The sequence below is a fragment of the Argiope bruennichi genome, chromosome 9 (assembly GCF_947563725.1).
Source record: "Argiope bruennichi chromosome 9, qqArgBrue1.1, whole genome shotgun sequence".
Lineage (NCBI taxonomy): Eukaryota > Metazoa > Arthropoda > Arachnida > Araneae > Araneidae > Argiope > Argiope bruennichi.
The window spans coordinates 71,899,104-72,032,312 of NC_079159.1; the positions used below are offsets into that span (position 1 = coordinate 71,899,104).

Sequence of the window (133,209 nt, forward strand, 5' to 3'; positions counted from 1 at the left end):
TATCAGAGGAAATTTTGTTCTTCTTCAAAAAAGATATGAAATGTTGTTCATATCAACTAAACTAACTGCGCAGCTTAGAGTCGAGTTTCTCAACGAAGGCATAACAGTCCAACTGCATAACTAAACATTGTCAAACATTGATGAGTTATGTTCGTATAAATTTTTATTAATGAAACAAAAATAATTTTTGATTAAAAGTGCTTATTAGTGTGATTATTTTTATATTTCCAAGACAAAAAGAGACATAATCGGAGACTAACGTAGGTCAAATCCTCGGTTAGATAACATAGAACCGATAATTGTAAAAGAATCCACTCTAGTTGTAGAACTTCTGGAATGTATCGACAATCTTTGCTGTTGTCCAGCAATGCAAAACTTTGTACTTGAAATAACTGGATCGTCACCACTACTTAGACATTTTAAGATCCTGAGCATTGCACAATATGAGGCGCTTCTTTCATTAAATTGGCCAATTTAATGAAAGTTCCATATTTCAACATATTTTAAAATCAGTCAACATGTTAATGATAAATTAAAGATAAATTTTCTTATTTTCATGACTTTTTGAAAAGCTGTCTATTTTTATAATCCACATTTGTACACAATAACATTTAAAGTATTTGTAAATACTATTGTGTAATAATGAAATAAACACATGTAAGTACTATTGTTTAATAAATATTGTTTATAATAAACTAACTAAATGAAATGACAAAGGAACTTGATCAAATTATATCTGGCAAGATGCTAATAATATCCTTATATTTTATGCTTAATAGAATTTGTATTTGTTACAAAATATATTTATTTGGTAATTCGGATAATAATATTTTATTTAATTAACCTGTCTGCGATTTCCTTCAACTCATCGGTCCTAGGTAGCTGCCTAGTCTAAAATCTATCACTGACTATAGGCGATGTCATCGGAATGGGAAGATGATGCATTTCCAACATATCCGATATTACAAAAGTTAACATTACCAAATACTTAATATTTTAAGTACATTTATCAATGAAGCAGTAATTTATCACTAGAATAAAACTATTATATTAATTGATGAGAAGTAAAACTCATAGAAGATTGGAACTTTATAATAGTTTATCAAGTAGTAGTAATTAATTTTGCAAACAGCTAATGGATTTTTGATTTGAGAACCGGTTTAATATAACTCATTGACAGTTCATTTGTGATACTTCAACTTTATTTCCTTAAAGTACTCAAAGGTAAGGAAGTAGAGCGACATACTGTCATCTTCAAATTAATATATCATAAGTTCATCAGAACAGTGCGCTATTACATAGCTTCAATTGTAAAAATGTTATGCCGCGAAGACTTCAGAAATGTTCATAAAAATGGTAAATTCTTCAACCCGGATGTCATTGAAAATTTTTACTTTCTTGTATACGAAATATAGAGAAAGTATTTTAATTTTCAAAAATTCGAGCTCGAAATGTAGACGAATCTCAATATTCCAGACTTCTCTTTGTTCGAAAAACACATTCTTGGCATTATGTCTGTGAATATAACTTAAAAACGTGTTTAGGTGACTTTAGGTTTTTTTGTTTTTTTTTACTTGATGTAATGGACTATGAATTAATCATATTTCTGATTTTCACTTTAGAACCTAGATTAACGTAATTACTCTTCACATAGATGAATAATGTTTGATGGCCCCAGTTTTGGATCTGAAATCCTCGTGATTGTAGCCGGGTGAAATCGCTTACCTGACTCCTTAAAGTGGAAGGTTATCGAGATTATCTCAAGCTAACGTTCCAAGAAAACTCAACTTCTCTCATACTGAGGTCCACAATTTTTGGAACAAGTTCCAACTAGAAAATTCAGTTGTTAGAAAGTCTGTCCCAGATTGCTCATATATAATAATTCTGCCTGATGATCAATATTTTTAATCCGGTTCTTTTAGTTTGCTGTTTTTAGTTTGTGATTCATCTTATTCCAGATCGCTTTTCAGAAACAGAGGAAGAGTACTACAGACATTCTCATCTTAATAGATGTCTCTATGCACGAAAATCATTTGTTATTGCTTCTCTCACCCCATTGTATCTATGTGTCCAGATGGGAATCCAAAGATGGGACATAGACCACTTGGGCCCGAGGACAAAGGAAGTGAGTACTAGATGAATCCAAATTTACTTCAGAAGACGATTGTGATCATATTCTTCTCTTGAAAGAACAAGAAACAACAAGTTTCACATTAGAGCAGGAGACAATTACAGTAAAATAGAATAATGGGTTATTTGGAATATATTTAAGTAACTACACTGACTATATTTCATGAAGGCATCCTGAATGGAGCGAGATATCGAAATGAGATTCTTGATCTATATATCAGAATATATGTTGGTGCTATTGATGTCGGTTTAAAGCACAGTTTTCACACACACAATGGATCATAGCTTTCGTTTTCATCTTGTTATACTTGCCAACTAAAATCTAGAAGAGCAGGATTTGGAAGGAAAGAGCTAGTTATCTCGATTTCAACATCTCAATTCCTGACGAGCATTTTTGAGATAATCTTGGAAGATAGTTGGTTACTCAAAGTTTTGTCCTTCGAACAGAAGATGAATATGAAGAAAGTTTCATCTTGGTAAAGACTTCTTTTACCATTCCATTAACAGATAACTAAATTTCAAGTATAAAAAGTAATATCAAGAGTAAGAGGAATTAGGTGAATATATTCTTATTCAGCATTTTATTCAATATATTTTTCATTTCATTGTTTTTTTTAATTGGTACTCTTTTCCGGAGCAGTGCATTTATTAATTTTTAACAAGTGTATTATTTAATAATTTGTAAATTTGTTAATAAATTGCATAATCAACTGAATCACATCCGTTAATATTAATTTTTTATTAGTGTGAAAACACGTTATTTCTTCTACTTTTGGAAGAAAATGTATATTTAACTAACTTATAAAAATATCTTAAGTGAAACTAGCTTAAATTGTTTAGTAAATTCATTATAATTTTATAAAACCTCAATACAATTTATGTGAGATTTAACTCCAATGATGATAACAAACAAGAATGTTTGAATGCAGTAAAAATGTATTAATAAATGAAACAAATTTTAAAAGCTAATAATATCATATGACCTTAAATATAATTCTAAAAAAAATTATTACCAAAGTTCAAATAAAAAATAAAGGAGCTATTTCAAAATAACAAAGAATTATTCTTAAATTTAAATTTATAATGTAGAATAATATCTTCTTTTCAACTCCGCAGTACTTTTCGTATATCATGTGAAAATAAATTGACAATAGCAATGTATTTACAAATCGTAACAGCGGTTTAAACCAATATATAGTACTAAAAATCGGTTTGACAAAAATAATAAATAAATAAGAATAAATAATTCTTCAAAGTATAGATTTCAGATTTTGTACTTAATTTGAAACGTGTTTAATAGCCTTTCTTCATCACTTGCTGTAAACTCTGATGTAAAAAAAAAAAATGCCGTTGAGTAATATTGAAATTAGCTAGGAGGATTCTGTTTAAGAATCCTTGCCAAAGAACCAGAACCAGCAACGGGAAGTGTCAGCTTGGGTGCTGCCAAACAGATATCTCAGTGACAGACTTTGATTAAACTTACGTATTCGTAAACAGTAACACATCCCTGATTTGCTTTCTTTGAATTTTTTTACTTTCGTTTCGAGATTTTGGCAACCGTTTCTAAACTTTTTATTTTAATGATTCAGTTCACGAGAGGAAAGACTTCGAATCAGAACATGAGGTCTAAAGACGCGACTAACACATCTGCGGATTATGATGAGATGTCAAAATAGAAGTCCGTTTGTCGGTTTTATTTGTTTATTTTTTTATTTTGTCCCGTTTTGCATAACAGTAGACCTTGAAATTTATCTGTAAGGACACGCGATGGACGCGAGTTCGTTCAAAGCTAGAGTTAGAGCTGGATCGTTACAGGCGGAATTATACTGGCCGGAGCGGAAAATGTTCCGGGTATCATCGTCAGGTAATATGCATGCTTTATTTTTAAAATTAAACATTTTAAATGCAATTTAACTTGATTATATAAAACTTTTTTAGGTTAAAAATATACATGAAATCAACAAATACTGCATTAAATAACTATGTATAACTTTTATTACTTTTAAAAATTAATAAATCCACAACAAAACAATAAAATTGCTGAAATTATCGACACAAAATTTAAGAAATTTTAAAAAAATAAATGGTTGACAAACAATTCTTATATTCTTTAACAGCATTATATCTTGCAAGAAAAAAAAATGTCAAGTTTCAATTTTTTTTTACACGAATATGTGGTTAAAGAAAATTGATTTCACCATTTGTAAAGAAAATGAATACATCAGCGTCTTTATTTTATTATTCTCTGATTTTTTTCTATAAAGTATGGATTAATTCTATTATATACCTCCTTACAGATAAGTTTCCAAACTTTTAGGGCAACAAATAGCTACAACTTATGAAAAAAAATTATAGAATAGCTGGAAACGCCAAGAGTTATAATTTTTTTTTTTATTTTACCAAAAAAGAAGCAAGTCATCTGAAAAGCTATATTTTATATGCTCATAATTGATCATCGTAATATTATTTTTAAAATTTGAATTTGGGTTTTATTCATTACATAGCTTCAGAGAAGAGCTAGCTGTAATCTCATGTCATCGTATAGTTTACAGCATGAAAAAAAAACCCAATTTTGTTTATAATAATTGCTTATTTTATGATGTTTTATATGCTGTTCATAAAAAAGTAGAAATTCTTTCTATGCATATGTTATCAACTATTTTTATTGAGTTGCAATTATGCTTAAAGTAAAATAATAAATAAAAACGATTCATTGACAGACGATAATTTTTATTTGCTACATAATTTATTACCTTTTTTCTTGTTTGTTGTAAGCGATAAATTAATTTCATTTTTGAAACTTCAGAAATTCCCAAAAAGTTTTTTGAAGTTGGTGAAAGGGGAAATTATTTATAAATACATTCGACTATTGTTTCAAGCATAATTATAAACTTATGAAGTTTGAACTCCTTAAAATAATTTAATATTTTTTGCGAAACAAAATGCAATACAGTTACTTTTAAATGAAAAAAAAATGTTCAAATAGCAATATTACATCTTCTAAAAATTAAAAATATATACAGTATATTTTCCTAAATGATTTATTATATTCTATTTCGTGTCAACATTTTTGACTTTTTCTTATTTAATTAATTTATAATTTGCTAAATTTCTTTAAAATTTCAAATACCTAATGTAAATGCAAAGATTTGATTTTATGCATATAAACTCTCAGGATATAATATTAGATTTTTTGAAATTAAACTAAATGATTTACTTGAAACTGAAAAATGGAATATATTTAGTCATCACTTCGAAAAACTTTTATATATTCTAGAAATAGAAACAATGACTGGTGAATATAAGACTAATTGCGTGACTTTTATGTGTCAATAAATTTCTACAAGGAGGTATTACATTCAATCTAAAAAATTGCTAAAACAGAAAACAATAACACTCATTAGACGATAATAAGAATTTCTTTCAGCAAAAAAGTTTATTCAATATATCAACGAAAAATAGTTTATTTAAACTTTTTTGCCTCTGAATCAGTTTAAAAATTAGGCATCTTAAAATTTTTATGTAAAGAAAAGACTATTATAATCAGAAATGCTAACGTCTTATTCTTTCATATATTTTTCTTACTATTTAGTTTTGGATGATTAGCATCTCTTCCTTTAGGTTTTAGAATAAACGAAAAAAGTATTATTTTGGATAGATCTCCCCCTCGATTCAAAATTAATTAAATTATGACATGAATTTCGGATATATATTTATAGTTAGCATTTTATTTTTTAAATATTTGTTGCCCTTGTTCATATTTTCTTAACATACTTTATTTTTATCTATAAAATTCTAAACAATTCCAAAGATAAAAATTTTATATGCATACTTTCGCTTAGAAAAATTGTATATCAATGCTTGGAGCTCTAGATAAGCCATTATGCAATGTGATTACATTCATTTTTGTCACTAGCTGGAAATTAATGATTGATGTAGCTTCGTTGTAACCTAAATACGTTTTCCTTTAAAGGAAAGTAGCAGAACTAAAAGATGATTTATGGATTATACATTACTTTAAAAAAAACGAAACTTGTTAGAGTAATTTACAAGTAAAATCAGATGCATAAATAAAGGTTAACACGAGCAATTTAATTTACGATTTTTTTTTTCAATTAAAAATATGCAGATAATATCTTTGTACCTAATCGTATGGGCAGTTTCTTTTACTTTTTGAATAATAAATGTATATCTGTTTAAAAGTTTCCAAATTACTGAAGGCAATATTATTTCATAATTCAAATACCAGCATATTGAATTCACCTGATTTATAGTGCTTATTTCTCTCTAAGTTTGAAAAGGAAAAATACATGTAATAATAACGTTATAATCTATACTTATATAAAGCTCAATGTGTGTGTGTGTGTGTGTGTGCGTGCGTGTGTGTGTGTGTGTGTGTGTGTGTGTGTTGGCGCTTTACAGGCCAGACCGTTCGAGCTACAGCTACCAAATTTGGCACATGCATACCTTGGAGGTCGGGAATGTGCACCAGGGGTCCCTTTTTTGAATTTTTAATTAGAATTTTAATTATTAATTAAAAACTAACTTTCCCGCTAAAAAAATCTTTTCATTTCCCCACCGCCAAATGAGTAAGGCTTCAGTTTTTTTCCCCCACGCTAAAGAGGATAGGTTTAAGAAATTTTCGGCAGATTATTTCAAAGGATTCTGTTTATTTTCTTAATGTTTGATGCATTTAAAATTAAACATTGTTAATTAATCGATTTTTCAAATTCCTTCTGAAGTACTTTTGAATTAAAATAAAACAGAATAAAGGAAATTAAAAATTTATAATCTGCATAGCGTTACCCAAACTGGAGTAGAAAATTCACGCATTTGCGTTACCATAATTGGCGTTGAAAATTCACGCATGCGCATTGTGTTCTGATTGTTGACAACTATTTTCAACGGATACGGAGTTGGTTTTGAAGGCTTAATGTGTTTTCGACAGATTATTTCAAACGATTATGTTTATTTTTTTAGTGTTTGATGCATTTAAAACTCTGTTAATCGATCTACTCATGATTAATCTGAGAAAATTTTGTTGAAAACTTCTTGAGATATTATATAAATTAAGAAAAATATTCTTTAGTGCCCATAAGGTTTAAATACTCAGCGACTCTGTTTTCAGTACTCATATTTAAAAAAAATGCTTCGTTTCAGTAAAAAAAAAATTATTATATTTATTGCAGTTTAATCATTTCCATTTTAATTTAAAGCATAGATTCTACGGGAGCTAACAGAAAATTAGAGAGATACATATCATGTTATGGCTGAAGGCCTTTATAATATTATGAGTGAATTATATGACTATTAAAATTTTAAGTTTTAAAATATTTTAATGAAGAAGCAATTAAAATGGAAGTTCCATAAAATATTTAATTATTAAAATTTTAACTTGCATTAAGATTAGCGAACCGGCTGGTCGCCAAAGGCGGCTAGTAAAGAAATAAAGTAAGTTAATAAAGTTATAAAGTAAGTTAATAAAGTTATAAAGTAAAGAAAGTAGATTTATTTCTAGAATTTCACTATACAACTTCAGATTTATCTGCAATATATTATGTATAAGTTGTTTAAATATGAAATCCATTATTGCATAGAACGTAATCAATAAACATTTTAAAATGAAATTCAGGAAATGTATTCCATGAAATAATATATAGATCATAATTAATTATTTAATGAAATAATTGAATTTTAGTTTCTGAGATAACATGTACAATACATATGCCCATTCAAAAAATGATCCAATTGCTAATTTATAAACCATTATAAATAAGCATGTACTTCCAAGTACTTTAAAAGGAGGAAAGTATTATTTTTGTACTTTGGATAAGCTCCAAGTTATTTTGGAAAGAAAACTTTAAAACTTCATTTAAATTTAAATTAAAAATGTAATTAAAATAACATAAAAACTTTTCTTGGTGAATAATGATGCAATTATTAGATATGGCAAATTTGTTAGATATGGCTCCAAGGTTCTGTCCTATAGAGCATTTTGTAAGATTTTTAATCATGTATGTTAATCATGTCAAGACACAGTTTATAGATAGTTTTAGGATTAAAATGATTGAAGATTGCCAATACTTCTAGGTAATAAATAAACCAAACGCTTGGTAATTTCTTTTCATACGGACCATATAGGTTTCAAAAATATAATATTATAAACATACAGAATTCTATTAACTGATAAAGGAAATTGTTTAGAAAACCCTTTAGAAAACTTATTTGAAATTTAATATATGTATTTCAAGATAACACATGATATAAAATCATAGTTCACCGTCCAGCTTTAATTTTTTTTATCTTATAGAATACGAAATATACAAAGATAAAATATTGCATTCTACAAAATAATAATAATAATAAAATTCCTTTGGAGATTTTGCTGAATCTCCAAATTTCAGAACTTCTGAGTTCGGAAAACATAGTTTCGGAACTGTCTGTCTGTCTCTGTACATCATTGCTCAAAAGCACGTTGGGCTTGAGCGGAGAACTTTGAACTTTAACATCAAATTTGTGGGTTTTGATCAAAATCCGTCTAAATAGAAATCTCTGTCTATACGTATCCAATTGAACGCGATAATTCTAAAACTAAGCAATATATAGGGAAAATCAGATTCATAGATTTATCATTACAATTGTTGATTTGTGTTGAATTTTCAGTCACATCTGTCAAAAGGGAACCGCTTGCTTATATGTGTACATGGTAATTCGAAAATGTAATGAAGTAAATAAATAAAATTTGATATCCGATCTTGTGATAACAATTATAAATTATTTAAAAAGGAATTGAAACAATATAATCATGAAGCATAAAAACAATACAAGATGACCGAAGAATCAACTAAATGATTTGAAAATAAAATAAATAAAATTGCCAATATACCGTTTAAAATATTTACATTTGTAATGCAAAATTATAGAAACAATAAGGAAATTAAAAACAATTGAAATTTAGACATAAAAAGGTAGAAGTCAGTTTCCTATACATTTCAATGTATCGTTGCTGTTCGCGCAAATATGCTTAGAATGCTCCAAATACATTTCTGGCAAATTTCACAGCTAAACCTTGTGTTTCTAATGTGTTTGTAAATTTGGCAGATTTGCGTAATTTTCACCTGATGACGCATCGTTCTCAACCTAGTTCTGCTTTTCTTTTCAGCGCTTTTAGTTTTAGCTCGCTTTGTAAAGAAGTAGGGTTCTTCGCTTAACGTATTCTTACACAAGAATACTTGTCAGGAGACGTAGATATTTCCTTCTAAGTAGTTTTTTTTATTATTGTCGAATGAATATTGTAGCGGCTGATTGCAGATATATTGCTTTTAAAACAATAAAAAAATTTAAAACAATAAAGGGAAGAAGATACAGCAAAAATTTACCTCAACGGTACTTACCTGATCTCTAAAATACAAATAGCTAATTCACAGATTTCTATTAATGCCCTTCTGAATTCCAAACGTTGACTAAGACGTTTCGCTGAATGGAGCTGCAAAAATAGTGAAAGTCATGGTTTCGTAACGCTAAAATAAGTTTAAAAAAAATTCTTCTCTAGTGTATTTCTCATATATGCTCGCTCACTAGTGTATAGTGTAAGATAGCTTCTTAAATAATGTGTTATGATACCAATTAGGGTATTGAAATCAATACTGAAATAGTAGAAACTTTTATATAATTCTTCAAAATATCCTAGGAAGATTTAATTAGAAATCTTAATAGTCATAAATACTTTCAATAAAATTTGATAAAAAAAATTATTAAAAATGAATTTATTTTTATCTTTCTGTTTGTGATATTTCGTTTCGTTATTTTTTTCTAATTTTTGGGTCATCCTAACCAAAAAATTGGTGTGATGAATTGATGTAATTCTAGAATTTCAAGGGAATGATATCAAATGAAAGCCCCCAAGAAAACGTTTCGGAAGATTAAAAAATATTAGAAGTTAGAATTCTTAGAAACTAAAAAGGTATTTGTTTTGAAGGCATAAGTATGATCACATAATTGCTTTACTAAGCAATTAACTTTAAAAGGATTAGCTGAATATGGATAGTGATAATTTGCAAGTGAATTTATATCTGTTCTATTAAACAGTGTGGTATATAGAACTAATACTTGAGCTACCATAAGTAATAGGATCTGCTTTGGGTTTAGATTTGTAGAATTCTAAAGAGATTCGAGTATGCATTTTGAAAAAAATATTTTCCCTTAGGCTTTTATCCTAAATTTAATATATACCACACATTTCATGTGTCAATCAGATATCAAATTTCACTCCTTTTTGAGTTATCGTCTTTTCATATAGACAAATCGGCAAACATTTGAATTTTGTCCCAAATTTGCTATTTATCGTCAATTTTGTTGATAAAGCCGTCAAATAAATATCAAATGATCTTGATTGTTAAGGTTTTTAATTATTGTATTCACAGGCGAATACCTTTCCAATTTTTTTTTTTTTTTTTTTTTTTTTCAAAATGAGAGAGGTTTTAAATAGGAAGATTTAACAAAAATGTTGTTATCCCCGGTGTGTGTGTGGGGGGGGGTGCACGTCGAGAAGAGGATGAGATGCTTCCGGTATGGTGGTTGGATCTTGGCACCCTGGCGGGTACACAAAAAGGTGGGGGATCTGGCTCCTCCCATCGGTGAAGAGACGTTCTTCCTTTCGAGAAGGGTTGTACGGTGGCCGGTGATGGCCCTTAGGACTCAACCATAGTTCCTGCCAGTGTTGCTGTTGCGGCGGACCGGTCATTCAGTATTATTTATCCGTGTGCCTTTGGAAGGATCGGAGAGTCAGTGATATGACTTAACAAAATGTTAATGATGAATTTTTTTAAAGGCTACCTTATTTTTCCTTTGTAACACAAAAACTAAAACAGCTAAAAATCCATTCTTTCAATGAGAATGAATAATTCACTAATGAATATTATTGCATTTATAAAGAATTCCCTTGAAAAACAGACTATTTACTAAAGGAAAAAAATCACACTTTGCAATTCTTTCGAGACTATCAATTCAAAATCATATTAATATGCTTTCATTATCATAACTTTTTCAGTGTCTAAGATCTATCAAAAAATGTCATTATAAATTTTAATAATCCATCCAATAAAAATCAAAGAAGCATACATGCTTTCAAGAAAAACAGAAGTTTTATAGCATTTACTTATAGGCTTTTTTTTTTTTTCAGTATCTTGTATTAATTACTATGCCGGGGATCTAGCAACTTCCAGATTTCAGTTGACCGTAATCAAGTCATCCTTATTTTTTGACAGTGACAAATGCGGTCCATAAGGAACCTACTGGAAGCTTAATGGATCACGTGTTGTATTACTGTCATCTCCTTATCGGATATCTATCTCTTCTTCTCAAAATGAAGTTTTTGTTAATTATCTGCACAGCTGATGGGTACGAAAGTGGAATCCTTGTTTTTTCCCCCCTTTTCCGCTCGTGCTATTAATATTCTTTTCTTTCATAGTTATTACACAATCCGCGAAATGTATCGCGTGAATATCAGAAATTAGATGTAATCTGCTTGTGTCCAAACAGTGCAGGTTTGTTGTGGTTTTCTTTTAAAGCTTTTAAAGGAATTGAAATTAAGAATAGGATTTACTACTTCCGATAATTTTGGTTCATTTACAGATTAGTCTTAACTGTCCGATTTTAATTAGCTTGCAATATTTAGCTAAAATAGTTTTGATGTTTATCTTTTTAGTTTACCAAATTTTACGTACGGATTTTAAAAATTTATTTAAATAATAAGATTTTGAAAATTGATTTAAAATAATGATTCTTAGTTTTGAATATACCATATCAAACCTACTTTTTATTTTAAATATTCATTAGTTTTTAAATTTTAATGTGAGTTACGGAAAATATTATGAAAGAATTTATTAAATGAAAGTGAAAAAACTGAAGATTTTCACAATTCTTCATATATATAATGAAAACTTCCGTGCCATTTAAATCAATATTAATTTTGCATTTATAAAAAAAATCATAAATTTAAAATTCGCTCAGTAGTTTTACTTTAATTGGGTGGAGGGGTGGGGTGGGGATTATTTTGCTATTTTTAGGATGCCAAATTCATGAGCCTTTTTAAATCCATTTTTGGTTTCATAATTAAATCATAGGCAATAGTGGTTCATTATTTCAAACCACATGCGAAAACATCACTGCCCTTTTAAATCAACTCAGACCACTCTAATCCAAACAAAAGCATATAAGTTCTATCCCACGAGGAAATTGATCCCCGCCCCTCAGTTTTTTTACAACTGGAGCACGAAGTTCTAAGAAAGTAAATCCCTAATACCATATGAAATGGGTTAATTATCTATTTTAATGTTTTGATCAGACTAAATGAATGTTTCTATGCACATTTGAATACGTTGGTTCTCATCATGTACTATTAAGCGAATGAAATTAAAAACATTGAGTGATCACATTAAGCAGCGTTTATTGTATGCTGCTTTCTGATCATTTAAACTTATCTTCACTTTAAATTTTTAGTTACGTGAATTTTTGATTCCCATGTACTTCAATTTATATTTGCGTAAAATATATGCTGATTCTACTAGAATTCAAAGCAAATTCTTCTCGGTAACATATAAGTTCACAATATATTCCTCAAAAAAGCTTAGTTAAGGTAGGTAGGAAAAACGATAGTTCTTTTCTTTGCTTTATGCGTTCCCATTGGTTTACGGCTCTATCTAGTTCCGGCTCTTACAAAAAAAAAAAAAAAAAAAAAAAAAAAAAAAGGATAAAAATTCAGTTCCTTCCATAACATTATGAAGACAAGAAATTAATGGCTAAGAATTCTATGCTGATTTCTCCCTAAGAATGTTTTACACACACACACACATATTAGGGGAAATAATTTCAACGAATTTGAGACAAAATTTTCAATACATCTTTGATAAAATCGGATATCAAATTACACAGAAATGAAATCTTATCTACGTTTAGATTTAGTGGTTGCCATATATGTGTCAAAATTTCGATAAAATCGTTAAAATGAAAACTTCTGCGTGTTGTGTCTTAAAATATGGAAATTGTGTTTTTTTTAAATTTAAGTTTATACATAAATTAATTTAGCCCTTGTTTTAATTTTCCTAAATGTTTCATTTATCCATTATTCAAAATGTAGATAACTACATCTGGTTTATTATTTAACGCTCAAATGAAACGATTAATTTATTTAAATTTAATTATTAAACTTTAAATGCAGTATTTTTATGAAGTACATTTCTAGGTCCATAAGGAATAAACTTACCAAAAACATTTTTTTACAAACACACTTATTTCAGCTGCTAAATACAGTTTTTTTTAAACCTTATTTCCTACTTTCAATTCTTTAAATTATTATTTATTATTATAAATATTTTGAAATCTTAAAATTGATTTTCCTCAAACTCTTTACGATGTAATTCTACTCTGTGTAATAAAAAGTCACTTAAAATAATCGATTAATAGATGATTAACTTGTAAGACTATTAAAATAATGAATTGCTATCAAGAATGCACAAGTGTACAAAATTTCAAAAAATTCAATTTCAGTTATAAATTAGAAAGTGACTGCAAAAAGTTTTACACAATTCTATCTTTTTTAAACAAGAAACAAACGAAATTACTTAAAAGATTGCAATAAAAACATCATTTCTTTTTTACTAAACGTTTTACTGAAACCTGGCATTTGCTTTGATCATGGATTTTCCTTAAGCCAGCACTGATAATTAAATTTAGTAAGTTGATCTTCCCACGTTTAAGCCTCATTGATATTTCAGTAGCATGGTATTACGTTATATTCATAGAAACGCTTACGTCAAGTTTGAAAAACACAGAATGATTTCTTTCTCCGAAATCTTAACGATGAGGTCATACGAGATATAATCTCTCTGACATACAACAACAAAAAACGTTTTCTAAATATATATTTTTTTAATTTGGAAAAACTATATTTCGTGTTAAAATCCACATATCTGAAGAGAAGTTTTTTAGAAGGTCATAAGTTTTCTAGAATGCGTAATAGAATTAATTAAATAAAAAGCGAAATCGGATATATATATAAAGCTCCTAAAAAAGAATAATACGAATTTTAATCTTTATATAATGATAAATATCTACAAAATAAACTGTGATTCAAGCTATCTAATTTAGAGTGAATTTATATCAGTTGTATTTTTCAGGAAATGTAACTTTGCAAGCATACTGAGCATGTTGTAAAAAATTTATTTCTTCTTCTCTACGAACATCTTTCAGAACTTTCAACTTATTCATTCACACAATGCCTTTTTCTTGCATCTTTTCTATTACATTTAGGCCAGACATAAAATTAATGTCTGTTCGCCAAATTTGAATTTCTTTGGGGGCCATTTTTTGCCAAATGTGATTTTGTCAATTATTATTGCCATCCATAAATTTTTCTATTACCATTTCTTATAGCCTTCCAAGATGACAAATTTGCGAGTTTTTAAAGGTTGGTAGAATTCTGTCGTCTTGGCTAAAAGACAGACACCTATTTTAATTCTTCCTGACATTTAATAACATGATTGAGATTTATGCCTAACTGATTGAAAGGAGCTCTTATATCAAATCTTACTCATTTGCTAATATTTAAGAAAGTGAAATCACAAAAACAAGTCTTACTTCTTATTATTAAGAACCACTTATTATTAAATAATGTATTTTCTGGGAGCAGCATAATTTATAAAGATTTTATTTTCCCATTTGCTTATGTAAAGAGTGTAACAAAGTGGTGATATTTAAGTGGTATTTAATCTAGTGGTGATTTTTATCCCATTAAATAGTGTGCATTAAATCAGTCCATGAAAAAGAGAAAAATATGGTATGATTTGTAGATCAAATCGTTGAAGACATTTTAAGGTATAAAATCTGGCGAAATGGGACTTAGCTCCAATGTGTACTGGTAAATTGTCTTCCCGACAGGCTTCTAGGTGTAATTAACCCTCATTTTTTTTGAAAAACTTATAAGCAGCCAACCCGGTTGCAACAAGCTAAAGAGCAACTTTGTCTGCTATCAGAAAAAGCCGATTAAAAGCACAACTAAAAAATTAGAATGGCAAGGAATCAATGTTAATTGAAATTTTGCTATATTTTATAATCCGTAATCCGAACTAATATTCCGTGTTGTTTCGAGTATCATGGTGAGGAAACTATATCTTTTGTACTCATATTGTAGCAAATACTCAAATTGTAATATTTTGTTACTCATGTGTAACAAATATTCACAGTGTAATATTTTGTTATTCACACTGTTACAAATGCTTAAACTGTAATATTTTGTTATTATAAATCCTATATTTCCCTTTAACATACTAGTTACAGAAAAAGTTATTAAAACTAGAAAAAAAAATCACCAAAAATAAGAGAAAAATGAGGCATGTATGAAGAAGAATGAACAGAAAAAAAACATTATATAAATGAATGAATTATTCTGATGAATAAGTTCGCGGACAAATTATCTGTAATTTTTTACACATCTATGGGGCCAAAATGCATGGATGAATCTAAAGAATAAAAGTGTGGGGGAAAAAACCCCAAATTGAAAAGCGTAAAATAATAATAATAAAATAAAAATGACTGAATATGAAATGAAAAATTTTGAATCTTCTTATGCACAATACTTTTTTGCATTTTCCTGTCACAAATCTCCACGCTCTAGGAAATAAGCAGATGAAAGAAAGGAAAGGAAACTATTTGTTGTTTTGGTTGTAAGGTTAAGGTTAATCGATCTATCAAGTGTCATCAATGAGTCAAAACCTTATTTTGAAACGCATGTCTGATATTCTGATGCGCATTTCACTCTAACTTATTCATGATCCTATACATAGTATATAAAAGTGCAAACTCGTGAAAGTATAAATTATTAGAAAATAATCAAAATATAATGATTTTTGAAACGAGGAAATACGATTGATATATTGTCCTTATAAAATTTGAAGTCCAGGCCATGTAAATAATTGCACTTTTAACATTTCCTGTTATTTTCTGTAACCTTGAAAAACGAATTTTTCAATAAAAGAACAATTTAAAATTAAAAATAAAGGTCAGGATTTGCTTTCGTTTGAGTATGAACAAGAAAGGCATTTTAAATAAGTAATTAATGATAGTGAAGGCATTTTCAGCTCTTTCATATGCCTTTTTAAAATGTTTTCCTATAAATAGGCACTAGGATTCAGATTAATAATTTCAACATAGAATGCATTTTGTACATTATTCAAATAAATGGACATATTATTTGAATAATACAGGAAAATAAAAACTGTATAAAAAATAAAGAGCGAAAGTTAAAACATCATAATTTTACTATATTGGATACCGCGACTTTCCTATATCCCTAAAATATGGCGTTATTTATCTTTTGCTTTGTCATAAAGTAAAATAAATAAATAAATAAATATTCATTTGAAATTTAGATCGTCAACTTGAGGTAAGTTTGCAATTTCTGTTTCAAGTCCCCAAACCAAATTTCATTTATGTAGTTCTTAATTTTTAAGTACCACTTTTAACTAACCCTACACAAAAGAATAGACCGCAATAACGACGGAGTTGGACCAAAATTTTATACAGATGTATAATTTGAAAATAAAGTCACATGCCAAAATTAATCCATTAAGTTCACCAAAATGAATTTGATGGATTAATTATTGTGCCATAATATTCCCATGCTCAAATACGGACAAACACAGTATTTTTTTTTCAAAATGAAATTTAACCAAAATTTAACAAAAAAATATATAATTTTGATGTAAAGACCACACGCCAAATTACATTTGTTTAGTTCGTTTGTTTTTTAAGTCATTCTGTTCGCAGAGAAGCAGACATAAATTTCAAACTTATTTATTTCGGATTCAAAGACGTCTAAGCTGCGGAAATTCATGGAAACATTCTAGACAGAATTTTTTTTATAATTAAGATTTTTTTCTTTGTATACTTTACATATGTAAAAGCAAAATATTGGACTCCAATAGTATAACTTAACTGTAACAACAACTGTGAAAAATATTAGATAATATCATAAGAACATTACACTGCATCCCTGCTCGGTTAGGGTTATCAATACTTATAAATAAAGCTCAATGTGTGTGTGTGTGTGTTGGCGCTCTACAGGCCAGGTCATTTGACCTACAGCTACCAAATTTGGTGCATGTATACCTTAGAGGTCGGGAATGTGCACCTGGGGTCCCTATTTTTGAATTTTTAATTAGAATTTTAATTATTAATTAAAAACTAACTTTCCCGCCAAAAAAAATTTCTATTTTCCCCACCGCCAAATGAGTAAGGCTTCAGTTTTTTTCCCCCAACAGTAATGAGGCTAGGGTTAACATTTTTCGGTCGATTATTTCAAACGACTCTGTTTATTTTCTTAATGTTTGATGCATTTAAAATTAAACATTGTTAATTAATCGATCTGTTCATGATGAATCTGAGAAAATTTTGTTGACAAATTCTTGAGATATTACATAAATTAAGAAAGATATTCTTTAGTGCCCATAAACTTTAAACGCTCAGTGACTCTGTTATCAGTAATCATATTATAAAAAAATGCTTTGTTTCAGTAAAAAATATTATTATATTAATTGCAGATTAATTCTTTTCACTTTAATTTAAAGCATAAATTCTACGAGAGGTAACAGAAAATTAGAGAGATACATATTACGTTATGACTGAAGGCCTTTATAATATTATGAGTGAATTATATGACTATCAAAATTTCAAGTTTTAAAATATTTTGATGAAGAATCTATTAAAGTTGGAATTGCGTAAAATATTTAATTATTAAAATTTAAACGAACATTAAAATTGGCGAACCGTATATTTTTTTCGCTAAGATTGACAAGTTAATTAAATTCAAAAATTTTGAAAAAATAAATTTGGTAAGACCTGTAGTAAGAATTGCTAACGATCACTGAGTGTTACCAGTAAAAATAGTTAAGAGTTAGTTCCTGAGAACAGTTTGCATATCTGGAGCGTGAATCTATGTTAAATAAAAATATTCGTATACAATGAGAACCAGTATTTATTTTTAGTTAAAGTCCACCTGCCAAAACGATGTAGAGAGGTATTGTTTCATTGTTTCAGTTACGTACCTTGATTTCGATCTCTTTACGCTGCGTAAAACGTTTAAGAGCAACCAGTTAGAGACAGAAACAACGTGCTCTTGTCAGTTACTATGTAAAAAGCAGCTCTTGGCGTTGTAATGAAAGTATTTCAATTAATGCATTTAGTCTTCCTTATGTAACTCTTTAGAGAAAACTGAAAATTGTATTGCAGAAAATAAAATTTCCTTCAGAATCTTACGCTTTTAGCTATTATATTACATCAGAATTTAATACTGAATTACTTATATCTGCTTGTTATTTTGCTACATTACTTTTGAAAATGAATAATCGGAGTGCTTTATCGTAATTCAATGTATCTCTTTGAAATTATGGAGCAAAAAAAAAAGTTGTCCTCATTTATCAATGTAAATTCAGGCATACTTTTGTCTCTCAGAGTCGCCCTGAATTCAACAAAATTTTTCTTTTTACTCAATGCGTTTATCTTATTATCTTATTTTCCAAATTAACATTGAATTTCACTTGAGAGATAAAAACGAAATAAATTATTTAAGAAAAAAATTATAGATGTTTTTTAAAATAATAAATAGAAGAGATACTGCAAATCCAAAAACAATGTTCACAACCATCAAAATTTCTACTGAAAGCGCTTTAGTCGATGTAACTCCAAACTGACATCCGACTAGCCCATGAACTTTTTTAGTTTCTCGAATTCAAAGAACAGAAATAGAAAATATTATATGCGCAAATAAAAATAAATAAATAAATAAACTTAGTGAAACTCTGTGCTTTTTAGCTTTAAAACTTCCATCTATAATTATGTCTGTGAACACGCTTATTCAAAATGAAATTAGCCATGTGAATGGCATTTGATATGTGATCGTTGTGCCAAATTTATAAATCCATATAAAATTTTAGAGAAAATATATTCCGGGAAAAGACTGTCAGCGTGTGAATGCAGCAACTCCAAAATGTAGCTGGAGGGAAGGTCTCCCCGAAACGTTCTCTCATATTCTCTAATAAAGATCTTATACCGCATACAGATCTTACCGCATAAATTGTGGATCCTGGTTAAAAGATAAATGCCTACATGTCCTGAATAACATTGGCGAGCAATAGCTATGAAATTTTGATATTTGGCTTAAATGTATCATTTTTACTGAATGTATCGCGCGAATATGTATTTTGAACACTTTTTTTCCACCCGACTAAAACCAAAATTCTACACGGAATAACAGCTGTAGTCGCAAGATCATATACCGCATTTCATTGATTTAAATCATTTCACTTATGAGTTATTTCGTTTACATGCATGTGAAAGTACAGACCGACAGACTGTCGATCCTTTGCAAAATTAAGTTCAAAATTTGATAACAATCTACATTTGGATACTAAACCTGTATAGCAAAATTTGTGCGATTTAAAAAATGTGAATGATTATTAAATTTGCATCATTAAAAGGAATTTTTTTTTTAATTTTGAGGCATTAAAAATTTTATTTTTGTGCAATGGCATTTTCAAAAATAACGTTAAAAAATGGCAGAATTCAATTTAATTTTTAATTAATTAAAATTCTAATCAAAATTTCAAAAAAAAAAATACTTTGAAGTGCACATTTTTACCTTCCAAAGTGGATTTGTGCTAAATTTGGTATCTGTAGAACAAACGGTCTGGCCTGTAAAGCACCAACACACACACATTCATCTTTATTACCAGCAGAGATAGAGAAAACACCAGTAATTTCTCTGAAAGAAAAAAAATCAATGTTGATAAATTTATTTTCTAATTTCTAAGTGTTTTAATAAAATCACCCAAAATATAACAATATTTTCACGTAGAAATAAGTAGGATAATGAATTACTTCTAGATAGTTCTTATTTTGAAATTTTTAATTAAAGTTACACACGCACAATCGAGAAAAACTAAAGAATCATCTTTGCTTTTAATAAAGATGAATGTATATGTGTCTGTGGGATGGAGCCATACAAACTAGACCGTTAGACCTAGAGCTATTAAACTTGACACATATATGCATTAAGAAGTAGAAATATGCATCTCAGAACGAATTTTAAAATTTTTATAAAAATTTTAATTAATTAAAAATTAATTGAAATTTTGACTTTTTTTTTGTTTGTTTAACTTTCGAAAATATTATAGTACAAAAATTTTCTCATGAACCTTATTTACATATTATTTTTACGAATAATAATTTTTTTTTTGAATTTTTAATCATTTTCTAAAGAAAGTTTAAGCATATTTTCCAAAAAAATATATATATTTCACACAGAATAAAAATATAATTAAACATGCAAATTGATAGAAATTAACAAATTATTAACAAATTAAAAGATTAACTTTCATCACAAACTAAACCTAGAAAAGTGGAATTTTTCAACACATGTATATATGAAATAAAATAAATATGAAACATGATGATTTTTTAGAAAAATAAATGCAAGAAAACATTTTCTGTGACTTTGAAAATATCTATATTAATAAGTTAATAATTCTAATTATTATTTAAGGCAAACATGGTTTAGGCAGGGGAGATGCATACAATACATCTAATCTGGGCTCAACAGCTAATTTCTAAACCGTTAGTTATAGACATACATATCCAAAAAGTGGTCTAAATGAAGTAAATTATATTTTATACAGTTCGAGTCAAATTCTCCTGACGGACTGCAGAATTTTAAAATTTTATACTGACTCTTTTATGATTTTATTTAATAATACATTCTTGATATAGTAATCAAACAGTTCCACTCTTTGACTACAAAAACTGATAGAGAGTTTTGAAAATCTGAAGATAATTTATTAGAAACGGGCCATTTCAGACCACTCCAGTGTCCACCTCGAGGAAAATAATTCCTATCAACGCCTGTAATTTTTTTCAAAGTTGATTGGCCTAAAATGATGCAATTGTTTATTGTAGCAAAGTACTGATATTCAAAGCTTTATAACTCGGCTACATTTTGGCATAGAAGACAGAAATGTTTTTTGATTTAAAAATTGCAGTAACAAAAATATTTTACTGATTATTATTTGCATGATTGAAAGACTGTATAAAAATTTAGATTTCATGATTTTTTCATTTATTGACTGCAATAAAATATTCTTTATTTACCTCAATTAAATCCTTTTGAAAGTAAAACTAAAAATTGAATTTTATGATAAATTAGAAAAACTTTTATGGAATAATGCTTTGAGGTATTGCATAAATTACAAAAAAAAAAAAAATGTAGTGCATATAAGAATTTAATGCTGAACAATTACTTTTTTTAAATTCATATTTTTAAAAAACTGCTGGATTTAAAAATAGTCTTTGTATTAATTAAACTGCAATCACTTCCATTTCAAATTAAATTTTGCATTTTAGGGCATAAGAAAGAAAATTAAAGAAATGCACAGTAAAATGAACAAAATTGTGTGAGAACAATAGCATGACTTATATGTTTATCAAAATTTGGATCTTAAAAATTAAAGATATTGTTATATAAAATATTAATTCAAATTTTTAGTGGCCATTTATCCCTGCGAACCAGCTAGCTGCCATAGGGACATATGATATATATATATATATATATATATATATATATATATATATATATATATATATATATATATATATATATATATATATATATATATATAAGTATATTGTATATATACCAAAGTGACATATTATAGTGACAAATAAAATAAATATCAACTTTTTAACTACTGAGGAATTCTGAGATGACAGAAGAATCGTCAGCCATCTAATCATTTTCTTTTAAAATGTTGATCATTTGCATTTTTACTTCGTCTCATGGCAATATATTCAATGAGAACTTGATTTTGTTTGATATTCTTTAGTAAAAGGCAAGGAAAAAGAAATATTTATACTCAAGGAGGGATATTTCAATTAAAATGTTATAATTATCGTTACGTGTTGTTTAGTTGCTTTTAAAATAATCCAGACTCTATTAACATTATTTGTGAATTTATTACATTATTTTATATCAAAATTATTACAGAAATTTGTTAAAAACTGGACTTACATTGCATTAGATAACATTGTATTATTCAAATAAGGTAAGCAATTTCTCATAATTTGAACCATGAGTCGATTGTAAATTCTCGTTAGCACGTTGTTTAAGAGCATCTCTGAATGACAAACGTAAAATGTTTTATTGTATTAAATTGAAGATACATTCTACTCTTAAGTAGCTTATAACGATTCGCACTGCCTAATTACACGTAATTAATCTCTGTCACTCAAGAATCAAATACAGGTCTCGACAAAGAGTGCGCGTTCTTGTGAAGAAGAACGCCGAGCCAAATGGCTCATTTGGTGGAGGATTCCAAATTCGACGAAAAGGAACAAAGAAAGCAACGGGATTCAAAAAGCAGCATGAGACCACAGAATTTTTTTTTATTTCATACATTTAAATTTATAGGAAAGAAATATCGAAGCATGTATGTTAATTTTTAAAAGAATTTTATTAAATGTAAGTAATTTAACTTTAAAATTCGATCATACAAGGTGTGTTCTAAGTAATAAAATTGAATAACTTTAAAGGAGCCATTTTTGAAAATTAATGCTAATAGAAAAGCCGAATTAATACAAAGTCTGATATGATTAGACAATGAAAACAAAACTTAAAATAGTGTGATTTCGGTAAGATCAAAGGAACTAAGGGTTTTAAAACTGTGGAATTTAAGAGTTTGTGGTGGTTAGTATCAGAAATTCACTTGCACAAGACCTGATTTCAATGTATATCAACCTGCATTAAGGCCTATAAGTTAGATCTGCGGTGTGTGATCAAATGCCATCCATTTATACTAATGGGGAAGTTTGGTGAATGGAGTGTCAATGCAAGTTTCGTCATTGTCACTTGATCTCGACATAAACAATAAAATAAATAAATAAATAAAATAAAATAAAAATAAAAGTGGATAAAAACAATTTTCGCATAACCTCGAAATGAAATATAAATCTAACTAAAGTAAACAACTGTGTATTGCTGTATGGCGGAAAAATAACAGGAATTTTCATAATTTTTCAGTTTAATAACTAGGAAAACCGAGATAATATGTAACAGGATATGTTTCACAACAGAATTACCTGACAATAAAACTATAGCAATGCCAACTTATCTGCTGTAGCAAGGTTTCAGCTAATAAATAAAGGTTTTGAAAACTTCTCTGAATATGATTCAAATAGATCTTCAAAAAATAGATAGTAATATCGCATATCAAATCAAGGCAAGGAACTTTCAATGCCAATTCATTGAAAGATAATAATAATAATTAAAAAACAGTGTTGATAATTTCAGATTTAATTAACATTGTTTCATCTTTCTTAAATGGAAATGCAGCTCACTTTACAAAGCTCGGTCTTCGTTCTCGGTTCCAATTATCAACAAATCATTAAAAAAAGTTTTACACATAGATTAAAGCAAAGCACATCTTATAACATTTTCGTGGGAATAGATCAAACTGAGAAAAGAAGAGGTGTTCTGTCGACACCATCTGTTATAAGATGTGCTGAATGAGATTCTCTGGAAATTCTTATCTCGATACTAAGGGAGGGGGCGTCCGATCACATCTTTCGCCAAAACAACTCTGCTTGAGTTCCATAGCAAGCCATCTCGAACGCTCAACAAATGTCCAGTAAGTCACCTACTTTTTTAATTCATTTTTTTAGATAATTATCGCATTTGCGCAGGTGGTTTGTTTAAAGTTATGGCAATTTTTTTCAGCTGATTTTTTTAAATAAAGAGATATACATTTAGATTCATTTGAATGTTGTCTATCATCTTGAAATATTGAGATCTTAATTTCTGGAACTTTTTTTATTCTTTGGCAATAACTTTCATTTTTCAAACCAAATTTTTGTATCATTTAGTTCTTTTAGTTGTTTTGATAATTATATATATATATATATATATATATATATATATATATATATATATATTGAATACTGGTTTGAATAGGATATAACTTCACATCCTTTAATAGATTCAAAAAAATTTTTGTCACACGTATTGTTTAGAACCTATAAGATTTTTTATTGAAAAATTTTTACGCCCTTTTTAAGGGGAAGAAACAGGGATTAAAATATTTAATATTTTTACACTATAACTTCTTAAATTTTAACCATCATAAAATTCAAAAAATTGAATTTATACTGAAATTACTTTACTACTATACTATTTTTCTCCAATTTTCAATCAATTTTTCAAAATTAATTTTAAAAAATTTTATCAGCTCCATTTTTTATTGAAATAAACCCGTTTTATTATTTAATCACATATATCACTCGCGTGCTTCAGTCAATGTTGAAATTATGTTACAATCTTTCTTTGGAACATTTTTATTTTTAATTTTTTTAATTGAATCTTGATTAAATTTGTTATGTAGTAAACTTTTAAACAACTTACTTTTAAAAATGTTGCAATTTCTTTAACAATTTAACTTAATTTTATCTCGTAATATTATCTCGACTTTTTAAAACTTTAATGCTCCCAATTAGCATATTATTGTTTTTAGTATTTTTTTGCTTGATTTAAATGAATAGGATTTTATTTCATTTCATATGTTTGTTTAAAAGTTTAAAATCTGAATACTAATTTTTGAATATTTGATTAAATTCGAATATCAAGACTCCTAAAATGTATGTGATGCGATGAATGCAGATAATAAAATCTACACAAAGCCAAATATATTTTCATAAAAAAAAACAAGCATAATAAAAAATATTTCCAAAATATATATTTATGCTCCCTTGAGCATTCCTAACGCGTTAGAATTCCCATTTCATCCCACTCCGTGGAAATTATTTATTTGCCGATTATTTAAATTTTGTAAATGCCGAAATTTTGTTTTAGTAGTAAAAGTAGTTAAAGCGCCTTATTATAATAATTAAATGTCTTATTACGATAATTGTTTGCGTATCGAATTCAACCCAATTAATTCCATCTTTACGATCGAAGTTCTTCTAATCTGTCAAGCCACTGATGACCTTTCAATTACAAAAAAATTTACTGTTGCTGACAGGCAGTTTTTTTTTTTTTTTTTTTTTTTTTTGTCCTTCAGGACTTGAAAAGTTTATCTTTCAAATCAGTGGGAATTATTCATTGAAAAGCGAAAAACCTCTTAATTAGAACAAAACTGAATTAAAAGATCGTTTTGATTTGGACTCCGAGACATTCAAATATTTCTGGGAATGGGAAGGCGAATTCCATACAAAACTAATTACGAGTCGAATCATACTTTGAATGGATTGTTGTTGAAGAAAATACCAAATATAATGAAAAAATCTTGCTTCAAAATATATATGACAAAATAGCAAGCACCCAAGAAAATCTTGAGGTTATGGCATTTAAAAAATTAATTCCTTGCATTTTATCCCTTACTCTATAGTTTAAAAATAAAAGAGAAGACATAATAGCGATAAGCCTAATTACCTAAATGATTAGTACCTCGCTCCTATTGAATAAATTTTGACTTTATAACAATTTTTAATAATAACATCTGTAACAATAAACTCTTAAAAAAGCTTAAAAACTCCATCTTTCCCCTTCAGCCAAATTTTAGAGTGGAAATTTAAAGAAAATTTTACATACATCGACCAAACACAAACAGTCAAAAGGTAGGTTTTTTAATCCAGATATTATAATCCAATAATAATTATTAGCTCAGATTAAAACATTTTATTAGTTAAATTATAAAAACTATATGATTTATAAATATATGTATGTTGATTTTTCTTACACACACACACACACACACACACACACACACACACACACACACACACACACACACACACACACACACACATACATACATATATATATAAAGGAATTTCTATATTCTGAGGTATCTTAAAGTAATTAAAGTTCCAATTTTCGTATTCCAGATGTATATTAAGGGTATTATAAAAATTATATATGGAACCTAAATTAGATTTTTTGAAACAAAAACAAATACTCAATTTTGATATTAAACTTAAGAATAGATCTTAACATAAAATATTAATTGTTAAATTTTGATTTAAAAAGTACATTTGATAAGATAATTTAACAATTACACTCAACTCTATTTCTTCTTATAATGAATAAGATGAATGTATATATGAAGATGAATGTATAAATGTTGGCATTTCATTGGCCAAACGGTTGGATCTAGAGATACCAAATTGGCATATATATATGTATATATTTTAAAGGATGGAATATATATCTTGGAACATTATTTTTGAAATTTATTAGAATTTTAATCTATTAAAATTAAGTAAAATTTTAGTGTTTTCCTGCTATAACTTTGGAAACATATTTTGATTTAAAGTTTAGTCTGGAATACTTTACTGATATGATTCAGAGGACCGAAGGACTGCATAAAATTAGACTTCAGGATTTTTTCAGTACATCAAAAGTACATTTTTTTAATTAAAACAAAATAAAATATTTTTATTTACATCATTTAAATCGTTTTGAGAGTAAAACTGAAATTTGAATTTTATGATGAATCAAATTTTTTTTATTGTATTATCCTTTTGAGATGTTGTATAAATTATAAAAAATTATTCAATAGTGTACAAAAAAAACTTTTATGTTGAGGGATCCTGTTTACTGCACTCATATTTAAGAAATATATTTGATTTAAGCAAAAAAAGTTTTTGTATGCATTGAATTTTAATCATTTCCATTTCAAATTAAAGCTTAAATTTTAGGGGAGATGACAGAAAATTAGTAAAATGTATGCTGCAAAAAAGAGAACGGTATAAGGTTTCTAAAACAGTATGAGTTATATAATCATGAAGTTTGAAACTGAAAAAATATTTTGCTGATGACACCATTAAATATTTAATTTATAATTTTAGTGACAATTAATCCTGGCGAATTAGTTAGTTGCCGAAAAGAAATTTTAGTAAATATGTTGTACTTTTAATTAACATTAAATATGTTTCATATAAAATTACGGATTAATTACATAATTAATTTTAAAATGAGAATATGTGTGTGTTAGAATTTTAGAGTGCAGACATTGGACAGACCTTCCAAATTTCATGGAAATGCATTTCAGAAGATAAAGAGCAGCACTTCACGACAGTTCTTATTAGTCATAGTTTTTATTAACTTTTTAATTGGTGGGAATTTACGTGAAATGTTGAAATTTTTCAATAAAAAAAATCGGAATTTATTATTGCACAAAAACAATATTCATAGCATCTTAAAATTAAAATTTTCTTAAATCAAATAATATTTTCTTGTTTTATGAATTGTTCAAGAGTATTTTTAAGTACGGTTATTTTGTTCTTATCTAATTCAAAAGTTTGGTAATGCAAATATTTAATGAGATATATTTCTTCTATTTTTAAATTAGGTGGGACTTTCCTTTTATTTTTTTGTATATTGAAGAAACTTCATTTTAAATTAAGAATATAGAAATTTTGTAACATTTTCTTTAATTATAAGATGATTACAATAAAAGTAAATTATGATAAAAAAATTTATTATTTTTCCATTTCTTAATACTGCTATTCTTACCTGTCCTAGAATTTTATGAAAACAAAATCTATTATCGATCTATTAACTTGAAGTTTTGATTTCTTTTTTACTGTGAAATCAATATTTTTTAGAATTAGAAAATCAAAGTCCTTAAATATTAAGTAGATTTTAAAATATATACATTATTTTGATTATGAATGAATCTGCTTACGTTTCTTATATTTTTTAAAAAATTATTTAATTCGGTAATTAATCTAATTGTTTTCATTACATCCTCGATATATTTTTCAAACATGGTCAGATGACGTAATCAAATTTATAATGATATTCCAGTCCCTGATATTAACATCATGCTAATGAGAAGACGTATGATACCGATTGTTAGATTTAATTTGCACAAACCTGAAATATAGGTGGATTTTTTCGTGGAACCGGAACTCTAATCAACGATCCTCCAGGCTCAAACGGCAATGCTGATCCTACAGTAAAGTTTGGACTTGTGATCAGTGTTTTTCAGTTGAGATCCTAAATCCACTAAATGACTTATCTTATCTGTGTGTCTGGTACACGTTGAATTTGACATCAAGTGTCAAATATTCTTTCTGCTGTTGATATTGTGTGGTAGTAATTGTTATTGCGTTTAAATCAAAATTGCGAATTTCGTAGTTCCGTTTATAGTAAATTTCAAATTCTTTTAAACGGTATGTAAACGTAACTAAACCACCAATTTCAATCCCCAGTTTGTCATCTAGTTATGAAAAGCCCATTCTCAACGAAATACTGAAAATACTGAACACGATTTTTTATCACTTGAATGCCATTTTATTTCTTCTGGAAGCTACAAAATTCACCCGAGAATAACTACGATTCAACTTATTACACAGGAAACACACTTAACACACAGGAAATATTTTTTCAAGCTAAAATCACGTTTATTTCAAGCCTATTTTTAGCTCTTATTTTATTTAAATTGCAACGTATCAATTATGAACATACCATTAACTATTTTTACTAACTAATTGACATAATTTCTGCTCTTTTTAAATTTGTCAGCATTTCTTGTTTATCTCCTGTTGTGAATGTGGATCGGCCCAATTAATTTCCACAACTATTTCCTCGCTGTCTACATCGATTATGGTAATAAGTTTCTGAGAATTCCTGATGTTCGGATGAACTGTTTGCTCTGAGTCATTTACCCACTCTTGTTTACGATAGCAGTTCGCACCACATCCATAAATTCCCTTTATCGTTGAAGACGTCGCCAACAGATTAAATGAGGACCAGGAAGAAAAACCGACCTGAAACACGAGGGGAAAAAAAGAAAAACTCTGTGGGACTATTTCTCTTGATTGCGGTTTCTATAATCGATTAGGCAATAACAAACAAGCGATCAAGTCCTAGTGACCACGAGAGAAGTTGGAATCAGGAATATTGTAAAATATTACAGAATTCATATATTATTGAAGTGTTTAGAAAAATAAATTTTCATTACGTCATTTTGATAAAATTAATATTCATTTTTTAAAAATGAATACAGTAAATGAATCAATTTAATATAGAGTTAAAGACTTTTCTAATAGAGGTCAGTTTATAGCCATCATATTTTAGAATATCCTAGTACCTAGTACCTCCCCAAAAATACTTATAGACAAAAGAAATACTTATATTTTTAGATATTTTTTAAATGATATGTAATGTACAGGGTTTGTCATAAAATAATTGCTTTAATTTTGAGTTATCTGCAGCTAAAAATAACGAATTGAATGAAGCCGAATTTCGTATAATAATTTTGAAAGACAAGATAAAATGAGAGAAAAAAAAAAGATTTCTCATACTGCGGTGATCAGACGAGAATTAGAAAAGATTTAACAACCAAGATCATTGAAAAAAAAGATTTTGAGGATGTTGGAAAACAAAAATGGATCTCTTTGAAGTCATGGAAGATTGGTTTTGCAAAATGTTACTAATGTTCGAGTGATAAAAATATATAAATACTAAAATGAATGATATGTAGTAGAAACCCATAGAAAATAATATTTTATAAGTCAGCATTAGGTGCTCTGTTCCTCTCTTTCCTTTGTGGTAGCTATTACACTGGCAATTTCTTTTTCAAAATTTCTCTTCTCGCATTTTTTATAATCTGTATTTGAAATATAGTTTTTATTCCATTCATTGGTTTTAATTCGAGATATTTCAATGCTTGGAAAGTTATTTATGGTTCCCATATACATATTCTAAATATTTTTCTAAAATAAAAGCAAACAAACAAACAATCTGTTTGAAGAGATATTAATAGTAATGCAAAGGATGTTTCTTATTGTATAATTGTAATAAGATTTTAGGATTAATTTTAAAATTCTATTAAAAAATACCGGAACTCCCGTAAGCATTCGGGAGCTTAAGAATTTTATACAAAAGCATCCTGCAAATGAAACTGAATTGATATGAATGGATATTACGTTTTTATCCATCTTGCCTAGGTTTGATTCTGATTTAAATTTCTAAATTTGAACAAAACTTTAGATAATATGACTTTAAAAGGATTAGTATATGTTTTATGAAGTGAGTGAAGTAATGAAAGAATGCGCCTCAAAAGAATTTGAACACAAAAACTTTATCAGATAAATTTCTCAATAAAGAAAGGATTTCAGTAAAGAAGACACTATTTGCCTCTAATTTTAGCTTTTTTATTGTAGTATTGCTTAAAAAATTCGTTCAACTATTACATTTTTACTTATCTCTTTCACAAAGTTAATTCAACTATCTAAAAAAATCATTAGCTTTTAAGAGGAATAATGACTTTCGAATATTACTTTTTCTAATAAAAAGGGAAACTCACTTCATGATATTGTTAAACTGGGAAATATTCTATTTGATAAATTATGAATGTTATTGTGCTTTAAATAAAAAAACAAGAAAAGAGAAAGTTATCTCGATATAATCAGGGTTTATTATTCAAACTTTTATAAAAAAAACTAAGCAATATGATTTTTTTTTCAGAATTCAATGTAAAATATTACTGTTTAATTACATCTGCAACTATCTGATGAGCACCATTACCAGCTAGCTTGAATGGACATTCCGAGTGAAGAAAATGATTTGGAGTACGAAGAATTGAAATCTAACGCTTCTCTTTTTTGAAATCAATTATAAATAATCTCACTTATTATTGCGATTTAATCGTGTTAGTTAGATTAGAGAAAATTCAATATTTCTTGATCAGATAAGTCTACATTTGATAGGAGGAGAAAGAAAAATGACAAACTTTATATTTAGAACTTATTTAAAACAATAAAACAGTAAAGAAAGCATTTTTATTCGGAATATATGCGAAAATCAGAACTAAGAAATTTTATGCTTATGGGGGGTCTGATGTATTATTTGCTTTATTTAAATAAAATATATTAAAATCCTTTAAAGATATTTAGTTTTATTAGAGACATTTTAAAATTACCAGATCAAAATTTGGATATCCAAATAACTTTCGTTCCTTCCATCTTTATAGTGATAGTTAGAACATAGTTGTCAACATCCGCCTTTGACCGGAAGTTCTTTTTAACTCATATCATCAGATTTTATCCTCAATCAACTCTGACTGTAGTTCTTCTTTTCCAAATCAGCATATTGTATCCTGATTTAATACTTTTAGGCAGTATTGGGAAATAGAATAGAAAAACGTCACGTGAAAATGGTATAAGTTCTTCCAAACTTATTTTTATTTGTAATATCTCATTTTTACTTATTATAAACACAAACGTAGTAAATATTATTCACCTGATCATAGAACTAAATTATAAATTTTCATTCGTTTGTGCTGAATGAGATTTTAACATAATGATGGCTTTACTTTTTGGCTGGCAAACTATCTACAAATTGCAACATGTCCGCTTCAAAAATCATTTCCTATCTCGATGGTGGTGTATATATTATAATATTTCTTTTTTCGTTCATTCTTCTATACGGAAATACAGCTTTAAGTTCTAATGTATGATTTTTCTTTTACGCTTCTAACAAATTAATTCATTTGAATATTTCAAGGGAATAGGTGTGGGGACATTTTAACCGTCAATGAATCGATTTTTCGATTTTAATTTTCTAAAATAGGAGATATGTCATTGATTACAGAAATGTATGATGTATATAAGTTTAGAAAGTTGAAATCTTATAATTTGACTTTAAAAATGTATCACCAGAAAGATATAGTTTCTGGCTGTTTATCTTCAAACTGTCTTCTTCAAATTTCGGTGCGCGTAAGATAAATTATCTTAATTGCAGATGAATGAAATTCTGCTTTACAATAATTACAAAAGTTATAAAACTATTTGCATATATTTTTTCAGAGCAGCATAATTTTAGAAAGCTAATTTTAATGAAAACTCTCATAATTTTTTTTAGATTTTCAAGTAACATGACATTTATTATTTTTAAAAATACTTATTTAAGTATTTTAAAATGAAAGTATTTTTACTACAGTTATTGAATTTTGGAATGATTTAAAGCAGATTTCTGTTTTCTGAGCGTATCGTTTTGTGGTTACGTTCTGAAAACCATCGTACCATAATGCATTTTCCAGTTTGCTTTTAAGATATAAATAACTTAAGAAAAAACTTTTATGCTTTTTTTATCATGAAATTTACTCATTTTTTATATTAACTAAATTGTTGGTCAGATATAAGATATAAAATTTATTTCTAATATTGCCCTTTTATTTATAATTGAAATTTTATGTTTCGTTGGTAAGAATGTCCCAATTATTTTAATAAATCTTAAATAATTATTCCAATAGTAATAACTCTGATTCAGTTTTTGGTATGGCCATTACCATTTTTGAAATTATTTCGATTTATAAGCTCTCATTCTTTTACATTTATGGGCAATTGATATTTTGATAAATAAAATGTGAGAGAGATATGTTCATATAGATAAGAAACTCTAATAATGCAAAAACCATACTATCTGGAACAAAAACACTATTTCTTTTTTACCGATTCACCAAACAGGATTTCTACATTCGCAACTTTGGTGTGACATCACTTTTAAATCGTGATGATTTATAATTGGATTTTTCAACTCTGTATATTTTATGAGTAGTTTTTATTTATACTGCGATCATCTCTTAAATTTTCTTTATCCGGATAAATCACGATTGCAAATTATTCGCCTACGTTATCCGGGAGAATTTCAAATTAGCTCAACCTAAATGTAATTTAGTTGTTTACCGTGTTTTGTTTAGGAGTTGTAAACATCATGATAGACCTAAAAATAATTTGAAAGCAGTGAGATGTCATATCAAGCTATTGTTGGTCAATTGGTCTGAAAGTTTTGCTCTATGCCTCATTACTTGAGTAAGTAAATAAAATTTATTTTCTACAATTTAAGATCATATGAAAATCCGTATTTTTCGAGCACAAGCTGGTCATTAATTTAATGTGGTTGAATATGATATAGGTATCATAATAAGAGCGACATAAAATGAATTTGCCGTTCTTGATATTTTTTTCAATGTTTTAATGCGTATTCGTTTCTTCATTTAGTTATAAAGTCATTTATAGTGATTTAACTGTCACATGACACGCATTTAACTGTAAGATGTCTTACGTAATGTTATGATTTCCGATACTTTAGCTTTCTGCAAGATGAGGAGAGAATTCGAAATTTAAATTGGCACATAGCTTTTGAGATATTTAATATACTAAAAACATGCCTGCTGAAAGTACATCATCCCTTCTATAATAAAGGATAATTTGTTTATATGTCTACCTTGGCGTTCTTCAGGCTCGACTGTTTTACCTATATCTATCAAATTAGACAAATACGGTTTGGAAAACGGAAATGCACATCTCAGAAAGCTTTTAAAAAATTAATTTGTAATTTTAGCAATTAAAAATTAAACGAAATTTTAACGTATTTAAGCGATACTTTTGGAAAATTTGTAAGCGTACAACAGGAGAAACTAAATAGTTGTGAAATAGCTGTGACATAGACAATTCGACATACCAAATGTGATACCGATATACTTCAGAGGATTAGAATAGACATTTAAGAAAGACTTTTAAATTTTAATTAATTAAAAATTAAATAAATTTTAACATTTTCCTCGATAACTTTTGAAAATATTATAGCACAAAACTCAGTTTACTCCATTTTGAAATTTAGAATAATGTCTTTTTTTAATGATATAATTTAGCTGTCCAGAAATTTTTTCCTAAGTTTAAGCAAATTTCAAAAATATTTTTTACCCAATTTTTTACAATAAAATTTTCTATTAAAATGAAATTCAAACAACTTTCATTATTTCATCAAATAATGAACTTATATTCTTCCATTGTTGAAAGTTAGCATAGAAAAAATTCTTCTTATCAGCAGAATTCCCATGAGAAATCAGAAAGTAAAGTTACATTATGGCTAAAGACAACCTGCGATTTGATTCTATATACGTACATTTTTAATGACACTGTGATGCCATGAGATTCGATTTTATTATAATAGTTAATGTGCATAATGTGTAGATCAACTGTTAATTTTTAAAAAAATAACATGGCTTAAATATATGTTTCAATTTAATGTTTAAAAATACTTTGTAAAGAGAAATCAAGAACATCAAGTTATGTGTCAGAAACTAAATTGATAATTAAACATGGGGAATATTTTTGGGGAATAAACTGATCGCCAAAGATGGCTAGTACAAAATGATTTTTTCTACTGCTATAGTAGTTTATATTATTACAAATTAATTATTCTGCTTTGAAATTGGTTTTGATTTTGTCCTTATTGATGTTATTAATGTATATAACTATTGTTTCCTTAATATTTTTCTCCTTTCTTTGGTTCTTTCATTTTTTTGAAAAAAAAAAGTGATTAATATATCTAATATAATTTTAGTATTTTTAATCAAAAAAAATTAGCTGGTTTTTATTATAATGCCACAAATCCTCTCGGATAATTAGACTGTTCGAAATAACGAAAATTCTGTTGATCATCAAAGGATTACCAGCTGAATATAAGGTCAAGCACTTTTTGCTGCTAGGCATTTTTTCCATGTTTTATATATAGTATTCTGATAGAAATTGCTATTGTATTTTTTTATTTGAACATGTTGGTGTGGAGATATTCAAAATTCATGTATTTCTATCTTAAACTTTCTTCTAATTTTTTTATTCATAATTCTTTGCAAATAGATAAAATTTTATTTGTTGATATGCTTAATATTATAACTGCTATAAATAAATCTTATTAAAAAATAAAAATATTTTTCTTTGATATTCCCCGACAGGACGAACAATTCTGCGAAAACTAACAAATATTTCAGACTTCAGTTGAATTTAATTCAGATCAATTAAATTAATTAAATTGCAATTCAATTTAAATTGTAGGAGCTTCCGCTCATGGGAAAAATATTGAAATGGAATCACATCCTATGAACGAACGAAGACGATATAGTTTTCGATGATAAGTTACCGAGAAACTGATAAATTTTATTGATTTGAATACGTCTTTTATAAGTTTTAACGCCCACTTGAATTCGTAACTTTAAGGAAGCACGATCGAATAACCAGGAAACTTTGCCCTAAAGATTAATGAGAACTTTTGAGTAGTAATCGATGTGATTAAAATAATAGAATAGATTAAAATAATAGTTGTTCAAAATTTTTCAATTTTTTTCATCGATTTACAAGTAATGATTTATGAAATTATTTTCATTAATTAAAATTCATTAAAAACAATTAAAAATAAATTTAATATCAATACTATCAATATATCTACATTATTATAATCATAAATATATATATATATATATATATATATATATATATATATATATATATATATATATATATATATATATATATATATATATATTCTTTGAAGGATATATATATTAAAGATAATGTCATGCGAAATTAAGGAAATAACTCGTCTATTATTCTCTCTTCCCAACATCTACATGGTATGGTAATATTATAACAGTACTAATTCAGTCAAAAATCTCTGATATTTCCTGAACCGTTCAAAAGAAAAACGGCTGGTCGTCTGAACTCCAATCTTTAGCATAATGGTACAATATATTCAGAAAATTTAAGTAGAGTGAACATAAATAAAATAAAATACAGCATCTATAAATATAAAAAAATGTAAGAAATAAAGAAAAAAAAGAAAGAAAGAAGGAAAAGAGAAAGTAAGTAAAAAGAAAAGAAAAAAAAAGCGAAAAATAAATAAATGCTGAAATGAAATAAAAAGCAGAAATACATATGCAACAGAAGCAATAATGATGTAAATAGAACAAAATAATTGTAAGTTAAATAATAAAATAAATTTAGATAAAAAATGTAAAAATAAATTAAAAAACAATCAAATCAAATAGAAAAAAACCCCCAACAAGATAAAGAAGAGTAGAGGCAGAATAATTTCGTGTCTAGTCCAAAACGATATATAAAAATTGTAGAAAAATTGTAATTCTGCTTTTAGAAAGGAGAAATGCAAAATCAGAGAAGGAATTAGCCAGGTTGATCAGCTGGGTTGAGTTCATTTATCATAGCTAGATGGATAGTTTTCTATAAGAGTAGTAAAAGTAATCTCTAGAAGCAATTTGCACAACATGAGCTTTATGGAATATAAAGCAATTTTTTCATATCTGTTACTGATTTTGAGCGTAATACACACCGAACGATAGGTTTGTGGATAATCATGCTGTTGCTCTTCTTCAGTTGATAAACAAGAAAGACGAAATGCATTACTGACATTTTTGCTTCATATGATTTGATGTTGCGAGCTTTACATCCGCATCATTTAAAACTCTCTCGCTAAAATAATTTATACTGTCAAAGACGATTTAGCTAGATTTTAGTTTAACTCTCGATCTTTGTTTAAAGACTCCTTTCTGGGATTCTTTTAAATTCGACATTATACTTGGAGCATTTAACATTATAATATTCTTACTATCAAAACTTTTATATAATTAAATTAAGCTTATAATTAAACTTTTGCTTGTTTCTATTTGATTTGATAATAACAATGTTTGATGGGTTGATAACAGTTTTGAGATTGATAAAATTTTTATTTGATTTTTTTCAGGGAATCTCATTTTTTTTATTTGTTTCAAAGCAGAATACTCTATTTAAACAACAAATATGCTAGAGAGAAAATGATGACCCATAAAAAATGCGAAAACTCTAATGAAAAGGATTAATAGTACGAATATTGTAGTGCAATAGAAATTAAATGTTTACTAGATTTGTAGATAGATACCTCCGTCAGCAGAATTTTCTTATATGTTGCGAACTTGTTTATATAATCGGCAAACATTCTAGGAATTTAAATCATGCAAATAAAAATTTAAATTATTAACAAAGAAATATTCGAAAACTTAGAGAAATTAATTAAAGTTCTCATAAAATAAGTTTTACACACACAGAAAAAAAAAGTCTTGGTTCAGAATTGAATTTTATCATGAGACTTAGGTTCAATGCTTGACTTCATAAATTGATTTCGGAAGAAATAAACAAGAATTGAAATAAAACTTTTTAAATAAAACAATATTAATAACATAAATTCATTAAACAAAAATATTTAAAAATAATTTACAAACAACTAGCACAGATGGTGGAGAACTTAAGACAAAGATATACTATAGCAAATAGATATCCAAATGAGAGCTCTGATCGGAACTGGTAGATTTTTCATGCGGGAAAGTAGGAGCTAAAATTTCTATGCAGTATCTATTGTATTGGATGCTATTGGATCATGCACGAACTTACAACCAAAAAAAATCTTACTGTAAGCGATATGCCAAATTTTGGTAAAAAAAGATAAAAATAAAAAGATATTTGCCATATAGCTTATAAGCACTGAATTATTTTCAACTTTATATTATTTTCAAATTTATTTAGTTCTTCTTTGTTATTTATATTTATTATCAGAAACCTAATGCAGTTTTCCTATCTTTTATAAAATCCGTTAAAAATTCTCCTTGAAACACGTTTAAGATTAAGATTAATTTTAGAGATCTTATATTATATATGCTGTCATTCTTCCCATTTACCAACTGTCATTGTTCCTCCATGCTTCTTTTCAACCACAAATCGAAAAAGATAAAATCGTACAGTCACTAATACTTGGGCTTCACTTCTGCCAAAATGTAATTTGTTTAAAACGCTGAAAACCGTAATGCAATCCATAAATAGCCCATCAAGTCCCAGGTCCCGTCAGGTTTATACTTTTGACAGCATTTAAATTAATAATTTTGCGTTCATTATCATGTTTAACAACTCAATTTCTTACACATGGTAAACATTCTCTCTGTTTTTAATTTCCACAAAATGATAAAGTCTCGGCAGATATATTTTACTCTAACGTAATTTTTGCACCATGAACCAACAGAAAAATGAATGCAATACATCTTATTAAAGAAAGAAAAAGAAATTCATTCAGTTGTTGATTTCTCATCATCGCTGACAGAGCAACGGGTTACAGAATGATTCAAAAAGGTTCCAACAAACAGTTCGTTAAAATGAGGCATAGCAAAGCAAATTAATTTTAAATAAGACCAAATGGACAAAAAGGCAACTTGTAAGTGTTAAAAGGTATTGTATGATAAAAAGTAAATTTTATGAAACGATGCATTATTATTTCAGCAAAAGACAAATCGAACATAAGGATGAACTTGAACAGCAATTAAGCCTTCCAAAAGGTTGGTAAGAGAAAAATCCACAGGACCTGGGACTAAGTGGAATAGGTTAGAGAGGCGGCCAAGGCATATCGTGTGAGACCAATATACCAGTACTTCGCCTCGAGCTCGCTGGAAGCCCCTGTAGCAATCTTGAGATAGCAGAAAAATAAATAATCCAAGAAGTAGCTAATGTTATTGAAGAAGCTACTATACGATTATGCTATAAGAGAGTTTCAAATAGATATCTGTTTCATCTTCAAAGATTGTAATCAAATTTGAGCAGTTAACATCAAAGATTAGATAATGCCACGTATTTCATAATTTTTGAACATTTTTGTAAAATCATGCACACATTGTTTGTTTCTGTTGTTTTGTAAGCCATAGTTACATTCCTTTTTTTACAACTAAAACGAATTGTTGATTGAGATCCTATTAAATATTATTATTTTGATATTCATGAACTATTATCATTTACTTACTTAAAATACATCGGGATATTTCCAAATAACCCTTTATTGATTCGAAAGGGATGTGTATTTTTATTTACAAGTATTTCCAATGGATTAAAGGTGATTTGGTTTTGCTCAAATTATATTGTAATGTCATTAGATATGTTGAAAAAAAATTTAAAACTTCATATCTTCTAATATAGAATATTGTGCAGCAAGTAATAAAAATGAGAAAAAAAAAAACAGTAAAGAGAGCAGAAAATATTGTGGTAATGATTATTTAAAAACGTATTCCTTTGCTATGAAGTTTTATGTAATCCATTGTACGTATACTACGGTCAATTTGATTAATTGATTATTATTATAAAAGTAAAAATGATAATCAGTCAACATGATAAATTGATTAATCATTTTTATCGCTTACTGTTAATAATGACTAATTGAATATGTAAACTGTAACACACGCGTTTATATATATAATTTAGAGAAATTAACCGCACCTGTCTCAATTTTACAAATGAAAGAAAGAAAAGAAAAATAATTTTTTCACGAACGATTACGAATGTTTTTGCTTTTATTGCCACATTTGCTACAATCATATGATCTCAAAGTCGTATCAGACGTTAAAAAAAATTCGTAATTGGTTGCAAAAAATTATTTTTTTACTTATAATTATTATTTTGCAAAACTGAAATACTTAATTGTTTGTTAAAGAACAAAATATGATCACAAAAGCATGCATGCATTAAGCTTCCATTAACCCATTCGCTTCAAAAGCCGTTCACTGTTTAGCAGATACAGAGTCTTTTGAAATTTTATAAAATTTTTCCACGGTTATTTAATTAATTAGAAATGGCGTTAAATTAAATCGGGGCCAATTATTCTTTATCAAGCTATTTGATTCCAAGTAGTTTCGGCATTTCTTGCAATCAAAGCCAGTCATAGGGTAAAGACCGGTTAGTAGGGTATAACTGTTTCGAGAAGTTTCCAAGAAAACGTGTAGTTCCTTGTCTCCTGATAATCGACGTAAATCAATAATTTCAGTTAGGCCGAAGCAATTTGTGGCCGTCCGTTTTTTAACGTGAACTCCAATAATGATTTACAGATCCTTTCTGTAAAGAGTGCAAATCTTCATTGACCTCAGGTTGTGGTTTTTCTTAGAGATACTTTGTTGCAAAGTGCATCAAAGAAGCTGAACAGTAATCTATTGTATATAAATTAGTGGCCCACAAACCTTACATTCAGTAGAGATATACAATATTTACATTCCTTGATACGTTGAATATTAGGTGTGAATTACAGAGTAATACATAGGTTTTGTTTTAAATAGTAGGAAAAGGGAGAACAAAATTGTGGAAAAATTTTGTCGTGAATTTTATTTTAAATTCTTATTTCTTTAAAAACACTGTTTTTAACTAACTTGCTTAATTGTATCGAAACTAAAGTAATCAAATTTTATGATATTCAAAATAGAACGCTTTAGAAGTTTGGCATGCAATTCGACACTTGCTGGAACAGACCTAAGGACTTATTGGACAAAATACAATAAATAAAACATGAAATAAATGCTGAAACAATGAAATATCTTATTATATAAGATATTTAAAAATTAGAAAGACATAAGTAAGAATGCATATATTTTTCTTAAATGTAATTTGATGGACAATAAAGAATTTTGTATGAAGTATTGTAAAAGTTGGCAAGGAGAATTTTTCCGACGATATACAACTTTATTTATAGCATTTAGATTTAATTAATCTTTTTTATGGATTGTTGATATGGAGGTGCAACATTCTTCTGAAATTAGCCGTACACTTAAACTCAATTCTGTTGGTCAGATACTTTATCGTTCCGTCATAATCTTAAGTTTCAATCCCTAGCAGCAGATCCTTAATCAGATTATTTCTATTTTGTCAAATCGATATTTTGGTAGCAATATAAGGTAAATATAAGGATGGTTGAAGAATTGAATCGATAAGGAGGATTATGTGAGACAGAAATTTCTCAAATCAAAATAATCAAGATTTACTTTTCTTCAATTCATTCAAACTTAAAACATATTTAGAATCAAATAAAGGATGCTGGTATAGCTCTTACCTTCCATGTCTGGAGCAACTCACCAATTAATTTCTATCTTTTCTACTAATAATATAGAACATGTATATGTATATGTAAGGCAGCGCTCTATAGAAGAGATCGTTTAATCAAAAGCTATTGAATTTGGCATAGATATATTTTGGAAGATAAGAATGAGCATTTTGAAAAGATTCTCTGTAAACTTTAATTAAAGTTTTAATTAATTCAAAATTAAAAACGTCTCCTTTTTTAGAGTTTTTCTGTAATAACTCCCGAAAACGTTGTTGCGTAAAACTGATTTTCCACTACATTTTTAATTCGCTTCTTTTAAAACACTAGTTTAAAAATCGTGCAAAATTTTCCTGAATTTTGTAATATTTTTTGCACATTACTCCTAAGATGTTTAAATCGTTTTCATTGTTTCATCAAATATTAGATATTGAGATTTTTTGCATTACTGAAAGTTAAGAAAGAATTCCATTTAATATGTTTACAATTTACATGATGGATAAGTGGGCTAAGTTGCATTACTGTGAAAGTTAGAAGTTAAAGGGACAATTACGTTTACGACAGTATTGTGATGTCATGGAATTTAATCCTATTAGGATGGTTCATATGTTTAATGAATAGAATATAAATAGGTCTATTAAAACAAAACGCTTTCAGTGATATGCCATATATTTTTTTTTGTAGAAACACATGGCAAAAATATAAATATATTCTTTGTAGATGCTCAAAAAATATTTTCTTTGTAGAATTTTGAATATTAAGTTATGTATAAAATTAAAAGTAAATATTTTCAATATTTCAAAAACAATATTTTCGGGGTACATCGGGGTTCATATTTCCATCTGAACACCAAAAACGAATAATAAAGAAATTAATATGGAATTTGGGCTTTATTCTTTTCTTTCCTTTTTACCACTCAATTTTTATTTTCCGTATAAGAAGTACAGATAAAGTATTATAATTATCAAACAATTTGAATTCGAGATTTTGATGAATCCCAATATTTTAGAAAAATACACTTTTGACATTATATCTGTCTGTCTATCCGTCCGTCTAACTGTCTGTATATTTATGACAAAGATAATTCAAAAAAGTTTTGAGTAGACGGATGAAATTTGGTATACTATTTTTACATTAATTTGTAGATTTTTTTATTAAACTTTGAGCGAAATTCATTCAAAATAAGTCTGTCTGTCCGGGTATCCAAATATAATCTAACACAATAATTATAAAAGAAGAGATCAAAATAAATAACATTTGGTGCACGGATTTAACATCTAAAGTGTAGATACTTATCAAATTTAGAATTAAATTCATCAAGAGGTTGACTTTCTTTTAGAAGGCTAAGTTTACTTTAGCTTTTAGTAAGATAGCGTTTATATACTTTTACAAATATGTAAACACTATAACTCAAAACCATAATGACTGAAATTTTTGGAAAAAAAATAACATATCAAATTTGTGAAATTTGGTATGTGATTTTTGTGATACAATTGTAGTTCTGCGTCTTACGTTAGTTTCAATCGATTGGAAACAACATGTCCAAAATACAAATTCAATTTTTGGGTACTTATTGCTAAATGCCAAAGCTTAATAGCCAGGATCTTACGATAGATTTAGTAAAAATACTAAATTCACTCAAAATATCAGTATTTCGTAACTATTGTTTGTCTTATTCAATTCTATCAATTTTATACTGGTGGAGAGTTATTTTTATTAGGGAGTATGCTAGAAAGATTTAGGGAGACCACTCCCGTTAGTTTAAACCCATCTATTAAACCTAAAAAAAGAATATTATATCCAGTGTAAACGTCAATTTGTTTGACAAAAATTTAAACGTGCTGCTGAAGCTCTAACTCACTAACCTTTAACCCTCCACATGCCCTTAATAATCGCTATTTAGTCCGCGTGCGTACTTATATTTTTAAATGTAAACCATTAAGTGAGAACAAAACCTATCTATTTAAACTATCAAACAAGCATCTCTAGTGAGGAATTTGCGCAATTAATATGTAAAATGTCAAGCCTCTGTGGAACGCTTTTGCGTTTTTCTCTCCCGCTCCTATCTTGTTCGTCAGTCAGCGGCTATCTCCAGTTTATCAATCGAAGTCTTTATTTTTAATTAGGTCTCTCAGCGAGTTTATATAAACACAGAAAGGAAACATCGACAAGTTGTAAAGTTATCGAATTCGCTTCTTTTCGCTTTCCTAATCGGCAAGATAGGGCTCGATTTCGTTGAGATTATTTACATGCATGGAAAGGAATTTTTCGTTCAAAAACATTTTTTTTTTTTGCGTCATTTATTGTAAATTTTGATGCCAATGATATTCAAGATCAGAGGAACTATCTTTCTTAAATTCGGAAAATGTAAGGTGAAAGTTGCTGTTTCAGGAATTTTTAAATTTGAGGTTCACTTCTGAGAAGAAAATTTGAACATGGAGAAAGGGGGACAGGAAAATCTCACTATATGTGTAGGACGAATTTATCAGAAAAAAACTAGAAATCCTAGATCAGTCAGGGCAATTTGGAATTTTGATTCTTTATGTTGAATTAAGGAAATGTCTGGATTTGTATCAAAGTTCAATTAATTTACTTGAATTTTCTTGTATTTTGTTAAAAAAAAAGAAATTCATTTAAGAAAAAAGTTTATCCGGTACAATTTTAAAAGCTATTAGCTTCTGAAAAATCTTTCTTACTAATTTTAATAGACTTTGAGCAATTATCTAATTGTTTAACATGCAAATGAAAAGAAATTTCTTCTTTGATTATTTGTTTTGGGAAAAAAAAGTGATTTCAATGCACACGTACATTATTAGAGAGAGATAGAAGTAAAAAATATCTATAACTAACTCCCACATTTTGGAAAAGTATTTGCTTTAAATTAAATTAAAGAAGAAATTAAAATTTGATATACATTTTTACATTCTTATAAAAGTATGTAATGATATTTTATAATCTAGATTAAACCAGAAGTAATTTCCAAAGTTTTATCTTAATTTAGCCCATATCAACTTCATTTTAAAATGTTTTATTTCCTGATCTAATACCACCTTTTTTTTATTCAGAAGAAAAGCTATAGAAGCTCTGTAAAAATTCTTAAATCAGCGGTTCTCATGTTCCAAGTGAAGGGATAAAAATCTGTCAAGCTAAGCAAATTCTTTTTAAAAAAAACTATTTTTCCCTTACATGAATCGACTCGACACGTGTAAAGAAATCCCTATCAGAATCTCATGGTATATAATCATCGGGAAGAATATTCTGTCGCTCTTTTCTCTTTCACTCTTGTGTCATGCTGTAGATTGACGTACCTCGTCGCTTCTTGCTTGTACATAAATTATGCCTCCTGGGATGGAATAAAGCAAAGTTTTCTCAAAAATCAAAATGTTTTCTCTGCCTTCGGCCATGAAACTGCTCAAAAATATGTTTTACATTATAAGTATATAAAATATTGAAATTGTCGAATAACTCGAATTCGAGATTTTGACGAATTTCCCTTAGTTCGGAAAACACATTTTTTTAAAAAAAATTGTCTGTCTGCGTGTGACAAAGATAACGCAAAAACGCTTTGAGCGAGACGGATGAAATTTGGCATATATAAATCTTTTTCCGGATTTGTAGATTTCTATTAAATTTTGAACAAAATCTATTCAGAAGAAGTCTGCTCCACTCTTGGAATATAAGTTCACACAATAACTACAAAACGAAGAGAACTAGATCGATAAAATTCGGTACATAGATTTAACATATATATCATCTATAGAATATTTAAAGATTCTAGAGTCGTTGCGTGTTACATAATTTATACCATTACGATTGGAACCATACTGCAAAACTTTAGAGCTTGAGTAAAAATACTGCACATCATTTACTACTGTGATTTTTCCATTCATAATTTCATTGAATGCTATATAATGACGAATACTTATCTACTAGAACTTTTATTCCTTGCCGAAATGAAAGATTTTGATGATTATTTCAAAGGCATTATATTAATCTTTCACACTTTGAATATTTCGCATAATGTTTAGTTTGCATTTAATTCGATAGTATTTGAAATAATCAAAGGAATTCTTTTTGACGTTTCATTCAATGAGAATTTTACGCTTTATTTTTTTAAAATACTTTTAAAGGGTAAATGTTTCTTCACTTAAAACTCTCGATTTCTCTCCGTAAAAAACATCCATCAATCATTTTGCTTATCGGACCCAGTTATTAGAGCTAAGAGTGAAAAATTAATCGTCGTCTCTTAGAGTAGTCCAAGGTCATGTCATCCGTAACTGTCGTCCACTCCTGGGCTGAGCGTTTATTCAGTCGAGAATATTTTGAAAGGAAGCGTGTCTCGTTATCTGGTATTTTGTTATCATGTGTAATGCTTGTTTGGTTGAAAATTATCAAAGTAATAAAAATAAAACAAAACATGATTTTTCCAGGAAAAGTTTTAGAATAATCTTAATATTAAGAGAGCAGATTTTTTGAACTACAATCTCGGATGCTATATTGAGTGAAGCATTTGCTAGATGACTGAAAAGAATTTTTAAATAAATATCAAAAATGAATTGAGAAATGAGATCAGAAAAATGGTTAATTGTTCGAAATTTTCAAAAAGGCAGGAAGAGATGAAGAAACCTTAACAATAAATATTATTTATTTTGCTTTAAGTATTTTTCCAGTGAGCTGATTTACCCACATTAGTAGTGATTATACCCTATTTGCAGGTAAAAGTTGAAATGAAGAATTTTTCCGAATTGAAATTTTATATAAATTTAATTTAGTTTTTCCTTTTTTTAAATTGATTTAAAAGTAATCTGGATATTCCATTCAAACTCAGAATAAAGAACTGAAAATCTGGTCTGAGTCAGTCTGAGCTATCTTGTTACTTTATTTCATACGTAAAAAAGCATACGGAATATTCCTTTTGCATTTTTCATGTTTGCGAATATTTCAATGTATGTGTATTTTTTTTAATTGATAAGCCAGTGCAGACTAAAAAAATAACGAATTACAATTTGAATGCTTTAAATGGAAGGCTCTTGGAATTTTTTACATCATCTAAATTGTAATTAATACTCAGCTATTTGCGTTTAGTACGACATTCAAAGAAAATCTATAACTGGGAATCATTTTTAAATCAGAGGAATACATTTTAGAATACTGGACATCTTAGCTGTATATAGCCGAAATATATAAGTCGAAAATGAGTATTTTGGATCTAGCTTGAAATAAATTACTTTTTAATTGAATTTAATTAACTTTTGATTTGGATGTATTTGATTTTATATTATACAATCATGGAAAAGAATCAATTCACGTGGCCTCACTATCATTTGATAAATTTGACTGCGCATGTTTTTTAATGAATAGCGGAACATTTTTCTGCCATATCCCATAATACGTCAATTATCTGACATGTTGTAAGCTGTTTACGTTTAACGTAAATTCTATGAATAGAAAATAGTTTTATTTAAAAATATGAATTAAGAAAAACTAGGTTAAAAAAGAGTATAGCTAAGGAAACCAATATTATTAAAGCTAAAAAAATAGAAGTAAGAATAAAATTTTAATATTTAAGCTTTTTAATAAAAAATAGATAAATAAACGAGCATCTAATAATTTAAATAACTAAAGTGTTATTAATTTAAATTTAATAAATTTCATAATTTTTAAAATGCTTATTTAAAAAATAAATGATTTATTATAATAATCCGTCACAATAATATGCTTTAATGCAACAAATGTGCAATAAAACTTTATAATTAAAAAAACCTTTAAAATGTGTGAAATTTGTATTGCTTTTTTGTCAATAAATAAATTGTCACATAAAATATGTAGGAATTATTATAAATTAAGGAGAATGTACAGTCACATCAAAATATCCCGTTCTATACAAAAAATATGTATATATCAGTGTTTTACCATCAGCATAGATAAATTTTTAATAATCCGAGCCCTTTTATAATATTTTCTAAAAATCCAATTTGAAAGCATAAGGGAAAATAAGTCACTGCATTCGGATATACAGTCTGTCAAAAAAGTATTGGGACACTCTATAAGTTCACAGATTTGTATCATAATATTTTATTCAAATATACAAATGAAACCAAAACAAAGAATTAAATGTAATTATGATATATAAAAATCGTAATAATTCAAACAAAACTCTCAAATTAATGTAATTACAGTTATAATTAAAAATTAAAGAAATAAAACAAGAAAACGTGCTAAGAAAAGTATTGAAATACTTCCCAATAAATTAAGAAAAACAATGAAAACTTAAAAGTTAATTTCTTGTTGGGCCATCCTTGCTTTCTTTGACCTGTCATATTCTATTTGGCATGAATTGGACCATTTTTTTGCAAAATTGTCAAATTTTTTCAATCGAGTATGACTTATTCTTCGACCAAATGTTTTCTTAAATCCTACTTGTTAGAAATTTTATGTTCATATAGTTTTTGCTGCAAATAATCCCACACATCTTCAATGGGGTTAAAGTCTGAACTTTGTGCGGGAATCTTAATAAAACTAGGACAGTAGTAACTTGCCCATATACCCATAACTTGCAAATATTAGCAGTATGTTTCGGGGCATTATCGTTGTGCAATTTAAAATTCTTGAGATTTCCAGCTTGCTCGCACTTTCCTTTAAAAATCGCTTGAGAATGTCAAGATAGACATATTTATTCATTGTACCATCAATAAATTTAAATTCCCAACACCAATGATTTCCATACAACCCCACATTATTTGATTGCCATCTCCATATTTAACGATCGTTCGTAAATTTTTGACATGCATTGATATATTTGGCTTCCGCCAAACTTTTTTGCTTGCCACCCGATCCGAAAATGTTGTGCTAACTTTCAGCAACAAAAATTACATTTTTCCAAAAGTCTTTTTGCTTTAATATTTTTTACATTCATTTTAGCAAATGCCAGCCTAGCTTATCGATTTGGTGTGCTGATGTAGGGCTTATTTTCAGGTCATGGTAAGACAAACATAGGTATTATGACAAACATAGGCATCATTGCCATGATACCTATGTTTTCTTAAAACATTTCTAACAGTTTTAGGATTTACAGATTTTCCGAATTTACTTTTACATTACAGTCATTTTTACTGCACTAGTTTTTTGATTAAAGTAAACTTGTTTCACAATCCACATCTTTTCACATTCATTAAATGCCCTTGGACACCCTGATCTTTGCTTCTTTTCAACACTATTTGTTTTCTTGAACGTGTGAATAATGTTTAAAACAGTAAATTTACTAAATTTTAAGATATATCCTGAACCGTGAACTGATTTTCCATTTTTTCAATGACTTATTACAAGTTTTCATACATCTTTTCTCGCCATTTTTCTATAAATAATCTTAACTGTGGAAATTTTTATGTTTAAAATTATAGTCTAAAAAAAGTGGTAGTAAATTCAATTCTATTGATGTGCTTTATATTTATTGAATTTCTCATTTCAAAAGTGTCCCAATACTTTTTTGATACCTTTTGCCTTTGAATTATATTTGAAAAGCTAGATCAAATTTTAATTCTAAAATAACAATAAAATTTTCCTTACAAACTGTAAATCAAATGTTAAAATATTTTTTGATTCATCTTGTTTTTATTTTAATGTGATAAATAGTTTTATAAATAGCTATATTGTTATTCATGCCAAGTGTCCCAATACTTTTTTGAGTGACTATATGCATAACACGACCTTCACTATGATTTAGTAGATTCTGCCATATTCTGTACAATAAACATTAATTTTGCTACCAAAAGGTGTTTTTTAAACGAATTTGGGCCTATATAGCGTTTTTAAATATTCTGCAATTTTTTAGTGTCGTATTTACCAAGTTACTCAGAGTCTATTGCATATTTACCTTCTTTGATCTGAAGGAAAAAAAATTATTCTGTATCTTTCAGTTATAAAATAGACAAATTTCATTCATCTTTCATTGTATTATATTTATTATATAGCCTAAAATTTAATATTGCTGCGTCAAATTCTCTAGTTCAGTAACAAAACAATGCAAAACTATGAAGGTGTTATTAAATTATTGCTGTTTTATTTTTGATTTTATAAACTACTTTATGCCCAATATTTCTGTGATGTATCCAGCTCTCTCAATTGACAATATTATATTTCTCTAAAAAATGGTTAATTACAAATTTGTATTCAAAAATAATATTAATAATTTTGTAATCGTTTTCTCAAATAAAAATGTCATAAATAAAGGTTAAAAAAACTATATGTTTGATATGTTAAAAAACCAAATTTCATTTAATTTACTTTTTATACTACCTATCTCGAATTCTTGAGTAATTCCACATTAATATTCCCCATTTTTAAAAGACAAATAACCCTTTATAGCAATCAAGTTTCCCAGGTAAAACGGACTTGTTTTCGTCGAGATACAGGTGCGTTTTCTTAATTGTTATTTAAAACCAAGCAGATTAATCGTCCAGTTGACACAGCTGTTTCTTTAATATTCCACGGAAAGAAGAACAGAGAACGGAAGGGACACTTTTCGAACTGATTTAATTATGCAACATACAGCCGTGTAATGAATGGTGATTAGTTTTAGTAAATAAATTCAAGGCCGACTTGGCTCTTGAAACGTTTTTGCCGTAACTGGAACGCTTGTCTGTCTGCAGTATAAGCAAACCTCTTTAGCCATATCAACATAAAAAGAGAACCATTCTTCTATGACGATATTTTTGACATGCATTCAAAAATATACTCAGAGAGGAAACTTCTGAAATTTGCCGCCAAAGCCGTCAGAGATTATCTGAATTGTTGATAGCGGCGAAAAAGCCTAGTACACATTTCTCATGTAACTGTATAAATCCATTGCACTCGGGTGTCTTCTTTTAGTCTCATTTGCATAATTTTAAAGGTGACCCCATTCATTCATGATGGTGCATCATCATCTTTTTATTTTTTAATTTTGATTGTTAAAATTACAGAGTGGTAATAGGATGTAGATTAATTCTTTAAGGTAATTCCTCTTAAAATAATGATATAAATTTATTTTTTGAAGAAATAAACAAGTCCTTTTATTAGATGAATAATTATGCACCGAATTACTTTTCTACGTTTATTCTATGAATTGTGAGCTTTATTTTTGCAATTATCATTGATTTTTATAATCGATAAAAAGTTTAACAAATGTTAATATAATTAGAGTATATTTACAAATGAAGTGGTTGTCCGGAATTAATTTTTTCTTTGTGTTTTAATAAGCATCATGCTATTGATTATAATAAGTATATCTATATTTTGCTTAATGAATATGTTGAAATTGTAATTTCAGCTTGTAGAACTTTGAATAATATCTTATGGCACTGTATAGAACAAACAAAAATAGATAAAATTTATCTTTATCAAAATGTGATAAACTGACAGAAAAAAAACAAAGTATAACGTTATACCTTCATTTAAAATTACATACTTTTCAATCTTAATTAATAATTATCTTATTAACAAATTTTACTAATTATTTTTTACACCAGATTTTTTTTTTAAATATAAAATTAAATTTTTGAATGATAAACACATACCTTTTTTTGCTTATTCCATTTTATAGATTTTGTCATCGTCAAAGTATAGAATATTTCTTATAAATTAGTATTATCATTTCCTTAACGCTGCTAAGCTTGAAAACTCATTTAGAGAGTTTAATTTATTTGTAAAAAATTCTTTTGGAAGAAACAAATATTATGTCATCAAATCAAAACTTAAGCATGCATTATAGAATTTAAAATATTACATTTGTTGCAGAGATTTTTTAATAATTTATGTAATTCATAAGTTGCCAAATACTGTTGGCAAAATGTTTTTCATTGTTATTTTATTTATTAAGTTATTTTTAAATATTCATAAGCTCAGCTTTTTCTTTTAATAAATATTATTTAAATTTTATCTTGAAAGTCTAATTTGACCATCTAATTACTTTGAAATATTTATATGAATAATCGGAATTCTTTCCTTTATCGCGACTCGTCAAAAGAATAATTTTCCTAAATATCATAATATCGTTTGCTGTTTAAAATGCAACAGTTTCTAACTGTTATCATATACTTGTTGATGTATAACGTTAAGAAAAATAAAATTTCTGAACTCAAAATGAACATTGAATGGTTCAAGTTCAATGGAATATCAAATATATATATATATATATATATATATATATATATATATATATATATATATATATATATATATATATATATATATATATATATATATATATATATATATATATATATATATATATACATATATATATATATATACAGTGGCTCAAAAAATTGAGCGTACACCTTACTTTTATTTGATAAATCCGACTTTCAATATAAATAACACATTCCCGGGAAGTGCAAACATGTTTTTATTTTTACACATAACAAATGGTTTAATTTAGAGTAAAAATAAAGAAAAATCGACGAAAAACTTCTAAATTGAAAAGTTTCAGAAGCATTTTAAATAAACATAAGCAGAATTTTGCCTCAAAAAATTGATAATACACCAATGAAATTTTTGCAATATCATGCATAGAAACAAAGTGTCACTATTAAGTTGCATGTCTTTTGGCTCTTATAATGGCCTATAAACGTCATGGTACCGATTCGATCAATTTTTGATGGTATCTGATGATATTTTACCCCATTCTTCTTGCACCACTTGTTTTAAATGGGTTTTGTTTCTAATTTTGTGTTTTGGGACCACTTCTTGGAGTGTGGCCCATAGATATTCAATGGTATTGATGTCGGGATACTGTGGTGGTGTGTGTAACTGCTGTTTACAATGCAAAGGACGCCATATTTTGACGTTAGGTGCATTCTGTTTGGAGTTGTTGTCCTACTGGAAAATCTAATCTATTTCTATCTAAATCCAAATTTTTAGCACTTTTCTTTAGATTACTGCGAAGTATATCCAAGTAAACCATATAGTTCATAATGCCATTTATAAAAATTAAATTTCCCACCCCAGATGAAGCCATGCAAACTCAAATCAAGACGGAGTCACCATCATGTTTAACTGTAGGACAGACATTTTTTGGATCCAAAGCAGTATTAGGCTTTTTCCATACAGTACGATGGCTGTCACTGCCAAAAATGTTGAGTTTTCTTTCATTACTAAATATAGTTTTCTTTTAAAGGTTATTGGTCTTCAATAGATGAGTTTTTGCAAACTTCAGACGCTTTTTCAGAATTTTCAAGCTGATGAACGGTTTCTCTCTAACAATGCTACTTTTATATCCAGCTTGTCTAATGACATTTCGTACTTACACTTCTGCCTATGATTTGAAAAGTTTCTGCAACAAGTTGGATAAACCATATGGTCGCAACAATTTAAAGGAAAGTGTTAAAAATTTGGGTTTAGGTGGAAATTTCATTTTCCAGCAGGAAAACGACCTCAAACAGAATGCACTTAACGTCAAAATATGGTGCCTTTTTCATTGTAAACAGCAGTTACACTCACCACCACAGTACCCCAACATCAATACCATTAACTATTCTTGGACCGTACTCGAAAAAGTGGTTCAAAAACACAAAATTAGAAACAAAACCCATTTAAAACAAGTGGTGCAAGAAGAATGGGGTAAAATATCATCAGATACCATCAAAAATTGGTCGAATCGGTACCATGACGTTTATAGGCCATTATAAGAGCCAAAAGACATGCAACTTAATAGTGACACTTTGTTTCTATGCGTGATATTGCAAAAATTTCATTGGCGTATTCTCAATTTTTTGAAGCAGAATTCTGCTTATGTTTATTTAAAATGCTTCTGAAACCTTTCAATTTAGAAGTTTTTCGTCGATTTTTCTTTATTTTTACTCTAAATTAAACCATTTGTTATGTGTAAAAATAAAAACATGTTTGCACTTCTAGGGAATGTGTTATTTATATTCAAAGTCGGATTTATCAAGTAAAAGTAAGGTGTACTCTCAATTTTTTGAGCCACTGTATATATATATATATATATATATATATATATATATATATATATATATATATATATATATATATATATTCTGGAAGAATTAATTTCTGTATTGAGATATGATTTGACCCATTCTATAAAACAAATAAAACAAACAAACAATTATCTGTATCATTATTTCTCAAGAACTCCTGATCAGGATGAATTTCTTTATTTTTCCTTCTTTTTTCTTTATCACTAGACACTTATCATGCTAAAAGAAATGAAACAGCATAAAAAAAAAGAATAAATCTGTTACATGCAGCTGGTTTATTAGAGGATGTTTATGACATTTTGAACCAAACAAGTAGAACAACTTGCATAAGCACTGTCCCTCTCTGGCATTTTGAAATCATATAAAAACTTCATTTCTTCTTTATAAATAAACACACGTCATTGAAAAATAAATGCGGATCAGATAAGAGTAAATAAAATAATTGCTTCATCTTATAAAATCTAAAAACAAATATAGAGAAGTTTTTTTCTTAACACTCTTCGGTTAGGGTTTTACCTTCGTTCTTAAAACATTATGCAAATAACCTACAACATACTTGCAAAATTAGTTACTTCTATATTCTAGATATGAAAAAGAATAATCCCAAGATAAGTGATCCATAATAATTACCTCAACAATTTTTTCACATGCTACTGGTTTTTTTTTAAAGTTTCTTCTTGAGATAACTATGTGAACTTAACATTCAATTATGTGGAATAATAATTTAAATCTTCAGAGTTGTCTGCTGTTTCATTGTGCTAATTATTTTCAGAGTTTGGGAATTTTTAAGAATAAGTATTATACATAAGCATAATGAAAGCAGAGCATTGAATCTATTTCGCAAATTGAATAGTAATCCATAGTAGAAAAATACTGATTAGAATTTTTTTAAAGATAAGCATTTATTCGGGTTTTTCAGGGAAAATTTCGATCATAAGCATGTTTGTTTTTATGTGTTACAATTCATTATAATAAAGTTTCATGAACAATAGAAAGGAATCTCAGCTCTGTTTGGATTTTTCGTAAGATCCAAGTTTGACGAAATAACAAAAGCTTTAAAACGTGTCCTAGAATTTAAACTGCTTTCAAGCTTTAGTGCTACTTATATTTTAAAAACTGAGCCACTACAAAAGAAATTACGAGAGCAGGAGAGGCTCGAGAACAAATCCAGTTGAGCAGTAAGATCTCCAATTTTGTTTCAATGCATAAATTTATTCAGCAGTTAATTAAAATTTTCGCAAAACTTTTTAAATATGGCAAAAATCTCGCTTTGCCTTTCTTTTAGAGTTTTCAGATTTCAGAGAAAAAGCACTGAAAAAGTGCATGTAAGTCTTTAAAGAGAGAGAAAGTTTCTAGAAGAAATTAATTTTCACCCATTCTTCTTCTGCGCGTGCTCAAAAACAAGGCGCTACTTTTTACCATAACTCAAAATTTGGATGGAATAAGGGCTATTGAAAATCTCACCCCAGCATTCTTAAGAAAAATGACAATTTAAATAAACAATCATATGCTAAAATAAAAAATAAAAAAACAGCATTCGCAAGACTACTCTAGAAAAGGATTTTCCGACTGGTTTTAATACAAATTTTGCCGACTAGTTTGTGTTAAAACCAGTCGAAAATCCTCTAAAAACATTATAAAATAAGAATTTTTAAAGCTATAAAAGCATTTTGTACATTAATATTGATTCTTTATTGCAAATTCATTTTTTATACTTTATTGCAAATAAAGATATGAAAAAGAATTCAAAATATAAAACCTCAAATTCTTAAACAAAAATTATTTACAATTTCATCAGAAAAGGTAAATTTCTCATGGTTTTCATTATAAAGATATTTATGTAATAAGGATTAATCATCATAGACCACTCAGATCCGCCCGAATATATACAAAAAAACTTGAATGACTGGATAGCCTCAAAGCAACACTGGCGGGAACTGTGGTTGAGTCCTAACGGCCACGGTACAACTCTTCCCTTGGGAAGTACGTCCCGTCATCGATGGGAGGAGCCAGACCCCATTTTTTCGTGTATCCACAAGAGTGGCGAGAACCAACCACTATGCCGAAAGCCTCTAATTCTCAATTACGAGGTGTTTCCCAGGAATGGCATGCCATTTTCAATTATTTAAAATATGTGCCCCGATCGCCATTTTCAATACCCAGTTTAAACACAATGATATTTTTCTGATAATGATTGTAGATTCAGTTATTTTATGGTTTTTCAGATAATATATATTATTTGTCACAAAGAAAACTACTATAACAATGAAACTACTATGAGTAGGCAGAATATATATATATATATATATATATATATATATATATATATATATATATATATATATATATATATATATATACAGGGTGTTTCAGTAAACCGTTTCAGAACTTCTAAGAGGGGTAGGGTACATCCTGACGAACCAAAATCATATACCCATGGGCAGTCAGAAATGCTTTCCTGACGCGGTAGATGGCGTTGTGAGAAAAGTCCGAGCTTTCGTGCAGGGAATCTTCATTTCGCAAAAGAACGGCAAGTTAGTAGGATGGGTGATTACACGATCGCAGAGTTAGCCGATATGCATTTGGCGTACGGGGCTGCAAATTGTAGTGGGCCAGCTGCACAGCGTTTGTACGCGGAACGATATCCGACGAGGCGTATTCCCAGTCGTAACTTCTTTGCAAGACTGCATCAGAGGTTAGCTGAGACAGGTTCATTCGAAAGAGCTAACAGGGACAGGGTAAGAACAACACGGACTGCAGACGCCGAACAGAATGTGCTGCAGCATGTACAGGGGAATCCAAGAACGAGTAAACGAAGTGTTGCAAACACAGTCGGGGTTTCCCATTGCAGCGTCTGGAGGATTCTCCGAGCAGAAGACATGCATCCGTTTCACGTGCAGCGTGTCCAGACGCAGAAACCGGAGGTTTATGTACCTCATATTGCTTTCGCTCAGTGGTACCTGGGAAAATGTGCTACAGACAATGTGGTTCCAACATGATGGAGCCCCTGCCCATTATAGCGAAGATGTTCGTAACTACCTGGATGTCACATTTGGTCAACGGTGGATCGGACGTGGGGGTCCCGTGCGTTGGCCTGCTCGGTCACCCGACTTATCATGTCTTGATTTTTATTTCTGAGGACATATGAAATCGCTAGTTTATGACACCTCTGTTGACACTGCTGAGGAGCTCGTTGCAAAAATCGCAGTAGCTGCCGGAGAGATTCGAGATATGCCTGGAGTATTCCAGAATGTTCGGATGCCCATGCGTCGGTGATGTGAGGCGTGCATTGTAGCCCGTGGAAGAAACTTCGAAAACTTACTTTAATCCATGTACCTTTTGCTTCTTTTCATGTATTATTAAAACGATTTCTCATTTACGGTCTCTTTTCTTTATGGTGCTTCTGTGTACAACACCGTTCAGGATAACATTTCCGACCCAACATTGCTATATGATTTCGAGTTGTCAGGATGTACCCTACCCCTCTAAGAAGTTCTGAAACGGTTCACTGAAACACCCTGTATATATATATATATATATATATATATATATATATATATATATATATATATATATATATATATATATATATATATATATATATATATATATATATATATATATATATATATATATTATCTGTTCATTTAAACGTGATGTATTTCGTTCACAAAATGAGCTAAGTCTGTTTCTATATAATTCTACTGAATTGAAGAGAATGAAAGCTTTTTATAGGCAAGTGATAGCTTCCTGATAACTTTTTTATATTCATTTGCTTAAATTTTAAATTATCATTTTGAAAAAAAAAATTGAAATTAATCATTGATCACTTGCAAGTGTCTTGCAACGTCTTTGTATACAGAAGACGTATAAGATTTTCGGAACATAAAAGTATAGCTGATTTCTGATGTATCCAGATGTAACCAGAAACTGAAGGTCAACAAGAAGATGAAAAATAAATAAATGTATGAAAATTAAAAAGAAGAAGTTATTACTTTTGCGGCGTACTTTGATTAAATTTTGTGACATAACTTATATCAGTTTTTTATTTTACTCAGCGGATAGCCGAATTTAATTTACTATAATTTGGTCATTTGATTACTAATTATTTCTATCTGCGAAAAAATGTTCAATGGCTACTTTATAAAAACCCTACTTTCTGCACTGCTATTAGCATATCAGGTTTTCGTTTAACTTAAACTTGCTGTAACAGTCATATTTCTTCCCAAATGGGTGTGCTGTTGCATATATTAGGAGCTTTTAATACCAGGATACAAAGTTAGAAAGATTAATTAGAATAATACTGAGATCACACAGTTTTAAACATGTTCTTTGATATTTTTTATCGCTCCAATAACTTCTATTTATGTCATCGGTAATTATCTATTATTGGAGAGAAAAAACTTTCAAGTTTGACGTTTCTTCCAGCGAGCGATTGGTTGTCGAACGCATCTCCAGTTACTTTTTCGTTCTAGTTGTTTATTTAGATTATTCGAATCTTTTCGGAAGACCGAACGGGTTCTTTTCGGAAGCGAAAACTTCTTAAGTGTTTGGTCAGTGGTAGTAGCACATTCCCGGATGGGAAATGTTTACAGCGATGCGGTAAAAAAAAATTGCGCAAGATCTGTTTCAAGTGCGATATGGTGCTTGGAATTCGAAGGCATGGCCCAATTTTAATTATTGGTCATTGTATCCCTCTTGAGTGGTCCAGTTATCTCTGATCTCGGTTGTGAATTTACGTTTTGGTGGTGGCAAGGGATTCTTTTGGAGGAGTTGAAGGAATCCGGGGCTCTTTCAAATTATGCCATTAGAAATGCTGACTCAGAATAGGAGCTCGTTTGTCGGTAAGTCTGATTATTGCATATAATAAATTTAAAAAATAAAATTAGTTTCAAAATGTGATATTGTCCAATGGGTTTTTAATCTTAATTTTTATTAGCGAAAATATCATCCAGAAAAAAAAATATAGAGCTCATATTAAAATTAAACAAAAATAATTAATGGATAAATTCAAAAATGATTCCAGACTTTAAACTGATAATCAAGAAAGTTGAGTTGATATTCAGATTATTTGAAAATTAAGCTGATGTTCAGATTAAATGAAAATTAAACTAATGTCCCAGAAATTAGAAATGACGTTAGATATTTCTAAATTTTTGATATTAAAGTTGAAGGAAACCTTGAATAGATTAACAATTTATCCAGGACTGTTTTGAACTATTTGGGACAAATGATTATTATTTACCTATTTGGGTGAACTGCAGAGGTAACATCGGAAGTTTCGGAAATTAGCATGAAATATTCTGACTAAAGTTGGGTTTAATTTAATTTTTAAATGAAAATTTGAAGCTTAACATCTAAGCAAATTTTTAAATTTTTATTAAATTATTTTAAATTGCATGAGAATTTCAGGAAGTAGTAATTCATTTTCAGTATTTTTTCATTTAAATCTCAGTTTTCCGCTTTTTTCTAAATCAAATACAGCAAGACCACTTTTAATCCTGACGGAGTTCTATGACCTCATTTGCATTTGAAACCTTAAGTAGTATCAAATGTCGAAAACACTCGAATAGATTAACAACTTATCAAAATCTATTTTGACCCATTTATTCCAATTTTCAAATTGGGATATATTATTATTAACAGCTGTTCGGCAACATAGGAAGTTTTGGAAATTAACATGAAATATTCTGATTAAAGTTGGGTTTACTTTTGTTTTAAAATCAAATTTTTATATTTAACATTTAAGCAAATTTTTTAAGATTTTATAAAATTATTTTAATTTGTATGAGAACTTCAGAAAATAGGATTTCATTTCCTAACATTTTTGTTTTCATTTAAATCACAGACTTATGCACTTGACCAGCTCAATTTCAGCAAGACCTCATTTTAGTCTGACGGAGTTTTATGACCTCATTTGCTTGATACCTTAAGCGGTATCAAGAATAGAAAATTAGCGAGAAAAAGCAATATTTTAAGAGGCAGGCTAGAGATAATTCCAATTATTGCATTTATTTCATAAATATAAATGATAATGAGTAAATGAAAACTACTTTTTTAAATAATTTTCCTTACCAACATGAAAGATTTAACAGAAATAGGCCTTCGAATTCGCCACAGTTATATAGTAATTTTCTACATGCCACAATTGGAGTTATCATAGATAGTTTAAATAGCAATAATCTAGTTCAAAGACCACAACTATCTGGACATTTTTTTTTTACTTGCATTGCTAAAATTTCTAATTTGTATGACTTATGTGAAATGAAAATAAATGTAACATAATTTTTAATATTAAGGTTTTGTATCAAGACTTTTACTAATCTGCAACATATTTTATATGAAATTTAAGAAAAGAACTCTTATAATTTGCCAAGTTTTAGTGCTATAAATAACATTAGATTTTCTATCGAAATTATAGAAAATGAAATAGATGAGCCTTTTTGAGTGCATGTTTTCTTTAAACATGTTTTTCCTTATAAATATTCTCTTAACTGTGCTTACTTTAAATTCAGGGCCGATAAAGAAAGAGAGAAAAGGGGGACAGATTAATGTTACCGCCTTCCTTCCTATAATATCCCAGTTCCATGATATTTTCAGGAGATGAAGAGGATGATAGAAAGAGAACAGAAAAGAAGGCATTAGAATATTTAAGAATAAGAGAAAGTTGAGGAGAGAGCAGTCCTTTTGGTCTAAAGGTATAGTCAATCTGAATAACAAAGGGATTATGGTGCAGACACATTCTCTGAAACTCGAGAATTCGATTCCTGATATATGTTTATGGATTATCAAGGTGCCAGAAATCTTCAGTAGTCATGCCATGTGATTGTACAGAATGATAGATATTTTTTGAATACAGATCTGGCATTAAATTCTTTTCTTCAGGAATAACTTAGTAAAAGAACTTAACCATCTTGAGAGTACTGATCATTTATTTTGATTAGCAAGTCATTAATCATAATCATGGTAAAGATAACACCAGTTTTTTTGCCACCAGCTAATGGAAGGTTTTCATGTTTATTAAGAAGGGTGCCAAGTCTTGTAATTGATTACAGAATATTGCCTCGCTTACTTAACAGCCCTATAAATTCCGTCACAGTTGGCCATTTTTTATTTGTGATCTTTAATTTTTGAACATTTGCGTTAAATCAAGTGGTGCTTGGGTAAATGTTGAGAAAAAACTCCAGGCTTTTTTAGACAATCAAAAAAATCATTTCGTGCCATTTTAAATGCAATTAATTTTTTACAAAATAATTTAAAATAACTGACTTTTTAAAGAAATTAAATTAACTAGAAGACCAAATTTTGATGAAACATCCTCATTGAATGATTTTTTTATATTTCCCATCTCTTCTTGTTCAGTTTTAAAAAATAATAATATAGTTATTTTGTTTCAAGAACCTTGTTTTCGTTTGAAAGTAGTAGATGGCTTAATGTAATTGTAAAATTCTTTTAAAAAGTACTAATATTCTTCTATAAATAACTCAACAGGAAACACTATAAAGCCGTTAATTACTTTTAATCAGATAATGTTTTTTAAATTGTCATTAGCATGCCAGATTTTCAAATTGGCGGCTGCTTAGGGCCACTACGCTGTGGCGGGGGGGGGGGGGGGGCACAAGAACTTTGTTTCTTTAGTTGTCAAGTAAACAAGTTCGTAAAGAATACAAATTCTATGAGTGATAAAATTTTAGAATAATATTGATACTTAATGAAGTATGATTTCCAAGTTGCTATCTGCTTCATTACATTCATTTAGTTTTTAGAATATTTATAAAACTGTCCATTGCTGCAATACTGTTGTATACAAACGTGGATGCGAGCTGTCTAGAGTCATAATAGATAAATAAAAACAAATATATATTTACAATGTTAATAAATTTAAAAGAATATTAGCTTAAAATAGGTCATTGAATATTAAAAATGTGTTGAAATATGAAACTAAATTTATCACCTTATTAAAAAAAAGTAGCATCATAATGTCCACCGTCTAAGGTCACAAAATGTCTAAATCACCATTGGTCACTAGCCAACATTAGCTAAATCCCTGTAAAGTTATATAAATACTGCTAGTGTTAAAATGACGCAGAACATCAATCTCTCTCAACAAGAATAATGTTTCTTTCTTTCTGCTTTTTATAATAACTGTCGCAATTTTATATTTTAAAATCAAATCAGGAGTCTAAACACATACAAACAGGTACTTTTAGAATTTCACCTAGTTTTTCTTGTTCTGGTGATAAGATGAATATTGAAATTAATATGAAATTTGTATTCATACTGGCTGTAACGTGTTTTGGTCGATTTAAATGGAAAAAAACTTGATACGAATGACCTCGCCGTTTTCGTACAACCTTTGTCAGACAATCATCTTTGTCTTTACACCGCAGTATGCCAAACTCGGTACTGTTACGATTCATTATCAGTTCAATGATTATACGCGGGAAGATTTATTGAAAAAAAAGAAGGAAAAAAATATTACATGGTAAAGTTGAGTCATAAAACAGATCATAAAATACATACAAATAAGTGTCATTACATGTCTTCGAGCTTATTAGATGAGTTACAATGAATTAAGGTATCCGACTGCGTTGAAAATACTGGTTATCGACCACATTGGCGAATTCTTTTTTTATTATTATTTCTTGTAGTTCAGGCTTTCCTCTTTCCAAAATAGTATTTTCTAGGAAAAGGAAGGTCTGACCTATCATCCAGGAGAATTTTAAACAATTTTTTAGCTAAATTTTTTTTAACTTCAATTTTCTCAAAATTTAATTTTTATAAAAATTATCCACCGTTATCCAAAAAAATCCACCGTTAACATGATATCTCAAAAACTAATAGAGGTATTTACATAAAAATTTCAGCGTGTGTTGTAAATACTATGGGCAATGAAATGAACCAAAAGTTTTATTGTTGGTGAAATATTTTTTCATTTATAGGTGTTTTTAGAAAAATTAAGTTGTAAATTTATGGAAAAAATGTATATATACGTATATTTTTACCCATAATTTTTTTACATCTTAAAATGTTTCTTAGATTTTGGTTCATTTCATTCATCATTATATTCTATAACTTGTGTACAATGAAAAATAGGATTGCTGCATTACAATTTTGTGTAGTGTGTTAACCGTTTTGGTTAAATTTCATTGAAATTTACTACAACTTTTTCTATTTCTCAAAATATATTATATTTCCACATAATTTTTTTGTATTTATAGTATTTATAATTGACAATACATCTAAAAACCATAAATAGTTTTTAAAAAATCCAATTTTTCAAAAATATTCCTTCGAACGTAGTCGATTACTTTAAGTAGAAGTTACAGTGAGTTCAATTGTGTTAATTCATGGATAAGATCTCAAATAGTGAATATTCTAACAATAAAAAAACACATGCCACTTTCTGGTACACAGATACTGCGCTGTTTAAATTGAAATTCCCAATTCAAATCATCGCATAGGCATAATAATATGAAATTTGAACGACAAATACTCCAGATCCTGCGCTCGAGATTTAATTTTTAAAAAACATGTAAAGGAGGGCGTTTCTGAGTGCTGCAGCAGTATGAGAAAATGTTCTATATAATTTTTATATGAGTCCCGTTCATTCACCTCAGATTTTTCCATTCGAAAATCAATGTGCTCCTGAGAAAGTTGTGGTATGATAAGGGATTACTACAACGTTCATCATTGTGTTTTATTTTTTCGAATAGGTGCCCTCAATCAGGATTTAAAATATCTACCGTCATTGGTGAATAAGACCTGGACGTGTATGAAAAAACGTTTGTGACCCCGAAATTGTAAAAAAAGAGCCGCCATGTTAGAATTTTGCAGAACGATACACCTCTCCATATTCATATTAGCTTTAAGCAAGGTATTTAGGTAAATTTTTATTGACGAACGGGTCATCAATCACGGTTCTTTGGATTCGTTGCTTGCCTGATCTTACCACCTTAGACTTTAAATTATAAGGATTTATAAAGTGTCAGGTCTACCTGAATCAACTCGCACCATTGTTGCATCTGAAGGACAATACGGCACATTCGTGGAATCAATGAGAACGTATTGCGTTCAATTGTAAAACACATTTTCTGCGAATCGAAAGTATTGTGGAGAACTGTGGTGAATATATAGAAATTATATAAAATGTTTTATCTCGCTGCAACATTACTCATAGGCGACTTCATATATTAAATGTTGAAATGTTAAAGCGCCACCTGTTGGTGGATTCTACTACTAAATGTTTTTAGTAAATTTAGAGTGTAAGATCTGGAGTGTTTGTCGTCCTTGTCATTCCATTATGACCTATTGTGCATTGTCCTCAGAGTTCAGGAAGTTTAATTTCAACACTTATTAACGCAATTTATAATTATCGTTATAATTATAAAATGCAGATTACTTAACAGAATATTCTAAAATTTTGCATTGCATATAAGACAAATGCTAGAGAATCTAGAGAATTAGAGTTTCCTTTTAAGTTATTTGTAACCAAGCGTGAAACAGTCTAAGTAATTTTGTAAGAAGTAACATTAGATTATACTTGGCATTTCTTCGCTATGCAAAACATAAAATTAGCATTTGCAATTAAAATTTTCTTAACATGAACTACAAAAATTCTCTGCCTGTGTTTGAAAGTATAGGCATTTCTTGTGTTTCTATTCGGAAAAGGGACTTGAGATATTCATCAAATTGATTTGGCTAAATTACCTTCATTAAAATCGGGAAAAGATTGAGACGTATATTTCTCTTGTTAATTAACAAAAGATATTTGATCATTTTAATCACAACGTTATTATAGCATCATAAATAGTCTACAATGTTGTTAATAATTACATCGGTGATATTAGTATTAATGACCCGCTATCAATATCGTAGTTAAAAGAGACCATTATCCTTGAAGATCTTCGACAGACGTCATTGCGCATTTTTAACTATTTTCGTATTGAAAGACTAGTATCAAGAAGGATATGAAAAAATGAATGCAAAAAGTAAACACTTCGTTTATCCGACAATCAATTTTTACGAAAGTTAATTTTTAAACGATGCTTTTCTGCATGATTAAATTTTTTTATGAAATCGTTTAAGGTACTTCTTTAAGGCGACGTACTATCTAATCTAGGTTAAAATATTATAAACTGCTTATTTTCAAAAAATATTTCTTAATAATTTTAGTAAACCATTAGGCTTATACTGACAGTTAATATTCATAATGTAAGAGTTATTTTGAAAAAGTTTAAAAATGCAGAATCTTAAATTATTAAGCGAAGAAATCAAGGATGATTATAACATGTGCAATAAAATGACCATCCTTGAATAAGCAGACTTTCACTTACGATTTTTTGCCACAGAGCGCTGATCGTTACAATTGTGTCGAAATGACAAAATCGACAATCCGGATCATCTGCAGGTGTTTTTGTTTATACAAGCCAAGCCACCTTAGGAAGAATATACCCTCACCTCATGAATTGAAGGTCTGATGCCTTTGTTGAAATGTTTCTTGGATTTCTTAAAGTGAAACAAAAACGTCTTAGAAGAGAGCTGATAAGTTTACATTGAGATTTTGAAAGAGAAGTGGAGGGGAGGGCCAACAGGCCTCGTACTTCTGATTTCGCAGTACAGTCTCAGTTTTTTTTTTTTTTTTCACTGAACTGGATACAGCGTTTGCCGTTGGACTGATATCACGTTTGTTGTTCAAATGTGGTTTTTCGCTATTTAATTTGGATATCATGAAACCCATATTCTGAACTATACAGTACTTTGAGACATTGTAACATTGTAAATAAATGGATACTCTACATTACATAATACATTCTTGCGTTTTGGATTCATTCAATATTTTTATCCTTTTATTGCTACAGATGGAAATTGAAATGGCAGCATTTATTGCAACATACCTTCTTATATATATATATATATATATATATATATATATATATATATATGTATGTATGTATGTAGAGACATGTTAACTCCGGCTCGAAAAACAGGCCTCTACTAACCGGATTATATATCAAATCAAATATCTCTCACGGGCCCTAGGGGAAAACCCGGTAATTAATGCTTAGAGAGGACTCATATTACAAGAATCACACACCACTTTAACATAAACGAATTTAATGAACTGAACGAAAGGCTGGGCGCCGCTTTACATCGATGAACGCTATTGCAGTACTGAATACAGTTTTAATGGCGGGAATCAGATAGTTCTTATTGGCTGTTGAGTGATGACGCGAGCGCCGCCAGGATGACGCTCCGTACATCATATATATATATATATATATATATATTTGAAATGAGAAATATAATCAGTTCCTTTTAAATTTATCATTCTTTCAAAATGTCGCATGTAAATAAACTATAGATTGAAAAATAATTTTATGCGCGCACCGAAGAAAACTTTTTCTATTCCATAATTAAAAGCGTTTGTGAAATGCATACTATTTACTATCAAAAATGCAGAGAAAAAAATTTGAAATTGTCATTAACCACCAAAACGAATCTTTATCTAATCAAATCGGTCCTCATCAAAGCCGTCACGTTCAGTTAACCGTTGTTATCTTCCAGATTTACAAATAAAGTGTCTTCATTCTTCTGCTTTCAATAAATCTATCTAAATGTACATATTTGTTATAAAATAAACCATGGAATCGATGATTCGAGATAATTTATTTCCTTCATCCCCATAACCTCCATTTTATAATTGAAAGAATTAAAATCATATATTCAGATTCCTTCCATAGCATCTCATTTATTTTAATTCCTTGGAATCAATTTTGTTGCTTTTTTTCATACGTGGACATCAAACAACATCAAACAATTATTAATAACCAATTTTCATTCGTGAAAAGTAATTTGTATAAAAATCACATGGCACGTTTTTAAAAAACTTCACTTATAAATTTGACATAAGATAATGAACCTTATAGTTGGGACGAAGCGCTACCGTATTCCTAGATTTAAAGTAACTTTCTATCTATAACAAAATTTTAGTGCCATAGAAACTCGTACTTAAATGCCCCATAATGAAAAATGTCTGGTGTAATTAAGAATACCATTTGTTTCTCAGAAGTCCAGAAATGAAAATTGAATCTTTCTCGTAACCGTTATAATGTAAAAAAGTTAATAAATATATAACTTTGCAACTTATCTTTCAAATAACCAATGTAAGAAATAAATAATGACACTTAGAAAAGCTTTGCTTTTATTTGTTTAACATGGTTGCAACTAAAATAAGCAAAAGTTAAAAATGCTTCTTAAAAAACAGAATGGTGTTGTTGTCTTCCTCTTAAGTGCCTTAAAGCAGGTACATGACTCCCAGATTGCTGAAACTTTACCTGCACATACTGACATTTCCTGATTCTAAATAAGTTTGATTGCATTTAGATTAAAAGATGATAAATTAATTCCGTATTCTATATATTATCTGTATTTATTTCAAAATGTTTGAAAATATTAAGTACACTTGATGTGAAACGAGATATGCAAGTCGATACAAGGAAAGTAATGATTTTACATGATTTATGTAATTAACATATTCATGTTTTAAAAAAAAACTCTCTCTGATGGGTGATTTGATGCAAATAATTTAAAATTACTTCTTATTTAAACCGATATAATTCAGTAGAAAATATATTCTTATTATCACAAGATATTGTATAATATTTCCACGTTGTTGTCTGATATTCTGAATGTTGACCAATATCGTGACTGTATCATAATAATGTTGTTAGGTAATTTGTGCTAATAGGGATTTTGTTTCAAACAAGATTTTAATAAATTAATTTTTAAATGCCTCAAGATATTGAATATTCTTTTGTCTAGTGTTTAAGGGGTTTGTATATATTTCGAAATAAAGCTATTTTGATAATTGAATTGACAAAATACAAATGAACTATTTACGTAAATTCTTCAAGAGGGCAAAAGTCTTTTGTTGTTCTACAGTTATTTTTTAATGTGAATTATGATTTTCTAACTATGCAATTCAGGTAGTAACAGACCTATTACTACTGCTACAACCGTAACGGCACATCAGTTCAGATACATTAAATACTAAAGTAAAATATAATTATAAATATTTCATAAGAAAAAGCATTTCTTAGAACACCGCTCTGCCTTTAAATAGGCCAAAAATTGTAATTGTTTTTACAAAATTATTTTCGAAACATTTTTCGATGAATGTCCTTTAACAATATGAAACGAATGCATATTAAAACAATCAAGTTTCCGTTGGAAGAACAAGAAACAAATAACCGCTAAGCGAATCCAGAAAAAATAATATCTGAGAAAAAACGCCGAAACATAAATCATGAGAACATTAACATGCTTTAAGCGGGAATGGAAAAAAAAAAAAAAAAAACTTCATACAGTTGGCTGGACGACAAGCTTATTTTGCATCCAAAGCAGTAGGGCCATTACTGCTTCATTATCAAAGGGAGAAAACTATCATTTTCGCTTTCATCTGTTACGCAGTTATTGCGTGATGAGTGAATTTTAATGCCTTCTGGGGCTGGCCTCCGTCCTCGCGAATCTCATACTGATTCATTGAACTTGAACTGATACATCTCATGCTGATCCATAAACTCATTGAACATTATTGATCATAGAACTCAAAATAGAAAATAACCAAACAGTTTGTTTTTTAAGCAAATTTTTAAAATGACATCAGGAGATGCTGGAGCTTAGCAGCCCGAATATACTCCATATTCCTAAATAAGGGATAATTCCTTATTTTTTGTCATACTTGAGTAAACGTAACACATTACAAGAATTTGTTATATTATATAACAAAAGACAAATCTAATGATATTGCAACTTTCTAGAGGTATAAGATAAAAAACGTATTTGGTTTAAATGCAACTGTAAAATAAATAAAATACAAATATTAATATAAACTTTGGAAAATACAAAAATATTCAGTGCTGGTAAAGTGCTCCTAAAAGAATGTACCGGGATCATGTTTAAAAAAATAGCTTTATAATTCTTTAATATCAATTAACAGGACTATAAAATAATAGAGATGAACATATGTTAGTAGAATTAACGCATATTTTTGTAAAAGAACTTGAAGTAGATTTTTAGATGTTCACTCGGTGTACTTTGCATTATTTATTTTAAAGTTTTAATGTGCGATTATGAAATACAGAAAAATGAACATCTTTTTTTACATATTTATTGAAATTATTTTTAAACATTATAGTTTTTAATTGTAAATGTTAGAATTTCATTTATTTAAATTAGTTACTGTTAATTTATTCATTGTGCTGATTAAAACTGATAAAAACTAAAAATTAATCACTACTGTCATCCTCAGAAGTTTGTAAAAATTGCTGATTTCTCTTGCTGCATTTTATTCTAGACTTTAACTTTTTATTATGGCCTGTTAGCTTTGAGTTAGCTAAGTTACATTATAATAGCAAGATATGCGTTGAAAAAAAAATAGGTGGGTAAGCAGATTGTGATAATGAAAAGCAAATTAAAGGAACTTAAAGGAACAGAAAGCAGATGCGGTCAATTCTGAATATAAAATATTGTCATTATTTTATATTTAGTTAGATGATCAGTGTTGTTTGGAAATAATGATTTTTTACAAAACACTGAATAAGCACTAGATAACATCAAAAGTATGTGCATTTCGAATCTATATTAATACCACACAAAATAAAAATAAAAAATAGTTCTACTTATACAACTAAAGTGAGAGTGAAACACTTGTTAGAATGAAATAAAGACGGACTTATAAGAAATAATTGTAAGCCTTTGTCAAAAATTCAGTTTTCAAGTTCTTTATTATGTCGTGACATTTTGATGTTTCGGCCTATATTATTTTTATTTCATCGAGTACAAATATAAGAAGAAAAAAAGTATTTTACAAATTAGACCTCGAGTTTCTAATGAATTTCCTAACTTCAGAATCAGAAAAAAACACTTTCTGTTGTTTTGGGGTTATATCTGTTATTCTGCCTATGAACACCATAGCTCAACTCTATTTTGAACTAGATTGGTGAAATTTGATACATACTTTTATATAAAATTTTGAAGAAAGATAATCGATGGATGTTTGTCTGTCTGTACAAGTCCAATGAACATAATAACTACAAAACGTAAGGATGAACAAAGAAATTTAGTGCATACTTTCATTATCAAAAATAAAGATCCATTATAAATTTTGAACCAAATCCAAACAGAGGCTGACGGTCTGTCAGTTTACACATTCGAGTGTACATAAATGCTATAATTCAAAAACGCAACGCATTAAACAAATGAAATTTTGTGTGCAATTTTAATACTAAAATTGTTGTATTCTATCTTGGTCACTATCGGTCGAAAACAAAATTCATGCTCGATTTTTTTCACTGATCTATGAAGCACAAAATGCTCATGTGCCAAACTCTTTCACTCTTATGCGAGTTTCAAAAAGCAAGGGACTAAAAGCATTCCTCTTCTTTTATCCCTTTCCGGCATGTCTCATTTTCCGATTTTATTACTATTATTATGTCATTAAATACTGAGTACAAGTAAGGCTTACAGCTTTGTCCCAAGGTCCAGCATTTTTATTTGAAGGGAGGGAGATAACACCTTTATTAAGGTATATGCGAGAAAGTATAGGTGAAACATATTTTAAATAAACAGCCCCTTTTACATATATTTAAAATTTTAATTCTCAAACAATTTCTTTATAAATTTATTCAATTTAATTGCTCTCATTCTTGTTCATCTTGTCGATTCGCGCCCTTAATTCATTCCGAATTCAAATTATTAATGCATTTGTTCCAAAAGCAATTTGTAATTCTTTTTTATTTTGTGCGCTTATTTTTACAGGTTAAATTTTAAAATGCCTTTTAAATTCTATTATCTAAATACGTATACTGTTTCGCCGATTTAGAAAATCTGTAAAAAAAATGCCATTAAAAAAGAAAGGTTTTAGAATGCATGACGCAAGAAACGTATGGGTATTCAAGTAGAGAATAAGCTTTCAAAAAAACCTGTTTATTTCTTCAGACATTTTTAGTGTATAAACGGTGGAAAGAGGATAAATGTTATCATTGCAGCCTTTTTAAGTAAACCTTTTTAACGGAAACTTTCTTAGGTATAATAAAAACCCTATATAAATAGTGGAAAGAAGATTGATGTTATCACTGCAAAAAATTTTAAAAAGTGTTTTCAATTAATAAAGAATTTGATCCTTATTAGTCGAGATTTAAATAGGGCATTAAAGTTTAAGGACTCATATAGGAACACTTTACCGAGAAAGAACACAAGAATTCGTGGAAGAAATTAAGCACTTTTTATTCCTGCAGACTTAATTTGAAGTAGGTGCTAATTAACTTCTTAAGTAAACACTTTAAGTAATATGATTTTTATATGCTTATGTAACGATTTCTAATTAGAATTATTGAATGTCATTTTTTGGAAAGCTGAATATGAGAAGAGATCTTATGTTTATTAAATTTTGCAAGCAGCAATTCATATCGAAGACAGTGCCACTTTTTTCGGATAACCATTTAAAAACTAAAAGCAAAGTTAAAAACTAAGAACTTGTTTCATTTGTTACAGAAATTAAGAGAGAAAGAATAATAAATCCTGCAAATAATTTTTGAGTAATTGGAATAGGTTTAGGAAGAATTAAATAGATTCCAGAGTGTGGTTGGCTTTACTGTATATCTGAAAAATAAAAATTCTGGAATTAAAAATATTGTTTTGTTAATTAAATGTGACGAACTTATTTGCAGTAAATAATATTATAACGTTTCAACTGCTTGAAAAATATAATTCACTCAAGTTTAAAAAATGAATGTAAATTAAAAGAATGAACAGGATTGAAAAATGGACCCCGCAATCTAGAAAATCACAATACATGCTCAAAAATTCAGAAAACGAAACTTCAGAATGCTTTTACTTAGATTATCTTTTATGCGTTTCTGAGTTTAATCTTTTTGATGCAGAAATTAAAAAATCTGCTTTCTGGTGTAAAAAGGGCTGCCGTGAAAATCGCATATAAAATGTTCGATGCTCATTATCATACCGAATTACGCAATCGCAAATTACTATAAATTATAATATTCGAAGGCTAATTGAGCTCCCAAAAAGACATAATTTTACCACACACGAAGCAAGCATGCGTTAAAGTATAAAAAAAGAAAAAAAAGATTAAACAAAGGTCAAATGAACCATAAATATACAGACTGTCTTTTTAGTTTCAGTACAGATTATAATACATAATAGCTGCATTTGGTGACCAGTTAGTTCGCCAGGATTAATGGTTACTAAAAATTTCAATTAAATATTTTGTTAACTATGTGGCAATAGCATGCTTCTTACATGCTATTTAAAAAGTTTTACACGATTCACTTCCCTGTCGTATGTATTTCTTTAATTTTCTGTCTATTTTATGCATCAAATTATATCACCAGAATTTTCCAAAACTCAGGAAAAATTTACTTTAAATAAATTGGTAACATAAAATTTTAAAATGGCGTAAAGATTAGATTTTTTTATGTAATATTTGTAGGAATTATCGGAGTAAAATTTCAAAATCTCGCTTAATTTTGTATTAAAATTCAAGCTAAAATTTCAACAAAAATTACTTTGAAGTCGCATTCCCATCCCCCAAAGTATATAAAACTTGATAGCTCTTGGTCAAGCGGTATTCCTATAGAGCATCAACAACACATACATATACACGCAGAGGAAGGAGAGAGGATCCACGCATAAATTTTCTTTTATTCTTAGAAAAGACAGAAATGAAAATCATCGCACGTTAGGATAAATGCATTACATGACATACATGCAGTCCATTAAATCTTCTTCATTTGACCCACTAGTTTCAATTCTAATAAGAACCTCTGACTATGAAAAAGATTATTGAATTAGAATATGATAATTGTATAAAATCTTCAGATTAGGTTCTGAAATCGTATTTCCACATATTTTTTTTTCGATATGTAAAATTCATTAATTCAAACAACTTATTTAAGATTATTAAAGTTGTCTTCATAGAAAGGTCTACTATATGTGAATAGTTCTCGAGGTCTCAATAATTTTCATGATGAGTGAGGGGAGGGACTTTATTGGAAGACAAGTTGCAGTTAAACATGCATCACCAACCAATGACATTTCGCCTCCCTGAAAAATAGAATTTCTAAGCATTTGCAATTTTCTTATCTTTCCTTGTTCCTCTTTTCTATAAGCTTCTTTATTCCAAAGATATATTAAGGCCTTCATAAATATAAATAATTAATTTTGCAAGTAATATTTTTTTTATTTAATTGTAATGACGTTCAGTCTTTAATTTTGAATACTTGTGTATTACTCTTCTGGATACCGAATTCACTCTCATTACAAGAAGCACAAAGGAAGGATATTCATCCATATATTATACATGTTAGCAAATTATTATGTAAATATTTTTTTTCTTGCAGGGACGATGAAGGGGGTTCCGGAGGAGGAGGAAGAAGAGGATGACGAGGGTGAAGTGTGGAGCTCCCGGACCACCCCTCCTCCTAAACTTCCCTGCACCTTAGTCCAACAGATAGAAGAGGATGGGGAGATCTGGGAGGCCATGATTCCAGAGCCCCCTGATGGTGGATGGGGGTGGGTTATAGTCATGGCCTCATTTATGTGCAATGTGGTAGTCGACGGTATCGCCTACAGCTTCGGTATATTCCTTGTCCCATTCGTTAATTATTATAAGTCCAGTAAAGGAAAGACTGCTTGGGTGGGATCCTTGCTTGCAGGATGTTATCTTATAGCAGGTAAGTTTTTAAAGCTTTAAATCTTAAATAATTTATAGTATCCATGAGGTCTTCGACTGTGTATATCGCCTGGCCAGCCCCACAAAAATATACTTTATACATACATGAGAAATTGCTATAAGATTATTTATATATTTACAAAAAAAAAATCAAGTTATGGAGTGTATGATACAAAGTAAATGCTAAAAAATGCGAAAAGAAAAATGATATCTTCAAGCAGTTAACTTTAAAAACATCAAATTCATTTTATTATTGTTTTTCTTAATTTTATAATTATTGTTATTAATTACAGTTTATTGTGTTAGTTTCTGGTATTAAAAATAAGATTTTATTTGTTTAATGATTTTTTTATTAAGACTTTTACTCCATATTTGTATCTGGAGCAAAAAATTCTAAAATAAGATTTATAAAAAATAGATTGCTACTCTAGATAAATCAATAGAAATTAAATCATCAAAGAGTTACTGTTTCAAAGCTTTCGTAAATTTATTTCGGAAACACACCAGTGGTTTTTCTACGTCACTGGCAGCTAAAGATAAGCTATTGTTTCTTATTTCAAATTTTATCAGTAATATTTTAGACAGTTTTAATTCATTTGTCTTGTTTCATGTTTGTAAAGATAGAATTTTATAATCATTTTTTTTATTTTTACTCACTTCCTAAAATTTTTCAGTTTCCATAGTTTTGAAATTTTGCTTCTTTGAATATTCTTGAGAGTAATGAGCTATTTTTATATTTTCAGAAGCTAATTATATTTATTAATTATTTTAATTTTATTTTGAATCCTATTAGACAATTTGAAAAAAAAATTCTCCAGATTTCGTAATATTTATGATAATAAATTATGAATTAAAAAAGACAGATATAACTAAAGTAAAAAAAAAATCCATCCATAAATACATTTAAAAACGTGCCTTTTAAAACTTTTAACTTTTTGTTAAATTTATTTAATGTATTCTCTTAGTTATATTTAGATAAGCTGATTGTTATTTCATTGAGAAGATTTTCCTTGTATTGCAATGTTTAAAAATACACATCTAAATATGTTTCTTTTCTTTTACGATCTGATTCATGTATCGATTTCGAATACCGCTCTAAAGTATAAGAAAGAGAAGACAAAATCATCTCAAATTCTATATTTCTATAAAATGTGGAGGCAATCAGCTCTATTTTAGCATTAATAGTTACGGTAAGTAGAACTAAACGCGAATTAATTGTTGTTATTAAGCGAAAACCTAAATTTCTTAATTCTTTTGTCTTAAACAAGATAAATTTAATAATTAATCATTAATCTATCAAATTTATTTAAGAATTAAATTAATTTTATTTAACAAGACAAATTGCTTCTTTTTTTAAATCGACTTCAGTTTCAAATATATTTTATTATTAGGAAGGATAAAATGGTCTTTATACTTTAAATCAGTTTACCACATTTATCATCAGTTTCATATTTCCTTTTTATTAATGCGGTTAGTTTACATAATTTATAGAGATTTATTCTTAAAAGTAAGCAAACAAAATTTTTTTTCCCATAAAATTCCCATCCCCTTCCCCAAAATTCATTGAAAGGAAAACGAAATTATCTATTTTTCTTTTTTGCAAATGATATACACATTGAGATGACAAAAGTCATGACTTTACAGAGTCATGACATGTCATGACTTTATAGAGTCTTACATGTCATGACTTTATAGAGTCATGACATGACAAAGTCTTAATAACTTGTCGAACCTTTTTTTACCGTCGAAATACAGCAACTCAATGTGCTGGAAGTCCCCTGCAAAAATATTGAGCTATGCTGCCTCTCTAAACGTCCGTAATTGTGAAGTGTTGCCAGTGCAGGATTTTGTGCACGAACTGATCTCTCGATTATGGCCTATAAATATTCGATGAGATTCATATCAGGCTATCTAGGTGGCCAAATCATTCGCAGGAATTGACTAGAATGTTCTTCAAACCAATCGCAAACAATTGTAGCCCTGTGATATGGTGAATTATCACCCATAAAAATTCCGTCGTTATTTGAGCAAATGAAATCTATGAATCCCTCCAAGTGGCCTGCAAGTAGCTGAACATAACCATTTCCAGTCCATGATCGGTTCAGTTGGACCAGAGGATTCAGTTCATTCCATGTAAAAATAACCCACACAGTTATAGAGCTACCACCAGCTCGCACAATACTTTGCTGACAACTAGAGTTAATGGCTTCGTGGGGTCTGCGCCACTCTCGATCTCTACCGTCAGCTCTCACTAACTAAAATAATGACTCATCACACTCCATCTAATATAGTCACGAACCCAGAAAAGGTTCTCCAGAGGATTTCGTACTGTTAGTAAAGTAAGTTTTTAGTCAGTTAATAGATAAGGAATAAAATTTCATATGTTTGAATAACATCAGATAGAAGTTAAAACGACATTTACAAAATTTTCTAAAAATATATGCCGATCAAAATATTTTAAATGTTTTTTTTTCAAGAGTAAGTTTTATTAAAGGATGATTTTAAGAAATTTTTTTTTTAAGAAATTTAGCTTTTAGTAAATTTGTGCATTTTTTTTCAGGACCTGTGGTTAGTGCCTTAACAAACAAATTTGGTTGCCGTCCAGTAACAATAGCTGGTAGCATAATTTCTTGTATTGCATTTTTACTAAGTATAGCAGCGCCTACTGTAGATGTCTTGATGGTAACCTACGGCATAATGGCTGGTAAGTGCTTCTAATTTAGAATCTTACGGCACACAAATCCTGATTTTGAAATTAATTTTACTTTGAATTTATTTCGATTCCTTTTAACATATTCTATTTTGCGCCTAGAAATAATCTGAAATGTCGAACAGCTGCAAAGATGATTTATTATACAGCAATGTAACTAAAAATAAATGAAATTAGTAAGCAAGACGAGTTGCGAAATTTCCAAGGACAGTATCTGATCAGGTGCAGTAAAAGTGATGCATTTTTACTTTCACAGTTCCATTTACCTATTGATTTATGAATTATTCTGGGAACATGACAGCACACGTGCTATATATAGAAAAAATATTGCTCAACATCAGGCAGACTTGAGCTGCATTCTAAATTTTCATAAAACTTATAAATATTCATTTTTTTGTATTTATATAAATGTGTTTCTTCTTATTTTTTAACATGTTAGGTATATGTAAAAAAAAATGCAGCAAAATAGATATTTTGCAGGCTTTCTGAAATCAGTAATAGTTGAGTTTAGTTTAGTTTGAGATTAATGCTCATTTCAAAATATGCAATAATATGGATATATTCCAATGAACCTACTTTTTTGTCAGCTAGATAGTAAGAAAGCTCAAGAAGATGTATGAAATCAATAAATAGTTCTTAATTCAAAAAATATTGATCGACATCAAGTTTTGGATCCAATATGCTATTTGAAAAGAAATGCTTAACACATATTCATTTTTTACCCTCTGACTAAGAAAATTACTCAAATAAAGACCATATTGTACAAATCGTCATTAACATTGATTGGAATTCTTATATACATTTTAAACATGCCACATTTTTACCTACAATTTGTCAAGAAATATATCGTCTGTATTTTAATTATTTTATATATTTAAATGAGCATTGCCATACTGAATTTCAAAATATTAAAAATATTTATTTAAACAAGCAAGTAAGTTATTATTCATTTGTGGGTGTGTAATTCTGGAAATCAGAGGAAAATTAACACACCAATAAAATAGACATCGATAATCATGCAAAAATGAACCTTTTCTTGGTAACATTTTCTGAAATTATTGCCTGCAAATATCCTGTAAAAGAAATTAAAAAAAAAATAGCGTTGAAAAGCAGTAATCGGAATAGCTTATTTTGAATGCTTTTATAGGGGTTGCCCACCGAACCTCTATAAAACCGAACCCCTATGCCCACCGAAAACATTTGGTTATATATCACTTTCTGATTCAGCATTATAAGTTTCAGCTTTTGTGTGGAAAAACGTAAGCGTAGAACACAAATAATTAATATATTCAAATTGTCTTCATGCTTTTAAATATAAGCAAGTAGATATGGTCCGGAGAAGAGACCTTTAGACTGTTGGAATGTATTAGTTTGTTTAATTTCATATGCAAATTTTTATTTTAAAATTATAATGCAAATCGAAAATTATATTGATTTTTATATTTTATCAGTTTTTACTTTTTTTTCATCATTTTAATATTTAATTTCAACATTCTAAAATTATAAAATAACAATGCTTTTATTATCAAATAAAATTTATTAATATGCATATTTCAACAAAAACATTTAACATATTCTGGATATGAAAAACAGATAAAAATTCATATATCTATTACACCTTGAAATTCTCTTTATCAGTCGTTATAAATCAAAGCGTTATGAATCTGTAATATTGCTCCCCTGCTCAGTTAGTCTTATAGTAAGGAAGAGAGATTTATAGATGTTTTAATGGATGCTGAATGATTTCCGATCTTGGCTACAAATTGAATCAAAATTTGGCGCTTTTGCGATGAATTTAGAAATTTGGTGATGAAAATGTAAGTTCTCAAAAATACAAGAATTGCAGTAAACTAAAATTATTTAAAATATTATTTTGAATATTTTCTTATATAGTATTATTATTTATATTGTTTTTACATTTTTTATGGATTTAGATATTGCTTTAGAACAAAATAAATGAGTAATTAAATTTATACACTGAAAAAAATTAAGTACTTTTTAACCCTACAGACCCTACATACAGACTACTTCGATTTTATTTTATACCAATCAATGGCCACCTTGAAGAAAGGAAGTCTATTGATTCGATTATCCGCCTTGAAATGATCTGATATCGCTTGAAACAGTGATATTCAAAATATTATAAATCTATATGCAGTAGAATCGACATCTTTTTTTTTTCTTGAAAATAGCGTGCCAAGAATATTTTGCTAAATGTGATTAATAGGACAGAAACTGTATAAAAATATAGATTTCTCCTTTTTTTCAAAGAAGCATCCATTGACTGAAACAACAAAAAAATCTTTTACACATTATTTAAAACATCTTTCCTGCTGTAAATATATGCCTATGTTAGAATGGACATACTATACAGGGTGTTTATAAAGTCCCGGGCCCATTTTGATGTTTAATAACTCATAAAATAATAAAGATAGATTAAAATTAATAACATAAATGGTTAAATAGACTCAAAAAGTTTCATGACCCTTGTCAATGAACTTCCACGTGTGCCCCCTTCGTCGCACGGAGAATATCAAGTCGATTGTCAATTTCACGCCAGGTAGCGACAAGCATGTCGGCATCCACAGAGCCATTTGCGCACATTATGGCGATTAACAATGCCAGAAACATGAAAGGATGCTTCATCGGAGAACATTATGCTCTTCAGAAAATCAGCAGCATCTTCTATCCTCCTTAGCATATCTGTTGCAAAGGCCATCCTCCTAGGCCTATCGTTCGGTTCCAAAACTTGAACAATTTGAACTTTGTATGCATGCAGTCTTAATTTTTTCTTAATAACCTTGTACACCGTCAAAATTGGCATATCCAATTCTGTTGCCGCTGATCTCACAGATATTCTAGGATTGTGTAAAAATGTCTCTGACACGCTCAACATCAAAATCACTTGTGCAAGGACGTCTGGAACGTTTCTTATCTTCGATACTTCCAATTTCTAGAAAATTCTTTTTCCACCGCAAGATGCTGTTTTTGGATGGAGAATCTTTTTGGTAAATTCTTCTGAAATTTCTCTGTGCTTGCACTATCGATTTCGTTTTTCTCTTGCTGTGTATGCATTCTCCTTAATATCCGCTCGAATAAAACATCACATACAAAAGTACTACATAGAACAAACACATCAAAAGTAAACATAACATTGCAATAGTTGCCAAAAACAAAAGAGAGAAAAATGCAATTAATAAGCAGACAATATTTAGAAAAGTACGATATTTAGACTGGAAAATGAAATTATCTGAAAATAACCACACGTGCAGACGATATTTACAAAAGTAAAAATATTCAAACCTGAAAAGGAAAATATATGAGCTATTCCATCAATAAATGCCATAAGTTTGTTTATATCTTTATTATTTTACGAGTTATTAAACATCAAAATGGGTCCGGGACTTTACAAACACCCTGTATATTAGATACAAACTCTGTTCTCAATTATAATATTCCAATCAACCTGTCTATACCAATTGAAAAATCTAAAATTTTCTATAATATAATTCGAAATGAAATGATATACAGAGCAATCTGTAATATTTCACTAATTCAGGTCATTTTTCTTAATAATTCGCAGGAATCGGTTTTGGTCTTATTTATCTTCCTGCCATTGTCAGTGTCGGCTACTACTTTTCCACCAAGAGGGCATTCGCCACGGGGATCGCCGTCTGTGGATCCGGCATGGGGGCCTTCGTTTTCGCACCACTGACCCAATTGCTTCTGGACGCTTACAGCTGGCAAGGTGCCATGCTGATAATGGCCGGTCTCGCTCTGAACTGCTCTGTCTTTGGGGCACTCATGAGGCCTTTGGAAGCTCCAGCATTCAAGACTGAGTTGGTAGGTCTTCTTAGATTAACTCTCAAAAGTCCATGCTGTTGGCTACATACAGAATTATTCAATAACAAGTAGTAGATTCGCAAAATTTAAATTTAATGTTTAAATATGATAGAGACACGAAAATGTCATTCTTTGCATTCAATATCAGTTCCATTTGTAATACAACAAACATCGAATCGGAAATCCTTTTTTATATTATTTCTACCCGTTAAATAACTGGACGTTGGTCCTCGAACTCACTGCTCCAGCAATTCACTCTTATAGAGTATGAAGAGTAGCAGGAATAGGTCCTAAGCACACATTATTCCTTGTAATAATGGATGGATACAATGTAACAGTGGATTAACTTTTTGTATACTGCAGTACAAAAAGTGACATTTCCTGAGGCTTCGTCTTTTTCTCGTAAATAAAGAATAAAGCTATTATTACAGGGATTATCTGAATATATACAAAACAAATTATCTTTCTTCTATCTGGTGATATATTGTATGCCTCTCTCTATCTGTAGTCATTTTATAAAATTAATGTTTCAAGGTCGTCGCTGCTTCTTTTGAATAATCATGTATGATGTGCTAAGATGTCTAGTGCCCCTGTTCAAAGCAAATTTCATATGCCCTTAGCTGAAAACAAAATATATGCCTCTCTTTCCAGTATGTACTTATATGTATACTTGCAAAGTCAAGTATTTTCATTATTTGCCAATTTTGATATGAAAAATTACTACCTTTTGAATTTAGGGAACATTTAAATTGCTCAATCAATTTTCAGAAAATTCATCAGCTTAGATTTTTATCACGAATAGTTCATCAGTATACATTATAATAATTTGCAGTTATAGTTAAATTTGCTGCAATTCAGTATTTATACTGAGGGACGGAAATTCAAAGGCAAAATGAAAGTTTTATTTGATCGATAACCGCCCATTGCTATAGCGTCACCAATGGTAAAATCGGTATGATATGTAGTACTGTAAAATATGGCGACACAAATTTACATATTCTGACCACGTCTCTTATTTGACTGTTTTACAGATTAAAGAAATCATTCTAAAACATGTCACACAACTATTGATGTATGTCAAAATATGATGTTAAATAGCACATTAATTCAAAAGTGTTTAAGCATTGGTAGTGAATGTTAAGCGTTCCAGGAAATTAAATATTTATTCTTTTCAATTAAAATTGTATATGCTCTATTAATACCGTATTACGTTGCTGAAAAAACATATCTCTGATAAAAATGGTACTGTGAAAAAATCTTAGGGTTTAATAAAAATAAAATAGTTGTTGAAATTATATATGCATGTTTCAGAAATTTTTCTATTTCTTAGTTAATATTTTTCATTTTTAAAATATTGCCTTTTTTGCTATACCAAAAATACTGTTAGTTTAAGACGGAAATTACAACTATTTCCTTCGAAAAATAGATTTGAAGTACACAAAATATGCTTATTTCAATGATGCCATGACCGCAAAAAAGAATGTGCATTAAAAGTATGAGTTCCAGAAATAAAACTTTCTCCATAAAATGTCTTAATTTGTAACACAGACAACGTACTGAATTTTTAAACGTCTACGTTGATATACAAAATAAAGAAAACAATTTCTTTGAATATCTTTGGTTATGTTCCTTAATTCCGCAGTTCCAAACTATTCTTGTTCTTAACCAGCAGCTTTTGGTGACCAGCTGGTTTGCCTGTATTGATGATTGCTGATTGTTTATGTTTAAAATATTTAATTAATTATGTTATGTCGTTCTCTCTTAATGGCTTCTCCAGTTAAATATTTTTAAGTTTCAGATATTGATAGAACTGTGCAGATAAAATATAACGCGTTCTATTTTAGAAGTCGTTCTCTTAAACGTCTTGCTATGCATCTCCCTAATTTTATATCATCTCACCTAAAAGTTAAAGCGGAAATGATTAAGCTTTTTCCACTAATAAAAAAATCTTTTTGCTGAAACTACCTAAAAATAAACTCTCTTTAAAAAATCCCCGTCTTTCTTACATATAACGTATCTTATAAAATCTTACTTATAAAGTTTTTATTAAACCTTTATTGAAAGCATAATGGAATTTCAAAAATTTTATTTAAAACATATTTTAAACATAAACTATTCAGGATGGTAAAATAAGATGTACCTTCATACCTACATCATCAGTCACCCTGGTGGGTATAGAAAAAGGTGGGACTTCACTACCTCGATGACGGGATATACCTAGCTCGGGAAACACTGTACCGTGGCAGGTGATGGTCCTTATGTCTGAACCACAGTTCCTATTAGTGTTGTTATCTCGGTGGTCCGGTCATTCAGTTTTATCCGTATGCTTTAGAGCAGGTCGGAGTAGTGAATTTGTGATACCTATATCATCAATAACGGAAGAAAAGTCCTGAAAGATATATTGTAGCAACAATAAAAGCACTTTGTCCTTGTCATTGTAAAATAAGATTGAAATTATTCTTTAAAAATAAATTTAAAATAGAAAAAAAGTATGCACTATTTAAACTGGTACTATTAAAATGATAGTTTTTTTAAATTTTGTCATACTGCAAAACTAATTTATGTGCTATTATATTTTCAGTAACCATCGGAGAAAAAGTCAAAATCTTGCTTTATTTATATTTATTTAACACTATAATTAAAATAAAAAAAATAGCTTTGAGGTGTACATTTCCATTCTCCAAATTGAATTTGCGGTAAATTTAGTAATTATATGTCTAACGGTCTATTCTTTAAAAGCCAATATACACAAGCATACACATTTTCTTTTATTAGAAGAGATAAAGATGTTTTACTTTTATTTCTGTCGTTAAACTGAACGTGATTTTCCTTTAAAAATTATTTTGCCTTTTATACAACTTATAAAATGAATTTCCATAATCAACAAAAAGAAAGATTTTAGAAAGAAAAGAAAAGGACTTAGCTATGACTTTATAATCTAACAATACGATAATGATTCGTGATATCTTGTTTTCTTTCACAACAATTTTATTTCTTTATCTTGTTTGAAGAATGGGAAACCATCTTTGCTATCAGACAAAGGAAAGGCAGATAGTGGTTTGGAACTGGTTCCAGAAGATGGAGTACCTCTCATCAACACTGAACCAGGCGTGCAGTCTACATTGAATCTGGATCAGGTAACTCTTTACTTTACTTACTATTGTATTCCTTACAATTTTGATTCTTTAGACCTAATTGCACATCATCAATTTAAACACCTTCACATTTATACTTACCTTGGATTAAACTCTAAAGATCATTATCTTTTTTTTAATTTTTAAAAATTCAATACCCCTTCAAAAAAAATCTACAAAATTTTACGTTTTCACATGCTATATTTCTACCGATTTTTCGATGGATATTCCGTATATTACTAAATGCACCGAGAAAAGATTATATCATTCATAAACCACAACAAATATTTTTTTAAATATTAATTTTTCCTGTAAAAGATAATTTATTATAAACATGTCATTAGTCAAGAAGTTGCTCTATATTTTTACGTACACTCATATAAATTCTATGAATTTTGTATTAAAAATTTATTTTGATACATTGATGTCTTTATTTAGCGACTCTAACTTGAGGTAAAGCTATACATTATAATCTGGAAAAAGAAAAATTATTTAGTTTACCTTTAATATATTTTAAGAAAATAATTTCCTTTCATACTTTTTTTATCCTTTACTATAAATGAAAAAACGGAGGAGAAATATGGTATGATTTTTGGTAGAAGAGCAAAATCCAAATATACCGTCTAAAGTCATAATTGGGCTTATTTTCTCTTCAATAAACTAAATTTTATATGGTTAGAAACAGAAGAATCAAAAAGATTTATGAAAACCTTAAAGCAAAATGGTTTAAATGTTTCGCAATTGTAAAATTGAAATATAAGATTCGAAGCTATGTTAAAAAAAAAAGAAAAAGGGAATACAAGAGAGTAAGATTAAATAGGTAGAAGTATGAAAAAGATGGATACGAGCTTTATATCAATCGATGTAAAGAATTCAATTGAAATTTTTTGAAAGTAATACCGATGATAAATACTGAAATATAAGGAAAACATGGGGACAAATAAGAGGGGATTAATATTAAAAGGGGAAGTTTTTTTTATTTATAAAAGCTATAAACGTTTCATTCGAATCATTCGTTATTTTGTTTTAGATGCCAAGGATGTCTCTTTCGCCAATGGACGCCAACGAGGATCATTTGCGAAAATCCATCGATGTGGTCCCTGGCTTAACAGTGACCAGCGTCACTCCATCGGCTTCCTCGCAGAAAATAGATGGCACCTCGATGGGGACGCTTTGTGAAGAAAAAGGTCCACCAAAAGCCACCATGAAAGTTTGCCACAGCCAGATTAATGTCAAGGTATTCTAGTCTAGTGACGTTTGCATTTGTTTGTTTTGTATCTTGGAAAACGTCACCACTTTTTTAAAAATGTATATCTTGCTAAATATACATGTTTTCTTTTTTCGTCGACCAGCTTCGGGTCATTTTTAGAACTGGAACTTTTTCTTAATATGATATAATTGATTACTTTTTAAAATTCATTAAGGCAGAAGAAATTAGAACAAATATAAGGCAACAGAGTTTTTTTCCCCTTGTCCTCTGTTGCTCTTCTGCTGAGTTACGTCAAACGGGTGATAAAAAAAAAAGCGGATTACGATGATTTCTAAACAGTCTATGAGAAAGGTCATCACATTTAAAAACAATAAAATCTTCATTGGGAATCAAAAATTTTTGGCACTGCAAAATTCTAAAACTTTATTTAAATTACAAAATAAAATCCTGTAAATTTAAAAACTCCAATAACTGATGTTTTGAAATATGGTTAAACAAGTATAAAAATTATTGATGAATATTAAATGGGAATTGTTTGAATATGATTGACTGGCATATCAAGGCGCATGCAGAAACCAACTTTTCGAGAGGAGGAGCCAGGCCCCCACCTTATCATGTACCCACAAGGTTGGCGAGAACCAACTACCATGCAGGAAGTTTCTCGTCCTCAATTACGAGGTGCCCCCTGTGGGGCGACATAGAAACAAATTGTGTGTGAACTTTTTTTAAAAATCAAGTTAAAGTATGTCACATTTTTCAAATATTGTTATAAATTTGTCAGATTTCTTCCCTCGCAATTTATGTCATGGCAAGGAAAATTTTTTTTAAAGATAGTTCTAACAGATACTAGAAGGATCTAATAATGACCCACGGCTTTGGTGACATATCTGGTAACAAAATCAAAAGTTTTTGAAACTGATGAAATTTGGCCATATATCGATTAGAACCGTGATACGATATGCAAAGATACGATAGTCTTTTAGAAAATCTGTTGTCTTCATAAGGAAACTATAAAAAAAATCGAATATCAGATCAGAAATCGGTCATATTTGACTCATTTGAGAGTTACAAACGAGTGGAGACACATGAGTAGCTAAGTGAAGTTTCTCCCACGAGAATTCTCTCTGTTTGCTTTGTACTATTATGGTTATTTATTATTCATTATCCAGAATGAAATATTTCTGACAATAATAAAATCTACAAGTTTCTCATTATAATTCGTATATTGCTCTAAAATAAACTTAAAAATAATTTTCATAATTGACTGAAATTAGAAATAAAAAAAATAATATGGCAACAAAATTGGTATCATTGAAAAGTAGTGTTTTGAATTTTGAGTTGATGTAGAAAGTCAAAATAAACCAACTTCTAATATTTTCGAAAGATAAATTTAAAAAGTGTCAAAATTTCATTTAATTTTTAATTAAATTGTAAAAAAGCTTGGAATTGCGCATTCCCCTTCGTAAAATATATTTGAGTAAAATTTAATAATTCTAGGTTTAATGGTTTGTCCTGTTGAATGCCAACACACATGCGCACTGGCAAACATATACAAATATTCATCCTTATTATTAATAAAGATGAAAATTTAATTAAGAATGCGAAGTTTACCTTTTCATTGATTGAAAAATACTGACTACAAACAAACAATGTTCTTGCTCTTTTTCTAGGATTTGCAGCATAGAAGATTCACGATGCCGGCCACTATGCCTGCTTCAACAAATGTGCTATGCCCGACTGCTAATAATAACTACGCTGCACAAGGAGCCGGGAGGGTAGATTCTTGGACACCTGCTAGAAGGCAGCAGAGGCGCATGTCCAGCCGCAAAGATCTTGTCAGACCTCTCTACAGAAAAGATATCTTCTACAGTGGAAGTATTGTCAATCTGCCGCAATATCGCCAGTCGAAGGCTGATATCAGATGCTATATATCCAGCGTCACTACCATACCACAACCATCAGACGATGAAGAGGTACAATACTTGTATATAATAATACATAATATCCTAAAACAACTGTCATTAGAACTGGTATTTCTGAACATTGCCATCTTACAAACTGGTTATATGATATAGGCATTTAATGTCAATATCCTATTTAACAATAACAATATTACAAATGTGTTCATTATTAATCTAGATATAAACACAATTGCTGCGCAAATAAAATGTATTGTTTTTTGACTGCAGATTTTTCGAGTTACACATGACTTCTACAAAATTACTTTCCAAGATTCACTAAAAAATAAGCAAAAAAAAAAAAAAAGTACTGCTACAAAACTAGTAGCATTGGGTGCCCGAGTGACTAGGCCATGCTCTTTGCGATTTATGTTTCTTTCTGACGTCAACGAATGAATTACGCAAATAAAAATGTGATAAGGATGATATGATCGGGGTATTTTTTTTCAGAGAACATATTTAGAATAGCTTACGACTTTATCAAATGACAAGAATGGATGCTTCCGGGAATCTGAAATATTGCTCGCAACATCAAGATGGGGGAGAAACAAGTTGATACCAAGAGAGAATATGAATAATGGTGTAAATTTATTTCTGTAATATTTATAAATGGTTAATTTTTTAACCTTTAAAAATTTCTCTCTTTTACCTAAACTAGTATTGCTCTATGTTAGCTAATGAGTTGAACTAGATGCTTCCCTCAGTATAGGTTCACTATATAATGTAATTCAAAAATGCGATGATTGACTGCGGCTCTGGAACAATCGTTTCAGGCTCTAAAGAGAATTAATTGCCCTGCAAGTAGGACTTTAGATTAAATTTAGGACTTTACTTGTAAGTAGTACTAAACTAAACTAGTTGTACTAGCTTAGTTAAAATCCATTGATTAAAGTATGGTAACTGATAAATAACAAGTCTAATAATATTAATATCAAATATAATTTATGTTGCTGAAATTGTTACTTAAAATTTCAAATGAATAAGTTCAAGAAATTTTAATATTATAGGGCAAACTTTTCTTGTATGTTGTAGGCAAGCACTTAATTTAACAAAGCCTTTTTTCTTTCTCCTTAAAATTTCTTCGTAATTTGAGTATGCTGTCAGATAAAATATGCAAACCAACTTTTCAGGATTTATTTGTTTGAGTTCAATATTTAAAATTTACTCTTTGATTTTGTAAGTATTTAGTTACAGATAACTTTTTTATTACCGAGACTAGAGATAATTTTTTATTTTCGATGGTTTTATTAAATTTTATTTTTGAAAAAAAGTCCCTTAGCAATAAAAAAATTAGTGTAAGATTTGAGATCAGTGTCCGGTTTCCATACTTACACGACTGAATTACATTAAACTCCCATTAATTTGAAAGCCGTTACTATCATGTATGGTTATCAGAAGTGGTTGCGAAAACCCTTTAAAGTTGTCCCTAAAGACCCTAAAAAACCCTAAAGCCCTAAAAATTGTCAGAATTACAATATTTGGTAAAAACATTCTCAAAATAATTAAATTTTGGCAATAGGCATTATTATTAAGTCAAGTGAAATACTCGGAACTCAATATTTAAGCCATGCAAAATACCAAATTCTTGAAACACCACAAATGGATAATATTCTGTGGTTCATTGTTATATACCAATTAAGTAATACAAATAGATATCTAGTATTTTATAAGAAAATATATTTTTTATTTTTAAAATAGAAGAAGAAAGTTCCTTTCACATGACTGACTTGATATTATTTTCAGGATGATGCTCCAAAAAACATCAAATCAAAGCCGAAAAGTAAATTCAGATGCCCACGTCTTCCAAAAAGCATGACAGACACACTAAAGGAGGCTTTAGACTTTTCATTACTCACTGAGCCTGCTTTTCTTCTTGCCTGCATCGCCAACATCTTCGGCATGTTGGGCTTCTATGTGCCTTTCGTTTACATCGCGGACAGCTCCGTAGAAAAGGGTATAGGCCAAGAAGCTGCTGCATTTTTACTATCAGTCATCGGCATCACCAACCTAGTAGGCAGGCTCATCTTCGGGTGGGTGGTGGACAGATTCAATTTCAAGGCATTGGACGTCAACAACATGTGCTTGGCAGTGAGTGGTATCTCCATCATGGTCACGCCTTTCTGCCTTTCTTATGCATCCATAGTAGCTGTTTGTACATTTTTCAGTATTTTTGTTTGTAAGTTTGCATTTCTTACTATAGTTTATGAGTGTCTTCACATAATAAATTTCTTAAAATATCTGATCAAATATAATTATGTATTGACAACATTATTTTAGTTTTAATTTATAATACTCCTCAGAAAATAGTATGTATGTCAAAAATAAATGAAAGCATATCAAAATCTCGGTACTTATGGATAATTACGATAAAATTGCAAACATCACCAAAAAATTAAAATATCGCCAACTGAAGTTGCCAGCAATATATCGTCAACTTAAGTCGACACTGACAAATCGCCAGCGAATGAAACGCATTACATATAAAACAACCAAATTGGCAAAAATTTGGCATCTTATGTAAAACGGAGCTTAGCCAAATTTGAAAATCGTCAAGTAAATCATGGGTTATGTCAACAAGTGGCAAAAATATCTTTTTAGACTCATTACTCTAAACTCATTTTTTTTTTTTTTTTTTTTTTTTTTTTTTTTTGTAACGTTAGACATTTTGTCATCTGAAAATATTTCAATGCCAAATATCATGAGATGTTTTAATCACATATTTCTGCTTACTTTCATCAATATTTTCAAACTAAATGCAGTATATTCTCATTTTTTAGTCTTTTCGCACTTTTTTGTTAAAATATTAAATTTTAACTACATTAATTTTTAATGTTTTAATTTTAAACATGGTTTTTTTAATGAAAGGTTTTAGGATAATCATATAATATTCAGCATCATTATTCAAAATTTCAAAAAATTCCCCTTTCTTTGATGTATTTGTCAAAGCTGATATTCAAGTTGCAGTAATATTTCAGAATTTGTTTGAGAATCCTTTGGATAAAATTGAATTCTTGGATAAGAATTCTATCCTTATCCTAACGTTAACAGGAGGAAGAACTCTATGGATTCTACCTTATGTATGTGCTTTTAAATAGCATAATTAAAGAACTGATTGATCTATGTATGTTGTTTTTAAATGTTGGATGTTTCCTTCACATATCCTTCAAATAAAACCTGTTGCAATATATTGGGACTATATCGAACTACAATTGCAGATTAGGGTCCAAGATCATTTTATCAACAAAAAATGTTGCATTTTCTTTCTTATAAATCTTTGATTCATCTATTCTCTAGATAAGCTAGACCAAATAGGATTAGACCAATCATGATATGTATTAATGATATATTATTAATAACAATTAATCCACTCTTGTTACAATTTGATGATTGGTACTATTACCTTCGGAGTCTGGATAAACCACCTTATCAAGATTTAAAAAAATATTTTCATAAATTATACTCCGATATCATCAATTACCGGTCTAAAGAAAGTTTGAACGGACTGAATGAAACAAAGTTTGCTATAATCCCTCGACTACCCAATACAATCATGACAGAATACTAATTACATTCTCATAATATTTTTGAATTTAGTGATATTATTTACTACAGTGATTTCATTTGAATACATACTAATTTCTATAAAATAAGAAAACACTCGCAAGATGAATTAACTCCCACAAAAAAAATCAATAATAAAATTTCTTTTGTTGTTAAATGGAAAGTGTTGAATAAAAATACAATATGCAAAACCATATTTCTTTAAGAGGGCACATATCTTCTACCGATAGAATAATACATGTTTGAAAGTAAGAAGATAAGAAATTCGAAAAAACAATTCTTTACAATAATTTTGAGGCATCATTTACTGGAAGAATTTCAATCATGGGCAGTTACAGATAAGAGAAAAATTGAAATCTGGCAGAGCAGGCCAAATTGGTAAACATGAGCGCTTTCTGTATTCATAAATTTGAACATTTGACATTCCAAATGCTCAGCAACGGACAATAAAGAAGTATCTAGATCAATTGCAGATACCTACAGCTACACAAGCAGAACTATAATTTCAGTTTTAACCCATATTGCTATAATAATTAGAAACAATATATCAGCATATACTGTGTACAGAAGGCTTCGTAAAAATTTATTCCTTGATAAACAACTATTTATTATGTACTTTTCAACTCGTGTCCCCAAAGAGGATATTTGAAGTAAGTTTGTCAAGAAGAATATTGGACTAGAAGGCTTATTGAAGAATAATCTATTTTTGGATGATCCACGTTTAGATTACAAACCGAAAGCGCACTTTAATTGATTTAGAGAAAGCTTGAAACCTGTAATTATTCGCCAAACATTTATAAAAGATATTCATATGGTAAAGATGGCATCTATACAGGGTGTCCCAAAAAAATGTATACACATTTTAGCAGCTGATAACTAAGTTATTTCTTCTTTCTTTACGGACTGAACCCATTGAACCGAGTGATGGCAGACAGACTTGAATTTGAAGAAAGAAAATTTATTCTAAAATGCTACTGGAAGTATGAAAATGCAGTAGAAGTGCAAAGACAATTTAAGAGGGAGTTTAACAAAGAACCACCTACACGAGTTAACATCACTCGAATTAGAGATAAGTTTGAAGCTGATGGAACTGTTCATGACGTCCATAAACCTGCAACAGTTGTTCAAATGAGGGCACCATTAAACATGAATGTACGAATATCCCAAGGGAATCGTTCCATCATGTGTGCTATTCCATCGCTTCGCGTTGTCAGCAGTGTCTGGAGCAGAACGGACATCAGTTTGAGAACATGCGATAACAAGACAATAGAATGATATTTGTAGAATCTTTTACATGTTGAAAATTATTCGAATTATAATAAATCCTAAATTTACAATTATTTAAAGTGTGCATACATTTTTTTGGGACACCCTGTATATGAAGTGAGGTCTATTTTAGATTGGAGTGGAACTCTTAGGAGACGTTGCTATTCTCAGTCTTTTCATTCAGAGTCTTGCCACGATTAGAACACTTCAAAAACACTCCAAAAGCAGTAGTTGTTGATTATAGACCAATTTATCAAGAACATAAAACTACATCTGATGTGTTTACTGCTGCTGACGGTTATTAATTCCATATTGATTATAATTTTTATCTACCAAATAGATGCTTCATTTTTAAAAAATTAATCTTATCCTTTAAATTAAATAATCATTTAATTTCTTTTATTATTCTTCTCTACAAAATTAAATGTTGCATACTTTATCTTTTATATACTTAATCTTTAGTATTATATATTTAATCTTCAGTATTGTATGCTTTTTATCAAATCTTTATCATTTAAATCAACTTATAGATGTTTAATTTACCTCTATTATTTATGATATTTTCTCTTAAAAGAAAAACAGCGTAATATATAAATTTCAGCAAGTAGCAAAGTAAAACATTTCATTATATAAAATAAAATTTTCTTTAACATATAAAGTTGCATATAAAAATTTATCGAAAAAATATCTACCGAAATATAAAATATTTTAAAGAATATTTGGTGTTACTATTAATTGAGTAGCTTTTCTTACAATTATTCATTTTTTTTCAGCCGCTTACATATCGCTAACATCCATCATTTTAGTGGAGATGGTTGGTCTGGACAGACTGACAAATTCCTTCGGTCTCCTCAGCCTCTTCAGAGGCGCTTCATCCATTCTAGGGCCACCCCTAGCTGGTAAGTTAGAATGCAATTCCCTTCCACGTTTCAAGCAATATGATAAGCAATACAATCTATAACATGATAGTCTTGAGTTCTTTTGTCCAAAAATATTTTGATAAATTTCGCTCTAAAAAGAACTTTTTATTTAAAACTTTTCTGAGTAAAAATTTCACAATTAAAGTTAATTCCCTTTGTACTATTATAATGTTTATTGAACATTTTACAGTCCAATCAGTCACTTTTCAAAGAACCATGAAATTATTTTTATATTCTAACAAGAGGATAAGTATTATGAAGCATCGTTGTGTGTAAATTCTGAAGTTTTTTTTTTCAGTATATAAACTGAATTTGAGAAGTTCGTGAGAGTTCATTTCTTCAAACAATAGACTTTCTGATTTTTCAATTAATTTAGTTCTTTCAAAAAATTGATAAGCCACACTCGCAAACTGAATTACAGAATTCTTGCATACTTCAAATCAATATTTAAACCGAAATAGCAATTAATTTGTCGACGCTCATTCTGAAATCGGTAATGGACGACAAAAACTTTTTTTGTTTTTAATTAGTTGATTCTTGGGAAATTCCATCAAGATTTCACACTTGCAGAATAATTTTTATATTTTGAAACAAATTTTCCTAAAAAAATATCAGGCATCTATAGCCGTTCGTTATTTTTAATTGCTCGATTTCTCTGATTTACAAAACTTAACTACAGACGTTTGGTAAAAAAAATTTTGAGAATAATTAAATAAAAAGAAAAATATTTTTATAAACAAATGATCTTATTTTTCAAATTAATTTAGTTAATTTGAAAAAAAATGGCACATAACTACAATTATAATCACAAAAAATCACTTCCAAATATGATATATTTAAATCATTGCGTTTTTGATTTAGTAAAACCATCGATTGCATTCATCTCGTTTACATGATTCAAAAAGTACAGATCAAAAGACGTTCAAATCCTTAATGGCTTATATTCAAAATTTCACAAGGACTGACGCTTTAGATGCTATAATTGTGTATCAAATTTTATCAATCTAGCTTTTTGCATTTGAAGTTATTGTTCTTATCGTGACAGCCCACGCAGACAAATTTTTAGTGAATGGGTTTCATTCAAAATTTTTCAGAAATCTACAAATTTAGTGTAAAGGCCACAAACTAAATTTCATACGTCTAACTTATACCCAGTTTAGAGTTATTGTATTCACAGATAGACAAATATATTTCAGAAAATTTTTTTTCGAATCGACAAAAACAAATTTTTAGCAAAATCTCGAGGTCAAATTTTTTTATCATTACAACATTATCTCATTGCCTTCTTCGTATAGATAAAAGTAACTATCTTGAAACTAATTAGGACAATTTCAATATATCTTGTAGGCAGGCATACAAAAACTGAACTTTTATGTATGTAATTCACTTCATATTTTCAATGAAATCTTACTTAAGAGTCGTGATCGGAGTATAAATTCTTTTTGTTCCACCGCATTGGCACTGACACTGTTCACGTCTTCTGAGAATCACCGAAACATGCAATTAAGATTCATCACCTCATCATTCATGAGGTAATTACGGCAGGTTGAGGTCGCGGCAACGTCCCCTTTTCAGTTTCGGTTTTCACAAACACAAATGTAATCTCTTGTTCCTCTTCCTAGTTTTCAACAAAAGAAATGGACAAATAATTAAAAATAACAATAAAAGAGTGCGCAAATAATTCTTTTTTTAAAAAAACAGGCGACATGTTTTTGCCTCAAATCGGTGGGACAAATATTTTTTAATACGTTTCCCCTAATTTTCATCTTTTCGTATTCTAACTATAAAAGGAGAAATAATTATAACCGTGAAAAAATTCGAAATCGAGATTTAGGCACATATCTGTGTTCCAGATTTCCTAAATTGAAAAAACACCTTTCCTATTTTCCTACCTGTCTTTTAAAGAATAGGATAACTCAACCCGCGTAAGTGGTCTCCCCAAAACTTTCTCGCATACTCTCTAGCAAAAGTTTTATTCTAGAGAATATCTTGCATGACATTGGCATACAGTAGTTGCGAAATATTAACCTTTGGCGTGAATTTGGAATTTTTACTGATCCTCGGCGAGTTTTTTGGCGATTAATCCCTGGCATGCTATTAATAATATCCGAAAGTGAATGTATGTTTTAGACGAGTGTTTTACACAGATCGAAAATAAATCTGACACAGAGCTACAGTTGTAGTCACAAAATTAAAAACCAAATTTGATATATTTAAGTTATCGTGTCTTTGACTAATCATATTTACATATTTCTGAAAGTACAGACCGACAAATAGTCAATCCCTTCTTGGATTTGGCTCAAAGTTTGAAAAATATCTAGACTATAGTTGTTAATTCTGTGTATGGAATTTTATTTACAGCAAATTTTAGCTTTCTTCCTTTTGTAATCATTGTGTTAAATTATATTCGAACAACTGGGCAGACAGACTTTCTCTGAGCGGATATTGCTCAAAATTTGGTATAAAGACAGTATGCCAAATTTCATCACTCTAGATCAAAGCATTTTGAGTTATTTTCGTCACAGACATTTTCAAAAAATTTTTTTGAACTCAGAAAGGTCTAAAACGTAGGGATTCGTCAAAATCTGGAATTCGAATTTTTTGATGCTTACTATACTTTCTCTATGTTACCTATACGAGAAATTAAAAATGCTGAGAGCTAGATGAATGAAATTTGGAAAAAAAATTATGCTAAGAATGTAGATTTTCTATCAAATTTTGAACGAAATCCATTCCCGGGAAATCTCTCTTCTGCCCGAGTATAAATGCACGCGCAAATTACAGAATGCAGAAAGCGAGATGAATACATTTTGTCTCACAGATTTAACATCTAAAGTGTTGGTCTTCCTCAATTTCTGAAAAAAATCCGTCAAAGGAATGGCCTTCAGTCGGTCTGTATATAAAGATACACGCAAACGCGATAACTCAATAACTAAAAAAACCTTAGATGTATTATTTTAATTATCTCACATTGTTCTGTTCATTGTGTATATGAACCTATTTAATGGAGTGAGATCCAATGGCATTATCATGCTATTAAAACTTAAATGTTTATTTCGTCTTTATTCTAAATTTCAGAGTACTGTAACTTCACTTTCTTCTTCCTCGTGTAAATCACACTTATATTAAATAGAATCTTTCTTCTTTAGTTTTTAATAATCGAGGGAAATCATGTAATTATATATCTAACTAAACGATAAAGCTAGTTTGAATTTCAACTGAACAATAAAAAAATTGTTGGAAACATTGCAAAATATATTTACTTAAAATTAAAATAATCTCAGAGAACTGAAACTGGTATCATTACAGAGACATTTTTAAAATTTTAAAATTGTGTAAAAATAATTTATGTGGAAGAATATTTTCTGAAATTTTCGCGGTAAACCAACAAAATTTCATTTATTCTTAATTTCAATTAAATATTTCTATTTCAATTTTAAAATATCGCTCCAAGGTACAAATTTCCATCAAATAAGTTATATATATGCGAAATTTGGCCACCTAGACTGAGAAAAAACCGCAACAAATCAATTAAAGAATTTTATTTACTAATATAATTTGACAGGCTTCATTACGTTCACTTTGTTATTAGTATATTTATAAGTACCAAAAATTTATTCTATGTTATTGTGTACAATTGTGGATGCCGGACAGCCTAGAGACAAAAACCTATATTTCTACTTATAATAAAGGGAATTGTGTATGTTTCTATTTATGTGTGCTGGATTTCTACAAGCCAAACTGTTTGATATAAAGTTATCAAATTTGGCACATATCTTAGAGGGTGGAAATGTACATCTCGAAGGGAGTTTTTTGAAATTATAATTAAATAAAAGTAAACTGAATTTTTTCCCTTTTTCCGCAATATTTTTCAAAAATATTTTTGCTTAAAAACACTTTTTCAAAATTTAAAAAATATATTTTTAATGATAACAATTTAATAATCGAATTAATTTTTCTTGAATTTTTCAAATTTTGAATATATTTTTTGTATGATTTTCAATGGTAAATTACATTGTTCCCCAGAAATTCAAATCGTTTTCATCGTTTCATCAAATATTTAATCACATGATTTTCTTCAAATGTTGAAAGTGAAATTATAGCTGTAAACATAATTAACATAATTTATATAATTTCGCCGGTTAGCCAATCTTAATGTTCGTTTAAATTTTAATAATTAAATATTTTACGCAATTCCTACTTTAATAAATTCTTCATCAAAATATTTTAAAACTTCAAATTTTGATAGTCATATATAAAGGCCTTTAGTCATAACGTAATATGTATCTCTCTAATTTTCTGTTAGCTCTCACAGAATTTATGCTTTAAATTAAAGTGGAAAGAATTAATCTGCAATTAATATAATAATATTTTTTACTGAAACAAAGCATTTTTTATAATATGATTACTGATAACAGAGTCGCTGAGCGTTTAAACTTTATGGGCACTAAAGAATATCTTTCTTAATTTATGTAATATCTCAAGAATTTATCAACAAAATTTTCTCAGATTGATCATGAACAGATCGATTAATTAACAATGTTTAGTTTCAAATGCATCAAACACTAAGAAAATAAAATGAATCGTTTAAAATAATCGGTCGAAAACAGGTTTAAAAAAACTACTTAAAAAACGATGTACTTAAAACTATAAGCATATACAAAAAAATATATAACTATCATAAATACAATTTAATTACAAAAGCATGCAACTAACCTAAAAATAATTTAAATCAAGAATCCTCAAGATAATATTGTCAACAATCAAAACACAATGCGCATGCGTGAATTTTCAACGCCAGTTACGGTAACGCAAATGCGTGAATTTTGTCTACGCCAGTTGGGGTAACGCTATGCAGATTAGAAATTTTTAATTTCTTTTATTCTGTGTTATTTTAATTCAAAAGTACTTCAGAATGAATCTGAAAGATCGATTAATAAACAATGTTTAATTTTAAATGCATCAAACATTAAGAAAATAAACAGAATTGTTTGAAATAATCGGCCGAAAAATGTTAACCCTAGCCTCATTACTGTTGAAAAAAAACTGAAGCCTTACTCATTTGGCGTTGGGGATAAAAAAAAGATTTTTTGGCAGGAAAGTTAGTTTTTAATTAATAATTAAAATTCTAATTAAAAATTTAAAAAAAGGGACTTCAGGTGTACATTCCCGACTTCTAATGTATACATGTACCAAATTTGGTAGCTGTAGGTCAAATGGTCTTTTCTGTAGAGCGCCAACACACACACACACATTGAGCTTTATATTCGATAGAAGAATGTAAGAACGTTTTATATATAATTAATTATAGATACATTAATGATATCGTGAAATTTGAATAGTAAATGAATTGCGCATTTATGTTTCTAATAACGCTATAATGTCATGCGACTGGTTATTACAAAGGTTCATGTTCATAATGAAAAGAATATGTGTAACACAATTACAACAATACACCTCTAATGCTTGATAATTTGTCAATAGCATGGGCCTAAAATGATTTAATTATAATTAAATATAACCAATATTTTCGTCGAACCAGCTGGTCGCCAAAAGTGTTTAGTAGATTAAAAAAAAAAAACAAATGTGTTTGCACAAAGTTAATAAAATGAAAAAAAAAACACAAAACAAATTAGCTAACTGAACTAACATAATAAATTAAATTGTCCAGTTCATTAAAAGAAAGACTTCTAGCAATGCCTAAGATGGCAAAATACCTAAATCCGGCACTGGGGCAAAAGGTTTGTCTTATAGAGAGTCAAAACGCACATGCCTATATATTTTCTTCAGTTATTAATAAAAATTGTCACTTTTAAAACAAATGTTCTGTTTATTTTAAGGCTCCATCTACGACTGGACTGGAAGCTATGACATCCCTTTCTTCCTGGCCGGTGGTCTTTTGATCTTTTCAGGCGTCTGTACCTTCTTCGTTCCCTGGTTACAAAGGAGATCTAAAATAAACATTCAGTTCACAGTGGATGATGCGGATAGTGGACGTCCGGAAAGCGAACCCACAACGTCATTATAAAATTCCAAATTTCATATGAGAAATAAAAGTTGCAAGTTATTCTATCAATTGAAGTGCCAAATAGTAGAATTTCTTAATAAGTTTCTGGTGCTCATGCAACAGGTGGACTTTAAACACGCCTATTTAGCTGTGTCCCAAATTGTAAAGATTTTGGAAAATTATTGGATATATAACAGAAAATGAACCCATTTGTTTCGTATAACAGGTTTTATTTTTCTCTTCAGAGCTTTTGAAAGAAATGCACTGACCTATTTAGCTGTGTCCCAAATTGTAAAGATTTTGGAAAATTATTGGATATATAACAGAAAATGAACCCATTTGTTTCGTATAACAGGTTTTATTTTTCTCTTCAGAGCTTTTGAAAGAAATGCTTGATATAATGCTTTTAAACGAATGTACTTTTTTTGTTTTCATATTCCTGAATGGGAAACAACTCTTATATCTTCAAAGTAACTTTTAGTTTTTATGTTTTTAATGAACCTTTTAATCATCCGAAATAACTGGGTCGATAGCCTAACGACTTATCTCTCAATGCTCAGTCCACCTGGTTTATTTTAAATCTTTGTCTAACCATTTTATCAATGGGAACTTTCATGAAAACAGAAAAAATGGAAGTAAGCCAGATTTATGTACGGACAAAGGCTCTTTTGGCTTTGAAATAATCTTCTAATTATTTGGTTTATCATGTTTTTATAAAATAATCCGAAACAACGGAATTGTATTTAGTTATATAGACCTCCTAATAAGGATCGGTCTACATGGTTTATTTTAATATTTATTGATTAAATACTTTATACTCCTAAATACTTTCAAGATATCAAAAAATAGAAGTGATTTCTATCAACATAATGGAAATAACACATGCGAATGATTGCTGTTTCCTTTTACAATTAAGGGCAAGTTCCAGAAAATTCTGGTTTGAACCAGAATCTTCAAAGTCAATCCTTCAGAAATGTTGAAAATTTAAATCTATCATTGGCATATACTGCTGAAATGTATTGCGCGTGTAGCCTTAAGAATAGCCTTCAGTAATGAAAAATGGAATTCTGTATTGAAAAAACCGGAAGTAAAAAAAATGCGGAAACTGCTAACGTATTTTCCTTTTAATGTAGAATTCATCCACTTTATAAGTAAATATCTTAGATTCTTTGAGTCCATGTACTCAAAGTTTCTAACACTGCTTCTTTGTCATTAATAATTTAGAAGGAAGTGATTCCCTAGAAACTATTTTATCAATATTTATAAAGAAAGAAACATTGTCTCAATTTTTGTCTATTTTATTCCAAAATAAGTGCTGATGTCGAACTTTGTCCTGCTTGAAACCATTGAACTTTGGTGCAAAAATGTGTTCGAAAAAAATCTTAAGATGCATTTTGTAAACGAACGGCAACAGATCTCTGTTTATCATGATAAATTGTTGATCAACATTTGTTTTCTCAAGGAAAGAGATATTTTTTATTTTAATTATTCCATTCAATAGTTTGATAGTACTTTTTCTGTCTCAAAGTCACAAATGGAAGTTTGAAGATATATCGCAAATTTTCAAGGATTTCAAGAGCTTATTGAAAACACAAAAATGCAAATTTGTTAATAGTTTTAAAACGTTATCTTGTATTTTTGTATTCTTTTTGAAAGGTATAAGTGAATTATAACAAAGTTGAATTGTTTGCAAGTAGTAGAATAGTTTAGAGGCTTTGAAAATCTTCCCTAAAATGGCATAATCAAAATCATAAAGCATATGAGTCTGTTACGTTTTTTTTTATATCTTTGTGTATACGTTTTATCACGTGTTCATGCTGAGCATTCATTTCAGGAGTACCGATATTTAATATGTTAAAAATTCATCTCATACATATTAAATATCAGTTCTCCTTGAATTTTAATTCGTATCTCAAGTAAAATTAATATTTAAATATTCAAATTCTGTATGAATTAGATTGTTATTCTTTCTAGCTATTTGATTTAATAGTAAAAAGAATTGTCAAATTGGGGGTTTTTTTATTGGTATCTATCTCAACTATTTAAATGTTATAAGCAATTAAGTGTATTGTAATTAATATATTTTAAATCAATTTAATAATATATGAATTTAATAAGGGATTGAAATCGATATACTCTTTTATATTTAAAGAGAAAAAGAAGAGTTTTTTCGTACTGTATTGAATAATGATTAAATTTCTGTCAGTTTCTATCATTTACGTTATATTGATATTGAATGAAAATTAAAGTGATACATGTGATTTTACAATATTTCAGTTTTCTCAGTTCAATACAAACTAAAATCTAAGATCTGATTTTATCCAATGCGTTAGCATCTTACTATAACTATATAATAGGTAGCATTAATAACCAGTGATAAATAATTGTTTTTGATGAGAGACGCTTTATTTATATTCAAAAGAAAGGCAGAATTTTCAATGATATTATGGAATTATTCTCAATTTTAAATTCTATATTCTAAGGAAATGTATTGATAAAGAAAATCATAACTCGTGATATCATTTATTGATACATGAACGGATAGTCTTTCTCATGATTATATAGTTTTTATTTCTCTGATCCAATTGTAAATATTACTCGCGATTATTATTTTTTTAAATTCTATCTTAGCAAAAAAATTTACCTAATTTCTTTATCTTTGTTATCTAATAAAAAATCTTGACAAAAATTTTTTTATTGAATTTTCAAAAGATTTAGATTGATGTTTCATTTTACTTTATTTAAATTGCAAACAACTGGTAAATTGAAACATGTCTTGTACTAAATTCAAAATATTATGAATTGATTTCTAAATATTAAAAAATTGTTCCAGCATCTCGAAAAATAATATTTTCGCTGTGCCGTATTAATAACACTAGTGTTTAATGAACTACACTGTATCATTTACAGGAAAAGGACTGAATCCAGTTGCTATGGCAACAGACAAGAATAAATATTATGTCTGGAATATTTTGTGCAGCTGATTAAAAGTGTGGTATTTTTAATTATTTTAAATCTTTAGAATTTTATCTGCTCATCATTATATCCATGCTGTTCATTTTTTCCTCTAAATGAAATATTCATTCAGAGTATTTGTAATTGTCCACTCGTAATGCATTTTAACGTTTTATAGCTTTAAGAGATTATTTTATATAAAATATAATAATGAAGTCTATAAAGCAATATTTTATATTTAGAGTTGTGAGCAGTCACATGCTATCGCATACTTGACAAATTTTTCTCAAACGTTTAAAATTATTTTCAGTATTGTGATTTCCTCTCCAGGCATTCCTTATTCTATGTCGTTTGTTCATTAAGTACAAAAAAGGATAAATAAATAAACCAGTGCTATATGACTGCTTCACGGAAAGATTACTTTCTAAATTATTCTTAAAAATCTTCTAACTCACTTCAGCAATCTTTCAATTTGTAATAAAATTTAAATATAGTTAAAATTGAAAATAAATTGTTTTTTCTTATTCTGATTTTTGCGAAATCTTTTATATTTAGTGGGAAGATACTATTTTTAATTGATTTAAATTTTATTCATTGTCAAGTTAATAAAATTGCAAAACCTTGCATAATTGAAATTTTGAAAAAACATTTCGCCTTTTGAGTAACATTTTTAATCAAATTATTTATAGACGAATCAATCTATAATAAAATGACAATAATTTTGAATTCATAAATGATGGATTTCATTTTTGAAGAATTCCGATAATCAAAGTTCATTTGTAAATTTCCTAAGAGGATTGACTATCTTTTATAAGAAAATAGTACAGTTTTCTATGTTGTGAGTTTATTTATACAAAATTTATTGTTGTTATTATGAGCCAATAGATTTGTTTATGGGCTTAACAACAGTATAGTTTTTTATGTTATGTTTTATAAAGTGTATTATTGTATATAATGTTGAAATAAACATTATTTTATCTATTCTTTATATCATTATTCCACATTTCATTTTAAGACATGGGAAAATATAAGTACTAATTATTCTATCTCTTAAAATTTTTCTTTGTTTTTTTAAAAATATTCAATTATTTTGAATTTTGTATAACACTTATAAATTTTAATAACTTTTATGCTTATTTCAAAGAAAAATTTCTAAAAAAATTCGTATTTTCAATTGCATTTTAATTAACAACATCAAAACAAAATGCGATTATTTTCAAGTAGACAAAAAATAAAGAAAAAAAGATGTCTAAGCTTAGGAAATGTTCATTTTTTAGAATGAGTTAGTCAATTTACTTAATTTTGCAACTTACATTTCAAAATTTTAGAATATATATTGTTAGATAAAACGGTGGAAGTTCTGGAATTATAAAATATTATATTCTTAATAATAATTTAAAATTTCAAAAAACGGCTTCAAATTTGACAAAATTTGTTTAAATGTTTCCTTTTTATTTCTGACCGTTTTCAAAAATAATTAAATAAAAAAATATTAGCTTCGAACGTAAAATAGTTATAATTTTTTCTACTTATTTTTGAATATTAACTTACTTATAAGTTGAATTGAATATATCCATATTTCTACATAAAATACATCATGTAAATTCGTTTCTAATTTGTTTATACACAAAATTAAACTAAATATATCCATATTTCTACATAAAATACATCATATAAATTCGTTTCTAATTTGTTTATACGCAAAATTAAACTAAATATATCCTTATTTCTACATAAAATACATCATGTAAATTCGTTTCTAATTTGTTTATACACAAAATTAAACTAAATATATCCTTATTTCTACATAAAATGTAGTAACATGAATTCCTTTCTACTTTCTTATAAACAAAAATAAATTGCATATATTGACATTTCTACATAAAGTTCAGTCATTTTGGAATCGTACCTAAAACGCACTTACCTCAACTAAAGTTATAAATGTATTCTTATTTCTTGTGTATATGTGTACTATATACCAATGCAATTCGTTTGAATTTCTCCATTCCATTCTATTTTAGTCTGACAGCCATTTAATGTTGATCTTCTAATAAAAATAAATACATTTTAAAAACCAAAACATTTAAATTTTCGGTTTATATAACATGCAAAAGCACAAATGCAATATTATGACAATTTAATTTGCTTTTAACGCACTATGCTTGTCACATTGTTTTGTTGATATGTTTGTAAATTCAGATAGAAACAAAGTCATCAATCAATAACTTACAGGTTATTTTAACAATATAGACTGAAATAATAAAAAAAATGCATTCCAATGTGTGATGTGTATCGAAACAGACCTTTTCCAACAGCATTTGCAAGACTGGAAATGAAACATTAAGATACTAGACAATGAAGAATATGTTTTAGAAAAATGCTATCACAAAGAAGAATTGCAGCTGTATTTTCACCGTCTGTAACATCTTAAGTAAAATGCTTATAGACATTCTCGCTTATTCATTTTCTAAGACGTATTTTTGTTGTATATTATTATACTTTCAGGTTGTAGATTCACAAGGTCACAGACAGATTCACAAGGTCGAATTTACGAAGACTACTTCGTTTGAATGAATGACATTTGCCAAAATAATATTCATCTGCGAATGAAAAATAATAACAAGAAGGAAATGTTTACATTTGAGAGAGCTGATGGGTCAATGAATATGCGAGTAACTGAACAAATACATTTAGTTATCTCTGTTTACGGGAAAAATTAATGGGACCTTGAAAGAAATAAAAAATTGTTCATGGTTAATTTCAATACAAGAAACGTCAACTAGTTTGCCTGTTATAAACACGTTTACATACAGAACAAAGTCCCTAGTACAGGATTATCAAATACAGAAAATAGGGAACTGCCTATGAATCCCACAACGTTTGGAAATCCCAAAACCTCGAAATGATTTTTTGAAGTCTTTTTAGGATAATATAATTTTATGTTTTAATATTTATTTAATATTTTTTATATATATTTTTTAATTTGCAAGGGCATGTGTGCTCAAACATAATCAAATGAAAATCAACGTCGTTTAAATTTCAGAATATTATTCTTAAGATTCTTCTATGTTTACAGATTCTTCTTGCAGATGAATGTGGTTCTTTTTTCTTCCTTTTTTGTTCTCTTATAGTTGACTGATTAACTTGCATGCTATTGTGTGCTGAAAAACTTTTTATTTGAATAATTAAAATAAGTTCTAAAAAGTCCGTGATTTTTATTCATCAGTTTATTTATAACTAGCCGCCTTTGGCTACCAGCCGGTTCGCCAATCTTAATGCTAGTTAAAATTTTAATAATTAAATATTTTATGTAATTCCTACTTTAATAGCTTCTTCATAAAATATTTTAAAGCTTCAAATTTTGATAGTCATGTAATTCACTCATAATAATATAAAGTCCTTCAGCCATAACATAATATGTATCTCTCTAATTTTCTGTTAGTTCCGGTAGAATTTATGCTTAAAATTAAAATGGAAATGACTAAATTGCAATTAATATAATAATATTTTTTACTGAAACAAAGCATTTTTTTTTAATAATATGATTACTGATAATAGAGTCACTGAGCATTTAAACTTTTAAAACACTAAAGAATATCTTTCTTAAGTTATGTAATATCTGAAGAATTTGTCAACAAAATTTTCTCAGATTCATCATGAATAGGGATTGCAATACCGGACCAAAATTTCAATACCGGTATTCGGTATTTTTTAAATCTTAATACCGGGATACCGGTTTTAATACCGGTATTAGAAATTTTAGAAAGAGAAAGAAAACACAGGTGTTTCTTTGCTTTATTTGCCAGTTTTGATAGAGAGTGTAAATATCCCCAAAAATAATTTGTAACTTATAAATTATAACAGTATATAATCACAAAAAAGTAAAGAAACATCTTATTTATTTAAATCACAAAAAAGTGTAAATATCACTATTCAGTCTGCGGTACTATTACAATTTTTTTGAAATGTGATCTTAAAAAACATAATGCATCCATTGTACTGTCATTAAGCCTGAAAAGTAATTTTGTGTAAAAATGACCAGCTGTCGAAAACGCTCTTTCGGCATCTACGCTAGTTGGTGGTACACATAGCAATGCGCAATATACTTTTTCCAAGTATTTACCTCTAAATCTCTCATCTTCAAATAAATCGATTTCTTGTCGGATGGTTTTGGATATAGCTGATTTCTGTATTGTATTTTGGTTCGTTGAAATTTTTTTATTTATCGCTAATTCTAATTTTTGTTCAAGAGACAATTCCTTTTCACTATCGGCAGTAGTGACATCATAATCTTCGATAATTGAACAGAATTCTTCTGAATGTGGATAGGTTTATGGATAAAAATTTTTAAGAAAATTTACTATAAACTTCATCAGATTTGAATTGGTTATTTTCTTTTCTTCTTTTTCATTTTCATTTTTAAAATCATTATAATTATGTAAATACCATAAGATATTTTCTATTTTGGTATGCCTTTCTTCTGTGCGATTTTTCAATGTAATACATAATTCTTTAGATAGTGATGTGTGCTGTTCTTTCAGTGACTGTAACATGAAATTGTTGCATTAACTGTTAATAAATGAGAATCTCTCCGACATAATGCCTCAATAGTCAGTTTTATTGGAAGTAGAGCTGATATAGTTCTGGATATTAAGTCGAATTCACTATCTGAAAAATTAATTGCTTTTTTGATTGGATTTCACAGTTTCAAAAATCGTTCCATGATTAGGAGTAAACTGTTCCAACGTGTTTTAGAATCTAATATTAACATATATTTTCTTTTATTTTCAGTTAGTATATATTTTAGTAATATATCCTTTTTATAGGGTAACGTTTAAATATCTTAACAATTTTTCGAACTTTATAAATTATAGGAAGCAATTCTTGATAGGTTAATATTTCATCCTCATTAGCAATATCTTCTTCAACAATTACATTGTCATTATCTTCATTGTCAATATCACTCTCACATTTACTCTCTTCTAAGTTGGAATCCGAAGTTTCTCTATCCACAGTATTTGGATTCTTCTGTTCTTTATTTTTTTGGTATAATACATGTATTATTCCTAATTGAATTCCATCTGCATAGCACAACTGCTGATTTGCACCAATCAACTTTCCAACTTTTTTCATAATTGCTGCTCCATCAGTCGTTATGGATACAATATTTTCTTTCAGGGATAATCCATGTTTCGCTAATTTGGATTCAAGCAATTTATTAAGCCATTAATTAGCTAATTGATTTCGCCCGTTAGGGAGACATAAAAACAAAAATATATACTATTTTGCTATGTTGACGATCCTTGAACATATAGTGGAGACAATTTTAAAAATTTCTAGTAAATACCGAAAAACCGGTATATAAACTTGCGAATACCGGTATTACAAAATTGCCCAAATGGCTCAAAATACCGGTATTCGGTATCCCGGTATACCGGTATTGCAATCCCTAATCATGAACAGATCGATTAATTAACAATGTTTAATTTTAAATGCATCAAACTTTAAGAAAATAAAATGAATCGTTTAAAATAATAGGTCGAAAACAGGTTTAAAAAACTACTTAAAAAACGATGTAAAAACTATAAGCATATACAAAAAATATATATAACTAACATAAATACAATTTAATTGCAAAAGCATGCAACGAACCTAAAAATAATTTAAATAATTGAAAACAGGTTAAAAAAATCTACTTAAAAAACGATGTACTGAAAACTATAAGCATATACAAAAAATATATAACTAACATAAATACTTACTAACTATAAATATATAACTAACATATTTACTTACAAAAGCATGCAACTAACCTAAAAATAATTTAAATCATCCGTTGATAACGGTTGTCATGGCAACAATCAGAATGCGCATGCGTGAAATTTCTTCGCCAGCTCCGGTAACGCAAATGCGGGGATTTTTCTACGCCAGTTGGGGTAACGCTATGCAGATTAGACATTTTTAATTTCCTTTATTCTGTGTTATTTTAATTCAAAAGTACTTCAGAATGAATCTGAAACATGGATTAATTAACAACGTTTAATTTTAAATACATAAAACATTAAGAAAATAAACAGAATCGTTTGAAATAATCCGCCGAAAAATGTTAACCCTAGCCGCATTGCTGTTGAGAGAAAAAAAAATTTAAGCCTTACTCATTTGGCGGTGGGGAAAATGGAAGATTTTTTTGGCGGAAAAGTTGGCGGTGGGGAAAATGGAAGATTTTTTTTGGCGGGAAAGTTAGTTTTTAATTAATAATTAAAATTCTAATTAAAATTTCAAAAAAGGAACCCCAGGTGCACATTCCCGACCTCTAAGGTATACATGTACCAAATTTGATAGCTGTATGTCAAATGACCTGACCTGTGGAGCGCCAACACACACACACACACACACACACACACACATTGAGCTTTATTATAAGTATAGATTACTTTTAAATTAAATTTTTTAATCTTTAAATATGATATTCATACAGTAGCTATTCAATTCTCTTACATGAGTTAAAACATTTAAATGACTTAAATTGCAGTAGTCTAAAATTTATTATTTAATTTTTTATATAGATATTAAGTTAAAATTATTAAACCTACCTGATTTTGGAAGTTTGGAAGGATATAAGAAGAAGCAAGCTAACATTTCTTAAGGGCTTCTAATAAGCGTATTCTTTTTCTAATATAAGGTAAAATGCAACCAATATTACTGGCTGAACCTGACGGTATTTGCCAGGCTTGTGGATGTCCGTATCAACAAAATACCTAATTTTAGAGCAGCCATATTTTGAACCGAAATTCATGCAGATTCGCTCAGTTTGACTGAACTACTTTAGAAAAATTCTTAAATACAACACATTTGTTGATTGCTTAGCATCTTACTAAAAAATGCAAAAATATAAATTAATTTTTTTAACAAAAAAAAGTATTTTCAAAACGTGAAAATGCTTTTAGATAAAAAAAAAAAAAATACTGTTTGGTGTCTACTATTACTTCTATAATTATTTTCTATAGCTCTGAGGGAATTAAATTGATTAAGAAGATATGCAGCAAGATGTATCGTGAGAAATATGAACCAAATGCAGTCTCTGTAAATCGATAATCTTAGTTGATTCTATTAGACAATTTCCATTTCATAGGTACTTGCAAATATAAGTATCATTATATCAATGCTATAGTATAGAACAGCGAGAGAGGTCTTCCCAATATTTTCTGACGTAAGTCTTTCTCTCTAGTAAAGGTGTTATTTCCTCTCCAAAGATTGTGGACCATAAGTAAAGCAGAGAACGCCTTGCGTGGCATTGGCGTACAATAATTATGAAATATTAACCTTTTTTCGTAAATTTAATATTTTTAATATATCTATCGCGAGAGCCTCGGCGAGTTTTTTTGGGGGATTAAGATCTGTCGTGGCTTATAGTATCAATTTCGAAAATCTAAATTGTGTTTTAGATGCATCTTTCCCAAGCGATACAAATGAAAATTTGACACATAACTACATTTATAATTAAAAAATCACATTCCGAATTTAATATATTTTCGATATTGCATTTCTGAATTATCGTGTTTACATCTTCTGAAAATACAGACCAACAAACAATTAACTCCTTTCTGGTTCAAAACTTGATTAAGTGTCTACACTATAGAGAGTTGGTGTAAAGACGATCTAACAAATTTCATCCGCCAAAGAACTTTTGAGTTATTTTTGTCACAGACGAACGGATGTACATACAGAATACCAAAAATTTTGATTTTTTTAACTGAAGGATTAAAAGATCAAAGCATTTAACTTGTTTGCCTATACATATAATTGAACTAGTCAGTGCCTCTTCAGAACCTAAGTAACATTGAGACAATGTATATGCTTAAGCAAAGTTTGAAATTCGGTTGTCTATAGAATATACAGTCATTTATCAGAAAACCATTAAAACGATTTTTTCACACATGTAAGTCTGTGCAATGATGAATCGGAAAAGTATAAAATGTAACTGATTACAGAGGAGAATCTCTCTCTCTTTCTTTCTCTCTCTCTCTCTCTGTGTGTGTGTGTGTGCGCGCGCTTGTGTGTGCGCGCGCTTGTGTGTGCGAGTGGAGGGGTTTGCATAATCAAGCATGGGATGGATGAACAAAATATTAATAACTTAGTTTTAATAATTTTGCAAAATAGCGCTTATCGTTATACACAATGCCTAAATTTTATATAGAATGTCTTGGAAAAAATATATTAAATACTCTAATGATTTTCAGATTTCATACTGTGTATAAAATACAGACGTTTCATATATTACTGGTAATATGTATATAAAGCATTAAAATGATGCTTATTCATGCATTCATTAAACATTATTTATAATAACTGAATTTCATACATTTCACAATTACAACATTACAATCATACTATTGTATACATTGCACTGAATTACATACACAATTCGACTAAATTAAAAATCAAATACAAACGAAATTAGATGATGATTTTGCACGGAATATCTGCTTTGAAGCATCCGAGTCAAATCAAGAAAATTGACTTACATTCATATTTCCAATATTAATCTTGATCTTTAATAATATACATGAAAGAAACGATTGTAAATTTCGAAGAAATATATTTAATACTTTTTTCAATAATAATTCATTAAAAAGGTCACCACCTAAGTTCTTAATGGAGCTTCTGAAAGACGTTGATCTACTTGACTGACCTCAAGAAATTTGCTCCTTTTGAACTATAAATTTGGATTGTAATTTTCCAATGCAAATTGTTGTTTACATGTGGTAGATTTCGAGTTCCACACATATATTGAAATGCTAATTATTTTATTTACGCTAAGGTTTTCGTTAATTAACATGCTTTAATAGACAATAACCGATTAAATAAAGAAGTTTTGACAAGTCATAAAAGGTAGTAGGCAATTAAGTTGCATTATTCAACCATCAAAGTACCTTTAATCTGGCGCCAAACCTATTAAAAATAGTAGAAAAATTGCTGAAATGAAATGAAGTACTAATGACAAAATATGATTATTGGAGTCACATATCCTACATGAGAAAACAGATAAATGAAAGCAAATCAAATTATGTGAAGGAAGATTTCGCAGAACTAAAATTGCGGTTAGTTGCGTTTTGATGTTAAATGAGAATAGGTTGGCAACTAAAGATAAAAATTAGTTTCACAGACTATGATAATTTTTTATAGATTTGATAAGGGTTGATCAATAATTCTTTTCTTTTGCTTCGAAGTATTTTAACTGGAGCACAAACTACGTAAGAAAGTAGTCCACAATTTATTTTTGATTATTTATTCAAATCTATTTCCCTTTGTTTTTATGATAAGTTCCTAAGTTTTATTATAAGTCAAAATCTTCACATTCATAAGTTTCTTTTAATTTTTTTGTGAAATGTGTGCGGAAATTTAAGGTAAGGTATTTTTCAAAATTGTTTCTTTACTAATTTTTTATGATATCAAAATGGAAAGTAATAAATATTCAAATTATTACTCACACTTAGACATTTTTCAAATTTTATCAACGATTGGAAGTCATTTAGATATTTGGAATCATCGATTAAAAGTTTCCATCAATTTAAAGTCATTTAGACATTTGGAAGTCATCGATTGAAAGATTTAGACATTTGGAAGTTATCGATTGAAAGTCATTTAGATATTTGGAATCATCGATTAAAAGTTTCCATCAATTTAAAGTCATTTAGACATTTGGAAGTCATCGATTGAAAGATTTAGACATTTGGAAGTTATCGATTGAAAGTTATTTAGACATTTAGAAGTCATACATTGGAAGTCATTTAGACATTTGGAAGTCATCTATTGGAAGTTTCCATCGATTAAAATTCATTTAGATATTTGGAAGTCATCGAATGGAAGTTTCCATCGATTGAAATTCATTTAGACATTTGGAAGTCATCGATTGGAAGTTTCCATCGATCGAAAGTCAAAATATTCTGAATACATTTTTACTATCATTAAAATTTTAAAGTCCCATTTAAGTTTCATCCGTGACAAACTTGTCAAACAAGCAGTCAGTGAAAAGTAATTTTTTTTAAAAAAATTATTTACTTTTTAACTGTTACCTTGTATTGTTCTTTCGTAATATGTTAAATATATTTAACTTTGCATTTCCTGAAGCAGCACTTTCGCTGAGATTACCGCTTCTTTTTATTTACAAAATCAGCAATGAATTATATGAATTAATCATCTCATTTCAGCCGACACAGCTGCTGGAGGAAGTTTCATGCAGCAAATCCATTGTGTTTACATAAACATGAATGATCTATGAGATGAAGCATTTCCGCCAAAATCGGAGGAAAACACCTTTCACAAGTTTACGCAATTGCTGCGTGGCGGTGCAGTTAAATAAGATATTTTTAACTGCATTTTACGATGTCTAGCAATGATGTGAGCGCACATTCACTGTGGTCCTATAATATTTACTTATGTCAACACTGCTGGACGGGTGTTTATAGTTCCAGATTTTCCGAAGGTATAAATTGAATGTGTAATGAATTTGCGATGCAGATTTTGCTGGATTGCTGCTCCTAAAATGCAGTTTGGTGTAAATATTTTGTAGCGCCTAACAAGTGATAAAAATATTACTTCAACAACCATTTCGAATGTGAAAATAATAATAACTTCAGGAAATCTTCATCTTCTAGCATTATTTATTTCCATGAGAAAAAAAAAATAAGTCACTGACGAAATTATGGTGATTCATTAATATTCACTCTAGTTTATTAACAGTTACTTGGTAATTATTAATGATCTTTTAAACAAAACTGTATTTATTCTATTTTATGTTTCAGAATCGCCCCTCTCCCAATTTTTTTGTGCAATCTGATATGAGTGTACTAATTTAAGAATATTTTCTAAATTTCTTTTCAAATTTAATTACTATGTGAGAAATAAATGTTCAAAAGAAATTTTGCAAGCTTTTAACGACAAACATTTCGAAATTAAACAGAATAACATTATTGTTCAGTTATTTATGAATTAATGTTGTAAGATTAAATAATCAGAATAAATCTGCATGGATTCATCTGAAGGATATGAAGCATATTTTTAAAAGATATAATAGAAAAATTCAAAGCATTTCGTCTTTATTTTATAAAAATATCATTAAATGCGGTTTTCAAGCATTAAAAAAATACATTTATTAAATACATTTTCCATTATCAATAAATTGCGTTTGTTTTGATTATTTGTATTTATTTAAATCAATTTACGACCAATGGCATTTAAGCAATACACAAAAAAATAATAATTAAGATGAATTTACAAATGAAGCGAACTGAACTTTACAAAACATTAGTGTTGGTTATAAACAGTTGTGGATAGTTAGCTTAGTAAAATAACAATATTACAAAAAGATTGTAATTATTAATGTAAGTAACCTAAGACCTATACTTTCAATATACACATGTGAAGTTTGTTGCATTTCAAACGTATTAAATAATGAATATGTGATATAAATTCTTTGTTATTTTGTCAATTGAAAATAATGTGAGTGGTTGAAGTGATAATTCAACACATAAATGTATTAGAGCTTCTCTTCTCTCACAAACTACGACTTCAACCAAGCAACTCGACAACTCTCGTCTAAAAATAAATATCAAATAAAATCTGCAATAAATAATTTGAAACTTTCCTTTTATACATATAATAATTAATAATAATTTATCTCCTATAAAAAATTTCATATGGATATAACGTTTTAGAAAATTACAACGTATTTTTTTTTCAAAGACTAACCTCAACAAATGAAAATGAATATTCAATAAAGCAGATGTGTTTCTGTCTAGGGTAACTCTCCCCTCGAGAAACTACTCCTGTACCTTTCTTCCTCGAGACTTGTTTCTGGCTTTCTTATGGGTACTGACTCTCTCATGGCATGAGAAAGCCAAAAACAAGTCTCGAAGAAGAATGGTACAGAGGGTTGCATCGAATACCCTCTCACGCGGCAAGATCCACTCCATAGTAAATCATATTCATAAATATCAAGACCTCTTCAAGTCTATAGAATAACTGAAACCAAAATGCTACTTGTCAAAATCAATTAAATTATTCATTGAAAAGTGCTCAAAAGTCCCTCAAAAGTGCAGTTCTCACAAAGGAAATCAAAACACAGGACCCAGACCGACGCTACAGATTTCCAACTCTACAATGTTTGTTTATATGCTTATTCCTGTCATACTGATGTTCACAATGTAATTTATTAATTTTTTTCCTTTTTGTTTGTAATCTCATTTCCCTATAAATTCAACCCATAGTCACCATTTGTTTAAGTATTCTTGTCCCCTCCATTTAGTTATTACTTCACAAAAAATTGAATACAGTCGTGTAGGATTTGACACCGATGGAATTTTCTCTGGAGATCCCTGGATGGTTTGTCGTCTCTTTCTTTCTTTTAACATTTTTTCTTTCTTTTTTTCTTTTCCTTCCATTTTGTGTTCATCCAAATGGTTAGATAACTTTGTGTTATAGGCACCGAGACACAGGATGGCCCTATGTTATGTCTAGACAATAAAAATCGAAACTAAAACTCATAAACATAAAATGAGAAGGACAGAAAAAAGACTGAAAGTGAACTTTGGATGGAAATAAAATAAATGCAAAGTCCAAATAGAGGCTGCTTTGATTGCAGCTCGAGTGCCTCTAAATTCAAAGGTAGAAAACAGCTGCTTTTTTTCTTCATATAAACCAATTAACTGCTTGCGCGGTGAGATGCATAGTGAATGACCCAGAAACTGTATTTCTCTAGCTTGTTGTTTTATTTCTTGTCTTATTTCACGTTTCTATACCTTTTCTTTTTCCATTTTCGTCCATCCACATACCAAATTTCATCCGTCCAGGTCAAAACTTTTTTATCAAACGCAAGTCCTAAAGTCTATTTTTGAGGCTAAGAAAGATCTGAAAAATGAAGATTCGTCAAAATCCGGCATTCGGATTTTTCGTTGATTACAATATTTTCTATTTTGATATTTTGAGAGCCATATAGCTTATACTGCTTTTGAAACATTACTCCGTTCTTACAGTACTTTTTCTATTAGAGAATTTCGTAAACAAGAAAGTAAAAATTGTTTAAAATAAATCTTTAGCATGTTGTTAAGATAAAAATGCCTTTAAATATGAAACTATAGGCTTAAAAGAGAAAAATCATACTGCATTCTACTTAGAGCTGCAAAATACTTAAAACCGTCTCTGATGAAAAGTAACATTTACATATTATGTCGTTAAACTTATCAGTAAGTTCAAAATAAGAAAGACAAAATTATAATAATAAATTTGGAAGAAATCCAAAGCATATTGTATCTTAAAAAGTAAACTATTTTTAAAAATTTGGTAAAATAATCTTTGGATCATTTTATAGCTTTTTAAATTGTAAGCGCCATCCCCACGTTGCAAATTATTTGAAAGCGACAAAAAAAGATATATTTAAAAAAGAATATTTCATAAAAGTAGTCGAAATGTTTTATTTTTCTGAGTAATAAATATAGATTATATAAAAAGATAAAGAATTTATTTTATATGTATTTACTAATTATGTACAAAAATTAAATATGTACGTTATTCATACAGAGTAAAAATAGAAGACGAAAGCGGATGCATATATGTAAGAAATCCATGTTGAAAAAATTCATAGATGCAATTTGTTTATCATTCTGCAGATATAATATTCACATTAATTTTCAGGTTGTTCTATTTATATCAAGGCACTGATTCACTTTAATATGCTTGTGATCTTCCATTACGCCTTTTCTTTCTTTATTTTTTTGGACATTATTTTATTCACGTGCTCTTAGGTAAAGTGCACGGGATGCAAGGTTAAAAAAATTCTCGCTAGTTGTCGTGATTCATAAAATGCCTGTTAATATTAGCACAGATGAGGGATGAATTATGTTTTTTGCAATAAAACTTCCTATCTAAGGCTGCATTCTTCACGTGATAATCTAGTGTGAAAAAAATGACAAAAACAGATAATTCTGAAGTACGATACGCATGAGCATCATATTCTAGATCGCCATTTTTTGCGTAATTCTTTTGCTATGAAATCTTTGTTCAAATTAAATAATTAAAATTTAATTTCATTTGAAATAGAACACATATATTTTATGCATAAGAATTCTGAATTTTCCCAGAATCAGGATATCCTCATAGATATTCTGTATTAAACGGTTCTGCACAATGTTTCACTCTTTGTTCTGATTCGAATAATAGAATTATCAATTTTTTTAGATCTGTGTTTGAATAAAATATATTTTACTTATGAATATAGAATTCATAGTGCATTTTAAATGTATAAACCAGATTTATTTAAAAAAATTAATGAAGAATTTTCCTTCTTTATTTTTAATGTGCATTCATAAATGTACATAATAGTCTAAATGAAAAATAATAAAAGAAAAAATTATTAAACATATTCTTTACGAGCCGTCTTTTGTGACCAGCTGTTTCGACAGGATTAATGGTCACTGAAATTTTCAATTAACTTTTTTGTATAACTTTGTCTTAATAAATTTTTCAACAAAATACTTTTAAGTTTCAAATTTCAATAGACATATAGTTTATACTGTTTTAGAAATCTTAAGCCGTTTTATTTATTCATTTTACATTTATGCAATTCCCTTATTTTCTGTCAGCTTCCCTAAAAGTCTTAAAAAAATGGATACATTCTCATTTCTAATCTTTTAACAATATAACTAAATTTCTAACGTACAACATAGAATCTGTCATTTTTTATTTTGCTTATTAATAGCATTTTAAAAATAAATTTAAATCTTTTACAGATTCTTCTCAGAATTAGTACATAACGGGCTCTATCTTTTCTGAAATCTATTTTGAAACGGTTTGAATTAATTTACTATTTTGAGCGTATCTTTTCTTTTATATTTATTATGGTAATAATTAGGATTGTAAAACAAAAACGAAAAAATATCTTTAGCTTTAATAGTAACTTTTAACAATAACTAAAGTGTTCTTCCAGAATTCTTATGTTTTTATAATATCTTTCGTAATACGTTTAATATTCGGTCACAGTTCTTACGTATTTCTATATTCCTATTGGAAAATACGCTTAAAATATTTTTTTTAAATTGATCAAATGTAGAAAAAATTTATGCAGTAAATTAATATCATTATAAAGATAATTTTTTTTTAATTTTAACATAATGCAAAATTTATTTTTACACTGTACCATTCTCGGATGTTATTGCAGGAAACGTCACACTTTTGATTAATTTTTAATCAAAATTATTATTAATTTTGAAAACCCTAGCTCCTCAGTGCACATTCCCACTTTTCAAAGTGTTTTGGGCCAAATTTGGTAGCTCTAGGGCAAACGGTATAGCTTGAATAGCGGTACACGGAGATGCACTCGCACGCATTCATTTTTATTAAAGATAAATTTAAAAAGTAAAGAATTTCCTTTTACATTTCTCATTGCTGTTTCTGAAAATCTTTTGGTAGTTTGGTTTTCAGAAACAGCAATGAGTCCCTTATATCAATTGGAGTTACTATATTATTTGAACTCCGTGGCCGAGAGATGGTTTAGAGGTTTTCAAAAGGATTTAAATTCGCAATAGAATTGAATAAAATGAAGAACAATAAATTTCTAAACAATTTTAAACATTTTAAAAATTAAAGAAAGTTAAATAATATATAAAGGCTGAAAAAATAATATAGAATATAAACATTAATAATAATGATAATGATGATTAATAATATTAAAGCATAAATATTTTGCTAATATTTTGGCTATTTTTTTATAATACTTCGATATTAGTGATATGCGTATCTATTGATTTAAAGATGAATGTTTTCTGTGCTTTTTATAAAATCCATTTTTATCCAATCTTGTTAAAATTTGACATACACTCTTTTTAAAACAAGGACATGCCACTGCCAACTGAACTTTATGAAATTCAAAAATTAATAAAAATATAACATAATTAAAAGCTATGCAAGTTTTTATTGTTTTTAACTATATCTGAAAAAATTTATTTTTGCACTATATTTAAACTAAAATAATTACCTTTTTAATGATATTAATTTCATTTTCGCATTTATTGTTGTAAGGAAATTCAAATGAATGTTTGTAATGAAATTCAAACTAATTTCATCGTTTCATCAAACCATTCACTCAGGTGCTTTTGCCAGCGTCTCTGATTTCTTTCAAAATCAATTCCAAGTAAGAATTTCAATTCCGCTTTTATTTTGTTGTAATACATTTATTTTTAATTTGCATTCGCAGTATCTTACTATTATACTCTATTAAATATTTTACGCAGTATCTTATTAAATTCATATTTTTCTGTCTTGAAAAATTCATTTCGAAATTTTAAATAAATGCATTCCATGTTGAAACTTTAATTGCAGGAAAGCCATTAGCCCAAAGCCTATCCAGAGAACAAGTTGATTGCCGAAGGGTGGCTAGTTATTTATATAACTAAAAAAAATCTTCAGATTTTATTTTTTTAGAAAAATTGAGTCTAAAAAACCATTTACTACAAACTATGTTGATAAACAAATCATGGTTGATATCGAAACATTCAATTCAAATTGATGACAAAGAGTCGAGAATCAGAACTGACTCTGTAGATCTTGAACGTTTATTCATTTTATGTACATAAGAAAATTTGGAATTTAAAAAAATCAAGATTTAAGAATTTAAATTAACCCTTTAATTACAGATAAATTTTGGGACAATTTGAGAAAAATTACAAAAATTTGAAAATTTGGTTTCGTACCTAATTTTTAAATTTTAAGTCTAGAATATATTAATAATATAACTTTTTATTATTATTATCAAAATTTGGGAAAAATTCCGAAAATTTGTTCTCTTTATTGGGAATTCAATTAATCCTTTTTTCCTGCGTTTTAAAAACTAAGTCAAGAGCATATCAAAAATATGATTTTTTTTTACTACATATGAAATTCGATACAATCCAAGGTAAAATTACTGAAAAAAACTGTGACATTTTTTTCTAAATGTGTTCACTTTTATAAATATAGCAAAAGTTGCAAATTAAATTCATACTTATCTTTGAAAAACTAAGTCTGGGGTAAAATTTAAATATATAAATAAAATTTAAAACAATCTGCGACGAAATGACTACTGTTCAGGACAAAACCGGCTATTTATTTCATTCCAAAATGTTTATTCACTTTATACACATGGCAAAAATTGAAAATTTAATTTTATTCCCAACTTTTAAAAATTAATTCTGTGTATTTAATGACACTTTATGACTATAAATAAAATTTGGGACATTTGAGACAGCTGAGAAAGTTTCGGGACAGATATCTAAGTTATTTTTTCAATTTTGGAAATTCAGAAAAAAATTCGTTTTTTCTTAAGCTAATCCGATACATTACTTTATTTCAACATATAAACAAACAGACCATTATTTTCATATCTACTGTTTTAAAATGTTGTTTTTAACTAATTAAATAGTTTCTGAACATATAAGTATATTTCACCATTTTCTTCAAGAAAATATTCAGAGAAAAAAATCACAAATCCTCTTTATTTCATAACATTATGAAACCAGAATTTTTTACGGCACAAACAAAGGAACTGAAATAAACTCTAGATTTGCATCGAATAACTTCCGCCTCAGAAATGACAGCTCGAACTTCGCATGCAGTCACAACACGTTAAATCTGATTCCTCTGATAGTTTATTGACCTGTCAGAGCCACTCTCCAGTTTCATTTTTTGCATATTTGATTCACATGCTTCGCAGTCAAAATGAGCGATTAATCTAAAAATGCAGTATTTAATTTTTATAGTAATTAAGTTTTGGTAAATTATTTTTTTATCTAGAAAATTATAAAAAATGCACTACACCATGCTTTAAATCCCTTATTCAAAAATAATTATTTAAAGCTCCATTCATAATTCACATTCGCATACGTATATCAGAGCTATCAATATTATGGGAAATTATTTTAAGTGGCAATTTTAATAAAAATGCATTCCTAAAGTGAACATCTCTATACCTTTTAAAATCTGCTGTGTTCTAGACATTAAGAATCTCTTAACATAACAATGATTGCCAGGGAAATATTTAGTATTTAGTTAAAATAAAGTGACAAAACTTACGAGATTAGTCAAGACAATTAAATGTATAGTACTTTTTTCTTAGATTAAAAGAAACTGGAATTCTATATGGAATTTTTTGAATATTGAATAAAATTGTTTATTATTCAATCAAAATTATTGATCAGGTGTCCTAAATTAGTTGGTACAGTTCTAGTTTTATATTCTTTTATCCTAGATGGATATAAACCTTCTGGGCATGTTGCAATTTTGAAAAAAATATTGTTTTCTTTTTTAGTTAAAATAAAATGATTATAGAACCGGTTAGTCATATGAAACGGGACATTACAGTTTCAGACTTTAAGTCCTTAATTTATTCAGTTTTAAATAAAATTATTTTTTCTTAATTCAAGTGATCAGATGCCCCGGATTAATTAGAATAGTTCCACATTCGAATTTTGAATAGGTTTCTTTAAAAAAAATATTTTGTCCTGATCTCAAGATCGGATTTTTCGATAATCATCAAGTATAATCAAGGAATTATTTAATTATAGCCAAGAAAATTATTAATTGATAATTAAGATATACAAAGTAATGTATAGATACTACTTTAGCGCCATACTTATTAAATGTATCGTCAGAAAAATCCTCTTTTTTCTTACCTCTGCAGTGCAGTCTTAAAATTTAATAACATATTTTGAATAAGAGCCTTTTTCAACAAATGGATTTAGTTCAAAATTTGATTTGCATAGATAATTGCTTTAAATAGTCTCGGTTGCCAATGTCAACGAAGTGTGATTATGTTTTATACTCGAGAAACGGTTCTCGGCAACGACTTGTTTCATCCTTAGGACTTTGGCTGAGATAGAGTATTATTTTAGTGTGTATATATTGTGTACTTTTGTTCCTAACCATTCGAATTCAGAATTCACTTTGACTTTTAATTTCCGAATTACTGGGGCTCTTATTTTCTTGCACTTAATCTACATGCGCTATTTCAGCGAATTCCCTTTTTTTCCCTTATAAGTTTAAAATGGTTTTCACGTGATCTGTTTTACAGTTTTCTGCCTTCTTATTCAGATTTACGTCTGCCGATGGTCATCGCTCTAAAAATATTTTTAAAATGAAGCATTTTTGGTAATCACGAGGAGAATAAAATATATGCTTTAAAGAGCTCTATGCCTGTTTTTTCTTTATTAGGAAACACTATTTCAGATATAAATCGACATTTTTGCTGTAAATGAATGTCATACTCCATATTTCATTCATCTATCTCGCTATTATACAAACAATACATAGACAAATATATGTAACCATATTTTAGCAGACGCTTAACAGCGAAAAAAAACTTTTGAAATTTTTAACTTCGATTTATTTTATCCGAGAAGCATAATTTGCACCGGCAAGAAGCGATAAAAGTTGCGTCAGTATACATCGCGACACAAGAGCTGAAAGAGACAGGAATTTTTCCCTTCAGTGATTTTGCTACGAGTTTTTGATAAGTATTTCTTTGCCACATGTCGATTTAAACAAGGCAATCTTAGATATCTTTAAAAGAATTTTTAAGCATTAGGAATTTTTATCCCTTCACTCGAAGCGTAAGAAAATGCTGAAATCATCAGTTTTCTTCTGGGCTTTTTAATAATGATTAAATAAAAACTAGGAATTGTATCAGGAAATAGGAGAACATTTTAGAATGAAATTAACATGGGTTAATTTAAGATAAAAATTTTAAAATTAATTAAGATTTAAAATAGATTTTAAAATATCACCTTATATATACAGAGAAATTATTTTAAAAAAAAGTTTTTTAACTAAAATTTTTGTGTGCCTGTCTCAGATTGTATGTCTATGTATCTCCTTCAAATCGAATTCTTGGCTAATTTCTTAATTTCAATGCTTTTACTATGCATATCAGAAAGTGTAAAAATGAAAAATATAGTTATCAAGAAAATAAAAGTAGAAGCACGTCACTTCCACGTGGGCTCTTACATGGTGTTTCGAAATTTAATAAATTTTAGCACTTAAAGAGCTGAAAAAGCACTATAAATGTCTATCTGCAATTTATTTGAAGTGCTGGTATTGAAAAAATTATCTTATTCTGAGTAAGAAATGATTCCCTTTTTCACGATGAAAGCTTCCAAACGCAGCTGTAAATATTTCATCACAGACGATAATGTGTAACATTTTATAAGTTCTATCCTATAATCTTCCTACTGAAAATAGAAGCTTAACAAATAAACACGTCGGAATCAAAGAAATATCAGACGCATCCATCTGTTTGACACGAAGTGAAAATATATTTTTCTAAGAAATCACTTGAGTAAAAGCGTGTTTTTGTAAACTTTCGTTCATTGAACGGGATATTTTAATTTTATGAATATTTGGATTAGAGATTGGATGGATCTTGTTTTGTAATAAAATTGGAAACTTATTAAAATGGCTAACAAAAAATTCATTATAAAATAATAGCTAGAAAATTATTAATAGAAATTTTTGAAAATGATATTTCTATTTCATAAATGTTTGTAACCGGAAATTAATGGATATTTTTATGTAATAAATCGGGAAAAATAATAAAAAATATTTAGCATTAACTTTATTATAAATCCGAACTAAAAATAAGTTATAAAATCTTAATCATATGTTTCTAAGTAGATTTTTTCAAATTTTTCTAATTTGATAAATTATTATAGATATAATCTTTTATTGGAACAAAAAAGAAAAATGTAACCTTTAAAAAGTGTCAAACGATATATTCTACAATCCAAATCTAAACATTTACATTATCTAATCAACGTTCTTAATCAGCCTTTACTTAATATAGGAATTTGTCATTTTTGTGGATTCATAAAATATTACGAATTAAAAATTGATGTATTTGAAAAATTTGAAACCTTTAGAAATTTAAAAGATTTTATTAATTTTAGTTAGTACTAATAACATTCTATTCTTTTTTTAATCGCTCATTGAAAAAAGGTTAAAAGAAAAACCCATTTGCAAAATCTCGCCTTTTCTCCTCATGGTCGCATCTCGGCTTCAGGGGATATCCACTGACTAATCTACGAAAAACCCATCAAGTTTGTCAGTCTGACACATGTAGTATTTGTCATTATATAATAATCATCCTGACATGACCAGGAAACATAAATTGTGAGAGTGGATTGTCATTTATTTTTGTTTAAAAGTGCTGAGGTACATTTTCCATGAGCCCTTATGTATCTTCAAAACAGAATTATCAAATCAAATTTCATCTTCTCTGCTATTGATTGAAGTAATCTAAAATTATTCCTTAAACTTGAGTCATTTTATCTTTAACCTAATTTTTAATATGTCGTCTTCGAGTGTTGCTGACAAGTTTATTGTATTCAGATAAGTTATCAGTCTGAATTAAGCATATGTTACATAAAAAGCAGTACAGAGAAACATATATTACGTAAAAAACAGTAGAGAAAATATAGAGAACTGTGGATGATATTAAATATTGAATTTATTGGACTGGTAAGAAATCACACCATAAAAAATTTCGGTGTTCATCTGAAAGTTCTTAAGAGGATATTGATTCGAATTAGGAGGGAATAAAGAGTTTTACACTTTGTTGCACTTTTGAGTTATTAAGTTCACATATATACGAGCAAACAAAGAGATAAACAAAATTTAAATGAAATCTACGATCACAAATTTCAAGTTATCATGTGAGAGCACTATTATTTTTAAGTCATTATTTCTCTTAATTTATTTAAGTGATTAACCAGTTTAACCGATTTGAAACAATCATGAAACTTCTCTATCGGTCTCCATTCCTTTCTCTTTCTCACTCTCTTCTCTTTTTCTCTTTCTCTCTCTCTCTCTCTCTGTATATATATATATATATATATATATATATATATATATATATATATATATATATATATATATATATATATATATGTAATGATATTTTTTAACTCTAATTTCAATTTAATTAATTTTCATAATAACTTCATCTTAATTTAGCCCATAGTAACTTCATTCTAAAATATTCTCTTATTTCGTGATCCAATTCCACTGTCTCTACTTAATTAATTCAAGAGAAGCTTTGTTAAATTGTTGAATCAGCTAAAATCTAACTTTCCCACACTACGCGTGAAGAGATAACATACCGCTGATCAAGCAAATTCTTTTTTTAAAATCTCCCTTTGTTTCCCCTACCTTCTCGGCGCCTGTAATGAAAATCCCTATCGAAATCTCATAATACATTAGCACTGTGAAGAAATGTTTTCCCTATCAAATTCATAGGTTATATAAGACCAGGGATAAAATGTCCGAGAGCTCTTCCCTCATTCCTTTCTGTGTCGTGCTGTGTGCTCGTCGCTTGTACATATGCTTGCTTCTTCAAAATGAAATAAAACGATGTCACGAAATTAAAAGTATCTTCATTGTCTTCAAACTGCATCATGCTTCGCAACAAATAATATTACATATATATATATATTCTGCGATGGAATACGACGAAACAACGCAGGAAATAGCATTTTCACCTTCAGACATTATTGAAGGTGAAAGTGACAGTTAAAAAAAATAAAATTTTCTGCTTGTAAAGCCAAAATATTTAATTTATTTCAATAAATCTGATTTATCATTGTTAATCTATTATTTATTTTTGTTTGAAACCTTTATCCTAGAAGCGTGCGAAGAATATATTTTGTGGCAAGAAAGAAGTTTTCACAAAGGGTCTTTAAAAATCGCTCATGCACTGGAGTATATATTTTTAGCGAAAATATTTCCCTAATATGTTAAAAAAAATTTAAAAAAATCGATAAGAAGAATACTTTTACACAACTTAGAGAACTTGAATTTTCAATTTTTTTAAATTTTGCAAAAATTTCAAAAATTGAAACTTTTTCTCTGTTGCAGCAAAATTCTTAATTTCTTTTTGCATCAATTATATATGGGAATGTAAAAAAGGGGGGAAAATTAACAGACATACCTTTTTTACACATTAATCAATATATTTTAGACAATTATGACACCATGTAAGCATGTTTTACTCTGTTTCAACTGTTTCTAAACGGTAATTACAAAGTACGTGTAACGTTTCTATTTTAGGACAAAATTTGTTCTGTATCGCTCAAATGGTCTGGTTTCTTCAACTTTAAATTTTACAATAGGGTTCATTTTAAACGAAAGGAAACAAGATGGTGTAGAAATCCATTGCAGTTCAAATGAGGTTATCCATTTTATAAGGTTCGCAATCGTGCAAAGGAAATTGGCATCGATTTTTCAGATTGACAGTGAAAGCAATTTCCGGCGATCCTTCTCCGCTCTTCTGGCATCATTTGCTCTGAACATAAAACTTTCGGAGAATCAGTTACGCAAGTTGCCAGTGTAAACAAAGTCAGATCCGTTACGAATTTCAAAATTAGTAATAGGATATTAAGTGAATTCAGAACGTTTGAAAGTTGAAATTTCATGCTTGTTATTTAAATAACCTTTTTTCTCATTTTTAGAATCTGTGAATCTGTATAATTTAACGAATCAACAACATTTAACTAATCAACATCATCAATTAACTAATCTAACCATCATCATAATCAATCAACATCATAATCATCAATCATCGTCAAATCGAAACAAACTGCAAAAAAAAAAAAAAAAAAAAAAAAAAAAAATCCAGCGGAATCATTCCCCCGAAATTTTCTCGTATTTTGTCTTTTTCGGACAGAGTGATTTGGGGAGTATGGAAGTTCGCCAAAATCTCGAATTCGAATTTTTGTGAAGTATATATATTCTCTTTATATGCTTCGTATACGAGTATATAAAAATAAATTAATATATGCTGTTTTAAAATAACTTCTCTTTTATAGAAAAATTGTGTATATTAATCATATAGTATATATATCAATTCAGTATATATATATATATATATCATGATAATGCATTGATATATACAATATTCTCTGTTTGAGATATGACATTTTAAACATTGAAGAAAACATTATTTTTTTTTCTTTCAACTTGTTGATTTTTATCTGTATACCAACGATATATAAATATTCCAGACTCTCATTATTTCCGCAGAGGACATTGTAATGAATTAAAACGCCGGACTGAAGAAATTCCTTTTAAAATCATTTTTAACAGCAATATCCTATGTTTGTCGTTCAAAATAACACATTCAAGTATTCAAATATTTAGAACAATTATATTTTGAATAACTGAATCATGAGTATAACGTGCAAAATAAAACATTGATTGTTTTTTTTTGTTTGTTTTTTGCAGAAGTATATCATTTTGAAATCAATTCAATATTTTTTCTCACTGAACAGATCAGATTCTTATACTTAATGTATATGATTGGTTAGTTATGATTTATAACACAACTTCAACTATCTGGAAAAATTTACAATAACCATACTAAAGGGGTTTTTTTCATGAATAAAAAAACACTTTAAGCCATTCATATAGCTTTTTTGCAGAAGAATATCATTTGGAAATCAGTTCTTGATATATTAGCAATTTTTATAATACGAGGGTCATTCTGAATGTTTTGAGATATACCTAGGTTTTTAAAGTTATACTTACGAAATTTTAGAAGTGATCAAAGTAGTCTCCTCCAGTATCAATGCACTTCTGTAGACAAAGTTTCCAAAGATTAAATGTCTCAAGCCCTTCTTTTCTTGGAATCGATTAAAAAATGCATTAATAGCCTCATCAATCTCATCTTCGGAGTGGAAACAACGTCCACGCAATTTCTTTTTAATATTAAAAAATAGCCAAAAGTCACACATGGCTAGATCGAGTAAATAAGGTGGATGTTTTATCACTTTGATATATTTTTGTTCAAGAAGCTCAACAGTCAATCTTTCTGAATGTGAAAATGCATTGTCGTGGTGGAGTATGAGTACTGTAACATTCACTTCTTGAAGAATTTCTGGTTCTGTCTTCTGTCCATCATTCTGTCTTCTGTCCACCTAGGTTCTGTCTTCTGTCCATCTTCCGTGACTGTCTTCTGTCCATCTACCTTGATGGCTTTGACCAATCCTTTTCATCTGAAGGAAATTTCATACATTACTTTTTTTCAGAGCCCGTCGTCATTTCACCATTGTAGGCGTGCGATCATCATCAGAGACCCATACGTTACTTTCTTGACGTGTTGGAATGGCACAAAATGGAATGTACGTTTCATCACCAGTTACGATTTTAGAAATAATGCTGTGGCCACCATCTTGAAGTAATTTAAAAATTTCTTTACTGATTCTGAAACGCTCCTCTTTTTGATGTTCAGTTAAATTATGGCAAAACCATCGGCAAACTACTTTTTTCATGTGCAGTTCTTCATGAATAATTTTATGCCGGGCGACGGTCCAGTGTTATGCTCCTTCTGTATCATTTCGTAGGTGCAGCTATTATCATCGATTAACATTTTCCATATGGCAGACAACAGCTTTCTGTGTGTTCATCATCTTGAAAAGAGTTGTGACCTCTGTGAAATGCTACAAACCATCTAAATACAGTAGCATGAAATGGATCTTCATTTCTAAATGCTAGTTGTAGATGTTAAATGCATTCTTATTGATTTAATCTCACTTAAAAGTCACAGAAAAATCACAGCGCAATAATGTTTTCATGTCAACTCAATTTTTTCTTCTGTCTAAAATTTATTCTACGCTAAACTACTTGCAATTGGCCAATTAAAAATCCTTTGTTACTCTAAAATAGTTCATATTTTAAATCTAAACGTTAATTTTTTTTCTGTCACTTATCGTCTGCGCGTATTTCGTATATATTTAAAAATATGGTTTTAAAACTATAGTTCCAGCTATTAATATAATAAAATAAAAATTATGAACATATTTTTCAGAATCTGTCATTTCTTATCATCTTCAGCATTTTTTCTTTTCTAAAAGTCATATTCAGATAAAATTGATTTGATAAAATTTCATTATGTTCAAAATGTTTTACCACGTAATTCTGTCAAAAGGTTACGTCTTGTCATATGATTTCCAATACTAAATAAAAACCAAATTTTAAAATTCTATGAAGCAATCAATTTAATAAAAAAGTAATTTGTAATAGTTAAATGCAAAATGCTATAATTTTATTATTTTATCTTGCACATACTGTGGACTCATAGCATAATAACTCATTATTTACTTATTCCAGAAATAAATTAAAACGGTTCTATAAATTAACAAGTTCCAGAAAGTCAAAGATAAATTTTGGTCGCCTTTTCTCCATTAAATGAAACCAAACTCTGATGCTATACTATTACAATTGTAGTCTCAAAACGATGCTGAATTTCATTAATTTAAGGCATCGTGTTTTTGAATTATCTCGTTTACGTTCATGCGAAAATACAGGCCGACAGGTGATTAAGCTTTGACAGATTTCATTCAAAATTGGGTAAGAAACTACAATTTAGATTCTAAAGCTGTAAAGTAAATTTTCAATATTTGCAGTGTTACGTTTTCGAATAATAGCGTTTATATGAAAATTAACAAACTAACAGATGGTCAACTCCTTGGTGGATTTGGCTGCAAATTTTATAAGGATCTACATTTCAAATGCTAACCTTATGTGTCAAATTTCATTTATTTAGCATTTTACGTTTTGCAGCTATCGTGTTTATTTGTTCTTGGACAACCAGACAGACATGCTTCTTCTAAATGTATTTCATTCAAAATTTGATAGAAGTCTAAAAATTTGGTATTCAGACTACTAAAATTTATACCAAATTTCCTTCGAATGGCTCAGAGCTTTTTTTTATTATTATTAATTGTATTAACAGACATACATAATTCCGAAAATATGTATTCCGAACTCAATGAAGTCAAGTCTCGAGTCAAATGTTTTGATAATTATAATACTTTCTTCTTATTTACTTCTTATCTGAAAAAGTGAAAAGAGAGGAGACTTTTGAAAATATCTTTCTGCATCATAATTGCTTTAATTCAACCTAATACTAATCTTATTCTTTTAAATAGAAAGGTGACAGCCACAGATACGAGGTAAGCGCCACGGCATATACCATCCCTCAGTCAATTTCTAAATAATTATCGAATGTAACGATTATTTTCTTGTTGAAAAGGAACGACATTCAATTCTTAAATCGGCAAAAATATGTAACGTCTTATCTTTTAGACTTATTTAATTTACAAATTTTATTATAGACATGTTGGTATCTTACATATTTTCGCAATCAAACAAAATTTTCATTTTCATTTTATTACAATACGTTTAAAATTGATGCAATTTATTTAAATCGTGTTTACTGATTTGATTATGTGATTTAGTTAATATTCGTAAGAAATGTTGCTCGTTCTTTCAAGATTATGTTGGTATTTACAAATGCTTGAAAGATGCAGAAGTGTTTCAGAGAGCAGGCGTTCGATAAAATAAAAAAAAAATTCTTCTCATGCAGTTAACAGTTGAAAATGGAGTAATTTACTAAAAAGAAAGATCTCCACAACCTTGTCAAAAAGCGTTTTGGGATTACTCTTCTTTTCCCCTGGTGGATAGCATTTAAAAAGCGCCATCTAGTTCATTTGCTTTTCATTACATGTCGCAAGAAGACAAGAATTATTTTAGAGCCAGTGGGAGTGATCTCTCCGAAACTTTTTTGCGTTTTCTCCAATAAAATTCTTCCCCCCCCCCGCCTTCTGCATAAAATTTTGGACCTTGGATAAGACCGTGAATGCCTTGTATGGAATTCATTGGCGGATTTCCAACTAGGCAGCCTGGGGAGCTGTCTAGGGCCGCTAGACTGAGAGAGGGCTGCAAGTAGGTCGGTTATTTTGATAGTTGTCTAATAAATAAGTTTGCAAAACATACAAAATGATAAAATATTAATATTCGATAAAATATTAAGATAATATTAACATTTTATCAAGTATAGTTGATCGGGTAGTTATATGTTACATTACATTCACTAATTTATTAGCTATTTATAAAACAGAACATCTGCTTCAGCAGTGTTGTGTACAAACAATCCGGTAGTCTGGAATCGTAATAGATAAATAAAAACTAATACTTTTTCCCAAATAAGAAGCAATAAAATAAGTATTTAAGTTAATAATATAAGAAATATTAACCTAAAGAAATATTCACATGATAAAAAGTTGCTGAAATGTGAAACTAGAATAACCATCTTATTAAAAGTGGGGTCTCAAAATGTCCGCGTTCTATGGTCGCAAAATACCTAAATCAGCCATTGATATCATTGCCGATTTAATTACGAAATACAGATCTTTGGCGTAAATCTAACATTTTTTTATGCGAATATGCATTTTTGGTGCCTTTTCTTACGACACAATGAAATTAAAATTTGACTCGGAACTACATTGCAATCATAACATCACATATCGAATTTTATTGATTTAAGACCGTTTATAAGTTATTGTGTTTGCATGCTTGCGGAAGTGCATACTGATAGACGGTTTAACTTTTTGATGTATTTTGTTTGATTAGATTGAAGCGGTATGAGATGCGCGAGAATAGAACCTGGGACCTTCTGGTTAGCAGTCCAGTAACTTAACAATTATACCAAAACGATCGTTCGAGCCCAAGCAGCTGTACGAAGGTTGGTTCGTGTAGAAGAGTTGTTAACTGGCTTATATGCTATTCACCACAAGATGCTAAATCTATATACCACATTTTATCGATTTAGCTCTTTATGGTTTGCAGTTATTGATTTCCCTTGTAGTCGAATAGCTGATAGGTTTCTTTCGAATGGATTTTGTTCAAAATTTGATAACAATTCACAAATTTGGTGCTATGACCATATGCCAAATTTCATCTATATAGATCAAAGCATTTTTGAGTTAGCATGTTCACAGATAAACAAGTTTAATGCGAAAAATTAATTTTTCGCGCCTAGAGGGATCTGAAACGTGGAGATTCGTCAAAATCTTGAGTTCGAAGTCTTTGACGATTACAGTACTTTCTCTGTATTTCGTAACCGAAAAAGTAAACAAAAAAACCATGTAACATTAAATCTGTTAATGATACATTTTTGTCGCAGTATTTGAGATAAATGATTAAGATGAATATAAAAAGAGAAATTAGAGAACATCAAAAAATTAATTTAGTATTAAGTAATAACAGAGAAAGAGATAAAATAATAATGCTCAGCAAAATTATATGATTGAAAGGAAAATAGATTCATTGTGGAAATAAAAAGATGCACGTTTCTTCTCTCATTTTCAATCAAGAAATATAAACACAAAAATATTCTAAGGCATTCACCGATTCGATAAAAGATGAATGACCCACCGCCATGAATGGCAAGTACCAGCGTTATACTACCTTCAAAAAGGTCTCTATATAACATGTGCTCAACTAATGAGGTCTGACTCACATCTGGTGAAATAATCAAATTTTTCATTTCCCCGTATTAACGTTTTTCATAAAGGAATTCATTTGTATATACGATGGCTTTCCCATACTGGAAATCATGGTAGAAGGGTAAATTACGTCAAGACCTTCAGGTTGAAAATCCACTTTTAGAATAAATTTCTTTTAAAATAGACTTTTCACGATCATGTGTGAACAACGTTTTAACGTCGCTTACAACGTTCTTTATTTATCTCATTCGATTTAGTTCGTATGGTAATTAATTTTCGTTATTTCTTGCAATTAATGCCCCCTATTTACACTATCTATTATTAAAAGAGCAATGATGGATAATTCTATACTTCCAAATTTTAAATCATTTAAATAGAGTCATTGTATCGAATTAAATTTCCTCAATCCCGATTTCTCCCTCCCGCAAATAAGATCACGTGACTTTTTTTATACGTCAAGGCCCTCAGGTTGAAAATTCACTTTTAGAATCAATTTGTTTGAAAGCCGACGAGTGTGAGCAGCATGTCTCACACTTTCTTCCAGATAAACAGCAAAAATAACTGGCCGCTTGCCAGTTGGCGGAGGTGAGACAGCGTGAAACCCAGTGCAACGAGCGAGCAACCCCCTTTTTAACATCTACAAACAACTGTCAATAGATTTGACGATCCGGCGTGGCCTTGTGAACAGCGCGCCTAGCAACAAAATCAGCCAGGCACAGCTCTATCTCAACACCGTAAACATTCCCGGAAAGTCAGAATAAATACACTTGAATGCAAAAACAACGGTCCGATATTGTAAATATGTTCATTCGTCTTCAGAATTACAATCATCGAATTGATCCAACATCTGAACACTCAATAAAGGAAATCTAGACGAGTGTTTACAACTCTGCTGTCAACTTCTCTATTTACCTCTTTAACTATCAGAATGGATGAAAACTCTTTTCATAAATATTTTTTTATTCCGTTTGTCTATATTTGTCGCGGTTGGCCCACTTTTCGGTTATTGTTTTTTATTGTTTATATTTAAAGTCGGAAAAAGAGATGAGAATGCGCCGTTTCGAAATTATACTAGTATTGTACAGGATGTTCGCTTAAACTGTGATCAGTGCCTAATTTCTAAATTGTTTGACATAGTATATGTATCTAATTGGAAACTGGTTATTTTTCTGTCAGTGAACATTTCTCCGTGCCCATCCAGCTGTTTAAATAATCGTAAAGATTATAGTCGCAGGGCATGGAGAGGTGTTATGTTATGTCAGTGAACACTGAATTGAGTTAGTATTGGGCAAAAAAGTAGGATACATTGGTACTATCTTTTAGATAACTACTACAGCTTGCTAATTTTCACTAAAGGTGGGTTTATACTCGACCAGTTAGTTGTAAGACGGCCAGTAGGCAGGACATGTGTAGAAAAGCTGATAAATGCTATTCGGTTGATGCCAAATACTTGTGCCGACGGGACAACAACATGTCGCTGTTTTGTATTTTTTTTTTTTTCTTACTGTGCATGCATTTGAAGAATTTGGCGGGTTTTTTTTGGCGAGAAAAAAATTGATCACTTGTAGATTAATTCCGACATTTTTTTGCCCTTTGTTCTTTTTGATGCAAATTTGTGTTTTGTTTTTTTCATTTTATTTACTAATTTTTTCTATAGTTTTCCAAATTTAAGTATGATGGCCCCTTTTTTTAAAAAAAATTTTTTTATCATGTTTCTTTGTGTAAATATTTATTATTTTAATACGATACGCAGCGAAAAAAAAATTCAAGGATGCCAAAACGGCAATTTACAGCCAATCGTAGAATGCCTGAATCTATCTCTCTTATGAAATTGTGGCAAACATAAATCAATCCCTTTATGCGTATGCGTTGTCTTACTAGCCGTCTTATAGCTGGCCGAGTGTAAATCCACCTTCACAGAAAGCGCATAAAAAGTATGACAATTATAAAAATAATAAATCGAGATTTTGACGAATCTCAGTTGTTGTTTCAGACTTCCTTGAATTCTAAACACACTGTTTTTTTTTTTTTTTGGCATTACATCTGCCTGTCTGCCTGTGAACACTATAACTCAAAATCGCTTTGAACTAGACAGATGAAATTCGATATATGGACTTGAAATCAAATTTGTAGATATCTTTCAAATTTTGAACGAAATCCATTCACAGGAAGTCTGTCTGTCTAGCTGTTCGACTTAAGACTTGCCTATAAGAATCGTCAAAATATTCGAATTTTTTGACGATTCGAAAAATATTGTCGTCAAAAAATTAAAAACTAAGAAACTACAAAATTAACAACTAAGAACAAAACTACTAAACTAAGAAAATTAGATGAATAAAATTCAACACACAAATATAACATCTATAGTGTAGATATATATCAAATTTTGTAGCAAATCTAACAAGCGATTGAACGTCTGTCCGTCTCTACTTTCAGAAACATGTAAACACGACAACTCAAAAACGCAATGATTGAAATGTATCAAATCTGGTATGCGATTTTGTAACTACAAGTGCTTGGACATCGTTTTTTAATTATTTTTATTTACTTCAAAATGCATAAAAATTTCCAGAATTAAATTGCCTTGCTGCATTTGTATACTTCTCGAAAGTAAATTGAATCCACAAAAAAATTCATGTATATTCATTTCGATTTAAGACATATTCCATTTAAATTCAAAATTCTGTTCATATGTATTATTTATATTTAAAGTAGAATAGAATCACTGCAAGTCTATTTTCCCTCAGTTGGAATGATATGTACAGTAGTTTTTGATTCACTCTTAATTTAACCTATATTTGAGCATATACACACCTTTATTGTTTATGCAAATATGATAAAAAACAATTAAAAAATTCTAAAGGCACTGATTTTATATTAAAATGTCCATTGCTGCAAATACATGAGATAAATAAATAAATATATTGCATAAATATACGTAAGCAAGAACTTTTTTTACGAAATTAAATCTGTTTTTTGAAAATGAATAAATTCCTACTTTCATTCGCAATCAATGGTTGTTATTTTGTTCTATGTTGTTGTTAGACAAAATATCTTGATGCGTATGTTTAAAACTCTTCAGTGATAATGTTAAATGAAAACATTGATTAGATAATTTTTTTATTCTGAAATTCCGAATACATAAATATTTACTACTTTATTTCCAATTTTATAATTCTATTTTGTTTCACAAGATTCTACTATTGGTTCATTTTATTTCATCATTTCAAAACTGCAATAAAAGAGGAGTATTGTCAGTCATGATGAAGCATGCATTTTATGTCAAAAATTTTTATTCTCATGATTGTATACAAGTAACATTGAAGAAAACATGAAACATTAATTTTATTTATTTCAAATACATAGGAACTTAGAGGAATGTCAAAGGGCACATATTTTTATGTTAAGCAAATTGGTAACTTGTTAACTAAATAGATCATAATGTGAAGAAGAAAGGTTAGTAATGAGCCATTACAGATGTGTTGCATCCCCATTTAAAGGCAGTATATAAATCAGCATACCACTCTCCAAACTCATATTTTAAACCAACCCGAGAAGATATGAGCCACGTAGGATAATTTGAATTGATTCAGACTTAAAAATGCGCCAAATCTTCCATAAAATATGGTCTCGAATTCCTTGTCCATCAAT

General features: G+C 28.8%; 1 protein-coding gene across 3 annotated transcripts; it reads left to right on the forward strand.

The window, feature by feature from the left end:
• Window positions 1-3,773: 3,773 nt before the first annotated feature.
• LOC129984144 (monocarboxylate transporter 12-like) lies at window positions 3,774-101,110 on the forward strand. Of its 3 annotated transcripts, none has more exons than XM_056093942.1 (10): window positions 3,774-3,994; window positions 72,300-72,632; window positions 75,192-75,335; window positions 78,925-79,184; window positions 82,196-82,321; window positions 83,349-83,555; window positions 85,199-85,501; window positions 87,230-87,662; window positions 91,087-91,212; window positions 97,074-101,110. In XM_056093942.1, the coding sequence occupies exons 1-10, from the start codon at window positions 3,898-3,900 to the stop codon at window positions 97,259-97,261; spliced, it is 2,217 nt and encodes a 738-aa protein (XP_055949917.1). In that variant the 5' UTR covers window positions 3,774-3,897; the 3' UTR covers window positions 97,262-101,110. The 3 variants fall into 3 exon arrangements, with proteins under 3 accessions (XP_055949917.1, XP_055949919.1, XP_055949918.1); XM_056093944.1 differs by lacking the exon at window positions 3,774-3,994 and adding an exon at window positions 23,782-23,858; XM_056093943.1 differs by lacking the exon at window positions 3,774-3,994 and adding an exon at window positions 57,373-57,722.
• Window positions 101,111-133,209: the final 32,099 nt, after the last annotated feature.

Coding starts and splice junctions, on each gene's coding strand:
- LOC129984144 (XM_056093942.1), top strand. CDS start 3,898: ATGGACGCGAGTTCGTTCAAAGCTAGAGTTAGAGCTGGATCGTTACAG. Junction 3,995..72,299: donor GTTCCGGGTATCATCGTCAG/GTAATATGCATG, acceptor TTTTTCTTGCAG/GGACGATGAAGGGGGTTCCG. Junction 75,336..78,924: donor AACCTACGGCATAATGGCTG/GTAAGTGCTTCT, acceptor AATAATTCGCAG/GAATCGGTTTTGGTCTTATT.